The 121,896-nt window shown below is 45.3% G+C and overlaps 1 protein-coding gene across 8 annotated transcripts; it reads left to right on the top strand.

The window, feature by feature from the left end:
* The first annotated feature begins 370 nt into the window (after positions 1-370).
* On the top strand, positions 371-54,049 carry KIF14 (kinesin family member 14). 8 transcript variants are annotated; one of them, XM_068541860.1, is made up of 31 exons: positions 371-417; positions 975-1,147; positions 3,622-4,819; positions 6,426-6,680; positions 7,200-7,287; positions 10,950-11,048; positions 12,060-12,112; positions 13,401-13,431; positions 13,853-13,960; positions 17,682-17,798; positions 18,469-18,584; positions 19,826-19,998; positions 20,970-21,117; positions 21,412-21,475; positions 22,067-22,251; positions 25,223-25,325; positions 26,152-26,312; positions 28,674-28,821; positions 29,241-29,393; positions 30,667-30,793; positions 32,788-32,881; positions 33,409-33,541; positions 36,281-36,381; positions 40,187-40,281; positions 42,868-43,092; positions 43,267-43,448; positions 45,924-46,082; positions 46,687-46,809; positions 50,808-50,882; positions 51,698-51,836; positions 52,199-54,049. In XM_068541860.1, the coding sequence occupies exons 3-31, from the start codon at positions 3,735-3,737 to the stop codon at positions 52,579-52,581; spliced, it is 4,923 nt and encodes a 1,640-aa protein (XP_068397961.1). In that variant the 5' UTR covers positions 371-417; positions 975-1,147; positions 3,622-3,734; the 3' UTR covers positions 52,582-54,049. The 8 variants fall into 8 exon arrangements, with proteins under 8 accessions (XP_068397961.1, XP_068397963.1, XP_068397959.1 ...); XM_068541862.1 differs by having other exon boundaries at positions 371-431; positions 3,625-4,819; XM_068541858.1 differs by having other exon boundaries at positions 371-431.
* The last annotated feature ends 67,847 nt before the right edge of the window (positions 54,050-121,896 follow it).

Below are 121,896 nucleotides of genomic sequence, written 5' to 3'. Positions count from 1 at the left end.
AGGCTTTGCACAGGAAATCCTAGAAAAGTGTGAATGATTCTGGTTCACTTGGGGGCAAACAGCCATTTCTGCACCGACAAGTCCTGCTGTGAGGCGGACGGACTGTGCTCACCTTGCACCGAGGCTGGACAAGCGCGCCGCGGCCCGCTTCCTAGTCCAAGCCCACCCGAGGGCTCCCCGGCCCCCCAGAGCCCGCTCCCCCTGCGCGGCTATGGCCGCGCCCAGCTCCGTGCGCGCAACCCGGAGGGCGGGCCCGTTGCCTAGGAGATGCGAGCTCGGATCCGCGCTACGGGCGCGCACTTCCGGGAGGACGTGCTTGCGCGGCGCCCGGCAGCCAATCAGAGGGCGGGGCGCGCGTTCAAACCGCTGGCCGGCGGCGGAGGCGTGAGCGGCGCGGGAAGGCCTGGGGCCTGCGAGGTGGGGTCTGCGAGGTAGGGGTTGCGGCCTGGGGGCGGCGCGTCGGTGCGGGCAGCGGCGGGGGGGGGGGGCGGGGGGGGGGCGGTGCCGAGCGGCTCGGGAGTCCGGGCGGGGCAGGGGTCGCCCAGGGGGACGGGGCGGGGGTCCCCCAGGAGGGACAGGGGCGGGACCGGGCCTCGCCCTCCGCGCCGCTGCCCCCGCCGGGGCCGCCTTCGGGGCGCGTCGCTGTCCCGGTCCCGGCGTGACCGCTGAGAACCGGTCCCGGGGTCTGGGCCCCTCTTCCCGCCGGTCTCAAAACGACCCCCTCCCCGTTCCCCCCCGCAAACAAAGAGCCATCTCGCTCCGTGTAAGTAGCAGCAGGTTTTCAGCTGCGGTTGAAGGTCCGCAGTCTCTTCTTGCCTTTGTATTTGCTTCCGTAACAGGAAGATTCCCTGCTTTTAGTTAAAAGGTGACGGGAGATGCTTAGGTCTTGGCGAAGTTTCCGGTAATGATTGTTAGTGATTTAGAACTTTCAAAGGCTTACTTAAAAATGAACCTCTGTTATTTTGTTCCTCCAGAGCCGTAATCTCTGGGGTCGACTTTAAAAATACAACAGCCAGTTGCTGGATTAGCAGGAAGAGTCTATGTGAGAGCAGCAGAGAACTGCAGCCCAGGGCGAGCTCGCTGGAGCAGAAAGGGTGAACCAGCCCAGAGCAGAGGAGAGGGGCTTGTCTGTCCCGGCACCTCCCAGGTAGTGTGGGCTCCGTGAGACCACCCACGGAGTCACAGGAATGTTTTGTTTCATATAAAAGTTCTATTTGTGCTATACTGTAGCCTATGAAGTGTGCAATAGTATTGTGTCTAAAAGAACAATGTATATACCTTCATTAGAAACACTTTAATGGTAAAAATGCTAACCATCATCAGAGCCTTCAGTGCGTCCTATTAGTAACATCAAAGACCGCTGATCACAGATCACCATAACAAGTAGGGGGCTAATGAAAAAGTTTGAAATATTGTGAGCATTACCAAAACGTGACGCAGACATGAAGTGAGCCGATGCAGTTGGGAAAATGGCTCTGACTTGCTGATGCAGGGTTGCCACAAACCTTTAGTTTGTAAAAAGCGCAGTATCTGTATGGGGCAGCCAAGCGCCTAAGACAGGTCTGCCTGTGTGAAGAGAAGGAGCGAATTCAACGACAGTCCGGGTGGTGATCACCTCCTAGTGGCTGAGCTGCGCATTTTCTCATTGGCTGGGCGGTTGCTATAGGCGACGAGGAAACCTTTCTTCCTCTTCGCTCTGGGATGTGAAGTAGCTTCTTCCTGTAGAGTCTGTAAAACATGGCAAGGGATAAAGCGTGAGAGCTGCTCTTTAGATCCCCCAGTTCTATTTTAAATGAGGTTTCCTTTATTTACTTTCACAATGAAATATGTGTCAATGATCAGGTGTCATTTTACAAGTTCGAATCAGGCATGCAAATGTAAAGACTTGTTTACATCAGTATAACCAGTTTGATTCAGCGTTGACCAGAAGCCAGACCTCTTAGCTGTCACTGCGGTTCTCTTTTCTCTTAAACGTGAATGCTGGATCGCTACTGTTGACACATAGTTGTATACGTTCCTGTCTACTTTGTTGTCTAACTGCTAGAGGGCAGGCTGTCTACTTAACTAATCTTGCATAATTCTTCTCAGCACAAGCAATTAATTTACAGCACTTATCATATTTATTGTCTCTGCTACTTACTTGGGAATAATCTGTCTGTGACACCTCTCAAACTCATCTCTCTGAGGCATTCTTGCACGTAACATGCATTCAGCAGGTGCAGAAATGCTTCACTCCGGTCTTTAACTTTGGTGCTGGAGTGTCCCCGTTAGTCCCCCTCCCTGCTCCCCAAGCTGGGGGTACTTGAAAAAAAAAATCTTTGCTGACATGTTCTCTTTTCTAACATTTACCATCTAAACCGTTTTTAAGTGTACATCCTTAAATATATTCATGTTGTTGTGTGGTCATCACTACTATCCGTCCCCATAAGTCTTGTCATCTCGTAAATCTGAAACTCTATACCTATTAAACATTAACTCTCTGTTATGCCCTCCCCCAGATCCTGGCAACTTTCTGTCTTTATGATTTTAACTACTCCATGTACTTGATATAAGTGATGTCATATGTTATTTGTCTTTTTGTGACTGGATTATTTCACTTAGCATAATGTCCTCAAGGTTCATCCATATTGTAGCATATTGCAAAATTTCTTTACTTTTAAAAGATGAATAATATTCCATTGTATGAATATACCACATTTTGGTAAGCCATTCATTGGTCAGTGGACACTTGGGTTGCTTCCCCATTTTAGCTATTGTGGATAATGCTGCTATGAACATGAGCATAAACATATCTCTTCGAGACCCTGCTTTCATTTCTTTTGGGTATATACCCAGAAGTGGAATTGCTAGGTCATGTGGTAATTTTAATTTTTTGAGGACTGTCCATCATACTGTTTTCCATAGTGGCTGTACCATTTTGCATCAACAGTACACAAGGGTACCAGTTTCTTCACATCCTTATCCTTGTCAACGCTTTTTTTTTTTTGATAGTAGCCATTCTAATGAGCTAGTGATGTGGCATCTCATTACAGTTTTGATTTGCTTTTCCCTAATGATTAGTGATGTTGAGCATCTTTTTATGTGCTTGTTGGCCATTCTTATGTCTTTGACATGTGCTTTTTTTTTTTTTCTTTTTTTGGCTGTGCCACACAGCACGCGGGATCTTCGTTCCCTGACCAGGGATCGAACCCGTGCCCCCTGCAGTGGAAGTGCGAAGTCTTAACCACTGGACCACCAGGGAAGCCCCCGACATGTGCTTTTTACATCTTTAAAGTCACCTGGCACATTTGGCCTGATATAAGTGTTATCTGTGCATTCCTTCTAGACTAAGGAAATGAAAACAGGGGTCTTGTCTTTGAAAATCCATAGTATCCGTCAGAGGGCCTGGCACCTCATGGGAGCTCAGCTGAGTAATGATTGTAAGTAAGTAATGACTGTAAGCCCTTTGAGGTCAGAGGTTTGTCTGAAGCAGCTTGGGAACAATATCTGAGCTGGAGATCATGACCTACTCTGATGTATTGCTCTGAGCAGTTACTTTCACCATGGAAGGTTCTCATGTTTTTACAGCCTATTCGTAGTCTGTGCCATCTAAATCTTATGTATTTATTTATTTAATTTTAGCAGATAAGTTTGGAAACTGATGCATAAGGAATGGCCGGAAGTTAAATGAACGTCCAGAGAAGAGCTTAAAGTTTCTTCAGCAACATCCTTTCTAAGAATAACCTGCTGCCACAATGTCAGTTTACACTGCACATGGTAGAAATGACAGCAATATCCTTGGTATCCCTTCTTCCCCAAAGAGTTCATCGCTGCCTGTCCTCCCCCACGGTAGCAGGCTGAAGCTGCATTCAAAGTCGGATACGTCGGAATGTGAAAATGATGATCTGTTATTGATATCTGCAAGTAAAACCAGAGACATAAATAGCACTTATGTTATCTCTGCCTGTAAAGAAACGGAAGATACACCCCTTCCCCCTAACCCTGTGGGTAGGTTGACACTTCAGAGGAGAGTGACAAGGAGCAAAGAATCCTCTCTGCTTGCTCGTGAGTTGGGAGACACAACTGCGAAAACAGCAGAAACACGTCCTGCGTTACAACGTCGGGCTAAGACAGATTCTGTGGAAAAGTGGAAAACAGCGCAGAATGTGGGAGGTAAAGGAGAAAACAGTTGTGCTTCACCAGAAACTAGTATAAATGTAAAGACTGTAAATAATGATAGAAACTTTCTTGTCACACCTTCTGTACCTTTAGCTGCAGACCCAAAAGACCCTGAAGTGAAGGCTGGTGGAAAATACAAAGAAACGCTTTCTGCTGTCAGTGGGGCCGACGGAAATGTTGCCCTCAAGTCCCTAAGTGATAGACCACCCGCTGGTTCCCAGAGTCAGACTGAAGCTGTTAGATCAGGACGCTTGGCAACAAAACCTATTCAGAGCAAGTTGGATATCAGAGTGTCAGGAACAGGAAGCTTACATCACAGAAGTGCTGGGAAGGATGGTGCGAAACTTGCACCTAAATTTGAAAGCTTAGAGAAAAGAACACCTTCGAAGTGTGTTACAGAGCACAGATCGACACCAAAGCGTGGCATTCCTCAGTTTAAGAGCCCAGCTGCGTCAGTTCTGAAAAACAGGATGCCTACCCTTCAAGTGAAACAAAGGCCGAAAAGTTCTCTTCTCGCAAATCAAAGGGAACGGTCACGAGAAAATCCATTCCTTCTTGAAGAAGAACCTGCACTTCAGAGAACCTCTACAGAAACAGACCCCCTAAAAGTGGAAAACAGTCAAGTGACGGTGGCAGTCAGAGTCAGGCCTTTCAGCACGCGGTACGTTCCCCTTTCTGTCTAAGGCCAGGCTGGTGGCGTGGAGCGTGTCCAGTTCCTCTCTGCCTTTGGGAAGTCAGCGTGTTCATGCATCTTCAAACTGGCTGGTGATTCTTTTATATAGACAGAACTTCTCGGTTCAGTTGTAGTATGTGGATTGTTTTTGATGATTGGCTGTCAAATTAAAAAATCGAAATCACCGTATTTTGCAAACGTAAGTTTCTCTGGATATACTGCTTTTTAAAAGTCTGAATGACTTCAGTCTAATGCAGTCTGCTTTCAAATCTGTAATGTACGGTGGGATCTCTACCTTTCCCTTGGAAAGAGCCACAACAGGTCACTCGTTCCCCAAAGAGGTCCTTCCAAAACCCTTTCCAGAGTGGTGGTCACCCCCTCATCACCTCTGCTATGTGGTGGTTATACGCTCACTCATTTATTACATTTGATTTTGATGGCAAAAAAAAATCTCTCCCCAAAAGTGCTTGTGGGTGAGACACTCACAGATTGCGGGTTGTGCTGAAAAAGACAACCCGCCCAGTGTGAATGTGGCATCTGGTTATCTTTACATACTTGGAGAGATGACTGTGAAGACTTCACAGAGTCAGTAGTTTTTAACTCTGTTGTGGACCTAAGTGAGTTAGAGAAGGGTATGGTGACCCTGCAATGCAGACAGACCTCTGGTTTGAACCTAAATGGCCAGCAGTTAAGGCAAGTTCCACAGGGCTGTGAGCCTTTTAGCTGAAAATGTGGGGTCAGTGATAAGGGGAGAGAACTCAGTACCAAAGAGCCTCAAGACTGTGCGGGGAAGAGGGGCAGAAGGGACAAGCCCAGGATGGGTGGCTGCCCTGGAGAGGATGGAGCGAGGGAGCACGTGCTGATTCCAGCCTCGGCAGACGCGCCTGTAGCAGGGCCGCGGTGGAGGATGAGGGAGGTGGTTTCCGCAGTAGTTTCTGATCTAAAGCAGAGATGGGGGCAGAAGGAGAGATCTGGGGCCAGACAAGGACTGATAATGTTTTTCTGCAGCTCTGGAGCCAGTGAAAGGTTTCCTACTAAGTCTTAGATGGAAGAAGGATGGACCCAAAGAGATAATTTAAAGGAGGAGGGACCTTTGGATTCATAGAAACGTAACTAGTAGCCCAAAGACGCTTATGGTTCACACTTGTATCTAACTGAGTTTGTTGAAATTGTGTTTCTTACCAGCTTTATATAGATTTGTACCTCCAAAATTTCTTTATAATATATTCAAACAAGTTTCCAGGTTTGAACTGCAGAGACAGGTAGATTATAGTAGGCAGGATGAGAAAAGGGAGGGCTTAAGAGAAAAAGCAAAAAGATGGAAAATCCTGTAAAAGTAGGGGGCATTCTTCCAGACAAGCAATCTGGAGCTCCATTTTCCCTTTGAGCAGTGGCACTGGAGCTGCAGGAAATAGATTTTGGAAACCCACTATTACTACGTGTGCTGGTCTGCATTTTCCACGTAAAACTGAAGAATCATCTTGCCCTGGAGGAATGTTGTATTTAACTAGTTTGAGGTCCTTATTATGTTCTGTGGGAATAATACTCAGAATAATTATAGTAACGATATTTTTCTCTGCGCTTCTTTTTAAAGAGAGAGGAGTGAAGAAACATCCCAGGTGGTCTTCCTGAACGGGGAAGAAATAGCTGTGGAACATCCCAGCATGAGACAGGTGTACAGTTTTGTTTACGATCTTTCCTTCTGGTCCGTTGATGAGTGTCACCCCAGCTTCGCGAGCCAGACGGCCGTGTACGAGGCACTGGCAGCCCCGCTCCTGGAACAGGCCTTCGAAGGCTTCAACACCTGTCTCTTTGCTTATGGTCAGACTGGCTCTGGAAAGTCCTATACGTAAGTTGTATCATAAATCCGATTATCCAGAAATGTTTGCATTTTTTGTGAGAAGCAGCATAGTTTGATAGAATATCGTTTTGCAACGGCACAGCTGTGGGCTCAAATCCCACCATTTTACGTACTCGTTCTGCAGACTTGGGCAAGTTACTTTGTCTCTGGGTTTCTGTTTATGCGTGAGATATTGTTTCGTTGGCCCCATTTTACTATAAACTCTTTCTTGTGTAAACCGAAGCCCAGAGAGGTTAATTGGAAGTATTGTTGTGAGAATTACAAGCAAGTCATCTGATCAACGGTATGGTAATAATACCTGTCCTAGAAGGAAATACTCAAATTTTAATAGTAGCTAACACTTATTAAGTTTTTACTATATTCCAGGCCCTGTGCTAAAGGCTCTGAATTAGATAGTTCTTATTTATTCCCATTTTACAGAAGAGGAAATTGAGGTTTACTTTCTCCCCAAAGAACTTAAAAACCTAATTAGTTTTACGTCCTCCCTATTTATAATGTATTTTCCAGGATGATGGGATTTAGTGAAGAACCAGGAATAATTCCAAGATTCTGTGACGGTCTTTTTGCTGAAATAGCCAAAAAACAAACCCAAGAGGTATGTTCTCATAGTATCCGTAAGCCTTCTTATTAGACTAGAAAACGGTCAAATCGAGTTAAAGTCAGAGTCGTGGCCACTAAGGAACTACTCAGCAGAAGATGTTGTAATTTCTGGTCGCTCTCCTTTAGGACAGTGGTATGGGGGACGGGGGCTCCAGACTCAGAGGCGGTTCCTCCTGGTGGACAGGGATGGAGGGTCCTCTCTTCCGCCTTCTCTGCGCAATCACCTCCTTGGGTGCGGGGTGCACGTGGCCCGGTAGTTACGCCCCGTCGTGCGTGTCTGCAGCGGGGCGGCGGCACGGCCTTCCCTAAGGACGGCAGGCATCAGCGTTAGGACGGCAGGCATCAGCGTTAGGACGGCAGCAGTAGGAGAGAGAGCAGTGACCTGCAGATTCAGCCCGGAGTGGAGGTCACAGCCTCACTCGTGCCCCGCACTGCCCCAGCGCTGGGTGCCCACGCCCTCTCACCTGGTCCTAGTGTGGCCAGCTGTTTGCCGGGCAGCCTGTTAGACCAGTTTTTCCGAAACTTGCTTGAGGATAAGAGCCCCTAGGAATGTGTGTGTGGGTGTACTTGCTGAAAAGCTTCTGGAGATTCTGATTCAGTTGGTTTAGAGGGTAGCCTGGGAGTTTATAATTTTCATACTTTTCCTCTAGTGATTCTTACGATAAGGGGACTTGGGAAAATATTGTGCTGTACTTGGGAGCACGGAGTCAAAAGACCCGGTACCTGTAGTGAAGAGAGTGTGATGGAGAAACGGGCCAGTACACAGTCGAGTACAGTCAGTGAGATGCTAAATAAAGTGAAGTAAGTACTAGGTTAGGGTGAGAGTGGCGGCTATGGGAACATGTAAGCTGGGGGCACGGGGTCCTTAGAGGAGGCGTGGCCCATGGGTTAGGCCCCTCTGTTTAGCATCTGTTTCGTTTAAAGGTGGTGGAAGCCAGGGAGGGAGAGCAGGCGAAGGCGAGGGGTCTCTGGCGTGATCCCGGGTCTGGGGTGCTCCAGTTGTGGGGAACGACTTTGTCAGGGAGAGGAACACATGAGCCGGTTAAGAGCGTGGACTTTGGAGATGGCTTGAGCTGGAATCCAGGTTCCATCCCTTTGCTGGAAGTGTGACCTTGAGCAATGTGCTTAACTTCTCTGAGTGCTTCGGCACCGAGACTGGGGATGAGGGGGATGCTCTCCTAGGTTTGCTGTGAGTGTGAAGTGTGTTCGTCTGCGTGGAAGGCTTTGAACAGTGCCCAGCACATAGGGAGCCCAGCGAAGGGACTGCGGTTTTGTCCGTTTGGGATTATTCAGGGTGGTGGAAGATAACAGCATTCGGGTGGGGGTCACAGAGGGGGGTACAGCCACAGACGCCAGGCGCCTCGAAGGAGCAGGGAAGGTATGCTCCTCTGCGACGTGACCGCCCTGCCGTTCGCAGCTCCCCTCCCACGGCATGTTCCTCTCCAAGGGCCCCTGGAAGCCCCGTAACACAGTACACGGTTTTATATATAATAGACATTAATGCATGTTTGTTGAATTCTGAGCCCCAATACCTGTGTCCACAGCCCTTGTAAATAACCAGTAATGCATGGGTTCACCTGTACCGGATCTCTACCTGGAAGTGCTTTGTTCCTCTCCCGGGACGCTAACTGTATCCTTCTGTCTGTGTTACTCAAGTGCTGTGTTGCATCTCCAATTAGACTGTGAGCTCTCTGAGGAAGAAGCCTGTCCAGTTCACCTCAGGTTCTCCCACAGCACCTAGAAGAGTGCTGTGTGCCTGGTAGGCCCAATAAATATTTGGTGAATTGAACCTACATCTCTTTGATCTCCCTTGAAGCTTCTAGTTTCGTTAGCGCTGGGTGCTTGCTGACTCACTTTGGGCCTGTGGGTGAAATTTATTTCTCTAACAAGGAAACATGCCCTAACTCAAAAAAGCTACATGGAAGCAAATTTTCCCTTTTTGGCCTTTATACCTTGTCTTTCAGAGTCAAAAGGAGGAGAAGCTCAGCTCTGCTGAGTCTGGTGATTGTTTTTTGCCGCAACCAGGAAGAAAAGCTCTGATTTAAGATCCTCATTTAGCAGATCAAGTGTTCGCCCACAGGGTCCAGCCCGCTGCCTTCCTCATGCCTCACATCCTTTTCTCCTCCTTCCCCAGCCTCTCTGGCACCTGCATCTCCCCCTTCTGATTGGCCGTTTTATTTAGGGTCATGATTTCTCATTTTGGTTCTTAATTTTCTATTGCTCTGTCTTATCTGTTGGAGGGTATGTTATGTTTCTCTGAGATGGAAACTCGTGGGCGAGAACCTTGCCATATACTTCTGTATATCCTTCTCATATAGTCCAAAGCCATGCACATACTAAGGTGAATTGAATTAGGTGAATTTCCTAGAAGTTAGTAAGAAACGCAAGGACTTTTGTTGTTGAAATTAGAAATTTTCCTATATTGAGATAAAATTCACATAACATAAAATTGACCATCTTAAAATATAAAATTCAGTGGCATTTAGTACATTTATAATGTTGTGCAACCACCACCTCTATCTGGGTCTAAAAAAATTTTCATCACCCTCAGAGGAGACCATCCATGTACCATTAAGTAGTTACAACCCATTTCCCTCCCCTCAGCCCCTACTTTCTGTCTCTGTGGCTTTACCTATTCTAGACGCTTCCTGTAAATGGAATGTCATGCAGCATGAGGTTCATCAGTGTTACAGCATGTATTGACACTTCATTCCTTTTTATGGCTGAGTAATATGCTGTTGCATATATGTGCCACATCTTCTTTATCAGTTGATGGGCATTTGGGCTGTTTCCATCTTTTGGCTTTTGTAATACTGTTGCTATTACAATACACAGTTGTACAGTTGTGTACAGTTTTTATTTGAGTAATTAAAAAAAATATTTATTTATTTGGCTATGTCAGGTCTTAGTTGCGGCACGCGGGATCTTTCCTTGCGGTGCGTGGACTCTCTCTTGTGGCGTGCGGGCTTCTCTCTCGGTGTGGAGTGTGGGCTCCAGAGCGCGCAGGCTCAGTAGTTGCGGCATTGGCTTAGTTGCCCCGTGGCAACTAAGTGGGATCTTAGTGGCATCTTAGTTCCCCGACCAGGGATCGAACCCATGTCCCCTGCGTTGGAAGGCAGATTTTTAGCCACTGGACCACCAGGGAAGTCCCTATTTGAGTAATTTTTAATTTGAATTTATTTGTAATTCTTTTGAGTAGATAGGAGTGAAATTGCTGGGTTATACAGTAATTCTGTGCTTAACCTTTTGAGGAACTGCCCACTGTTTTCCACGACTTTTGCACTATTTAACATTCCCAGCAGCAACACTGGAGGGTTCCGATTTCTCCACATCCTCATCAGCATTTGTTGTTTACCGTTTCCTTGATTACAGCCATCCTAGTGGGTGTGAAGTGGTTTCTTACTGTGGCTTTGATTTGCATTTCCCTACTGACTTGTGACGTTGGACACCTTTCCATGTGCTTGTTGACTGTGTATCTTTTTTGGAGAAATGTCTATTCAGTCCTTTGCCTATTTTTTAATTGGTTGTTTGTCTTTCTGTTGTTGAATTGTAAGAGTTCTTTATATATTCTGGTTACTAGACTGTTATCAGATATGATTTGTAAAAAATGCAAGAACTTTTCAAATAAATTGTATGCTGTGTTTCTGTTCCTGCTAGGTCAGCTATCACCTTGAAATGAGCTTCTTTGAAGTATATAATGAAAAAATTCACGACCTTCTGGTTTGTAAAGGTGAAAATGGGCAGAGAAAGCAAACAGTAAGATTTAAAAACTTATTTGTTTTTAATTTCTGTTTTTATTGATGCATATAATTATATTAGTTCTCAAGATGCATATAATTATATTAGTTCTCAAGATGATATATAGCTTAATTACTAAAATACATATGTTGAGATCTACGGTCTAACTACATTGCTATTTACTAAATAAGATGAACATTATTGTTAGTGGACATTAAACTAGTTATTAACTGTAACCTCATTTTACTTAAGCAAGTATTATGTAAAAGTTAAAGATAAAACATTCCAAGATTTAGTTGGACCACTATGTCAAATACCAAATTCCTAAAGTCTGCAAAGCCAAAAAAGAATAAAAGTTTAAAAAACTGTATTGTTATTGAAGAATATGTATTTCACTCGATTATTTAGCAAATTGATATCTTATAGCTAATATTTTCTGTGAAGTAGAAAGTTTCACAAAGGCATAAACTTTTTAAACAACCGCTATTAGAATTAAAAATATTTGACTTTGAAAAGGGCTGTGGAGAGCGAGAAGCTAAAATCTGAAGAGGTCACTTGACTTGCTCAAGGTCATGCAGTTTGCTTTTGGCAACATCAAGAGACTCATACAAAACTTGGCATTTCCTTCTATGTCTTCTACGTGTTTTTAAATTTCTGCTCACAAAGTTTAAAATGTATAATGTAAAACGGAAAAAAATGTTAACTGTCTGAAATTTATTGCATGTATTTTAGAAAGCTATTTAAAAGCATATAAACAATAGCTATGGCAGGACTTAGGAATAAAAAACTAGTAAGATATTTGATGTTATGGTATATTGTCAAATACTGTGCAGATGTGAACAGTTTGTGGTCTTGAGGCAGTTTCCTAGTGCCTTACAGATGTGTTTCTGTGAGGACCTTTATATTTATTTGCGGGTAGAGACAAATCTCTTTACCGTAGACTCAAAATATAGAAAAAAAGGTCATTTGAAATTCTCTTTCACGTGAAGTATTTGCCTTGCTGTTAATGCGGCTCATGTTTGCCCACAGCTGAGAGTGCGGGAGCACCCGGCCTCCGGCCCCTACGTCGAGGGCCTGTCCACGTGAGTGTGTGTGGCCAGGGCCCATGACCGCCGAGCTCTCGGCAGCCTCCCCAGCCGTGAAGCGCTGCGTCACTTAAGTCTTCTCCCCTTAATGTTATCCTGTTAAATGTTCCTCCTCTTTCCAAATAGAGTGTTAGCTGCTTGTTGTTATATTTGTATATATCTCTCACGGCACCTGTGAAGTGCCTTGCGTAGAGCATTAATTATACTGTGTATGAAATATTTGACCTTCCTCCCTTTCCCCCGCTAACCCATTAAGTTAAGCCTTCCCTCTCGAGCCGCTTTTTTTATCTGTTACTTTAAGCTGAGGAGGCGAGAAGGTGCTGAGCTCAATGTTTAGAGTTAGAAATATGCTGAGAGTCATTTATTTGGCTTTCAACTCCAAATGCTTTCTTTATATATATATATATATATATATATATATATATACTTTTTAAAAAAAATTTGTTTATTTTACTTATTTATTTTTGGCTGCATTGGGTCTGTTGCTGCGCGCGGGCTTTCTCTAATTGCGGCGAGCGGGGGCTACTCTTCGTTGCGGTGCCCGGGCTTCTCATTGCGGTGGCCTCTCTTGTTGCGGAGCACAGGCTCTAGGAGCAGCAGGCTTCAGTAGTTGCTGCACGTGGGCTTCAGAAGTTGCGGCACGTGGACTCAGTAGTTGTGGCGCACGGGCCCAGTTGCTCCGCGGCATGTGGGATCTTCCCGGACCAGGGCTCGAACCCGTGTCCCCTGCATTGGCAGGCAGATTCTTAACCATTGCGCCACCAGGGAAGTCCCAAATGCTTTCTTAAAGGAAAAGAAAAGTGGCTAGAAAAAATTCAGCTCCACTTAGTAAATCTGGGATTGTGCTGAGACCCATACACACCCGCACTACCACACCCATATATATGTGTACCTATACATATACCTGTACCTCTACCTATGCCTAAACACACGCATATATACAGGTACCTATACCTATGCCTTTGCCTATACATATGGGTTAAAGTTTATCTTTTGGTCTCACGATTTAGACTTGGATAGTACAATGTTAAGATGCTAAGGTGCTTCATTATATTAAGAAAAATCATACTTCTTAAAATTTGTTAAAATGAAAACTATTTTATTATCTACCTTTTAGAATGGAGAAAATGAAAGATTCTGTAAGAATCAGTGTAATAATATCTATGGATTATTCCACTGTGGTACTCATGGAGTAATTATGTGGTTGAAAGGTGGCTGATGTTTTATGAGTACAGGAGTGTGATCATGAGTAAAACTGATTTTGTCCTTTGCTTTTGTGAAATAGGAATGTTGTCAGCTCTTACTCTGATATCCAGGTAAGGTCCGTTGTAATTGAGCTTCTCTCCACTAGATAGAAAGATCAGAGTCATAAATATTCATAAGAATATTTCCCCTTACTGGCTGTTTGCATAAATAAAAGGTTAATTTATAAGGAACTGTAAACTTTAAGCAAAAGAATTACTCTTATAAACTAAAAATTTAAATCGATCATCATGTCAGTTTAGAGTTATAGAAATAGCCTTTTAAAGGTATTATTTCCTCATTCAAATTTCTGTGACAGAAAAAAAAATAGACAATGGGAATGCAAATTCTTAAATCAGCATGTATTAATATTTTTATTTTATAAACTGATTATAAATGTGTGTATATATGTGCTTACTTTACTTTGTTGTTCTTTACTTTGCTCCGGTGAGTCCCTGTCTGCAGACCTGACCTCCTTCTCTCCTTTCTCACTAGATTTGGCTGGAACTGGGAAATAAGAGGAAGGCAACTGCGGCCACTGGCATGAACGATAAAAGCTCCCGCTCTCACTCAGTGTTCACCCTGGTGATGACCCAGACCAAGGTACTGTGTTGTTGATTAATTTCTTAGGTTAGATAGTCACTATATTCAAGTTGCATGTTTTCCTTATTTTCTTCTTTATTTTTTTATTTTTCTCATCTTTATTGGAATATAATTGCTTTACAATGTTGTGTTAGTTTCTGCTGTATAACAAAGTGAATCAACTATACGTATACATATATCCCCATATCCCCTCCCTCTTGCGTCTCCCTCCCTCCCACCCTCCCTATCCCACCCCTCTAGGTGGTCACAAAGCACCGAGCTGATCTCCCGGTGCTATGCGGCTGCTTCCCACTAGCTATCTATTTTACATTTGGTAGTGTATATATGTCCATGCCACTCTCTTACCTCTTTAAATCAAAGGTAAAAGTCCAATCATATAAATATATAACATAATTGGATTTTAGGACATATACGCAGTAATGCTGAGTGACATCTGGCATATACAGGAGTATGTTTTTCTCACTTTTAAAAATCAATAACGTGATTATTAACTTATCATGATATTGATATTGTCATATCAATACATGATAATATATTATCAATAATACATGATAATTGTACAGTATTTGAAAAAACATATCAGAAAGTAAAAGATTTTAAATAATTCAGCCATAGGGTTCCACTGCTCAAACGAAACCCCTCTAAAGAGTTTGGTATATAATCTTTCATTTGTTTTACAGTCATGTAAACAAATTTACAAAATCTGCAACAATTTTATACTATTAAAATTACTTGCAAAATATTATTATTCACAGCTACATAATTTTCCTTTGACTGTTAAAATTCCTCAAAGTTTTCTCTGCTGTTGGACATTTATGTTACTTTTTTTTTTTTTTTTTTTAAACATCTTTATTGAAGTATAATTGCCTTACAATGGTGTGTTAGCTTCTGCTTTATAACAAAGTGAATCAGTTATACATATACAATATGTTCCCATTTCTCTTCCCTCTTGCATCTCCCTCCCTCCCACCCTCCCCATCCCACCCTTCTAGATGGTCACAAAGCACTGAGCTGATCTCCCTGTGCTATGCGGCTGCTTCCCACTAGCTATCTATTTTACATTTGGTAGTGTATATATGTCCATGACACTCTCTTACCCTGTCACATCTCACCCCACCCCCTCCCCATATCCTCAAGTCCATTTTCTAGTAGGTCTGTGTCTTTATTCCCATCTTGCCACTAGGTTCTTCATGGCCTTTTTTTTTTTCTCCTTAGATTCCGTATATATGTGTTAGCATACTGTATTTGTTTTTCTCTTTCTGACTTACTTCACTCTGTATGACAGACTCTAACTCCATCCACCTCATTACAAATACCTCCATTTCATTTCTTTCTTTGGCTGAGTAATATTCCATTGTATATATGTGCCACATCTTCTTTATCCATTCATCTGTCGATGGACATTTAGGTTGCTTCCATGTCCTGGCTATTGTAAATAGAGCTGCAATGAACATTTTGGTACATGACTCTTTTTGACCTATGGTTTTCTCAGGGTATATGCCCAGTATTGGGATTGCTGGGTCGTATGGTAGTTCTATTTGTAGTTTTTTAAGGAACCTCCATACTGTTCTCCATAGTGGCTGTATCAATTTACATTCCCACCAACAGTGCAAGAGTGTTCCCTTTCCTCCACACCCTCTCCAGCATTTATTGTTTCTGGATTTTTTGATGATGGCCATTCTGACCGGTGTGAGATGATATCTCATTGTAGTTTTGATTTGCATTTCTCTAATGATTAATGATGTTGAGCATTCTTTCATGTGTCTGTAGGCCATCTGTATATCTTCTTTGGAGAAATGTCTATTTAGGTCTTCTGCCCATTTTTGGATTGGGTTGTTGGTTTTTTTGTTATTGAGCTGCATGAGCTGCTTGTAAATCTTGGAGATTAATCCTTTGTCAGTTGCTTCATTTGCAAATATTTTCTCCCATTCTGATGGTTGTCTTTTGGTCTTGTTTATGGTTTCCTTTGCTGTGCAAAAGCTTTTAAGTTTCATTAGGTCCCATTTGTTTATTTGTGTTCTTATTTCCATTTCTCTGGGAGCTGGGTCAAAAAGAATCTTGCTGTGATGTATGTCATAGAGTGTTCTGCCTATGTTTTCCTCTAAGAGTTTGATAGTGTCTGCCCTTACACTTAGGTCTTTAATCCATTTTGAGTTTATTTTTGTGCATGGTGTCAGGGAGTGTTCTAATTTCATACTTTTACATGTACCTGTCCAATTTTCCCAGCACCACTTGTTGAAGAGGCTGTCTTTTCTCCACTGTATATGCTTGCCTCCTTTATCAAAGATAAGGTGACCATCTGTGTGTGGGTTTATCTCTGGGCTTTCTATCCTGTTCCATTGATCTATATTTCTGTTTTTGTGCCAGTACCAAACTGTCTTGATCACTGAAGCTTTGTAATATAGTCTGAAGTCAGGGAGCCTGATTCCCCCAGCTCCATTTTTCGTTCTCAAGATTGCTTTGGCTATTCGGGGTCTTTTGTGTTTCCATACAAATTGTGAAATTTTTTGTTCTAGTTCTGTGAAAAATGCCAGTGGTAGTTTGATAGGGATTGCATTGAATCTGTAGATTGCTTTGGGTAGTAGAGTCATTTTCACAATGTTGATTCTTCCAATCCAGGAACATGGTATATCTCTCCATCTATTTGTATCATCTTTAATTTCTTTCATCAGTGTCTTATAATTTTCTGCATACAGGTCTTTTGTCTCCTTAGGTAGGTTTATTCCTAGATATTTTATTCTTTTTGTTGCAGTGGTAAATGGGAGTGTTTTCTTAATTTCACTTTCAGATTTTTCGTCATTAGTGTATAGAAATGCAAGAGATTTCTGTGCATTAATTTTGTATCCTGCTACTTTACCAAATTCATTGATTAGCTCTAGGAGTTTTCTGGTAGCATCTTTAGGATTCTCTATGTATAGTATCATGTCATCTGCAAATAGTGACAGCTTTACTTCTTCTTTTCCGATTTGGATTCCTTTTATTTCTTTGTCTTCTCTGATTGCTGTGGCTAACACTTCCAAAACTATGTTGAATAATAGTGGTGAGAGTGGGCAACCTTGTCTTGTTCCTGATCTTAGTGGAAATGGTTTCAGTTTTTCACCATTGAGGACAATGTTGGCTGTGGGTTTGTCATATATGGCCTTTATTATGTTGAGGAAAGTTCCCTCTATGCCTACTTTCTGGAGGGTTTTTATCATAAATGGGTGTTGAATTTTGTCGAAAGCTTTCTCTGTGTCTATTGAGATGAGCATATGGTTTTTCTCCTTCAGTTTGTTAATATGGTGTATCACATTGATTGATTCGCGTATATTGAAGAATCCTTGCATCCCTGGGATAAACCCCACTTGATCATGGTGTATGATCCTTTTAATGTGCTGTTGGATTCTGTTTGCTAGTATTATGTTACTTTTAAATGCTTTGCTACTTCAGGGCTGGGATGAACAGCACCTTTGTACATTAAGCCTTTTTTCTATCTGTGGCCGTTTCCTTAATATAATTGCGTAGTTATGGGTTTAGCCCTTTAAGGTCATTCCTTTTATTTTGCGCAGTCTGAGCACTGCTCAATATGTTCTTATAAATTGTCACAGATTCAAGAAGGGATAGCTTCAAAAATAAGTGAGTGGTTTGTAATCTTGTCTTAACTTTCCGTTTTGCAGACTTACATGGATGGCAAGTCGTAAAAGAACTTATGAAGTGTTATTTTAATGTCCTTTTGTCCCAGACAGAATTTGTGGAAGGGGAAGAGCTGGATCACAGAATTCGGAGCCGCGTAAACCTGGTGGACCTGGCGGGCAGTGAGCGCTGTTCCGAGACCCAGCCGAGCGGGGAGCGGCTGAAGGTAAGGGTGAGCCCCCACACTGGAAGCTCAGTCCTGGGCGCTGTTTTTAGGAGATTACTGGCTAAGCACGTAATCTTTTTTTTTTTTAATAAATTTATTTATTTATTTTTGGCTGCGTTGTGTCTTTGTTGCTGTGCGTGGGCTTTCTCTAGTTGCGGCGAGTGGGGGCCACTCTTCGTTGCGGTGTGCGGGCTTCTCATTGCAGTGGCTTCTCTTGTTGCGGAGCACGGGCTCTGGAGCGCAGGCTCAGTAGTTGTGGCTCTCAGGCTCTAGAGTGCAGGCTCAGTAGTTGTGGCACACGGGCTCAGTTGTTCCGCAGCATGTGGGATCTTCCCGGACCAGGGCTTGAACCTGTGTCCCCTGCACCGGCAGGCGGTGTTCCTAACCACTGCGCCACTGGGGAAGTCCCTAAGCATGTAGTCTTAACCAAGAATAACCTCTCTGTTCCTGCACTTTATAGACTGTGTTGCTGAGACTTAAAGAGGAACCCGTAGTTCTTGGTTATGATTGCTTCTCAGAGTCAATTAGTAAATTTTGAGTCTGAAGAAAGTTGGTAGTTTGTGGAAGAAAGTATTTCCTCAGTAATTATATGAAGGAAGAAATATATTTTGTGAAATACATTTATTGCTGAGCAGTTCCTTTCAATTAAAATGTTTGATCTTGTCCCCAGGAAGGCGTGAGTATTAACAAGTCCCTGCTGACCCTGGGAAAGGTCATATCCGCGCTCTCCGAGCAGGCCAGCGGGAGGAGAACATTCATTCCTTACCGCGAGTCTGTCCTCACATGGCAAGTAGCTTTTGGAGTGTAAGGAATTGTACAAATTAGAGTGAGTACTGTGGGGCAAAAGGGCATAGACTGACTTCATGTGACTCTGGGACAGAGCAGTGGTGAGCGGTACAGATTCCAGAGCCAGGCTACCTGGACTTGAGCTCAGCTGTGCTTCCTACAAACTGTGTGACTTTGGGCACATCACTTAATAGTCCTCCAGCCTGTTTCCTCATCTGTAAAATGGGGATAATATCAATACCTGTCTTTTAGGGTTGTGATGAGGGTTAAATGATGAATGAACTATTATTAGTGCCTGATGTTTGAGCATATATGGTATCACCAAACACATTACTATGTGTGTGAAGTGAAGTTTAGCACACACTGGCTGGCGTGTAAGTGTTCAAAAAGTATTTTCATTAATGAACATGTATTTAACTTCAGATCTATTACAGTCAGATTACATCTGTGTTGATTTAATACCCAATTCTGATACGGACTGCATCACTGTTGACAGCAGTGTATCGTTATGTTTGACTTATTATATTATAATTGCCACCTCAAAACCTGTAAGGGAACAATCTGATTTTTTTAATGCCTTTTGAAAATTAAGAATAACTTTTGAAAGTTAGGAATAATTTACTCTGCATTCATAAATATAGAGTTTTTAGTCTCATGATCTTTTTCCTTCTAAAATAAGGCTTTTGCATATAATAGAAAAGAAAATTTGTGTTTATATGTTCACCCATCATTTTCTGCACTTTTGAGCAGCTGCTTTGAAGGGCTCTGGTGACCCTGGAAATACAAGGGTGACCAGACACACGGTCCCGCCCCTGAAGTAGCTCACAGTCTAGTATGGGGAGAGGGATTTTACTAAATATTGGAGAGTTAACCATATTTTAAAATCTTTGCAGACTATCGCTTCACAAAACAATATAAAAAGTGTGAGATGAGGGACTTTCCCTGGCGGTCCAGTGGTTAGGACTCGGCTCTCTCACTGCGGAGGGCCTGGGTTTAATCCCTGGTCGGGGAACTAAAATTCCACAAGCTGCGCGGCCAAAATAAATAAATAAAAAGTGTGAGATGAAATAAAGTGCTCAGAGATCTAAAAATAGCTACAAATACCAAAAAATTCTAACTGGTGTTTGCGTGAGGAGCATACTACTGCATTACATATCCCGTTAGTCTGCGTTGTGCTCTCCAGGTAGTTGTCATGAGGTCGCTGTAGAAGCAAAGTCGAATTGTGACTGTTTTCCTTGAAGGCTGCTGAAGGAAAGTCTGAGCGGAAATTCCAAAACGTCGATGATCGCCACGGTCAGCCCGGCGGCCAGCAGCGTGGAGGAGACCCTGAGCACGCTGAGATACGCCACCCAGGCCCGGATGATAGTCAACGCCGCCAGGGTCAACGAGGACGTGAGCGCCAAGTTGATCAGAGGTCAACAGTTCCCTACAGACTTAAAGATTATCTTGCAAGAGTTTAGTCTCAAATACTCATTTCAGCGATGAAAATATGCAGTTTAAGGCAGTTAAAGCTTTTTCTCTCATATCTGTGTAATAGCTCCTAGTCTTCATTCCACACTGATGAGGAAGGCGGATGGAAGGACGGCGGGAAAGAGGATAATGGGGAACAATCAGAAAAAGCTGGGAAGTGGGGTGGGTGAAGGGGAAAGAGCCAGCGTAGGAAACCCTCTGTGGACTGAGTCGTGTGCCTGTGCAGCACAGGGACAATAATGTCCTTTACTTTTCCTCTTGTGGCCTTTCCGCCGTTGTCTGTCTCTCACCTCTGCTTCCGCTTAGTTCATTGACCCAAAGGCTGTTTGATCCTGGGTTTCTAGCACGGGCCTCCCTTCGTCAACGCCGAGTCCTCCTTCTCTCGCTCACCTGCTCAGGGATCTTGCGGAAGGCTAATAGATCCCTCAGAGGTGTGGGCCAGAGGAGGATGGATTTGCCGTCTCGTGCTCCATCTTTCCCTGTTTGGATCCCCTCTCGTTTACAAATGGGACCATTTTCATTAAAAATAAGTATTCTGAATTCCAGCTTGGGAAATCTGTCATCTTTATCTAACATGTCTTTATGAGTATGGTTTGCCTGGGGCAGTCCTGGTTCATGGCTGTCATCCCAGTGTGATGAATGGTGCCCCCGGTCCTTCTCAAAGGTGTCCCGCTTTGGACGACACATTACGTGGCCATACTGCTTATGAGGGAGGGAAATTCATTAATAGGGGAGCAGTTTTTCAGGTAAAGGTTAGATAGATTTGTAGGTAATTAAAGTAAAATTTCTGCAAGTATTCTGTTTTACTTAGTATTTAAAACTTCAAATAAAATAGAAGATTGGAGGGTTATGTATAGTGTGGGAATTACTATATATCAGATGTTATTAACCATGCATCTTTCTACAAATATTTAGACTTGAAAGCAGAAATTGAAAAGTTAAAAGCTGCTCAAAGAAACAGTCAGAACATTGACCCTGAGCGATATAGGCTCTGTCGGCAAGAAATAACATCCTTGAGAATGAAGCTGTATCAGCAGGAGAGAGACATGGCAGAAATGCAAAGGTGGGCTCTGGTCACTACCTTAGATGCTGTGGGTATTGCCTGGAATCACTGCACTGGCCTGGGGAGAGAGGTGGGAGAGGGGGAGGGGGATGGAGGTGGGGACGGGAGGCTGAGGAGGTACCGGAGTCTGCCTTTATCCCTGCCTTCCCTGTGAATAGAGCAGCTTATCCCCAGACCATTACGTTTTAAATATTCCTAAGTGGTTTCCTAATCTTGATTGATTGTCTCTTGATTCTCAGTCTTATAAATCTGGATATTTTTAACTCTTTTAAACTCTTGTTTGTCTTTGGTAAGAATGTGGAAAGAAAAACTTGAACAAGCTGAAAAAAGAAAACTTCAAGTAACAAAGGAGTTACAGGTATCGTTTCAACTCTCTAAACTGATTTGAAAATTTGCAAAGAAATATGACAGTAGTAAATATACAGATGTGATTTCTCAAATTCCAGGCCAAGGAATTTGTTTTATCCTGTAGGAAATGGGAAATCCTTGAAAGTGTCTGACCAGGGAATTGACATTTTGAGAATTAGTTCAGAATTACTTTGGTGTAGGGTGTGAGCAGGACTGAAAGCAAGGGGAACTGTTGGCAGGGTGGTCAGAAGGCTGCCTCTGGTTCAGGCGGGAGGTGCTACGGGTCTGAACCAAGGTGACGGCAGTGGAGACGCCGCGGCAGGACCTGACCTGCTGTAGACGTCGGTGGGTGAGATCAGGCACATCTGGTGATGCTGGGTTGAGCCACGAGTGGGCGGAGGATGGTGTCAGGACACAGAGGGTCAGCGTCTCCCTGGGAGCCTAAGAAGTATGGTGGTCACACTTACGGGGAAGTCGCAAGGAGAGGGTCTAAGAGACCGTTAATTAACTGAGTCCCACATACCGTGACTTTAATGTTTTAGGTGGATCTAACAGTTTCATGCTTGTGATTAAAGTTATTTTTTTTTCTGACTTCTACTAGAAAGCAGGAATTACATTTCAAATGGACAACCACTTGCCAAACCTGGTCAATCTCAATGAAGACCCTCAGCTGTCAGAGATACTGTTATATATGATAAAAGAGGGAACAACTACAGTCGGAAAGTATAAACCCAACTCGAGCCATGACATTCAGTTGTCGGGGGTGCTGATCGCCGACGAGCACTGGTGCGCCCCTCCCCAGTGGTTTTCCGGGTCTTGATGACTTGCGGTTCCCTTCACATGAGGCATTCACTCACACTGATTCTTTGGTATAAGTCTTCGAATGCATCTTTTAGCCAGGAAAAACGGACAATCTGGGTGTTTTGTAGGGATGGCAGGTCAGTTACTCTCAATATGAGATATGATGTAGTATCACTCTATCAGAAGTTATCTCTCAACTTCTATCCATCATCTATGGCAGGATTTTTGATTGGATTGACAAATTTTAAAATTTGTTCATATGAGTTGAATGATACTGTATGTGTTGTTAGGGTGATGGTATATGTAAACTGTTGTAGCTCCACAGTGTGTTTTCATGATTTATCCACGTCGATGCGCTCTCATTTTTCCGCTGTAAAGCATCCTGTTGTATGAGTTTACCTGTCTACTTGGTTGGTAGACGTTTGGGTGGTTTCTCATGTTTTGCTCCCGCAGTACTGCTGTGAGCGCTCTTGGATGCGTCTCCTGGTACAAACGGGAGTAAGTTTCATAAACTGAGTTAGGGCCCTCGGGGCAGCCGCTAGGAAGCTGGGCGGCCAGGCCTTTCTGTTTGCCCCGCTGTGCTGTGTGGGTCTGATGATCTTTCTGTTACCCTATAATGATGATTTTAAAGTTTGGGAATCACTCTTAAGTTGTGTGTCTAGGAGCAGAGATACCAGGCTGTAGAATCTGTGCATATGCACCTTCACGAGGTAATCTCAGATTGTTTTCCGGAATGATTGTCAATTCTGCTGCCGTTGGCACTGAGGCACGCGTTGCCCCACATCCTTGCCAAGCCTCGGTACCGTCAGGGGGATGTGAAATGGCGTCTCGCGGGGGATTCGTTTTGCATTTCCTTGACTAATCCTATTCATCTATTCTTTGGCCATTTTTGTTTGCTCCTCTGTAACTTGCCTGTTCATGTCTTTTGTCCATTTTTCGATTGCATTGGTTCTTTTTCATAATTTGTAGGAGTTTTTTTGGTGGCCAAGCTTTTGTGAGTTTCACGTGTTGTAAATATCTTTTTTTCCAGTGTGTGGCTCATCGTTTCACTCTCTTATGGTGCCTTTTGATGGATCAGAGTTCTTAGTTAGTATAGTACATACGTCAGTCTTTTCCTTTATGGTTGTCAATTTTTGTGTCTTGTTTAAGAAATCATTTCTACGCTGACGTCATAGAGACAGTCACCTAAATTATCTTCTAAATGTTTTGAAATTTTGCCTTCACATTTAAGTCCTTAAGTCGTGTGGAATTTTTTGTTTGGTGTGAAGTAGGGATCTAAATTCATTTATTTTCCACGTGAATAACCAATTCTACCAGTACCATATATTAAATAACATATGCCTTTTTTTGTGATCTGCAGTGTTCATACAAAAAATTTCCAAAAATACAGAGTGTGTTTTCTCACTAATATTGCACAGCCTAGGTACTTGAGCTCCACGACGTCTTTGTACCTGGCGTGGCACGGCTCCTTGGTCCTCAGATCCGCTTGCTCTTCTGTTAATTAACCATTTTCTATAACAGATAAATCCAGAATTATTTACACTTGTAGCAAAGATACAGAACATGCCCCCAAAGAGTTGAGAGTCCAGCGGGACCAGGAGGTCCCCCACTCGCCTAGCACTTGGCGTTTCCCCTTTTAGTACACGGATAGGTGTTTGTCTCACTGTCTGGACCGTGAACTTCATGAGAGCAGGTTTCGTGTCTGTCTTCCCTGCTGACATACCTGGCACGTGGGGCTCAGTGGACAAAGGAGCCCCAGTACCCATCAGTGTATATTAACATTAGGTGGGTCTTAGCTACTTAGTGCTTAAAAGTAAAGAAAGAGAAGGAAAGTTCACCTCTAGCTTTTGAGCCCTAAAGAGAAGCTGCTTAGAGGGCTCTGGCCTTGACGAGTGATGGAGATAAGGGAGAGGGTGTCTTATGTTGACGGAACGATTCAGGTAAAGGAGAGAAGCTGATGTTAAGGCAAATCCAGGTGGGGTTCTTATGGGAAATAGCGGTGGATCAGGGGGTTGGTGGTTGAAGCCAGATGGGGGGTGGGAGGGGGCAGAATGCTAAGGCCAAGGGCTTTTGACTGCAGAGCAGATAGAACTGGGAGAGAGGAGGCGTCCGAACAAGCAGGCCTTGTTTAAACCTTTGCAGGGTTGGGACGCTAGGCTGGCAGGAGGGTGAGCCGTACTTCCCGAGTCCTCTTCTCTAGGTGCTCAGGTCCAACTACCATTCTTTACCTGTAGCTCTCAGAGCCTTGTCTGGAGCTAGAGGTTTTGTTTGGGCTCAGCTTTTGCTACAGTGTCCTCTTTCTTTCTGTCCAGTTAATCCAAAGATAACTGGATTTTGGAGTTTCTTTCCTATTTTCTGAATAAAAAGAACTCGAAAGGATATGTAGCATTTATAGCTGATTTTCAACAGTATGATCTTATCGCCACAGTTCAGTTAGTTAGATGTCCAAGGAGTGTGCTTTTATCTCTGTGCTTTTCCTTCCTCTGTATTTTACCCCTCTTTTCATGGGAGGAAAATGTTGTTTGTCCCATTATTAAAACTCATAAATAAAAGCAGAAAGTTAGAAAAGTAAAACATAAAAACACTTAAAACTCTTCCATTCATAAATAAACCACTGTCAGTATTTTCGTGTATTTTCCTTTAATGTTTGTGTACTTTTTTTTCCCATTTCTGGGGAAGAGGGGTTGGTATTTTTTTTTAAGTAGTTTTAATCAAAATACATACGATGAAAATTTTTCCCACCACTGGAGGATAGAATTGCTAGAGAAGCCAGGCTTTTTCACCAAACCTTCAAAATCTGATTGAAGGAAAATAAGAGAGTTCTAAGTTATTATGGTCACAAATTGATATGAACCTTACCACTAAAGGAATAACCCAAGGAGGATTATCTGTATTGCCTCTTTCTTACTTGTTAGTCTGTCCTGTGATTGTAACGGTGTGCATCCTGTCTTCACAGCACTGTCAACAATTTTGATGGGACAGTGAGTATCAGCCCAGCTGGGGAAGCAAAGACATATGTAAATGGAAGACTTATTTTGGAACCCACGGTATTACATCATGTAAGTTGGCTGCTGCTAAGATGTGAGAAATTGTTTGACTTTGGGCACGTGATTTAGTTTTTTTGAGCCCGGTTCTCTCCTCTGTAAGATCAGTAGTGAGCGGGATGAAGGACTTTCTGGTTCTTACGTTTTCTTATTTCACGAATTGCCTGCCTTTGCGCAGAGACCGCAGTTCTGTTATGGTGGGTGGACCAGCCCCCAAGGAGCTGTCCACCAGCAGCAGCATTATGTGTCCCGGGAAGAGCTGGGCTTTGGAATCAGGCCAGACAGGGTCGAAGCCCTGGCCCTGCCACTTGCCATATGACCTTTGAAGTTATTAAGCTCGGGGTGATTGCATGTCACCCATGTCAGGACACTTTTGAGAGCACTTTAATAATTATATCAGGAGAACAGGCATGAACTATTCTGTTGCAGGCAAAGCGAGACATATGGTCACTTGGTAGTATATATCCTGTCTTTCAGGAGGGATAAGGGAGGAGTAGGTGAAAGAATTCATGCGTAGCTCTTACTACAGTGTCTGCAGACAGTGAGCTCGGTGTGCGCTTATCACTGTTACTGTTTAGCTCTGTGCTCTGTTAGTTTCCTCATTCCTAAAACTGGGGTAATAACATGCACAGTTGTGAGACGTCAGTGAGATGGTGTATGTGTAGAGTGTCGGATGCAGTTCTTGGCCTGTAGGAAGCATTTCATAAATGTTAGCTGCTGTGATTTTTGTGTTTGTCATTAGTGATACTAGGCTGTATTGAATTGTTGAACATAAGGATTTGTTCCACGGAATTTTTTGGTTCAGACTCACCTCAAGGAGTAAATTTTTTGTGTGCTTTAGGGTGATCGGGTGATTCTTGGCGGCGATCATTATTTTAGATTTAATCATCCAGTAGAAGTCCAGAAAGGGGAAAGACCGCCCAGTAGAGATACTCTTGTGAGTGAGGGTCCAAGAGACTTTGAATTTGCAAAAAATGACTTGCTCACGGCACAGAGATTACAGTAAGTATTTTTTTTTTTTACAGTAAGTATTTTTGTTGGTATGAAACAGTAAGTATACGGGAGAGGGCTGTGGAGAGCCTTAATCAGGTTGTCCTGACTGCACTCGTTAACTCTTTGGGTGCTGATTTCTAGTGACATGATCCTTGCTCTTCTGTGTGCGTTCACTCAACAAACAAACTTAGCTCCTGCGCTGGAGGAATTCATCTTCTCATGGGGCTGACGGACAGACAGACAGAGTGCCCTGACAGAGCCCTGCACCGTGTGGAGCTCCTGGGGTGACTCCTGCCCCGACCAGGGGTCAACGAAGGTCTCGTGAGAAGATGTCCCCTGGGAGGGAGTCGGCCAGGGGAAGCCTGGGGAGTGGACCCTTATTTACTTTTCTTCTTTTGCCCCAGCTTTAGCTGAGGCACTATTGTAGGAATTCTGATTTAAGCAGGATCCCTGTAAAATAAATGGCAAGTAACACAGGAATAAAATGCTAAAGCATTTGGACTTTATCTTAAAGGTTATGGGGTCGTAAGAGAATTTTAAGGAGACATGAGACAGACATGATGGGGATCACATTTGCAGAATGGTGACTGTGGCCCAGGTCTGGAGGATGGAGGGCGGTGGAGCCGGGTCCCGGGCTGCAGTGCAGTGGAGGCTGGGGGGTGAGACGGGCATCTCGGGGTTGCGGGGAGAGAAATATCCGCACAGAGGAGGGAGGCGGGGGGTGGGAAGGATGACCGGGGTGGGCCACACGAACCTTGCTTTGTCACCATTTCAAAAGTCTGAGCTTGCTTTGCCCTCTTTTTTTTTTTTAAAGTTGTGGTACAACATACATAGCATAAAATTCACCTTTTTAGCCATTTTTAAGTGTGCAGTTCAGTGGTGTTAAGTACATTCACAGTGTTGTGCAGCCTCAACCATATTCTGTCTCCAGAACTTTCTCATCACCCAGCTGGGCCTCTGTACCCACTATGCAATGGCTACCCCCTCCCCCCAGGCCCCGGTAGCCATTAGGTCCTCTTTCTCTTGACATTCTTATTCTAATTCAGTAAAATTGGGTACGGAAATTTTATGCAGTACAATTGTTAAAGCGTCGAGTTTTGTTGAGAAGAAAGAAGCTTTTAGTTTTCCGTAATCGCCAATCCTTTTCCCCCCATACAGTGAAAAGTAATTTAATATTTTGACTTCTCAAAATGTCTAAATGTTACCTGAAAACTGGGTTCACCTCTTGGTGGGTGTCGAGCCAAAAGACACAGCCAGGCCAAAGATCAGGAGAAGGAAGGATTTATTACTTGGAGCAAGTAAGGAAAACATGGGGAACTTTCCCAAAGCCGTGCTTCCCCAACAGTAAGACTGGGGAGGTTTTAAGCTAAGGGTACATGCGTGTTCATGAAGGGGCCTGAGCAGCGGAGAAGTCAGCATAGAATCAGGGCAAAGATCGACAAGAGTCCAGGCTTCAGTTGACTGAAGTCCTGGGGGTCACAGAAGGTCACCATCTCCATCCCTGAGGCTCCCATTGACCTGGTGGCTGAGTTTCAGGCTAGTCTTCACCGCTGACTCAGAGCCGAGAGACTTCACTACTGCTGTCTTATCTTTGCTGTTGTTGCTTCTCTTGCCTGATAACAGCTGTTCTTTTGTTCCCTTGAGATCATTGATTTCTGAGACCTGTTCAAGGGCAAGCCCTGTGTCCAGGCTCAGATCACAAAACAGCTCAGGCCAAACATGGCTTCTCTTCTGTCAAGAAAGCCCCGCCTGGTTCTCTCTCTCTGGGGGACCCCCCCACCCTCTGTCTGCTTACAAAATTATTATAGATGATTGGAAAAATTTGGTACAATCCCTGCTTTATCAGCTCATGTATCATGCTTTTAGAGGCATTTCAATATATTCCTAATCTATGACCTAAACATGAATTGAAAGATAATGATATGAAATAATTTTTGCCCTAACCATTGTTAGTTTAACATAAAATGCCCATATTTTGTGTTTACTATAATGTTAACTATAATATTTACTGCAGTGTTCACTGTAGCATAATTTTTATGTTATAAATATATATTTTATATCTTTATGTAAGTTAAAACATTTTTATATAACTTAAGCATTAGAAAAACGTATTTGCTTAAATATCGAGCATCTGCAATAGTAATTAAGTTAGAAATAAGCAAATTTTCATCCTTTTATGTTTTCTTTGTGTAAACAATTCTAGAGCTAATAAACATTTCAGAGTGCTATTGACAGAATGTCAGAAATGAAGTTTTGAGATTTGAACTTTTGTTTAATTTAAAACATCTTAATATGATTAAGAACTATTACAGCATATGAAGAATTCTTGACAGAGCACCCTGTAACTACTGAATATTTTGCTACTTGTAGACTTGAAGCAGAAATAAAGGAGGCGCAGTTGAAAGCACAGGAAGAAATGATGCAGGGACTCCAGATCGTGAAAGAAATGGCTCGGCAAGAGCTTTCCTCTCAGAAAGCTGCGTACGAAAGCAAAATACAAGGCCTGGAGGCAGAGCTGGTAAGGGGCAGAACTGTTTTCCTTCTCTGCCCGTGCATGCCACGTAAACTTATGTTTCTAGCGGGGCCCTGGGGGAGCGTCAGAGGGGAGATCAAGGCTGCTACGGGGGGGGGGGGGAGAAGCAGAGAGGCTCTGTCCCCCCCGCCCTCAGGCCATGGCTCTCCTGTTTGCTGGCAGTCCTGCTTCCCAGAAGCCCATCTGGAGGGCAGCGCTCTGAAGGGTTTGGCTAGTGATGGTTATTTTCAGTTGGGTTAGTCAACCTGGATGGGGTGGAGAAGCACTGGGGCACCTTTTCTATCTGTGAGTCAATTTCTTGTGCATTGATTTTTAAAAAGGGACTTTTGTACCTTTTTGGTATCATTTTTGAAGAATTGCTCTGTATCTTTGCCCTATTTATTTTTTATTATTGTCCTTTAAAGAAAGAAGAATGTCAAAGAAAGAAGCTACAGGAAATTAATAACCAAAAGGCTAATTACAAAATTGAGGAACTAGAAAAGGCAAAGCAGCGTTTTGAACAGGAAATATATGTCAACAAAAAGCGGTTAGAAATGGAGACTTTGGCTACAAAACAGGTAATTTCATTTTATAGCTAGTCTGAGCTATCTTGAGGAAAAGCTGGATTTTTCTTTTTTTTTAAAGAGCTTATGGTCTCTTGATGGGCGATGGCCAAATCCAGGTCTGCAGGTGAGAAGGGTCTTCCTGCCTGAAAGCCTCTGTCCTCACGATGTGCTCACACATTATCACACAGATCTTTTCAAAGGGACAGAGCTGTTGTTTCCAGCGAGTTCCAGTCAAGTGTTCTCTTTCCCTGCATCCAGAGCGACCCTGTGGTCAGTCATGCCGAACGATGTAAGGAGTGAGGTGATACTAGGGCATGGTATATAGAAGGAGGCACGGCTCAGCTCTTGGACGGGTTACATCCCGGTGCCAGGGTGGAGAGAGCAGCAAGCAGGCCGTGTGCCCACGTGAGTCCTCAGGGAACTACCTCAGCCTTGGGCCCTCAGGCACTGACTTCCCTCATCTCTCTGAGCACAGAGGCATCTTCCAAGGGCAGCTCACGGTGGCTCTCCAGGTGCTGGACCAGCAGCCTCAGCACCACCTGGTAGATGTGCAGCTCTCGGTCCATCCAGAACTGCCGAATCACATCCTCTGCGGTGGGGCCGGAATCCCTTCTAACCAGCCCCGGAGGGGGGCCCTGAATCCCGAAGGGAGAGCCCCTGCTTTCGTCTCTGCTGCGACTTCTTATATCTTCAAGTTTTACTCTCAAATGGCAGTTTTCCTTCTTTTCTTCCTAAGTTTATGGTGGGGTTGGGCGTAGATGAAGATACTCGCAGTAACCCCAGAGTACCGGTACTGTAAAGTGGTGAGAATACATATATTAGCTGATTCTAGAGCACGGAGGGGCTAGTGAGCCACCCCAGAGAGTTTTAAGAGAAAAACAGATGTGTTTACATCTTGAAAACAATTATCATTAGTGGGCTAGTATAAGGCTTATTTGTGTCAAGTGAGGTTTTTAGGTGTATTTTTAATTTAACGTTTTAATTTAGTCAACAAATTCTTGAGTAGTTTTTTCCCTTTTTTTTTTTTCCTGAAGGTTTTTATGCTCCTATCAACTGGGAGGAAAAGATTGATCTATGTTATCAAAAATTCCTAATGATTTTGTTGTGGGGAAAAAATCATTTTATAAAGATACTTTATAAATCATGTTTTAAAAGCCTTTATGCTTAATAATACACGTACTGTGAAATGAGAATTATGTAGTGCATTACCATTGTCAGTCTGGTTTTATAATTTCTCTCTTTGCACGTTCTCGTGTATGACTCCACGTGAATCAATATCAATTAGGCTTTAGAAGACCACAGGATCCGCCATGCAAGAATTCTGGAAGCTTTAGAAACCGAGAAACAAAGGATTGCTAAGGAAGTACAAATTCTACAGCAAAATCAGAGTAATAGGGATAAAACTTTCACAAGTGAGTATAGGACGATTTTAGCAGGTATTTTCTAAAGTTATGTGTGTTATTTCATACAATTAGTAAAATGTTAATTATCTTTGTATATTCAAAATTGTTTTTCTGGATGTTGCTGACTTCTCTGGATCTAGATAAATTTGTATGAATGATTATTTTTAGGATATTCACTTTTTAGAATATTTAGTTATATAAGCAAATGGTAAACAGAATTCCAAGTATTATTTTAATGTGTATTATGCTTTTTAAAATGTCTTACTCTAATCCTTAATTCTTATTTTATAAGAATTATTAATCTGAGTTGTGCTTAATCATTGCATCCTTCGTTTTCTTTCTCACTTAAAAGTTATTTTTTTGTACATTTCTACATTCCTGTGTAGAGCACAGCATTTCTTTTCAAATATTTATTTATTTATTTGGCCGTGCCGGGCGGCTTGTGCCATCTTAGTTCCCGACCAGGGATCAAACCCAGGCCCCGGCAGTGAAAGCACAGTGTCCTAACCACTGGACCGCCAGGGAATTCCCCAAACACAGGATGTTTAATGTAAACTTTCTTTTTTTAATTATAGAAAGTTTCAAATAAACTATGAAAGCAGAGAGATTACTACAGTAAACTCTTCCATACTTATCATCCATCTTCAACAATTACCCACACATGTTCAGTTTTGTTCCAGCCGTGCTCAATCCCCCTGCCCCCCCACCCCCACCCCGGACTATTCTGAAGCAAATCCCAGACATCCTATCACTTGATCTGTAAATACTTCACTATGTATCTCCAAGTTAGATAAGAACTCTCTTTTCTCTCTTTGTCACTCTTAGAAGCATAACTCTGATATTATTATTACACCTAAAAATATTAATAATAATTTCTTACACATCAAATATCTAGTCCCTATTCAAATTTTGTGGACTATTTCATAATTTTTAAAATATATTTGATTTGTTTGAATCAGGATACAAATGTGGTCCACACCCCCCCTGTGTTTGCTAGATGTGCCTTTTAAGTCTCTTTTAATCTGTCAGCTGGCTCTTCCTTCCTCTTTCTCTGTCCCCTTGTAATTCATGTATTGAAGAAGCCAGGTTGTCTCCCTGTAGAGTTTCGCAGATTCTGGGTTTGCTGACTGTATGTCCAGGCTGTTGCTTAGCTGGTTCCTGTGCCTCTACATACCCTGCAAAGCACCCGTCATCCAGGTTCAGTGTTTTAGCAAGAATACTTGGTAGTTGTGCCATATACTTTCCATAACTTCTGTTTTTAAATTACCTTGAAACTGTTACATCTGTTGTGAGAGATAAGAACATTGTATTAATACATGTTTTTATTCCTCTTAGATCCTAAAACAGTACCATGCAATGAATACTTGATTTTTTTTATCCACATGAACAATGAATTTCACTCTTCCAAAAAAATGTTTTTAATGGAATGCTGGTTATAAGTTTGACTGAACAATATAGAAAATGTTTATGATAAAATCTTAAATTTGAATTAGGAACGTGGAATTGTGGACTGAAAGTGTTTTTATGTCCTAATATATCTCTGTTTCTGTCTATATCTATCTATCTATCTATTTTTAAAATTTCAGGCAAAATAAAAAAGGACTGTGGTTCTATTTAAGTTAAGGCTGTAGTATACTTTACCTAATACTTTAAATAAATTAGAAGTTAGGAAAAAAAGAAATTAGAAAAAAAAATCTTTAAAAATATTAGAAGGAAAAGCAGCATCTTTAGCATTTCCTTGTTTACAAAACCCGTATCCTCTCTCTATGAACTTCAGTTTTCTTCCGTGCCTCCACAGGTGAAAGACCTCATTTTGTATGAAGAATATTTTATTTCACCAGTGAGGCTTGAAGAAAAGTTATCGAGTTATCACCTTCACCTTCTGTGATGCATCGTTAAAACCATTCGTTTGAAGTCAGTTTTTTTTTCAGGACGTGTTGTGCCTGGTGGTGTGTTAGTGCTCACATACGTGTTCTGAATCTTCTCCGTGTGCTCTCTGCTAGTTCAGCCCAGTTGGAGCTCCATGAAACTCTCCGTGATGATTCAGGAAGCCAATACCATCAGCAACAAGTTAAAAAAGAATTATGTTTTTGGCAGGTGAGTGATTATCTTATTTGTAAAGTAATTCGTTGTTTTAAACTAGTCATGCTTCACGCTTCATGTGATTTTTTTCTGTTTTAGTTTCTCTAAGGACATGGTATCCTACATGCCTGTCCAGGAGCAAGCGGGTGTCATAATCCCCAGGGGCACTTCCAGATTCCCCTCTCAGAGCTCACTCTGGAGTGAAAAAGGCTTTCAGCAATTAACATACTCGTATATTTTATAAACAGAATAATCTTAGATGTTTTAGGAATTCACTGATTTTCTTTTGAGTTGAGAATTTATAAGTATTCCACATTTTAAAAGGAATATACAATATTAGAACTTTTAAGAAATTATTACATAAGAAGTTATTTTAATATAGTATATACTAGACATGATTATTAGTATAACAAAAATACTTAACTATGGAGAGATTTAATCAGTGGTCTGAATTTTTATGGGAGTCATTCTAATTCGGAAAACTCTATCCAGGTTATGTATGTTTTAGGAGAAGCATTTTTTTTCTTTGGTTTTTCTTTCAGACATGTTGTATCAGATAAAGGAAGTAGTTCTGACACTTGTGTTCAGGTTCGTAACCTGCAACTAGGGGTCTCAACTGTCTGGAGTCTGGAAAAGTTTGAGTCTAAGCTTGCGGCAATGAAGGAACTTTACGAGGTTTGGAATATTATTAAAATCTCTATAAACTTTTTGAAATAAAAATATTATATGTAAAAACTTACAGGATTCTGCCAGATTATAGCCTTAATGCTTGAATTGTGTAATGGAAAAATGAAAATAAACTAAATAGTTAACTCAATCTAGAAAAGAATAAACCTAAACCAAAGGAGAGCAAATGAAGGAATCATTAAAAATAAAAGTAATAATTGACAAATTAGAATTTATAAATTCAAGCTTTGGCTCCTTGAAAAGATGAACATGTGATTTTAGGAATGGACACAGCATTTAAATAAAGATCTCAAGCATTTTAAAATTACATTACATTTTTATGTAAATAAGTTTAATAAGTAAGCTAATAAGTTTAATAATTTTCTAGAAAGTTAAGATTTTTCTAGAAAAAGAGAAATTATGAAAGTTGGTTTAATAGGTGAATAACCAAGCAATAAATTGAAAAGTTTGTCAATGAACTAGCCTGGAAAAAAAAATTGGTTAAAAAAAAAAGATGCTGATCCCAGTCAATTTCATAGGTAAGCACTTTTGAACCTCCAAAAAACAGACAAATCCTGTTACATTTGAACTATTCTAGAAGGTAGCAAAGAATAGAAAGTGTCACAGTTACGATGCTAGAATAACTGATTACAATCAAAACAAACAAAACCCACAAAAACTGAAAAGATGATTCAAAAGAGAATTACAAACCAATCTTAATATGAACACAGCTATAAAAATCCTGAAAGAAATGTTAGTAAGTCAAACCCAAGGTTGTATTTAGAGAATACTTATACCATGATTAAGTAGGGTTAATTCCAGGAATGGAATGCAAGGTATATTCACAATAGAAAATACAGAAAGGCTGAAGGGAATCATACAAAAGCACTGACAGTTTGCCTCTAAATGACGGGTTTGCAAGTGGTTAAAATTTTTTTCTTTGTGTTTATATGTATTAATAATTTCCAGATTTTCTACAGTGAATGTGAATTGCTTGTGTAATTAGAAAAACAAAAAACTGTATTGAGGTCATTTGATAATTCTTGCCTTGACACATACATTAAAATCTGATGGGTGAGTTACCTTACATTCGTACTTTCAACTGTTTGTTACAATATTCTTTACTTATTTTTCCATTTAGTTATACTATTCCTGAATCAATCTCTATATTTATTTTGCTAGCACTTTAATTGGTATTGCTTTAAATATTTAAATTAAAATATAGATTATTATCATGATCAATATATTCAACCAGGAAGTGATTGAATCTTTTTTTTATTAGAAATAATTCATAATAATTTATTCCACAGTTAATATTGACCAGATATTGCTTTAAGCATTTTATAGTTATTGGTTAATATATTCATTTCCAAAAATACTGATTCATTAAATTAATATTTTGTGTCAAAGCTAATTCAAATTTGTCTCTTTGTTTTTTTATTTTTGTTTTTTTTTTTTTTACCATCTTTACTGGAGTATAATTGCTTTACAATGGTGTGTTAGTTTCTGCTTTATAACAAAGTGAATCAGCTATACATATACATATATCCCCATATCTCTTCCCTCTTGCATCTCCCTCCCCAACCTCCCTCTCCCACCCCTCTAGGTGGTCACAAAGCACCAAGCTGATCTCCCTGTGCTATGCAGCTGCTTCCCATTAGCTATTTTACGTTTGGTAGTGTATTTATGTCCATGCCACTCTCTCACTTTGTCACAGCTTACCCTTCCCCCTCCCCGTGTCCTCAAGTCCATTCTCTAGTAGGTCTGCGTCTTTATTCCCATCCTGCCCCTAGGTTCTTCATGACCATTTTTTTTTTAAGATTCCATATATATGTGTTAGCGTATGGTATTTGTTTTTCTCTTTCTGACTTACTTCACTCTGTATGACAGACTCTAGGTCCATCCACCTCACTACAAATAACTCAATTTCGTTTCTTTTTATGGCTGAGTAATATTCCATTGTACGTATGTGCCACATCTTCTTTATCCATTCATCTGTCGATGGACACTTAGGTTGCTTCCATGTCCTGGCTATTGTAAATAGAGCTGCAGTGAACACTGGGGTACATGACTCTTTTTGAATTATGGTTTTCTCAGAGTATATGCCCAGTAGTGGGATTGCTGGGTCATATGGTAGTTCTATTTGTAGTTTTTTAAGGAACCTCCATGCTGTTCTCCATAGTGGCTGTATCAGTTTACATTCCCACCAACAGTGCAAGAGGGTTCCCTTTTCTCCACACCCTCTCCAGCATTTATTGTTTCTAGATTTTTTGATGATGGCCATTCTGACCGGTGTGAGGTGACACCTCACTGTAGTTTTGATTTGCATTTCTCCAATAATCAGTGATGTTTAGCATCCCATCCTTTCATGTGTTTGTTGGCAATCTGTATATCTTCTTTGGAGAAGTGTCTATTTAGGTCCCCTTAATGTTGTCAGATTATTCTTTTATTTTTCTCCTGAGGATGCTATCGTTTTTGTTTTCTCTATGTTTTCTAAACCACGTTTATTATTTCTGAATTATTTAATGATTTCTGTTGCCTTTATTAGTAGATCTCTTTTAGTATAATTCCTAGTGTCATGTGATTTTTAAAAATTTTATCAGGAATGCGATTTTTTTACTTTTAACATTATCTAGATAATCTATAATTTTGCGAATTTTATAAATGCAACAAAGGAAACGTTTTTCCCTTAGTTGCTAAACATTTTTAACCCATAATTACTAGAAACTATATATTTAATTTTCTTAGAGCCACTGTAGTAACAAGGGTGAAGATGTCTTTTGCGACCCTGAAGATGAATGGGAACCCGACATCACAAATGTTCCAGTGTCTTCATTTTCCAGAAGGAGGTGAGGACATTTGTGTTGCTGGCTTTCTTCCTTCTCAGAAGAACTATCTGTTGTCATGGTGGATATCTGGGAAGGGAACCCAGTATGTCACTGATCAAATTACAGCACCTAGGGCGTTAGAATGTTTATATTCAGTTAGAATACGAAGAAATATCCTCAGTATTTTACCATATAAGTTTTAAGAACAACTTAGACTGGCATAAATCTCATTTCCTATAAAGATGAACAGTGTTTATTACTTTACCCTTTCTCAAAAACCTGGCATAGTCTATGACATTTTGTTGTAAGCTATAGAGTTTGGAATGCCGTTAAGTTAGTCTGAGCGCCTCAGAGCACTAAATCACGGTGCTCGAGGACTCCTGTACGTGACGCGTGTTGCTTGTTGACTGAGACATGCAAGACCCACCGTCAGTGGCTGCTGCTTCTGCACGCCCCGGTGCTTAGGTTATAGCGAGGCGTGTGCTGTAGTAGGAAGGCCTTCGTCCTGGCACTCGGTTAGCCCCTTGCTTTGGTTTTTGAGCAGGACTGCTGGCTGCCGTGTCCTGAGGATACGAGGATAAGTACAGAATACTCCCTGCCCTCCGAGACCTGGCGTGGAGGAAAGTTGGGGTGGGGCAGGTTGATGAAGACCTGACCCGAGGCTGGGCAGGGGCTGCGGAGGAGGGGAGGTCTACGGGCATCCGCGAGGCAGGATCACGGGCCTCGGTGGCTGGTGTGGGGTGACAGTGATGCGGGGCTGCAGGCGGGTCCTGGCCGAGCGACTAGGGGAGGGTGGCGTTCCCTGGGGTGGACGGTAGGGAGGCTATTTTGGACGCGGTGAGTTTGAGGTTCCTGGGGGTCATCCAGGTGTACACTGAGGTCTAAGACTTTGTAGAAGGGATTCGGGAATTGTCAGGATGTAAAGGTCAGTGGCGTTTCATCCAGCAGAAGCATCACCATAGATAGAACATGTACTGGATGCATGCTGAGCAGAGTCTCATTTACCGCAGAACTGCTGCTGTCCTTACCCCCATTTTACAGGCGAAGTAACTAAGGATTTAAAGAGATAAGGATCTTGTCCAGAGTCACCCAGCCTCTCTGTGGCAGAGGGAAGAACAGCGAGTTTCTGGTTAAATGTAGTTTCAACTTCATCGCCTTCAGCGCAGCTCAGAGTCCGTTTGGGTTCTAAACCTTTTTAGGCCTCTCTTGGTTTTGACCATGCTTATTTTAAACTCATTTGTATAAACTCTCCTCAAAGAGGTGGAACTACTTAATTACCTGTGACTTTTGCTTTATTTCCTGCATTCTAGCTGCTAAGCTAGAGTAAGAAATAGCCAAGACGTCGCGTTCATGTTATATGTTATGTACGTGGCAGCTCGTATCTCAAGCCGAAGGAAACACAGAGCGTGTGCTTTAAACAGACTCTGGGCTCCTTGAGTGCATCCGCTTCAGGCTTGTGCTGTGCAGAGTCACAGGTCCCACCGAGTCCTGAGTCCTCGTGCTGGCCCCATGTGGCCGGGAGCCCAGGGCAGGACGTCTCGAGGCTTCAGTTTTCTCATCAGTGAGCTGGAGACAGGGCAGGGTCATCTGTGAGGAGCAGCTGCTTCTCCGGTGACCACTGTGGTCTCTGATACGGGACCGATGACGGTGATGATGGAGGGTTGCTGTGAGGGTTTGAGATCCAACCTTGTCCGTGGCTGTTCTGTGAATGGCAGTTCTTGTTATCGGGCACCTAATATGTATTGAATAACATGAAATCTTGGGATACAGAGAGGATATGATTCCTGATCCAATTCCAATGAAAAGATAAGTGATATCTTCAGGTGATTTGTCCTGAGGACGTCAAAACAGAGGTGGGCTCTGGCACTAAAATGAGCAAACTCGTCCTGGAGTGGAATTGGGCAGATGGGGCCTGGGACACTTGCACCAGCCCAGAGTGGCATAAGCCTCCCAGAATTCAAACCAGCCCTACAGATTCATGAGAGTGTGGTTTATAAATTCCTTTAGATTTAAAAAGTACTGATTTCTTATTGTTTTATTATAAACAGGTATAAGTTTTGTGTACTTAGACGTGTGGATCAAATATGAGCATTAAGAATTAACATTAAAATTTTATCCTATTGAAGGTTAATAATTTACATCTTAAATCCCGCTGACTTTTAGGTTGATAATTAGGGAATCAACAGAAACTTAAATTGTTACTGAAAAATCAAAACAACATTTTCTAAGATTTCGAAATCAGGTGTTTTCATTTGGCAGAGATGTTTTTGAAGACTTCTATAATTTAAAAGTATCATTTTTTAAAAAACATGGATTGCTCTTGGTCAGAAACCTTGTGTATGAAGTTTCAGCCTTGCAAGAATGTTTATGACAGAATTGCAGACTCTGAGAATGCCTGAAGGTAATGGACTCTTAATTATGGAGCTTCTAGGCAATGATGTGCCACGCTTTTTCTGTGGTGAAATAGACCGGTTTGGTGGCGTATACATTTTGATATGTGCTGTTGACAGTTAAAAGTAAAATTTCCCCTGATGTTAAGTAAAAATTCTTTGAAAGGAATGTGACAAGCATTTTTTAATTTGAGTTTAAACATTGTTTAACTACGGTTGTGTTGAAAGAATAAGTTTTCCTAGTTCAGACTTACTGGGATAATGTACGCTTTTCTTTCGCTACTAAGTAAAAAAACTGTAACCTGTGAGAATTGATATTTTCTCTCCCTGTTGTCAGTCATAATTCTGTGTTTCTCTCGTGGGAATTCATGGGGAAATTTTATGTTTGAAACATTTAGGCGACTACAGATAGAATGCTTTTGTTTAACCATCTTTTCAACAAATAGCGTTTTTCTGTGAGTGGCCACCAGTATAGAGGGTCCTGTTAAGGAGAAGACGTCGAAGGTCCCGCTGGACTGAGGTCTGGGGCCACAGCCTGACACACGGGGGCTGGAGCTGGGGTTTGGAGAGTTGGTCCATACGGGTGGTGATACGGAAGCAGGGGGAGGCGTGAGTGCAGGGGAGAGGCGGAGCCGCTGAAGGTCCAGTCGTGGGGTCGCCGCCTGCCTTGTGCCGCTGCTGCGCTTCCCGGTGCCGTGCTCTTCACCCTGTGCAGCAAATGTTTACTTGAATTTATTCACCGGGACCATTTCCCTGCTTGAAACCCTTCCCAGGATAACTTGCTCAGGATCAGTCCACGCTCCCTTAGCTGGCATCCGAGGTCGGCCCCGGGCTCGCTCCGGGGGCCCTCCCGGCTCTGGGGCCGAGTCCTTCCCCCCGAGCGCCTCTGCAGCCCTCTGTGCCCTCATGACTTCCTGTGGACCGTAAGCTCCGTGAGCCCAGAAGCCCTGTTTGCTGTGTCTTAACCACAGTATCCAGAGCCTGTGAATAGTAGGCCAGCTGACCCTCGAACAGCACGGGTTTTCAGTAGCGAACACGGCAGGATTGGGGTTGGCTGAGCCTGTGAATAGTAGGCCAGCTGACCCTCGAGCAGCACGGGTTTTCAGTAGCGAACACGGCAGGATTGGGGTTGGCTGAGCCTGCGGAGGTGGAGGAACCGCGTGTGCCGAGGGCTGACTGTGCGCCCCTGATCCCCGCCTCGTTCGCGGGTCAGCTGTGCATTTGCTCTATTCAGCTAATGAACTGTAGGGTTAGACTAGTACCTGAAAATAGTAAGTTCCTGTTCGGTGAACCAAATTAATGTAACCCTTGATGAAAAGATTTCCGTGGAAAACATTCTCGTGGACGTCCCCTCTCTTTGGAGAATTTAAAGCTGTGTCCTTCGCGTTTTCCCATGTGGAGTGTAGCCGCTAACCTCACGGTTTCTGTTTTTCCAGGAGCAGGAGCCTGATGAAGAACAGGAGGGTTTCCGGCTGTCTGCACGGCATAGAGGCCCACGCGGCCCAGGATTTGCATTCTTCACACTCGTCAGGTACTTTTTTCATCAGACTTTGTTGTTTACTGAGAATAGCACCAAGTCTTGTGTCTGCCACTATCTTGTTTCCTGTTCTTGTGCAAATCATTTCATCTCCTGGAAGCTTCCATTTCCTCTGTAAACAGGGCAGACCGGAGACCCCTCCCACTTCTGAAACTCTGTGCTCTGTGATGTATTCCAAGCCTTTAGTTGAGTGACTAGTTCAAATGTGGAAGTCGCGTGTTTGTTCAAAAACGTATGAGGATATTGTTTTCTTCTAAGTGAAAAAAGGCAAAGTGTAGAAGATTATGTATTACAGGATATCGTATGTGTGAGGAGGAGAAAAAAGATGTATACAAACATGCTTATAAATGAATATGCTCTCCCTGAAAGCGCTGGTTGCCCAGGGCATTTGGGGGATGGGACGGGACAGGAAGGAAGACGTCCTTTTCACAGCATATCCTTCGTTTTCTTCTGGATTTTATATAATATGCATGATTTGTCTAAAGCTACTTTAATTTTTAAAAGTTTAAAGGAAAAAGTTATAGGAATTATTCCACTGAATAATTATTTTATGCCAATATTGACTATGTTAATTTTCATAAGAAGAGGGGATACACTGTAAGTTATATGTGTAAGTACCTGTAATAATTAAAATTACTGCCTGGTAGCAACAGACTACTGCACAGCAACAGAAAAGAACCACTGATTCGTACAACAACCCAGATGAATCCCAAAACACTATGTTGAGTGAAAGAAACTAGATGATAACGAGTACATTCCACATGATTCTATTTATAAGTAGTTCAAAAATAGGCAAAACTACTCTGTCGTGAGAGAAGCCGAGTAGTTCAGGGAGAATGGTGGGTCATGAGGGAGCCTGCTGGAAAGCGGTGGTGGGCGTGTGGCATGTGTTGATCTGAGCGGGGGTCACGCGGGGTACACGTATGTAAAGACAAGCTGTACGCTTAAGACGTGCACACCTTACACTTTACAGAATGTCACTTGTGCCTGAGTAAATGGAGTTTTACAATTACTCTGTAATGTAATAGTCTATTTCGATAAAGGTGTCAGTGGAATATGAGTAGCCATGAAAGAAATTGTATGTCATCTTGCCTTTAAAATAAAGACACTAGGGTTTCTTTTTTTTTTTAAATCATAAAATTATCTTTTAGGAAGATAATTATTATCCTACTACTTGTTTAATATAGACTTTATGTTTACCAGCAAAATCAAAGTTTCTATATCTGTGGTAGCAACTTATTTATTCAGTATTATTTGAGAGTAAGATGTTTTGCAAAGGTACCTTTTCCAGATAACTAAACCTGTTTCAAGGGTCGTTTTTTTTTTTTTTAATTGAAGTATAGTTGATTTACAACATTGTGTTAGTTTCAGGTGTTCAAGGGTCATGTTTTAAGGGCCCTTTTTAAAAATTAAGATACAAGGGGAAGTCAGACATGTAAGAGGTCTTTGCTTGTTTGCAGTTTTCAGAGAGGGAGCTGGAAACCCACTTGTGCATTTAGTGCGAACCTGCCCGGGGGGCTGCGAAGTCGGGGAGGACAGGCCTGCCAGCTTCGGAAAGCCGAGCCAGTGTCTGACCCTCTCGCCTTAGGGGCCGTGTGTCGAAAGCAGATTTTTACAAGTCTTTCTGACTCGCTGATGCTGGACTCGGGGGTGCATTCATAGCGGTGCCTCACTGAGCAGGCGTCACGTGGTTGCTGTCCGTGGTGACGGGAGGGGCGTCGCTGTCACCGTCACCCTGCAGTGACAGAGCTCTGGGCTGGCAGCCCTTTTCTCTTCCCAAATCAAGCTCCTGTCCCGGCTCTCGAATCTTAATAGTCCCCACCTGGTGCCTGTATTTTACTCTGCTTTTTAGTTTGCTGTTTCTGATGGCTTAGGCAGTAGAGCAGAAAACTAATCGTGCACATTAAATGAGAACCCTACTCACGTGTTAGCATTCCGGGATAAAGTTATTTCCAGAGGCGCCAAATGAGCTCTTACAAGTTCTTCCGTTTACCTCTGGTTTGGACGGCGCTTCGAAAATTATGCTGAGAGCCTGTCTCCCCAAGATGTGATAGATGAACTGTAGACAGCTGTTTGGCTTTCACCTCTTTTGGTTGTAGGGTACATAGAGCAGGGGCTGTCACAGGAAGAGCTGCCGAGAGATCTTCCTTCTAATGTCGTTTGCTCTATTACTGCCTGCTTTTCCAGCTTATGAATTAATTAAGCTTATTTTACTTATATTTAATGTGTTTATATTATTTTATTTTATGCAACTGCCATTGTTTTCACCAATTCACAGTTCCTTAGGTGTTACCAAAAAGTAAATAAAGAAGGAGGTTAAGCCAATGGTTACGTGGGATATTTGGATTCCCTGTAATCTGTGTCTGTAGCTGCTCAGCTATGGATGGATGCTGTTGAGAGGTTGATTCTTCTGTGGAATCGTGTTTTCCGCTTGGTGTATGGAAGTAAGGGTGTCTTGAAATAGGAATAGCCTACTTGGAATGTGTGACCAGTGTTCTGTAGCCGCTTGCACTGATGGGTTTGTTTGCAAGTACTGTCCCTGGAAACGAGGCTTAAGGTGGCTGTTTTCTGTCGACACAGGCTTCGTGGGGAAATCAAGCCCCGCGTACCCAGACTCAGCAGAATCCTTTCTTCCCGGGGTTTGCAAGGAATTGATTGGCTCATCATTAGAGCTTCTTGGACAGAGTGATGACGAAGAAAACACTGTGGCGGACAACTTGATTAGTAATTTCCTTAAAATCCACGACGGGGTACTTGCCGTGTCCAGAGCTCATGAGGACCAGGACGAAGACAGTCCGAGTAACTGTAAGCAGCCCCTGCCCGCCCGCTCACGAGGACCGTGGTCCCCTGCTCTGTTTTGCGTGGCTTTGCCACCTCTGTCACGCGGTGTCCGACGTTACAGTGTCTTCACGCGGATCAGACGTGAGCTCTCGTGCTTGGGGGCCACTTCTTCTCATCACTTTTCTTCTTCTTTCGAAGTGTTCTCTGATGGAGCAAACCAGTCGCTCGCTGTGCAGGTGGCGAGCGCCTTCGAGCGGCTCGTGGTGCTGACGAGACACTGGCTGAGCGGCGTCCCCGCCGGGGCCGGCGCGGGGGCTCCGCCGGCCGAGCTGAGACGGGAAGTGAGGCAGCTGGGAGGCTGCTTGCGGTTGTTTCTGCAGGTAAAGTGATCTCGGGTTTTCGCTGGGAGGGCTCATCTGTTCAGCAAGTGCTTATCGACTCTCTCCTGTTCGCGTCTTGCCCAAAATTCGACCCTTAGGATCTTCAGAAGCCCTTTCTGTGTTGAAATCCCAAGACTGTGGATGTTGGATGATTGATTGATGGCACCGAGACTTCCCAGGGCTTTCTGCGCGCCGGGCACTACAAATGTTAACTCCTTCAGTCCTCACTGCAGCCCCGGACGTGGGCACTGGTGTTGTCACCCTTTTATCGTGAGGAAGTGGAGGCCAGGGAGGGTGTGTCCACTGTTCACAACTAGTAGGTCGTAGACTTGGGCCCAGGTCGCCGCGGGCCCAGCGTGTGCTCCTGCCCCCCAGGCCGCGCTGCCCTCCACAGGGGCTGCCGGGAAGGGGGTCGGGGTCTCGCTCTGGTTACGGGTGGGGCTTCAGCGCGGGGTGAGTTAGTCACAAGCCTGCTGGCACAGGGGCAAGGAAAGTAATCTTGTTTCCCTGTTTACCTGAAGTCAGATAAGATGAGCCTTGGCTGTAGGAAGAGGTAAGGTGAAAGCTTCCTTTCTCTCATAAAATCTGGAGGCGGGCTTTGTGGCTGCCTCGGGACCCCGGTTCCTTCCGTGCAGCTCTCGGCTGGGCCCCGAGCGTGGCCCCAGGCTCTGTGTCTGCCGCGTCCAGGGCTCCAGGGAGGGTCAGCGCACGGGATGGAAGAAGGGGCCTTCTTTTAAGGAGGTTTCTGGGAAGTGCATTTTTATTCTGGCAGCCGTGTGACCAGGGAGCCCTGGAGGAGGAGGACATGGGGGCTGATGCTGGAGAGACCCCGTATCTGCTGATGCCCGGACCTCCTCCGAGAGACTCCGCACGTACGAGGGGCCAAGGCAGAAACCCAGAGGGACGGGCTTTGTAGCAAAGTGTTCTAGATACTTGGACAGATCCTGTAGTGCCTCCCAAGACGTTCCAGCCCTCCTGCTCTAGTGGATGCTTAGTTGCGTCAGATGCCTCCTGGGAGGCTCTCTTTATTGACTGACTGAACGTACTGGTCCAGTGTTGAAACTAGACGTCTGCTTTCCATTGTCCATTATTCTCCCCTAGGAGGTCTTTGTGGGGCTCCCCGAGACCTGGCCACACGTTCCTGCTGTTAGCTCCTCTGATGATAACCCTGTACGTTACCCGTTATGCCGTTTAATGCACCGTGTCAGTGTGGGCAGTGAGCTCTCGGCAGGTGGACAGAATGTGGTGTCCTTTCTCATGAGGGCTCGTTGTGTGATCGATGCTCGGTTGGGTCCTTGTTATTGAATTAATTATAAACTGACATTGGATGAAGGCTCACTTTGGATATAGGTCACGAGGAAACAGAGTAACCATCATAAGGAGGGTGGGCTGCAGGCCGGTGGGGACCGGGGGCAGGGGCAGGAGGGGCTCGGACAGCACAGGCCCTGAGAGCGCGGGCCGCAGGGTCACCCCCGGTCGCCTGGGCTCCAGCCGTGTGGACGCGGGAGGGCTGGGTGACTCGGTCGGCCTCAGATTCTGGAGGTGGTGCAGGATAGGAAAAACCAAACCCAACCCACCGCTGGCGTTTGGAAGTCCAGTGTGTGAACCGGGGCTGGATTAGGTGTGCGTGTGTCCTTGCAAAGACTTTTTGACTCTCCTGTCCCCCACCTAGAAAGTGAAGCAGCAGTGCCGACCTGGCGAGGCTGCTGGGACGGTCAGTCAGTGGGCTGGTGTCCCAAGAAAGGACCGCAGAGGAGCTGGGGTGGAGCGTTCTCCCGTCTCTTCCGTCTCGAGGAAGAGCACTTTGACCGTAACTTAGGGCTGTGGCCTGTTGCCCTGTGAGAGGTGCTTTCCATAAGGGATCAGGACGGAGAGGACAGGTGACCTGGAGGGAGGTAAGCTGAGCTCAGGAGAAGCTGCAGTTCAGCTGGCAAAACTGGATTTAGGAACTAGACTCTGCTCAAGTGTAGCTTGAGCGTCCTTACCTTGCAGTGATGCAGGTAGCATATTCCAGGAGGCAGACCCGGGAGGGGTGCCTGAGCCGCCCTCCCCGCTCCTCTGGGGGACGTGGGGGAGCCTTTCACTTGCAGGGTTTCAGGTCTTCCCTCCCCCTTCCCTTCCCCTCCTTCTCCTTTGCCCTCCCCACCCCCCATAATAGGAAGTGTCCTGGTTACCCATCCGTCACTCGGCCCCGGCACAGGGAGCGCTCGGCCGCCGTCTCACGTCTTGCTGCTGCCTGCTTGCCTTCCGTCTCCTATTAGTGCAGAAGCTCTCTGAGGGCAGCCTGTATCCTAGTCGTGTCATCACCGTCAGAAGCTATGGGATCACACGTTGTCTGGTTCCGATCAGACTTTGATGAAGCACGGTCACTGTATCGATGAATGCAGAATCCATTTTCTTCAGATTGGTCTTCTTGTTCTTACATCCCCTGGTAATCTCATGTATCCGATACCCGGGTCCATTTTTATCTTACAGGGATGCTCTTCAGATATTTCGTCAATGGTGAAAGAGGCTCAAAAGCAAGTGATCCAAATTGTACACCAAGCCATCAAGTACGCGGGGCAGTTAGCAGCTCTTAGCGGGGACCAGCTGCGCTCCCTGGAGAGCAGCGACTGCGGGGCTGCCAGCCTCCAGGTAACCCGGCAGTGTTCGTGGTGGAAGGCTTCATCTCAGGGCATGGTAGAGGCTTCTGATAGTGGTGTCACTAAGCAGGATAAGTGTTTGATTTTCAAAGCGGCACATACTTTACTAGTTTAGCAGGAGATTGGAAGCTGTTAACAGTCTAAGTGGTTAAATGTACCTGACGATTTGGGATCCTCACCGTGCCTTCCGGATCCTTGGCTTGATGGTAGCCGTCTGTTCTGGAGGGTGGGTGCTCAGCCAGCCAACGTGAAGAATGTAATTACGTTTGCATGTAATTCTAGAAAATGTGTATTTGCTTGCTTTAATTATTCATGCTACTGAAAACGTAATATTGTATTAAAACGTTCTAGCAACACAGTGTCCTGTCTAAGAGGATGAACATTCTTTAACATATAATATGTGGAATACAAAATTACAGACTGGCTAATTTTTTTTCCTTATGCACCGTTAGTTCTTATTCTAGCTTATGTTGAATTAATCAACTTGGAATGTATTACAGTCCTAAAATAAGCAGAAAATATAACTTAACTATTTGGTAATTTAAAAAGAATATAGAACTTGAATTTGCCAGTTAACGCTTAAAAACTTTTTCTAGGATGACTTCATGGGTGCTATTTGTGATGGTGTAGGCTTGGGAATGGAGAGTCTCCTGGATTCTGGACTGGAAAAAGCAAAAGAACTTGAGCGTGAACTCCGAAGGCAGAGTCCCCAAGATGAGGTAAGACGAACAAGGGGATGTCCTGTATAGTACCAGCCAGTGTGTAAAGTTGGTTTTTAAAAATAGTTTAACTCAGTCAGTGATTGAGGTTTTTATAAATTTATGTATTTTAGCTTGCGTGGGATTGTTTTTTACTGAAGAGGCTGTTGACGTCATCACTCATGGTGACACTTCCCAAGTTACACCTGAGTCACTGCAGCCCCTTTTGTGGCTAGTGCTTTGCGGGTCCTGCCACGGCTGCGGCTGGTGCCCGCCGGGATTCAGCCTGGGGATAAACTCTGAGCGGACGGAGTGTGTCAGCGACCCCTAGTGGCCACTTTCCGCTTCTCTTTTTCTTCCTCGTCTTTGTTCAGGACTCCGCTCTTCCACTTGAGAATGGAAACTACCATTTATCGATCCACTGTCTTGAACAAGGGGAGCTCACATCAGTTGTCTCGTATCAAGATATAGGACCAAGGGAGATGTGGGTGGCCTCCTGGGACAGGCCTGCCCCTACCTCCTCCAGCTGATTCATGTCAGAGCACAAAGCCAGTGCTGGCTCGCAGGGGGGCTGTGAGGACAGGCTGGATCTCGCCACTGGAGGACCTGCGTGTGTGACCCGGCTCCGTCACCTTCCAGCAGTTGTTTACCGAGTCACTCGGTGTCCTGACCCTGTTTCTTCACCTGTCATGTGTGATAACACCTGTGGCACAGGTTGTGAGCCGTTTACTTATTAAATAACTCCCGGTAGCAGGTACTGGACCAGGTGTTTACACGGAGTAGAGGCGACCCTCACTCACCACCTTGCAGGGGGCGGCGGTTACTGCCGGTCCCATGGCTTCACTGAGCCGGGGCACCTGGTCGCCCTGAGTCGGGGTCTTACGTTCTACCTGCTTGACTCCCACAGTCAGCCTGCCACGTGGAACTCACTGACCACGCACCAGTCTTCTCTGTCGAGAGTTTGTATTAGTGAGTCGGGGATTCGGAAGGTAAAAGTTCAAACCTTGCGACAGTGGCTTTCCGGTTGGTCTGTTCTAGAATCTTGTTGTAACACCTGTTGTTAGAACCACATCTGAAGGAGCTCCCCGGGGACGCTCGGGTTCCTGAGGTCACCCACGTGGGTGGAGATTTACGTACGTGTTGGTGATCTGGGAAAGGCAGTTGCATGGAGGACTGTCGGCTCCCACCCCTCTGGGTGGTTGTTTACAGGAAGGCGGGGAAAGTGAGAGTTCTTTTTTCCTTTTAGGGAAACCTTTGCATTGGTGTATTTCTAGCTCCCTTAGCTGAGGGGAAGCTTCTCGTGTGAGCCGGAGGGTCTCCCCGTCCTTCCGTCAGGTGATGGGGCTTTATCTCTGCCCAGAGCAGCTCAGAGCTGGGAGACACTGAACGCTGAGTTGCTTCCCCAGGTCCTGGGTAGCCTTGAGCAGCCGCCTGAGCCTCGGTTGTACCATTTACAAGGTGAGGACGCACCACGCTCACTTCCTAAAGCTGCTCTGAGCATCCTACGAGAGTAAGAACAGCGCACAGGAAATCCTAACTGTAGACACTCTGCTTGCGCTTTCCTGTCTCACTTTGTGTCTTGTTTTGTTTTTAAAATAAACACATTCCAAAGGAGCTCACATTGCCACTGACTCAAGGTCTGTGGGTCTAATTGTGTCCAGGGGACATGAAGCTGATTTGGGTTCCTTGATGCGGCTCTGCAGGCAGGGCGCTCCGCCAGCGCAGCTGACGCCGGAGCCTGGCTGTGCCCTGCAGCAGTGGCGGCGACATTCATCACTAACACTTCACTTATCGCTGTTTGCAAAGTAGAATTTCTGCTGGCAAGGAGTGCAGAAGGGTGCAGAGTAAGTTAATGAACAGTGCAGGTGGAATAGTGCGTTGTGGGTGTGTTTAACGGGTGGTGAAGCAGGTGCAGGTGTTGGCGCTGGTTTTTTTTTTTTTAATGAATACTTTTTTTTTTGATTTGTATTTTATTTACTTTTGTATACAGCAGGTTCTTATTAGTTATCCATTTTAGACATATTAGTGTATACATGTCAATCCCAATCTCCCAATTCATCCCACCACCACCCCACGCCCCCGCGGCTTTCCCCCCTTGGTGTCCATACGTTTGTTCTCTACATCTGTGTCTCTATTTCTGCCCTGCAAACCGGTTCATCTGTACCATTTTTCTAGATGTCACATATATGCGTTAATATACGATATTTGTTTTTCTCTTTCCGACTGACTTCACTCTGTGTGACAGTCTCTAGGTCCATCCACATCTCTACAAATGACCCAATTTCGTTCCTTTTTATGGCTGAGTAATATTCCATTGTATATATGTACCACATCTTCTGTATCCATTCGTCTGTCGATGGGGGCGCTGGTCTTGCTTTGAGGAGATAAACGGCTAAAGGGTCAGGCCCCTCGTCACAGAATTGATGGGATCTGCATTTCCATGTGGACCTCTGCTCCCACCCCATCCTCTCCGTTCCTTTCTGCAGAAGGCCACAGCTGTGTGCTCACGGCGGGGGTTAATTTATCGTATTCTTAAAAGTTAAACTCATAAGAACCTACAGAAGGAGAACAAAATATCTGAAGAAATACAAAATAGGCTCAGACATAAGGCATTGGAGTTATATTTTCAAGCTGGAGTCAAGGCGGAAAAAACAGAATTTGGGTGGTCTTTTTTTTAACCACAGAGAGGAAATTTGGGTTAGACCCAGGGAAGGGCTCTGTGGGAAAAGCCAGTTACGTGCTTCAGCAGCTCGCGTGGCGGAAATGCTGCAGGATGCGCCTCCAGGACAGAACCAAGCAGCACAAGCAACAGCTTAGAATGGGGGGGAAGGGGGGGAGGGGGGAGGGGGGAGGGGGAGGGGGGGTCCCACCCGGGTTCTGACCTAGGCCTCGGGGTCTGGTTCCGTGTTGTAAAGTGAGGACAGGTGCGTCTGCAGCACGGGGCTGTGGTGGAGAATCAACTGAGCATCAAGTAGTAAAGCACGTGAAAGTGAACTGGCTCAGACAAAGATACGTGCTGTGTGAGCTCGTGTGTGTGTAGAATCTAGAAAGCCCGAGCTCACTGAAACAGAGGTGGGGCGGGGGGGAGTGGGCCGGGGGGCAGGAGGTGGAGACTCGCAGCTGTAAGGTAAACGAGTCCGGGGCCGTGACGTGCACGGTGATGGTTGACAGTACTGCGGTGTATGTTTGAACGCGGCCGAGAGAATAGATCCCGAAAGTTCTCAGGAAACAAAATCGCGTAACTGTGTGAGGCGACAGATATTAACTAGACTTGCAGTGATCGTTTTACAGCACATACAGGTACTGAATCATGCTGTACACCTGGAACTAATACAGTGTCGTATTATCTCAGTTTATCTCAGTGAGACTGGTGAATGCATAGAAAGTTCTGAGAGTGTAATATTTTTCTGGACACATTAGTTATCTACCCCCTTCCAAAGGAAGTTTTGGAAATTTCTTTTCTATGAATATTTAAGTAGACAAATGCTGTTACTACAGCAAACATCAGAGGGTATCCACATTTAATGTAGAATCTGTGTGTGATTTCTTTTTTTAAAAAAAAATTTTAATTAATTAAATAATTAATTTATGGCTGTGTTGGGTCTTCGTCTCTGTGCGAGGGCTTTCTCTAGTTGTGGCAAGCGGGGGCCACTCTTCATCGCGGTGCGCGGGCCTCTCACTATCGCGGCCTCTCTTGTTGCGGAGCACAGGCTCCAGACGCGCAGGCTCAGCAGTTGTGGCTCACGGGCCTAGTTGCTCCGCGGCATGTGGGATCCTCCCAGCCCAGGGCTCGAACCCGTGTCCCCCGCATTGGCAGATGGATTCCCAACCACTGCGCCACCAGGGAAGCCCCTGTGTGTGATTTCTTTAGAAAGAAATTCCACTTATATGATTTAGACACTCCAGTCTCGTGACTGCTAGACGAGAACTCTTTTCGCTGGCAGATCCCATGGAGTTCCAGGGTTTTTATACTTCTAAGTAGTTATTTGTATAACAAAATATTTTAACTTTCTCTATAGGTTACCAAACAGATGAAAGCTAATGCCATAGGATTGATTGAATCCCTTGAAAACCTCTTTGCTGAGTGGAAAACAGTAAGAAAAGCATTAAATTGTTTTTAGGTTTAATTCTGTTTAGTGTACTTCATTTGGTTCCAGCATGGATGTGTTTATTTCAGTTTCTGTCTTTAGCCAATGACTCCTCTGTGCACATTTAGTAGAAGCAGGTACAGTAGCTCTCAAGCTTCTTCCTCTTGGCGTCCTAGCTTACTAGGTTTAGCGATGGATAAAATAGTTGACAGAAATTGAGTAGTAGTCATGTATTTTATCTGTTTCTTCCTGCTACTGGCTTAGTAACTGTCAGCTTCTGCTTGAATAGTCAGCATAGGCTAAAAAAATTGTGTTTAATAATCAATATGCTCAAAGATTTTAAAATACAGGCAAATTAGATAAATTATTTTATTCTCATGTCACAGGTAAATAGAAAAATATTATAAGCTAAGTATATAATCAATGTGTTACAAAGGAGAGAAATTTTTGTGGCTTGGAAATGTTTGTTTAAATAAAATAAACGGGAGATGTAAAGTTGAACTCTTAAAAATTAAATAAATTTATCTTTTATGATACTGGATAATAAATGGTAGGTACTGCTGTTTTATTTCATTCTCATGTAATAGGATATTGGACTTTGATTTTAAGTTATTTTAAAAATTTTATTTCTTTCGAAAACAATAACTGTTAATATTGTATTGTGGTCTGGCTTGTATCAGTAGAAGTGAAGCACTGGTGAGGAAATTAAACTCATTGTCTTTCTTGAAGATAAAATTTTGGCAATTAAAATCATTTTGAATAAGCCTTACTGCCATGTAACCTATTGTATATTTTTTAAACTATGAACTTTATCTACACAGAAAAGCTTCAGAACTCAAGTACAAGAAGAAAATTCTGGATACCAAGATTTGAAGAAGATGCTTAATTTTGCCCCAGAATTCTTGAAGTTAAAACATTGCTTAGAGCAAACTATTCAAATTATTATTTCTGCGCTGAGAGGTATATACTGCAAATGGGATTTACGGTTAATCAGAATTTGACAGTTTGAGGAGTCTCAGACATCTTCTCGTTTCTAGCCTGATTCATTCACTGGGGCCTGCTCAACGCTCCTTCACTGACATTAATTACCTGTAGGAACTTGTGGGATTGAATTCCCACTTAACATCTGTAAGTTCCTCTGCCTCAATTACTGGATCCTAAGAGGCAGTTTGCTTATTTAGCAGATAAACGGAATAATCTTAAGTGGTTTGAAATTGCCTTGAGGGGTCACTTTGGCTTAAAGGACGTCTCGAGTCCATCACAGCACTCACTACGTGGTGAGGAATGCCGAGGGTGACCGCCTTTCCCTTCTCCTTGCACAGGGCGCCGCGGCCACGTAGCACTCCTCCAGGACTGTGTCCAGAGTCTCTGCAGCTCGGCCAGGGGTCTCCACGGCGACCGGGCCCGCCACAGGGAGCTGGAATCTCGAGCCACCTCACTCCTCCTGGGTTTTGAATTTGAAGAAAGACCTGGTTTGTTGGGACCCTGGGAAGCTTGTGATCGGGATCCCAGAGCAGCAGGACGAGAGCAGCGTGAGCCAGACAGGCCCGGCCCCCGGAGGACCCGAGGTGTACCCAAGCGGGTGTATGAGCTCCCGGGCCCGGCCCCGGGGGGCTCAGAGCAGGGCGCGCTGCCCACCCAGGAGGGCGCTGGTCGGGGGTCTCCCGCCGCTGGAGAGCAGAGCGACCGCTTCACAGACCTCTAGTCTGTGGGTGGCCTCCTGTTGGGCGTGGACATATACACGCAGTGGGTCCTGATTTCACATGCCTGCGTGTGCACCCGGAAGTTTCCCAGCAGACCGTTTAAAACAGGTATTTACCATGTTGGAACTTTGTGGCAATAGGATGGAATTAGGAGTTCAAAGCCAAGTGAGCGGCCCTTCCTCTGGTTTTCCATCGCCTTGAATTGGAAGCGTTCATCTTTGACGCTGGCGTGCAGTCTCCGGTTGGCTCACTAGCCTGTCGGTAAAGGGTTTTTGTGCTGATTGTGGTGATTATAAGTTATTTTCCTGTGAGTGGAAACTTTTGTGCCTGTATCTATGCTCCCCTGCAAATAGCAACGATGAGTTTTATGGTGAAACTGCTAGAACAAGTCTAACCAGAGCAGCTTCACTTGCACTGGTAAATCTAAAGCTCTTTTCTTGAAGGATTAACTGGCTGCTATTTTGAATAGTGTGTTCAGGACACAGTTTCCTGTTTCTTTCCAAATTATAAGTAGCTTCCTAAGTATAGTATAGTTTACATTAACAATGCGGCTTGCTGGCATACTAGTTACTTCATTATCTGTTGGGGGCCATATTAGGGGCTGTGCGAGTATCATTTCAACCAATTAAATGCTGCCAGAAGCACACTTGACGGTTGGATGAGGTTGGGAGACCAGAGGCTGGGTCTCTTCTTGATAATCCTTGTTTGATAAACGAGCAATGAGAGTTTGTACGTGATTTGATGAAGATTAAAGATCCTTACTATATCTCACAGCTTAAAAACCCTTTATCTACAATCAGGTAATAAAGATGATATTGTACTTCAGGCATCTTCCATTAAGGAAATAGTTTGACATTTTTGACGGCAGAAATGTATGTAAATTGAAGAGATAACACAGTGACCTTGCTTGGGTGATGTCAAGCATTTCTTGGAGAAGAATTATTTTAACTAACCTGGTCCTTCCCTCTGCCCTTTTCACTCGCAGACACACTGCATGCTTGGCACGGCTGCTGGGAGCCAGCTGTTGGTGCCAGGGCTGAGTGTGATGATTTTCTCATTAGGCAGAGCTTGTTCTGACACAGTGACCAGTATTTATTTACGGTATTAATGAACCGTGTGTTTTCAGGTGCTTTAAAATGGTGCAGTGTAACAAATGTGCTTTTGTTTTCTTTTTTCTTTTATTTTTGGCATTTGAGCTTGTATTCTTTCTGAGGTTCCGTATGTATTTGTCATAGCTGATGCTCTACCAAGTGGCACTTTGATATGAAGTTCTACGAAGAGTAGGTGTACGGACAAGGATCCTCTTTGAAGATCTTCTTAAAGTATTAGTTTGGTGGGTTTTATCTTAATTTTCAGTATTTAATCTTTACTTTTGCTTTCTAAGCTCATGACTTCATTGGTCAGAAACCTTTTTTTTATTGTCTTTGTAAAATTTTGTATATACATGTATTTATACTCTGGCTTGTTACACAATATTTGAACCAAGAGTGGGAAATATATTTGCTATTAGAATCATGTGTGCTAACAAGACACGTTATAATAAAGGAAATGCCTTCAACAGGTCTCGCCTCTTGGTCTCAGTTCTCGCTCCTGTTTGTAAAGTTAGTGTCTGTCATCCTTTCCTATCACCAGTCACAAGACCATTGTCACTGTGCCCACAAGGTCGCCCTCGAGGGGCACCTGCCACGTGTAGACGGTCACCGTTTCAGAGACAGTCTCACTCCTCGCCTGCCTTCCCTACGCCTCTGTCACCCGGCCGGACGCTGGCTCCACTGCCCTTCCTCCATGGAGCCGCCCGTCGGCCCCTTCCTCTCCATCCCCGAGGGCGAAGCTCGGCCAGGAGGCCGCTCGTGACCCACGTCACTCCCCGGGCCCCCTGCTCCGTTGTGCCCAGCGCCCACGTCCAGGAGACTCTCCTTCAGCCTCTGATCTTACCTCCTCGAGTCCTCCTCCCCAAGAACAAGCGATGCCCAGATACGGCGTGTGGTGTTTAGTCCTATAAACACGTCCCATTGTGCCACCCGCTCCGGGCCGCCCAGGGGGCCCATGCGTCCGGCCTCCGGGCTTTGGCCGACTCGGAAAGCATCCCTCCTTCTCTCCACCTCGTCTAGTCCTGCCCGTCTCTCAGATTCTGGAAGACTCTCAGCCATATTAACTGAACGCTGGTGACGTGATGGGCGGGGCCCTGTGACGCTGAGGAGACAGCAGCAGAGGCCCTTCAGGAGGAGGACGACAGGTCACCGCAGCGGTGACGCGCTGTGGCCGGTGCCCCGACGCGACGGGCAGGAGGCTCCCCACCCGAAGGCTGAGACGAGCAAGGTCGGACCCGGGACGGGGGCGGGGCAGCAGAGGGAACTGCATGTGCAAACCTGCAGGACGGCGGGGTTGGGGCGCAGCCGTTGGGGCTGGGCTGAGCGGGGGGCTGAGCGGGGGGCTAGGCCGGGAGCGTCCTCACAAGGACGTCAGGAGAGGCCTGGCCCCTTAGCCAGGCCCTTGCGTGGTTTTAAGCTGGGAGGTGATCTCAAATTTGGATTCTAGGAGCATCCCTCTGTGTGGGGGGTAGAGCGTGGGTTGGAACGGCTGGGAGGTGGTCTCCAGGACGCCTGGACCAGGGTCACGGATGCAGCTGGAGACAGTGAGTGGGTCCTAGAAATGTTCAGGGGGGGGAAAACGGACCAGACTTGGTGACCTGGCGAAGGGAGGACCAGGGAACGGAGGGAAAAGCCTGCTGTCCAGACGTTCGGCCTGAGCAGCCAGGTGGGGTGGGTACCATTGACCGGGGTAGGAAACTCCAGAGGAGGGGGCGTGGGGAGGTGGGCTCGTGCACCACAGCTGCTGTGACAGGTACCACAGCCGGCAGCTGAAACAGCGGGAACTTAGTGTCTCCCAGTCTGGCGGCCAGGGTCCAAGTTCAGGTGTCAGCGGAGTTGCTTCCTCCTGAGGCTGAGAGGGAGGATCTGGTCCAGGCGCCCTGCGCCCCCCTCCCCTCCCCAGGCTTGTGCATGTCTGTCTCCAAATTTCTCCCTTTTATCAGGACAACAGTCATATTGGATTGGGGCCTCCCTTAATCCTCTCACTTTTAACTTGATTATCTCTGTAGGGACCCTCTCTCCAAATAGGGTCACATTCTCAGGTGCTGGAGGTTAGGATTTCAGCATATAAATCGGGGGGTGGGGGACACAGCCCAACCCCTAAGAGGAGCTGTAATGAACTTAGATTTCGATCTGTTGATCTGAGTTCTCTGGACACATCCAAGGCGTGGTGTCCAATAGGAAGTTGAAAATATGAGTCTGAAGCGTGAGAGGGTTTATGGGTCTTTTATATTTTCATGCTGTGGTGTGTCTTTCCCTTTTTCATATAAACCTCATCGCTCCAATCAGTAGGTATGTTACCTGATGGGAGTTTAGTGAATCATTTAATTCTTACAGTGGCTTTATCATGTAAACATAAGCACTCAGCCCCATTTTACAGAAGAATGAACGAAAAATTTTGAGAATTTGAACTATTTGTCCAAAATCACACAGGGAGAAATAATTAGAATTAGGCCTCAGATACAAGTTTATAAACTCCAAATATCACACTTCTTTGTAAATCTCAGTAGATGGAGGGGTAGAGGGAGGAAGAGAGGCTTGGATGATGAATAGAAGGAAGAGTGGATGGTTGGATGGATGGATGGATGGATGGATGGATGGATGGGTGGATGGGTGGATGGGTGGGTGGGTGGATGGATGGATGGATGGATGGTTGGATGGATGGATGGATGGATGGATGGTTGGATGGATGGGTGGGTGGATGGGTGGATGGGTGGATGGGTGGATGGATGGATGGTGGATGGATGGATGGGTGGGTGGATGGATGGGTGGGTGGATGGGTGGATGGGTGGGTGGGTGGATGGGTGGGTGGATGGGTGGGTGGGTGGGTGGATGGATGGGTGGATGGGTGGGTGGATGGATGGATGGATGGGTGGATAGATGGATAATGACAAGAGCTCACGTTTGTTGAGAATTTACTGTGGGCAGTTCCTAAACTAAAGCAGTGTACATGCAGCTGCCCATGTAATCATCAGACAACTCTACGAAGGAGATGCTGTTGTTTTCCTTACAAGCCAAGATGAAGGAAGTGAGGCTTGGGGTGAGGCGTGATTCTCCTGGGGTTATAGTTTTAGGAAGTGGGTGGAGCCTAGGTTAGAACCCAGGCCTGTTTCAGGATTTTTAGTCTCTCTGCTAATTAATGCAGTTCTCTGAGAGTGTACGTGCCACTGCAACATTCAGATCCTCCCTGGTTTCATTTGAGTCTATAATTAGTCAGTACGCATTTTTTTTAAGACTGTAGGTGGGCAGGATGACACCCACCGCTGTGGGAAGCCCCTTCCTCTCTTTGCCCCTCTGAGAGCCGTCTTGCTGCCATTCTGGGTACCATCATGAGGATCATAAACTTTAAGGCATTCACGTTTTAAATGTCTTCTCATTTTTTATCCGCCCTAGCTGTGACATTCTCCCTGGCAAGCTCAGTTTTTTTCAAATCAACTTTTTAATTGAAGCATGACAAATAGATAAAATGCACAAATCACAGGTCCTACAAGAATTTTCACTATGTGAAGACATCAGTGTAGCCACGACCTAGGTAAAGGAGCAGAATATTACAAACACCCAGTGGCCCTCCTCATGCCCGCTCCTGTCATTGCCCCTGAAAGGTGACCCCCTGCCCGACTTGTAACGCCATCGTTAGTTGTGCCTGTTTGAGCCTCATACAGGCGGCGTTACACCTGTGAGTTCCTTAGTGTCTGACTTCTGCTCAGTGTTATGTTTGGACTAGCAGCCGTTCATCCATTTTCACTGCTGTATAGTATTCCCCTGTGTGACCATATCACAACTTAACATATGTGTGGGTAAGTTGCAAGCCGACCACCCACCCCCTCCCACCCGTCTGCCATACCCTTGGGCCTGTAACCTTTCAGTGCCTTCCCCCTGCCATGGCTTTGGCTGTCTGACTGGCTTTGGCTAAGAGGACATTAGCAGGAGTGATACACAGTCTTGGAAAAGTGCTTTGAAGTCGGGGCTTAGTAGCTCTTGTACTGCCGCTGTCACCACGAGACAGGTACATGCAGGCTGGTCCTAGGAGAAGGATGAGAGGCGCGTGAAGCGGAGGCTCCGACCCCCAGGATGCAGTCTAGACCAGCTCATAGATTCATAAGCTAAAAGCAAGTGCTAGTGCTGATGCCACAGAGGCTGTGCGGGCGCCGTGCTCAGCTGACATTGCATTCTTCTGTGCCCCATGCTCTGTCCCGTTGATAGACATCTTATTCCCTGGCTTTGGTTATTACAATAATGGTGACACGGACATTCTTTTTTTTTTTTAATATTTATTTTATTCATTTATTTGGTTGCGCCGGGTTCTTAGTTGTGGCTTGAGGGCTCCTTAGTTGTGGCATGTGCACTCTTAGTTGCGGCATGCATATGGGATCTAGTTTCCTGACCAGGGATCGAACCCGGGTCCCCTGCATTGGGAGCACGGAGTCTCAACCACTGCGTCACCAGGGAAGTCCCAGACATGAACATTCTTGAACCCGTCTTTTGGTGCACACGTCTACAGTTTCCCGAATGGCTCAATATTTTAAAATTGAGGACTTCCCTGGCGGCGCAGTGGTTAAGAATCCACCTGCCAAGGCAGGGGACACGGGTTTGAACCCTAGTCCAGGGAGATCCCACATGCCGCGGAGCAACTAAGGCCGTGCGCCACAACTACTGGGCCTGTGCTCTAGAGCCCGCGAGCCACAACTACTGAGCCTGTACACCTAGAGCCTGTGCTCCACAACAAGAGAAGCCACCGCAATGAGAAGCCCATGCACTGCAATGAAGAGTAGCCCCCGCTCGCCGCAACTAGAGAAAGCCCGCGCGCAGCAGCAAAGACCCAAGGCAGCCAAAAATAAATAAATAAAATAAATAAATATAAATAAAAATTGAAAAGAAGGAAGGTCCTCATGCAATTTCCTTGAACAATTCTGTTATGAAAATATACTATACTCCCCCAAGTAAAAGTAGCATCCGTGTGCCTTTGGTTTCACTCAAGCCTCTAGAAAGGTGAATGTTAATTGCAGACACACAGACAATCCCAGCAGAGGTGGTTAAGCATCGGCTCCTTACCTGTGTGTGCGGCTGCCCGCTCTCCTGCAGACGGGAGGCCTGGTGAGGCTGGTGGGAACAGGAGTTCCCCTGGAGTCCAAGTGGGGCTCCTCTTAGCCCCTACAGGCTCCACCAAGCCCGCCTGGACTTGTGCTCTCCGGGCGGTGCCCTTGTTGGGGCCGTCCAGCTCCCGTGCGGTCCCCTGGCGAGCCTCCAACTCTCCCTCCTCCTGGGAGCGGGGGCCTCCCCGAAGCATCGCTCTTATAGATCCGCAGGGCGAGCTGCGGCCCCGTCATCTATTAGCGTAATACACCATCAGGGCGAGGCGCACGAGAGGGCCCAGCTGGTCCATCTGTGAATTGTGGGATCCAGGAGCTCAGGTCAAGAGCGTAACGCAGATTTCAGGTTGGATTGATGTGGCTGCGAGTGGTATTTTATGATACAAAGTTTACCTCTGATTTAGAAAGTAATTTAATGTGGGTGACAGCTCAGGTTCAGGCTGAGAGGTGGCCGCAGTAGACATCCATACCTCTTGGAAGATGTATTTCAGGAATAAATTACTGCTCTTGATACTTTTATTTCATTTTGCAATATGTCATCAGGGGCGCCAGAAAATTGGCCTGCGAGGAAAGTTTTGCACATAAAGCAAAATGGGCTCATTCTGCTGCTCGCCAGGTAAATAAATGTGGGGCGAGCGTGGCCTCTGGAAGGCTCCATCCGTCGCCATCTGTTTTGGGTGGCTGGAGCTGCGTCCTCAGAGGGCCTTGCTCTTGACCTCGTGTTTAGATAGCAAAGCAGCGGTTGCAATGCACAAATTGTTAACAGTTTCTATAAGACTTTGGACTTCAGGAGAACTGTCGTGTTTAGGCAGAGGAACAGGGTACAGGAAGTCCAACAACACGAACCAATAAGTGGTTCAAATAAATCAGGACCCAAATCAGGGGATGTGTAGCTACCTTTGTTGCTCAGGAGAGAAGAGGCTCTGTTCTGTCCCATGGACGTCCCCGAACAGCTTCTGACTAGACACGGAAAGAATTTTCTGGTGGCTCTCAAAAAGAGTCGTCCACAATGATCAGTATTTAGTACATACTCATCCATTATCTCACATAGTTCTCACAACAGCCTTATGAGTTAGGCTATTATTATTATATCTATCTTAAAGTTGAGAAAAGGAAAGCACAGAGAGGTTGAGTGACTTGCCCAAGGTCACACAGCTGGTAAATGATGAACACAGGTGATCTGGATGCAGCCATTCTGCTCTTCACCACTGAGAGAGGCTCAACCGGGGCTGCACGTCAGCATCACCTGGGGACCTTTTAAAAAATATTAACCCCTGAGCCCTGACTCCCAGAGATTTTGATTTAATTGGCATGGAGTGGGGACGTCTATAAATGGTTTTTTAAAAAAATTTTTATTGAGGTATAGTTGATGTACAATATTACGTAAGTTATAGGTGTACAGTATAGTGATTCAAAATTTTAAAGGTTATACTCTATTTACAGTTATTCCAAAATATCAGCTATATTCCCTGTGTTGTACACTGTATCCTTGTAGCTTATTTTATACATAATAGTTTGTACCTCTTACTCCCCTACCCCTATATTGTCCCTACCTTGCCTCTCCCCACTGGTAACCACTAGTTCTCGTATCTGTGACTCTGCTTGTTTTTTGTTATAGTCACTGGTTTGTTGCATTTTTTAGATTCCACATGTAAGTGGTATCATACAGTATTTGCCTTTCTCTGATTTATTTCACTTAGCATAATGCCCTCCAAGTCCATCCAAGAATACATTTTTAAAGCTTCGTAGATATTTTCCACTGTGCAGGTAAAGATAAGAACCACTAATTCAGTGGTTCTTTCAATAAATGGTCCTTTTTTTCATCACGATATTTTAATGCAACTGCACCAAAAAAGGGCAGAGCTCACTTTTCAATGAGCTCTAGGGACGCAAAGCAGTTAGAGGGCCCTGGGCTAAGGAAGTACCACCTGGGCCGCGGGACCCTCATTGGCCCGATGACACCCCGGGTGAAGTTTTCCTGTACGAGCCTCAGCACCACCGTCGCCGTGGAGACGTCAGGCCAGCGGCCACACAGGCCCTGAAACTCACGGCCCCTTCTCAAAGGAGAAAGGGCTTACTCTTGAACCTCACACCGGCACTTCCCTGGCAGTCCAGTGGTTAGGACTCGCCGCTTCCACGGCAGGGCGCGCAGGTTTGATCCTTAGTCGGGGAACTAAGATCCCACACATGCGCAGCCTGGCTGGAAAAGAAATAATAAACCTCACACCAATCTTTTCAGAAAGATTTAAAAAATTACTCCTTATCTCGAAGGCAGTGGGTACCTTGTTCCAACAGAGATGACTCCGCATTCCTTCCAGTCCTGATGGACGGATCCTGTGCTCTGTCATCTCAGGCAGCTGGGACAGGCTCTTGGGCTGTGCCACCCCTGTGAGGCTCCCTCCCCTCTGGGGCCCCGCCCATCGGCCCCTGCACAGGGAATCTTTTTTTTTTTTTTTCACACACACACACTGTATTTTATTTTTACAAGAGATAAATAGACTGACACCAAGCATTGTACATGGATGACCACAACAAAAGCAACAATGATTGCAATTACCAAACATGAAACACACTCATACTATGTCATAGTATTGACATTTAGTCCAGTAATCCTGCACTGTAACAGCTCCTTTACTTTGCAGTGAAAATTGATTTGTATATTCTTTGCCTCTGAGTCCTTGTGGGATTTTTTTTTTTTTTTAATTCAGACAGAAAGTCACAAAAATTATACTCATCCTCATCAGTTCACTCAGTCCCATGTGATTAATTTTTTTTTTCATCTTCATCTTTTGTTAGCACTTTTATGGGTTCATCAGTTTTTCATTAGAGTTCTGAAAATGCTTATTCATTCAGTTCAGCAGTACAGTCAGTTACCAGAAACCTGTACTTGTCAGAGTCTTTTCCATGAATTTCTTAAAGATGAAACCCTTTTATAGGAACATATTTGCAAAAGCATCAGAGTACACCCAGAACTGTCTGTAAATGACAAAAGACTTAAAAATGACCACAGTTAAAGATTTGATGAAAGTTCATAATAATGCAGTTGACAAGAAAATTAGTTATTTCTGAGATATACATTTTAAGGTAATAACTAGGATTATGACTTATAACATTATACCAGAACATATAAGATTTCTAGAAATTTCGTGTAATGTCTGAAACATGTATATTAACATATTTCCATACAAATAACCCAATGAAAGTTTAGTATTAGTTGTTTTGTTCGTTTGTTTTTTTATACTGCAGGTTCTTATTGGGCATCAATTTTATACACATCAGTGTATACATGTCAATCCCAATCGCCCAATTCAGCACACCCCCATCCCCACCCCACCGCAGTTTTCCCCCCTTGGTGTCCATATGTCCGTTCTCTACATCTGTGTCTCAACTTCTGCCCCTGCGCAGGGAATCTTGTTGCTGCTCCTGGCCTGGCTCTCGTTGGCTGAGGGCTCAAATCTGCACCTCGGGCCAAATGCACGATGGCATACGACCAGCTCATTCACACATCCACTTGGCATTTGCAAAGAGTATCAGGAAACATCCATTCCTCCGAGGGTTTTCCATTTAGTGCAGAACGAGAATACAAATGGACATCCCAATATTGCACATTCTTCGGAGTCTATTAATGTTTCTGATGTAGTTCAAGCACGTGAAATCATCTGAAACTGACACCATGAAACTGTTCAGTGCTAATACAGTTGTAGATGGTTCTGAATAACACTTGATTTTAGCCCAAAGCTTTTGACCCTAATAACATTTAAATGCTGAATGGGACTACAAAATTTATATGTATTATTTTAGAAACTGAAACCAATAAGCTTTTAAAAATGTGATTGAGTAAATCTAAAATGAATCCTAATGTCATAACAGCGAGCTGTTTGTTATACATTTTATATCACAGATCTGTGTATATTGTATCAGATAAGGACAGGCAGATCTGTGTATATTGTATCAGATAAGGACGGGCAGATCTGTGTATATTGTATCAGATAAGGACGGGCAGATCTGTGTATATTGTATCAGATAAGGACGGGCAGATCTGTGTATATTGTATCAGATAAGGACGGGCAGATCTGTGTATATTGTATCAGATAAGGACGGGCAGATCTGTGTATATTGTATCAGATAAGGACGGGGCTGTGGAGAAAATCAAATCGATTAAAGGGGGTGGAAAGTGCTGGCGTGGTGGGAGAGGGGTTGTGCTCTCTGCCAGGTGGTGAAGGAAGGCCTCGCTGGGGTGGAGATGTGTGCGCAGAGACCCCAGGACCTGCCGAAGCTGAGCAAGTCCCGGGGCAGTGAGGGGCCCTGGGGACTCGAGGTTGGGTGAGCCCAGGCGGGGCGGGAGGGAAGAGTGTGGTCCGTTAGGGGAAGGGCAGGGTTTGCGGAGGGAGGAAGGAAGGAAGGAAGGAAGGAGACGGGACGTGGGGAGAGAGCCCCCTGTCCCCGCGCAGCCCCGAGGGGTGGAGAGAGGCCCTTTGGTCTGCTTGCAGGACGGAGAGAGGCCGTGGGAAAGTCACGGTGCCCAGCGCCGGGGCGCTGTCAGCACCAGGAGACGTGTGCTACCGCCACCAGCGCTTGCTTTCCACTGCCCTGCACACGCAGACTCACACGGACACACGGACATGCGCACGCAGACACGCGCGTGCGCACGTGCACACACGCGCAGCTTCCGCTGTGGGTGCCCCATCGCATGGCTGCTCCCCGGGCGGGTCCCCGCCAAGAGCCGTGGGGCAGGGGGGGCCCAGGGCTGCCCGGCCCACCCCCCGCCCACCCCCTGGGGAGCTCCCGGAGCAGCCCTCTGCCCTGCGGCTCGCGGAGGGGCGGGGTCTGCAGACCGGGCTCGCGGGCGGGGGAGGGTCTCATCTGTGAGTTTCTGGGCTCCCTCAGCCCGTGGGGCCTCGGATGCTTCCAAATCCCGTTCCAGAGCAGACCGGGGGGGGCGGGGTGGGGGGGAGGCGGTCCTGGCCCCTCGGCTGAGCAGGGCCTCCGGTTCCCTCCGGGAGTGGCCATGGCAGAGGTGGCCGGCGCTTGGGGGGCGGGGGGAGGCGGGCAGGGTCGTCCTTCTCCTGTGCTCTTTCTGCCCCCATCCCCCCTGCGCGGGGCCGTTGTCTGTCCCCCGAGGGGCGCCCCACGCTCCTTGGCATGTGCGGGGCCTCCATCCTCGGGGAAGTGACTGGGGCCGGGCGTGGACTCAGAGGCCTCTGTTCCCCCGGCTCAGGGCGGTGAGACCGCAGGGTCACCACCCGGGCAGAGCCCTCGGCCACGGGGTCTTTATCTGGATTCACAGGCTTGCGGACAGGCTGGAGAGCACAGCTCCCTTCACACCCAACCAATCACCTGTCGGGGCTGGGCACCCACTGACCTTCCGGCCCCTGCGCTTTTCCCCCATCATGTCAAGAAGCCTGAATTTCCTGTTGCAAACCCCAGAGGGCAGCGCTTTACCGGGTCCGGGAGAGACAGGAGGGGGACCCAGGGCCTGAGAGCCTGGCGAGGCTGCCCACGGAAGTGACGGGGCCTCTTCTTAGCCTCTCGCCGCCTCTGACAGCGCTGCTCACAGAGGGCCCACCGCACACAGCCCTTAAAGCAGGCAGACCCCGGCCGGCCCTCCTCACGAGGGTCCCATCGACCTCACCTCCTCCTACACGAGAAGGCGGACAGGCCCCGTGGCTGCCACCGGGCAGGGCCGGGACTTGAACCCCGTGCTCCGGTGGGAAGGCCCCGTGCAGCCCTGCCTCGGGGGTGGAGATGCCACGTAGCAGGATTCGGAAGAAATGCTGCATGGAAGTGACACACAGCTGCCTCCCGGCTACTTCCACCCCCAGGAGTCACTACTCGCTTGTTGCCTGTTTTCACTGCGCTTGAAACGGTGACCGCTTTCTAGGCACGACGGGTCCCGTCCACCCGTCAGGAGCCTTGGGAACGTCAGATGTGAACCAACGTGGACCAAATAAAAAAGAACGATTGTCACCCTTCAAGTTTTAAAATTCTAAAACCGCACGGCAGCTCCGAATGAGTTTCATAGCCGTCAAGCTCCCTCCCAGCAAATCTGTTTATGACCTGGCATCCATGGGGGACTTCCTCCCTCGGAGTCTGATGGCGGGCGGTCGGGTGGCCGAGGGAGGGGAGCCCTCGGTCTCAGCCTCCCCCGTCGTGTAGTGAACAGCTTGTTAGTTGTTTTCCTGTCTGTCCAGCATCCATGGTGCGTGTGGTGAACTGCTTCCTCCCGGCTCTAGACTGTGTGATTCGGGTGGGGTGGCCCGTTGTAGTGACCACAAGGATGGTCACGTGACCTGTGCCTGCCCAAGGGGTAGCGGGTGGCGGGAGAGAGAAGGAAAGGGCGGAGGCCTGAGGATATCAGATCCAGCTGTGTCTGATCAGGGTTTGCTCCTCTGGACTTTCCAGTTACACGGGGCAATCGTGCTTCCGTCACTCATAACCCAAAGGGCCCTAACAAACATCTGGGGGGCCGGTGGGTGGCCGAGGAGGCTCAGCCTGATGGACGTGTGTGGCCATCAGGCCGGGCAGAGAGGCGAGCAGCTCCGGAATCGAGCGGCCCGCAGCCCTGCCCCTGCGCACGGCGCCGCAGCTGGGCTCCATCAGCCTCCGGCGTGGGGCTCTGGCAGTTTGGGGGTCTCTCCTCTGAACTGTCCCCTGATACCTGAGCCATCATCCCAGGAGGGAGAGGGCTGCGGGCAGAGCAGTGTCTTCTTCGGGTCCGGGACAGTCAGCACGATGGCCAGGTCAGCGTGGGACAGGAAGGGGACCGCATCTCGTCTCCGGAAAGGGTTTAGGTTGGGGAGCGCTCTGTGGGGGCCAGGGGGTCCCTTCTGACCTCTAGCGCCCCCCCTCAGCCCCTGTGGAACCCAGGGCCACACGCAGGCCTTGACCTCTCCAGGCCTGGCTTCCCTATGTCCAGGTCAGCCCGGAGGCGCTGTTGGTCAGAGCCGTGGGGGTGCAGGGCGTCCCCAGCCCCCTAGGCTGATTGGCACGAGTACGGCTTCCACCAGCTCCGGCAGGTGACCAACTGACCGGCACTCGGCTTGTGGGGACGAGATGACCTCCCGGGCTCTGGGAGGACAGAGGAAAGTTTCCATTACCCTGTCTGTTGCAAGATACACCTTAAACTCCTCCCCTTGACGTCTGCTGAGATGCAAACGTGCTCCTTGGCCCTTGGTCTTTGTCCTACAATAGGGCTGGGCCTCCTGCAGCCCATCCTTAGGAGGAATGCTTTTCCACTCACTTGCTTTAGATCATCATAAGGACGTTTTCAGGTTTCTAGGAGTTGCTCCCATCCAGGTCTAAAACCTTGACCACACGCCTCTTGCAAATGCATTGCTACTTTGGCATTGAAGAGTTGTTGAACTTTCATGTTTTATGCCCGTGGCCCGATGCTCAGCAAATACTGCCGGGAAATACATACAAAATGTCAAGTCTAATTAAAGTTCATGTGATATTTCCAAGAAACACTGTCAGTGAGCGAAGCTACCATGTGTCTGGTGACACCTGGATACATTTGGACCTTGGTCTCGTGATCAATTGACTGGGAGAGCCAGAAACACATGAGCCCTTCCCAAAGGTTCATGCCCTATTTTACATATGCTTAGAATTTTCTAGTTTAGCCTCTTTGCCTCCAAAGTATACATGCAATTATCAGAAAGTTCACTGGTTTCTGTAACAGTAACGGTTCATGTTTCCGCCTTTCTTGTTTTGTTTTGTTTTTGCTTTGCATCTCATCACAGAAGGATTTAGAATAAGCACAATGGCGCTTATGCAGTTGACTCAACAGATAGGAGGCTGACGTCTCAGTGACTGGTTTCCTTGCCTTTCTCTTTAGAAGAACTTGAAGTATTGGGGCTGACACTTTTTAATCTACCAGCCCCCAAACATAATCCTGGTAGTAATTGTTGGAAAATGCACACAGTGTGACGTAATAGATTTTTTTACTCACTAGGTATTTTCTAAATCCTCACAGCAGGAATGGTCTCCTTTAAAGTTCCTAGTGATTTATGCAAAGAGCCTTGGCTCCTGGATGTCCCTTGAGCCATAAGCACACGGTCTTATGGAAGCATTTGGGGAAGAGGTCTGGGGAAGAGACCTTTGCAGGGATTTTTGGCACAAAAGAAGCCCTTTACACGAAAGCGCACACAATGGGAACCGGAGAACTCCGGAGGTTTGCCTTTGCCTTTTGGTCTATAAAGCTAACTTTAGAATAGATTTGTGTAGAGGAAAGGCAGGGCCCCAGTTAATGAGGCAGCTTTAGGGTAACCAGTGCTGTTTCCGGTGGAGGCCTGGAGTGCCCGGGCTCTCTTCCCTGACACTTCCCGTCTCCTGAAGTGGTTCTTCAAGAAGTGCCCCCTCCAGCTTCCCAAGTTCAAAAATGGCAGCTCCTCGGCTGGTGCTGGCTTCTGAAGAGAGACGGTGGCCCCAGGCGCTGTGATCACCATGGCAGGAGGGGGGCGGCTCCGCAAGTCTCTCTCTAAGTGGCCTCACCTAAGTGCTGGCATTTCCACCATCAGTGACGCCTTTGGGTCAGAACTTAGGCGAAGCCCTAAAGTGAAAAGACTCAGGCATCCAGGATGGGATTTAATCTTGTTTTATCTTATTTGATAGAATCCGAGAGCTTTCTAAGTTGTCAAGTGTTGCACAGAAGCGAAGGGTAAATAAGCAGATGCCAAAGTCCAAAGTCTAAGTTTTTCTTCAATTTTGTCCTATTCCGTCTCTATCCTCCCCAAACTTTTTGCTTCTTAATGGCCACCCCTCCCCCTCCCCCTCCCCCACAGCCACAAGCTTTCAAGTTTCTCTGAGCGCTAGTGTCTGTTGTGCTTGCTCCAGGGACCTGGAACCTGGCTGTGAACCAGCAGAGGCTCCCTCAGCCTCGCACTCGGATCTGGAGAGGCAGGGCGAAGTGGCAAAGGGAAAAAGCAGGTTGGGTCATCAGTCATCAAAGACGGTGTAAGAGAAGGAAGGTGTCGGTAACCTGAGTTTTGGTTCCAGCTCTGCGTCTTTCCGTGTGATCCCGGGCAAACCATCGGTCCTCTTGGCTCCGCAAACTCCACCCTCTTTGTAAGGACCTCTGAGATGGGGCTGCGGAGGCTGCTTGCAGAGACCAGTGCTTGTGAGCTGCAGGGCTGCACGAATCGCCAGGGGTCTTGCTAAAACCAGACTTTCTGAGTTATATTCCGTTGTGTATGTACTACATCTTCTCTATCCATTCCTCTGTTGATGGACACTTAGGTTGCTTCCGTGTCTTCGCTCTTGTGAAGAGTGCTGCTGTGAACACTGGGGTGCATGTAAAAAAGAATGAAATGATGACATTTGCAGCAACATGGATGAACCCAGAGATGATCGTACTAAGTGAAGTAAGTCAGACAAAGGCAAATACCGTATGGTATCGCTTATATGTGGAATCGAAACAATAATACGGATCAACTTATTTACAAAACAAAAGCAGACTCACAGACATAGAAAACAGACTTGTGATTGACAAGGGGGAGGGGGTTGAGGGAGGGATGGAGTGGGAGTTTGGGATTAGCAGATGTAAACTATTATATACAGAATGGATAAACAACAAGGTCCCACTGTATAGCACAGGGAAGTATATTCAGTATCTTGTGATAAACCATAATGGAAAAGAATATAAAAAAAAGAATGCATATATATGTATAACTGAATCACTTTTCTGTGCAGCAGAAATTAACACAACATTGTAAATCAACTATATTTCAATAAAGAAAAAATTAAAAAAATAAATAAAAATTAAAAAGTAAAAAATAATACAAATGAACTTATTTACAAAACAGAAACAGACTCACAGACATAGAAAACAAACTTATGGGGGCTTCCCTGGTGGCGCAGTGGTTGAGAATCTGCCTGCTAATGCAGGGGACACGGGTTCGAGCCCTGGTCTGGGAAGATCCCACATGCCACGGAGCAGCTGGGCCCGTGAGCCACAACTACTGAGCCTGCGCATCTGGAGCCGGTGCCCCGCAACGGGAGGGGCCGCGATAGTGAAAGGCCCGCGCACCGCGATGAAGAGCGGTCCCCGCACCGCGATGAAGAGTGGCCCCCGCTTGCCGCAACTAGAGAAAGCCCTCGCACGAACCGAAGACCCAACACAGCCAAAAATAATAAATAAATAAATAAAAATAAAGTAGCTATAAAAAAAAAATTAAAAAAAAAAAAAAAAAAGAAAACAAACTTATGGTTCCCAAAGGGGAGGGGGGAAGGGGAGGGATAAATTAGGAGTTTGGGATTAAGAGATACCACCACTCTATATAAAATAGATAACCAACAAAGACCTACTGTACAGCACAGGGAACTGTACCCAGTGTCTTGTAATAACCTATGATGGAAAAGAATCTGAAGCTGTACACCTGAAACTACCACGATACTGTAAATCAACTATACTTAAATTAAATAAATAGGAAAAAAATCTGACTTTCTGCCCGGCCTGAGAGCTTGGGGCCATCCTCCTCTTGTCCCGAGGAGGCATGAGTTCACCATTTCTACTCGTTAGTTAATGGAGACCTGTTGGAACAGGAGGAGATGTGAATTTTCTTTAAGATCCTCCCTAGATTTCCATAGTCCGTGCCACATTGCTCTGGAAAGTGTGGGTTCCACCCGCTCTGACCCAGAGCAAGAAACACGTGCAGCGCTGGTAACCCCAGGCAGTCAGAGAATCTCCAGGTGTCTTCCTCTCTGACCTTTACTGAATGTTTTAAAAACAAAGTTCCCTGCATATTTACACTTAGCTTCGGAGGCACGTGAGAATTTGCAGGGGGCAGAGCCCACGTGGCCTGGGCCGTGTCTGCTTTTTTTTTTAGTCAAGGACTTCCACCATCTTTATTTTCTGAGACAATATTATCCAAAATTCCCCAGGCACAAAATTATATCATGTTTGGATTCTGTAAATGTTGGCCAAGTTCTATAAGTGAGAGAGTTTAGGGCAAATATCTCTCCTTTGCTTTGACTTGTGATGTGTAGGGGTGTCTAGGTTGATCAGCTAAGATCTGGTCATAGCTGCAGTGCAAATTGGGCTCAGGTGGAGATACAAAGGGTTAGGTGCAACTCTAGTCAATCTGATAATACATGAGGCTGAAGTTCAAATGGAAGATCAGCTTATCAACAGCAATCTTGGGCCAGTGAGTTTATTCGACTTAAGAATTATCAGGTCGGGGCTTCCCTGGTGGCGCAGTGGTTGAGAATCTGCCTGCCAGTGCAGGGGACACGGGTTCGAGCCCTGGTCTGGGAAGATCCCACATGCCGCGGAGCAACTGGGCCCGTGAGCCACAACTACTGAGCCTGCGCGTCTGGAGCCTGTGCTCCGCAACAAGAGAGGCCGCGACAGTGAGAGGCCCGCGCACCGCGATGAAGAGTGGCCCCCGCTTGCCACAACTAGAGAAAGCCCTCGCACAGAAACGAAGACCCAACACAGCCATAAATAAATAAATAAATAAATAAATTAATTTTAAAAAAGCCATTAAAAAAAAAAGAATTATCAGGTCAACTGAAAGAACCTGTTGCTCTCAGGTCAGACGGCAACTGGTAAGCATAATAGCTGTATAGACTCCGGCTTTTCAACTTGGGAATTACCAAGTACCAATAGAGCGTAGTGATGTGGGGTATTGATTCTGGAGAAAGGTTACTAGTTCCATCAGTTCTTCATCATGTGGACTTTGCGAAAATTGCTTAACTTCTCTGTATGTTAGTTTCCTCATCTGTACCATGGAGATAATAACAGCACTCCCTTAAGAGCATCTTATGAGGATTAAATGAGATAACGTGTTTCAAGTGATTAGCATATGGGCACGTTCGATGAATGTTAGCTATCGCTCTCGTTGCTGTTGCTCTAAGGTCTAACAAATGTAGAACCTACCTAACCTTAAAGGCTACAGTTTGTTAACATCTGAGAGTGGTCCCAAGAGTGGCCCGTATGTGTTCTACCGTATTTAACTCTCACAGCCTTAGTGCCTCAGCCCAAGTTTTGTTATCACCACCTCCGTTCTGCAGATGAGGAAACTGAGGCTGGCGCGGTGCGGGGACGTCCCGGCCGGGGTTAATGCTCGTCAGCTGACCAGGACTGTGCGTCCTCAGCTGCAGGCTCTCAGCAGGTGGCGGGGTGGGTGCAAGGGGATCGGGGTCTTTCTGGAACAGCAGAACTGTTTTCTCCGTTCCTTCCGCTGCCAAGCGCTTTTCCTCAGCTGTCCGGGGGTGAGCCGTTTTCCCTCCGCTTTCCTCTGGGCTTCCTGCCCCTTTGGATGGCACTCCGTGTAACAGCGGTCCCTTTTCACCCAGGAGGGGCGGCACCTCGGTGGCAAAGGATGTGCTCCCAATATGTAACTCATCTGTGCGTTCATATCGCACCACAGGGCTTTGGGGACTACGGGGGCTGTATAAATATGCTGTTCATTTTTCATCAACCTTATCCTCTTTTTTTGTTTTTAATTTATTTATTTTTGGCTGCGTTGGGTCCTCGTTGCTGCGTGCGGGCTCCCTCTGGTTGCGGCAAGCGGGGACCACTCTTCGCTGCAGTGCGCGGGCCTCTCATTGCGGTGGCCTCTGTTGTTTCGGAGCACGGGCTCTAGGCATGCGGGCTTCAGTAGCTGTGACTCGCGGCTCTAGGGCGCAGGCTCAGCAGCTGTGGCGCACGGGCTTAGCTGCTCCGCGGCATATGGGATCCTCCTGGACCAGGGCTCGAGCCAGTGTCCCCTGCGTTGGCAGGCAGGTTCTTAACCACTGCGCCACCAGGGAAGCCCAACTTTATCCTCTTAATGGTCCCCCCGGCAGGTCTCAGTCCACCGAGAGGGGTCAGATGGCCAGAACGGCCACACGACCTCCTCCCCGGGGTGAGAGGCCCGGCCCCTCTTCCCCACCTCCGCCACCACGGGGCAGGGTGCGGTGGGCATCCGCTCCCTGGAGCTGCTCAGGAAATCCCTACAGCGGACCGTGCTCGGCACAAAAACGTTGTTGAGAGCACGGGGACCCTCACCCACAGGTGAGCAGGGAGACCGGGGGTCTAGCAAATTGAATATTTCGGAGTCAACCTTCTGGAGCTGCTGGAAGTCTTGCTAAGCTTATGGCCCCCATGTCGTGCCTTCGTAGAGTATGCTGAATGAAGTACATTTCTCTAAAGATCAGATTTTTTGCATCTGCTTATGAAAATATTATAAAGCTCATTTGTAAAAATGTAAGAAAAATTGAGAACGTAAAGAAAATAAATATCACCCGTAGTCCGTACTGCACAGAAATAATAACTGCTCTAAAGTTTTAATTTTAATTTTGTTGGTACACACACACAAGGTTTTAGCAGCATGCTGCATCTTGCTTTTCTCATTTAATATTTTATATTTCATGAATTCTTTCCTGTTTATTAAGTTTTTAATGTAATAAACATACCTTAATTTTATTACTTAAAAAAAATTTTATTGGAATATAGTTGACTTACAATGTCGTGTTAGTTTCAGGTGTACAACAAAGTGCATCAGTTATACATATACATACATCCACTCTTTTTTAGATTCTTTTCCCATATAGGTCATTACGGAGTACTGAATAGAGTTCCCTGTGCTATACAGCAGGTTCTTATTAGTTATCTATTTTATATATAGTAGTGTGTATGTGTCAATCCCAATCTCCCAATTTATCCCTCCCCCTCCTTATCCCTGGTAACCATAAGTTTGTTTTTTACATCCATGACTCTACTTCTGTTTTGTAAATGAGTTCATTTGTGCCCTTTTTCTAGATACAAGCGATGTAAGCGATATCATGTGATATTTGTCCTTCTGTGTCTGGCATTAAGCATTTTTTAAAATACGACTTAAGTGTCTTCATACGGAGCTACACAAGCAGGTCTTTCTTCGGCGGTTTAGGCCCCGCAGGCTCATTATCACCCGGAATGTTAATTTTCACTGGTGATGTAAAAGGGGTGGGTGAGCTGGTGGAGGATGAAGTGTCAGCAGAACCCAAACAAAAAGCTGAGTGTATTTTAATACATCATTTAATAAACCATTTCTCACACTAACGAGCTTCTTTCCCCCCCGATGCAGGAGTAGAAAAAAAATCCTAGTTAATTTAGATTTTTCCTGAGGTTTGAGGATGGCAGGGTCGTTTGAGAGCACCTGGGCGGGAAGAAAGCTATGGTGTTAATAAGACCCCAGTAATGTTCCTTTAACTGCCCCTGTAAATCCACAGAATCTCGCAGCTTCGGTGCCTCGTAGCCTGGTGACAACAGATATGAAAACTCAGACGGGGAGCCGGCTCCGAGGTGTTTCCTTCACCACTTCTCTTCTTATTCCTGCTGAGACAAATCCAGTTCCTGCTTAAAGACCCGCATACTACATACATTCCTTTTACAAGTATGAATCAGAACAGGGCAGGTCGTAATTGAAAGAAAATAAACCTGCAATAATTCGTGACACGTGAACACCCAAAAGTCCAGAGGGACCACAGGGCAGACAGAGGTCAGCATTCTGGGTCGCGGAGGCCACATGCTCTGGGGGCGCCACCCTGACCTGCTGGGAGGCTCCTTTGTGGGGGGGGCTTTTGTGGGGTCCCCTCCTGGCACTGAGTTGGTTCTGTCCCAGGCTCCTAGCGGGCGGGGGCTGTGTCTGTGTGATCACTCTGCACAGTCCCTGGACAAAACCACTTACACTGTCACTGATGAAGGTTTTAATCTAATTTATTTCCTGATGAGGCAACGTGTTCAGCCGGTTCGAAATCCAAAAGGTACCCAATGACATCCGATTAAAAAGCCTTCTTCCCATCCTGTACCCCAGCCACCCAGATTCACAGTTGCTTATGGGTCCTTCAGTAGATATTTTATGCATTTATAAGCATATGCATATATTTTTAAATTTTTCTCTTTTTTTATCAAATAGCGCATTCTATAGACACTCTACTTTGTTCATGTAACATTATCTCAGAAATCATCTTCAAATCAGTTCACAAAGAGCTTCCTGGTTCCATTTTATGGCTGCATGGAATCCCCTTGTTTGAGCCATGACTTAGTTAACAAATCCCTGATTAATTGACATTTGGGTTGCTTTGATCTTTTGCTACCACAAACGAAGCGTCAATGAATAATGGTGGAATATGTCACTTTGTACGTCTGATGGAATCATACGTGCTTTTGAATCTCACTAAATTGATTAGAAAACTTGAAAGAAATGAGCTGGATGGAGGCAAACGTAGTTTCGTGATGACGGGAGCAGGAAGCCAGCGGGTTAGACCTTCTTCTACCGCAAACACAAGGGGCCTGTCCCGGTGAGTGTCCGATAGGTAGCTGCTGCGTGGGAGGGAGGCTGAACTAGGTCCTGAGTTGTCTGCTCTCTCCCTGAGCACCTTCAGCAGGTCCAGAGCGGCTGGCTGTAAGTACCTGCATCTCCAAGACTTCCTCTTTCACGCTCCCCCTCGCCCAATCCCATTTTCTTGTATTTTTACTTTATTTATTCTTTATTTATTTATTTTGGGGTGCTGTGTCCCGCAGCTTGCGGCACCTTAGTTCCCCGGCCAGGGATTGAACCCAGGCCACCGCACTGAAAGCGCCGAGTCCTAACCACTGGACTGCCAGGGAAGTCCATCTTGTTTTGTTTTGTTTTTTTTAATTTTTATTTATTTATTTATTTTTATTTTTGGCTGTGTTGGGTCGTCGTTTCTGTGCGAAGGCTTTCTCTAGTTGTGGCAAGCGGGGGCCAGCCTTCATCGCGGTGCGCGGGCCTCTCACTGTCGCGGCCTCTGTTGTTGCGGAGCACAGGCTCCAGACGCGCAGGCTCAGTAGTTGTGGCTCACGGGCCCAGTTGCTCCGTGGCATGTGGGATCTTCCCAGACCAGGGCTCGAACCCGTGTCCCCTGCATTGGCAGGCAGATTCTCAACCACTGCGCCACCAGGGAAGCCCCATCTTGTATTTTTAAAGAACCAAGAATAGGCATCAAACATCCCAAACATGGAGGTCAGGGTCTATCAGTCGTCTGTCTTTAGCTGCAAAAACAAACAAACAAACAAACACCCCAAAACCTAAAAGCCAAAAAAAGCATGAAACAGACAAAAACAAACAAACAAAAAAACTGGAGTGTCCTGCTCCCTTTTGGTTCCAGCTCCTCCTTTTCCCTCCTCCTTCTCCCCCCACCTGCCTCCTGACCCCTCGTCCTTTTCTCCCGTCAGCACCCAATAGCCAGCCTGAACCACGTGCCTGCAGCGCCAGGCCCAGCATCTCTGCCCTCGGGGCTCCTCCCACCCGTAGGGGTGGGCAAGGCTGTGGATGGGGGTATGGAGTGGACGCCCCCAGGGAGCTGGGCGGGAGGGTGAAGAGGAGCTCAGGGCAGCATGGAGGTCGGGAAAGCAGGCACCGTTCCCTCCAGGAGGAGAGGGGCGGAAGGGGTGCCCCCAGCCACAAGGAGCACAGAGGCGGTGCAGGGACGGAGCGGACGAGGGGAAGGTGAGCTGGGACAAGATTGTAGGTCTTGAGGGTGTGAGGGGTCAGAAGATGTGCGAGCAGCCTTCAGCAACCAGTACCCTAATCATCAGCGTCCGTCAACGTCAAGGCGAGACCCTCCATCAGCAACAATATTAGGACTCGCTGAAGGCTCACATGATGGTTAGCATTTTTTAGGAGTAAAATATTTTTAAATTAAGGTATGCACATTGGCTTGTTTTAGACATAAGGTTACTGTGCACGTAATAAATTACATGCAGTATAGAGTAAACATAACATTTATATATACTGGGAAACCAAAAAATTCACGTGATTCCCTTTATTGTGGTATTCGCTTTACCGTGGTGGTCTGGAACCGAACCCACAATATCTCCGAGGTCTACCCGTATATATGCGCATATATGTGTATATATGTGCATAAACATTAAATATATACCTTGCTTTTCTTTACTTAATATGTTATCAGCGTTTTCTCATAGAATTCAACATTATTTTACAACATTATTTTTAATGACCGTGTGAATCCACTTGTCTGAATGCACCAGAATTTATGTAACCATTCTTCTAGCATGGGAGACTTGTGTTTTTTTCTGATTTTGCACTATTACAGATAATGCTTCAGCAAGCATTTTGGTACACGGATACTTGCAGCTCTGATCATCTCTTTAGGATATAGTCACAGGAATGGGACTACAGTATCCAAGGGTATATATAGAGTTTGTGACAGAGTTTGACATCTATGGACAAATGTACTCTCACCATTAGCACAGGAAAGTGCTCAACAGAGCCTTACTAGCAATGAGTATTCTTTTTTAAAAAGATTTTAGGCCATTTGATAAGTGAAAGATGACACCTTCTTGTGATTTAATTTAATGTTTCAATTATTAGTGAAGTTGAACATTTTTTCCATGCATTAACCATTTATATTGTTTCTTTTGTGAAGAAATTGTTCACACTTTTTGCTCATTTTTCTGTTAAGGCATTAGTGGGTTTTTATTTGTTTCGTTTTGATTTGTTTTTATTCCAGTTTGTTTAGTAGATTTATGAGTATATTAAACTTCTGTCGTATGTATTGCAAATAGTTTTCAATTTCTGGTTTGCCTTTTAATTTTGTTTATTATATCTTTGAAATACAGTCACTTAAAATTTTATGAGGTCAAAATTGTTCAGCATTTTATTCCATATTTTCCTTTCCATAAATTTTATGTCTAGAAAATCTTTTCCTATCCTCAGAGTGTATAAATAGTCACCATTATATTTTTCTAGCTCTTGTTAATGCTTTCACTTTAAATTCTTCAATGAATTTGGGATTTATTTTGCTGTACGAGAAGAGGTAAGAAGAATTTTTCCCCAAATAATCGACATTTAAAAAAATATTATTTGTCACACTCCATCTCCTCCTCATTGATCTGTGATTTTAAAAATAAATATAATAGGGGCTTCCCTGGTGGCGCAGTGGTTAAGAATCCACCTGCCAATGCAGGGGACACGGGTTCGAGCCCTGCTCTGGGAAGATCCCACATGCCGCGGAGCAACTAAGCCTGTGCGCCACAACTACTGAGCCTGCGCTCTAGGGCCCGCGAGCCACAGCTACTGAGCCCGTGCACCACAACTACTGAAGCCCGCGCGCCTAGAGCCCATGCTCTGCAACAAGAGAAGCCACTGCAATGAGAAGCCCGCACACCACAACAAAGACTCAACGCAGCCAAAAATAAAATAAATTAAAAAATATACATATAATATACTAATATCTTAAATATTTGAGGGCCCATTTTATAACCATTTTTTCCTGTTCCGGTGATCTATGTATTTATTCTCATGTCATCACCACAGTGTTTTAATTAATGTCTTTAAATTGATTTTAATTAGGCAAATCCTCCTTCACTTTTCTTCTCTGTCAAAATTTCCTAACTATTCTCAATTGTCCATTTTCTCAGATAAATGTTAAAATAATTTTGTCAAATGTTAAAGAATGGTATTGTATTTGAATTTCATAAGCCTATGCCTTAATGGAAATACAGTCTTTCTCCATGAAATTTCTCTTCTCGGGTGCATCTTTTTTTTTTTTTTTTTCACTTTTTGTAATTTTATTCTTAAGGACCTGGTGAAAGCCTTTTGGGACTTATTTTTTAACCCTGACAACTCTGATTCTATGTGGAATCTCCTAAAGTTTTCAGTCCTCATCCATTCACAGATAGATACTGTTCTCTCTCAACACTAATGCCATTTCTCTTCTTTCATTTCTACTGATAATGAATAGTTGAAAATTTCCGACTTCCAAAACAAAGTTTCCAAGGGCTGTTGGGTAACTGATTATAGGGCTGAGGTTTGGAGGTCTGTTCACGGCGGTGTGAATCAATCTCTTGTGAAAATTTCCCTCAAAAGCACACGCAGAAGGGACCTATTCGGCCAGCTCCATGGCTGGCATGGGAGACAGAAAGCAGAAGCCTGCAGTGAATCCAAGAGCGGCCAACAGATTCTGTCCACATGTGACAGGTGGACGGTTGAATGGTGAGGACGCTAAACAGAGTTTAATGAGGAAGCCCCAGAAGGTTTCTGAGGTCAGGGAGAGGCCACATGTTTTGGGATGCCACGGTGTGGTCAGCTGGTGAGTGTGGGCGATGGGATGCCTAACACTCTCCACTCACTGATGAATTCCTGTTGTTATTCTTGTTTTGGTCCGATTCCTTATTTAAGAATGATCCCCAGGTATATGAATTTGAAAACAGAGAAATTCCAATGGTATAATTTTCTTTTTTTTTTAAATATTTTTCCTTATTAGTCATCCATTTTATACACATCAGTGTATCCACGTCAATCCCAATCGCCCAATTCATCCCACCACCAGGCCCACCACCCCGCCGCTTTCCCCGCTTGGCTCGGGTGCATTTCTAATTCGAATCCAACACAAGGAGGCCCCTGAAAGTCGCTGGCAGATGACACAGGAACATTAGAGGCAAATAACAGCTCTCTCGGTGACTCATATCGAACAGAACCTATTTCCTTGTCGGGACCATTAGAAAGGGAAAAACGTATCAGTAGATGCCTTGAAACCTACCAGGGAGGTAAGTGGGCAAATGCAAAAGGAGAAGCTCCACGTACATGTATGTTACAGAGTGGAAGTGGCTTTGATGTAAATACAATGCCCCGCCCCGTGTGTGCCTGCGTTTCCAAGGTAACCAGCGGGGCTCCCCACCTCAGGGCTGGGGGGCTCTGTTGGCGCGAACACAGCCACCCCCCCCTTGTGCTTTGTCTCCTCCCCCATCCTGTGGGTTGATGTGTCATCAAGGAAGTGATTTCCTCCGCTGAGTCATGGTCAGAGCCCGGATCTTAAAAATAACGGATGGTGCTTGAGTTCATGAAACGTGCCATCTTAACTCTCCCGTGAGGGTGTGAATTAATTATAAACGTAGAGCTAGAGTGCTTTATTCAGGCGTGAGAGCTTTAAGTTAAAATGACTGCAATGTAGGATGTCTTTCTTGTACAAAAAAAAGCAGTGTTTATAACTTCAAAAGCACTGCCTTGGAGTCTTACTTGTCTGGGACTCAGATTCTGCGGCTTACACAGTAGCCCTTGATTTCTCACTGGGTCACAATCCAGTGGGTGGGCGGAGGCAGGGGCTCTGCTCCATGCAGCCACTCAGGGATCCCAGCCCTTGTAGGCGCCCCACCCTCCTTTAGGTTCTGGGAGTCCCATCCTCTCAGCCGGCAGAGGGGGAAAGGAAAGGAGGGTCCCACAGGGGAGGTTTTTATCGATCAGGCCTGGATGTAATGCTTCCAAGGGCCAGAATTTGGTTGCAGGATCACGTTAACCGCAAAGGAGATAAAAAATGTGGCGTAGGACTGTGTGACCCGGGAGGAAGAGCTTCGGCTGAAGGACGCATTCATTCATTCATTCGTTCATTCATGCATGGACACGTGTTGAATAGCTGTGACGTGCCAGATGCTGTCTGCAGCTAAGAAGACGCAGCCCACAGGACTGAAGGGGAGTCTGCCTTCGGGGGACTGTACCCTCGGTTCTGAGTTCTCACCTAGTAGCCTTGTGACTTGAGCTGTTTGAGCCGCTGGGTGGGCGTGAACAGAGCTTGCAGTGCTGCTGTGAGGACTGCGGGATGCCACGTGCAAAGCTCCCATCACGCTTTCCGTACATGGAGTAAATGACCTGCAATGTGTTGATCACGTAATGCGTCTTCAAGATTTGTTGTGAAAGAAAGATTTGTGTTTCTCTTCCTGTGAAGTCACAGAGTTCATACAGTATACGCTTTTCTCCCATATCTTAAAAGAGTGGATTTGTACTTCTATCAATACTTTCAATGTTTGCAGATTAAAAGGCTGGATTTACTTTCTACCCAAACATTTATCCAAAACAAACAAACAAACAAACAAATCTCCTTAATCCTTCAACCGAAATAGTTTATGGGTTTTATTATGGCTCATTTGTACTATTCCTATGGAGGAAAGAAAAGATTCATTTAAGCCCCGAGGAGTCGGTATAATTAGTGGGAGTGTTGGTGAAGGGCAGGTCACAGGTTTGCCAAAATTACCTAGAACTTGAGGGACAAAGGGCAGTCCGCCTCCCACTGTAGTGCTCACATTGGCCACTAGATGGCAGCATCTCACAGGACTATGTGAACCCGCCCCCCCGCCCCCCTCCCCCGGCCCCGACTGGCTCCTTGGTCTTGGACTTGGAGCCCTGACTTCAAAATAAGGAAAGCTGAAAGGAGCAGTAAAAAATGTCAACATCTTTTTGTTCTTAATATTGTGAAAAGAAATAATCTCCAAACGCTCTCAAAGAGTTCTCCTGTGACATTTTATATCCATGGTTTACACCTGGAGGCCAACAGGAATAATGCAGCTGCTGTATTTCACGAACGCTGTGTGTGTATACACGCACCTCGTGGAGGATTCTGAGTCACTTTCCAGGGGCCCTCTGAGTCTGACCTCTGTTCTTGACTTCCATGCACACGTGAGAGCTGGTCTCCTCCAGGGCTGCTGATAGGAAGCCTCATTTTTTCCTAGAGACACGAAACAGAATGAGACAGTCATAAAGAGACATCCAGAGACGCTGAAAGCCATTGGGGAATTTCTGGCAGTTTTTATCCTTGTGGTGATTGTAAGACTCTTCAGCCTGGAACGGAAGCCAGGGAATGTTTTCTTGCTGTTTAGTATCTGCATGCGTTTTCCGGAGAACTGAGTACTGAGTGGGAATCCAGGAAAGGTAACTTGTTCCAGGCCGCATAGCTAGGGTAGATGCAGGACTTGAATCTGGGTTTATCTGACTCCAAAGCCAATTAACAACAAACAAACCCTTGTTTCTCTTCTATGTCACACCCGATTCCCCTGTTAAACGCTAGGCTTTTTCTGGACGTTCGCATCCCTATTACCCGCCTACCGCCTCCCCCTCCCCAGTAAAACTGAATTTCTGTATTCACCCAAGAATCCAGCTAATGTTTTAAAAAATCTTGGTCCACAGCCTGAAGGAAGAGAAACAATGAAATTGGGGGCGTCTTCCCCCCATGCGGTGGAGACCCTGGCCTGGGATTAAACTCCACATCACGGTTGTCAGGCCCAACCGCTTAACCCTTCCAGGGCCTCCTGGTCCTCAGACGCCCAAGACCCAGCAGGAGAGTGAACAGGTTGCCGGGTGATCAGGGCACCTCTCACCCCAACCTCGTCTCTGCCAGCCTCCTGACGTTTCCCCTGCTGCAGTGACACTGAGTTTGCCGTGTCCCCTCTGACCTTCATGGAAAGTCTCCCAGTTTGTAGTGACCCATTTGTACTGTTGTTTGATTGTCTCCCTGACGAGGCTGTGAGCCCCATCAGGGCGGCCCTGAGGTGTCTGCTTGGTCCATCACGCCCAGAGGGCCCGAGTCCACGGCAGGTGGTCCAGCAGGACTTGGTAAACTGACAGGAAGCATATTTTCCGAATAAAAATAAAGTGACATGATTGAGGAAAGGCTTTCTTCCCCGACTTGTGCATTTCTTTTTATGAAGTCACGTAATGCTAAAAATATTCCATCGCATTTTTTTTATTACTCGTAGGAAATCAACATAATCAGGGATGTTTGAATCACTGAAATCAGGACTGTGGGGAAGCCAGGGCTGCTGTCCGAAGGGTGGCCGCCCAGCTGGGAAGTCGGGCCTCTGACCAGGTCAGCAAAGAGGGGTTTGGCCGACCGCTCTGCTTTTCCTCAGGTAGAATGATTTCCACAGAGCTTTCAGCATCTACCTTCTCCCCTAAGTTCTCTGTTTAAACTTTTCCACTAAACCTCTGCTTTAATGAGAAGCAGCTTTTGGTGTTTCAGCAATAGTTCTGGGGCCTCTCTCACTGCTGTCAGGTTTGCGGGTTTTATTTTTGTGTGTGTAATTGGAAAAATCCCCCGTGAGCCTGGGGAAAAGCATCAATGTCGTTACAGAAATGGGCTCCGGGTCCCACCTATCGGATCGGGTGAGCTTTTGCGTGCGAAGCCCATCGGAGAGGTGAGGGTCAGGCTGGTAATTTCGCTGCTGCTCTGGCTGGACATTGGTCTTTGTTCTGGGGAAGATGAGGATGCAGCGAGCAGCATGGCTCGTAAAACACGTTTACGACGCCCGCGGTGGCAGGGCCTGTTGGCGGCTGGGATTTGGGGGAACAGAAGCCGCTCTGGGCCGTGCCCGAGGGCCACCCCTGCAAGTCCCCATGGGGCCCCTCCGTGCAAACACCACCTCCTGGGTTTTTCTTCTTCCACATCTCCTTACACCGCCCCCCCCACCGCCGTCTCCTTCATCTTCCTTTCTTCTCCAAAGAAAAGAAGAAACCATCTCCAAGTGGATTCTTTCTCTCTTTTTTTAACATGGATGAAGACAAAATTCTTTTTTTTTTAAATTAATTAATTTATTATTTTATTTTTGGCTGCGTTGGGTCTTCGTTGCTGCACGCGGGCTTTTTCTAGTTGCAGCGAGCGGGGGCTACTCTTCGTTGCGGTGCGAGGGCTTCTCATTGCAGTGGCTTCTCTTGTTGTGGAGCATGGGCTCTAGGCGCACAGGCTTCAGTAGTTCTGGCATGTGGGCTCAGTAGTTGTGGCTCACGGGCTCTAGAGCGCAGGCTCAGTAGTTGTGGCGGGCGTACGGGCTTAGTTTCTCCGTGGCATGTGGGATCTTCCCAGACCAGGGCTTGAACCAGTGTCCCCTGCATTGGCAGGCGGATTCTTAACCATTGCACCACCAGAGAAGTCCGAGACAAAATTCTTTTACCTATTATTTTTAAATTTTGAATTTTATATGGCAATATAGTTGATTTACAATGTTGTGTTAGTTTCAGGCGCACAGCAAGGTGATTCAGTTATACGTATACATGTATCTATTCTTTTTCAAATTCTTCTCTCATTTAGGTTATTACAGAATATTGAGTAGAGTTCCCTGTGCTATACAGTAGGTCCTTGTTGGTTATCTATTTTACATGTAGTAGTGTGTATATGTTAATCCCAAACTCTCAATTTATCCCTCCCTCCATCCTTCCCCTTTGGGAACCAAAAGTTTGTTTTCTATGTCTGTGGGTCTGTTTCTGTTTTGTAAATAAGTTCATTTGTATCATTTTTTTTTTAGATTCCACATGTCAGTGATATCACATGATATTTATCTTTCTCTGGCTGGTTTACTGCACTTAGTAGGATAATCTCTAGGTCCATCCATGTTGCTGTGAGTCTTTCTTTTTTTGTCCACCATAAACACACCTCTCTTCGCCACGATCCTCACTATTTATTTTGGAAAATTCTCCAAAGGAAATTCATTTCACATTTTAGTGTTTCTGTTACCGAGGGCCGTGCAGAAGCCCAGTGCACTGATAAATTAAATAAGCGAGAGCGATTCCCTTAGGAAGCAAGGCAAGCGCTTCAGTTTCTCCCAGCAGCTTCCCCTCCTGCACGTCCCTACTTCATGGTAAAGTGACCCTCTGTCGCCAGAGCCGCCCCCCCCCTCCCCGGCGTCCCCTTAGGGAAACTGCCCTCCTGTCACTGGGTGTGGGACTCACTTTACCACCCTCCAGTTCTCACGTCTCTGATTTCACCAAATCTTTGGGGCTCGTATTTAATAGGCCTGTGTTTGCATAAGTCCACTCCTATAAACCATTCACTTGGGGACCTGAAGCTGACATTTTTTATGACCCAAAGGGCAGTAAAAGCCGCCTCCACGTAGGGCAGCCGCAGGTTCTGTGACTGAGTCGTGAAAGCTCTTGTTAGAGCCATCCGTGTCCTGAGGTTCTGCACACCTCCTGCAGCCTATAATTTCGCTAGTAAGAATGGGGCTAAAAGACAAGCGGGCTCCACCCGAGATAACCCCAGCATCTCAAGTTCACCTGCAGTTTGAGAAAGAATCCTAGTTCAGGCATCCTGGGCGGGGCAGGAATGAAGGATGGGATGGATGTAATCAGTTCTACCCAAATGTGTCTTTTGCTGTATAATCCATTTATTAACAACTCTGATGTGTTCCTGTATTTGTTTCTTACTACGTTCTTCTAGAGCAAGGTTACCAAACCACGGCCTGTGGGCCAGATTTGGCCTCACTGCTTGTTTTTGTCTGGCCCTCACGCTGAGGATGGATTTACGTTTTTAAATGGTTGAAAAGAATCAAGAGGATAATATTTTGTGACGTGAAAATTGTGTGAAATTCACATTTTAATGTCCGCAGATAGAGTTTTATTGGAACAGGTCACACTTCCCCATCCACGTGGGTCCAGGCTGCACCGGGGATGCCCTGGGGACTGGGGTCGTTGCCTGTGAAGCCTAAAATAGTCACTCTCTGGCCCTTTGCAGAAAACGTTTGCAGGTCCCTGCTCTAGAAAAACGAAAGGATGCCCCTCTGTTCACAAGTAATTTCTGCAAATTCCCAAGGCTTGAGGGTTCCTTCGTGTTCAGGAGAGCTGCTTCCATGGTCCCTTCTGAGCTGGTCTGGTCTAATTGTCCTCCAAGGGGCTTTCAAATTGGGTGATTCTTGAAGAATTCTGCTCGGTGAATATTTTTGCCTAAATGTTACCTTTTGACGGGCACACACTCTTCACTGGAAGAATGAGAAATCGGTGCTCCTCTTCCCTGGCTGTCCTTTGAATCACGGGGACTTTTTATAGATCCCAGTGGCCGGGTCTCACCCCAGGCCCATTGAATAGAACCTGTGAATGTGGGACCCAGGTGATTCCATTGTGAAAGTTCAGTTTACGAAGGGAGAACCTCCCTCTGCTATTTTGAAATTAAGGTTTTAGTTGCGATAGCCAATTCCACTGATTCCTTTCGACACGTATTTGTTGAATGCCCCCAAAATGCTAATTGCTCTGGAATCTGTATGTCAGAAAAGAATGAGACGGCTCTCTGCTTTCTACGATTTAGCGAGAAGGATCATTAACACTGGACTGAGGGGCCCCCCTTTTCCCAAATAGACTAGCGTCAAAATCGTCATTTCTGGGAACCAGTTAAATATGCAGGATTGAGTATGTAGATATATGGAAACCAAAAACTGTTAACAAATAAAGTACTAGCTTTAGAGCCATCCCACGACCATGCTGGAAATGGCTACATTTCTACTAACTAACATTTGGGCCGTCGGGGGGAAGGGGGAGGGGCATCAATTTTGTTTCTCTGTAGAAGCAGCAGCAGCACAGGGTAGAGCTCACAGGCCCTCCCGCGTACCAGCTACACAACCTTGACCATGTCCCTTCATTTATCTCGGATCCGTTTTCCTTTTCTGGGAAATGGAGGTAATAGTAATACCTCTGCCACAGGGTTGTTGGAGGGATTAGTTGAGATAACATGCATAGAAGCTCTCTTATGACTGTGGAGTTCTATTCTGGTTCAAGCATCTTCACTGGGGCTCATGCTGCCGTGAGACAGACAGAAGTAAACAAGGAAATACGAACAGAGGCCCAGGGTGGGAAGTGCTGTAGAGAGAAACTAGGCGGGATGGGGGGAGGAGTGCTTGCGGGGGGTGAAGATGTTTCAGATGAGATGTTCAGAAAAGACTCACCAGGAGACCCGGTAACTATTCGCTATCATTACGGTATTGATAGGGAGTAATGAGCCACTTGCTATGACCACTGGGAAGGTCTGAGAGAAGAAAATGACCAATGTACCCAGACCTTTTGTCTATTTCCTTCCTCGACTCCAAGATTGTTGAGCCACTAACATGGACAGAGTGGAACTTTGGAATATCTACAGATGACTCGTGTCCTAATAAGAGAACCCGGGGTGGGTAAAATAACTCCCCACTTTTCCGAAGCTGCATGATGTGTCCTGGGTCAGCCTTAAACACGGACAGCAGCCTTCGTGGGTGACACCGAAAGACTAACTGCCTCTGAACCAACTTGCAATCGATAAGATTAGAGGTCTCTTAAAACTTCTGGAAGATGGGTCAAGGACATGAAAATTCATTGGATTGACTCATAAACATGCAGGAAAAAAGTCTCATCTCCACTAGTGACCCGGGGAAGACAGATTAGACTAAGAAAATATTTTTTACCTATCAGATCAGGAAACTGGCTGATGGGAGTATGACCTGATGCCTCCTTTTTGGAGGGCCATTTGTCAGTATCTCTCAAACTTTAGAAGGCATGCACATTTAAACCCACTTTGGGGAATCTATTCCACTTTGGGGAATCTATTCTCCAAAGATAATCACACACAAGTATACAAGAATACAAGTATACAAGTATACAAGAATACATGTATAAAGGTATGGATTTAGCATAAGCGTAAAAAATTATATTTCTATAGACAACCTAAATATACATCACAGGCACTTGGTACACATGTGTTAAATGAGCAAATGAGTGTGTGTATAAGCGGGATACGATAAGACACAAGCAGGAGAGGAGGAATCCGTGGTGAGTGAAAAGTGCCCTGGGAACCACATTAATACAGAAATACACAGCTGCTCTGTCATGGAAAGGTCTGGAAAGCTGCTAACGGGACTGCACAAATCTATTGGGTCAACCACAGTACAGAGCACTTAATAATACATAATAAATAAATAGTAATAGATTTTCTTCATACGCTGCAGGGCGGGGGATCAAGGAGGTGGGGAGGGGAGATTTTCACCTTTCCTCTTATACTTTTCAATATGCGTAGAAATGCTTCCAATTTTCACAGACTACTTAGGGAAGTCTTTACAATTAAACTAATTCAATATTGGTAAAAGCCTTTTAGAAATACAAGCATTTTTTAACTGGACAAAAGTGTCGTATTCCTCGTTAGCTAAGCAGCTCCCATTTCCTAACTATTGTAACTAATGGGATGTGGGAGACATCTGCGTTGGTTATGTCATTCAAGCTTGCCAGATGGGGCAGTGGAAGCTTCTAGAAGCTGAGTAACTTTGCTGCATGTTGAAAGACTTGTCTGGTTTCAAAGACCATGAGCCCTGTTGTTTCAGGGCAGAGGAGGTCAGAGCCCTGTGGACACAGCCCACCAGACAGAAATGGGGACCCTGAGGCCACACTAGGGGACCCTCAGTCACCCAAGAACAATACTGGAGACAAGGACATAGCGACAAACTTCTCCTTTCCCACATTTTGCCTGGGGTCAATCTAAGTGCAGTTAAAAATTAAGATACTGCTCTAGAAACTTTGGAATCGATTTGAATCCCCACCGGGCCAAAGTTCAGCCACTGAGCCACAGCGAGCAGACAGGCCTGTGAAGGCCAGTACTCATTTGCTGTAACACTGTTTTCTAGAAAATCGATCTTTATCTTCCTCAAGGTCCTGAGTATAAGATTCCAGGGAAATATCTGCAGAATTGGGTGGTAGGACTTGGTCGGTCCCTCCAAGAAACCCACGGTTCCTCCTTTCAGAGAACTTTCAGCTAACTGGCACCTCGCAACCTAGGGGCCCCTTTGTGGTTCCAGCCTGGGTCAGAAAGCAAAGCCAGGGTCACAGATGACATGTACCAGCCCTCAGAGGGAGCAGGTCTGTTGCCTCTGGGTGTTCTCTTTCCGGATTTTCCAGTTCTGCTTCTATTACATTGCTGTGTCTCTTACCCATGGAATCCAAGCCAAAGCTCTAAGGATGTCAGGACTGTCCGTGGCCTGGCTGCAGACCAGCCTCCCAGCCTCTTGAGCCATCCATCACTCACTCTGACCGCCACCTGCTTTCTGCAAATGCGCTCCAGGCTCTGTCCGGCTCTCTGCTCCCTCCCACCCTCGGTCCAGCCCAGGCCCGCAGGGGCTCTCTTTGACCTTGCCCCGCGCTCACCCTGCCCCAGGTCCCCAGTTCATGTCCTTCAGAGCCGTCCCGTCCTGTGGTCAGTACTGATCTTGAAAGAGCGAGAGTTCAGGGCCTGGTCTCAGTCACCTCTGTCTCCCTAGAGACTGCAAGAGGCACCCGATAAACATTCATTGCATCTTTAATGAATACACTTGTTTCAGGCTGCTGCAAATTCTGTCTGGTTCCACAAGAATGGGGAGTCAAAGATACTCAAATCAACACAGACATCAAACGTAATTGAGAACGAGGGGACTTTTCCCTCCTATACGCACCCCGTACACCCGTCCCCCGCCCCGAGATGTTACAGTGCACTGACTGTAGTTCCCGTGGGCACATCTCTTTACACAGTCCTTACACACCAGCCTCCAGACTGGACTCTCGTTCCCTTTCACGGAGCCACACACTATGGTTATTGAGCTGCTGTCACCCTCGCCCTCAGACTGAGACAATTTCTCCTTTCCCTGTAACACTGGGCATCGCACAACGGGTTCACCCGAGTGTGTTTCCTACTGACCCCTCTTACACACGTGTTCATCTTGTCTCAAGGAGACGGTCGAATTTAGGTGTGGGGAGGGCTTATGTTTTTCTTCTGTGACTCTTCTCTCGCTGCCCGGGACCCAGTACAGTGAGGATGCCAAATAAGCAACTGATGATTGAGCTGTGGATGGACGGACGTCTCGTGTACCAGTCGGTCACACCGTCAACAGGAGAGCGTGTTTGTTTCAACTTCCACCGAAGTCGTGCTTTGACAATGTGTCATTTGTTAATGTATCAGACGAAGCCAGGGGGCACATTCCTCAAAGGTAGAACAGTCCTCGGCATTCCAGAGGAGGCTGGGTGAGTAAGATGGTCCCTGCCTGCAAGGAGCTTGTGGGAGATGAGGAAAAGAAAACGCTAACTAACTTTATATATATGTATGTAAGCATATATACAATAATATATACAAGCACATATGTAATAATACATATATTAAGATAGCATATAATAAGATAATGGAACCTTGTGTCAGAAAGTATAATAAGGAGCTAGACTAGGTGTTGGCAAACTTTTTCTATAAAAGGCCAGACGGTAAATGCATGAGGTTTTGCCAGCCACGTGGTCTCTGCTGCAACCACTCAAGGCTGTGGCCGCCTGGGCCCCCAGGAGGTAGTTGTCAACCCCTGATAGGGGACTTCAGTAAATGTCTTTGGATGAGGGGAAGGCAGCCAGGTCCCCGTGGGCAGGAGGACAGCTCTGAGGGGGTAGGTGGGGCTGACCTGGTCTCGAAGGCGTGGTCAGATCTGGATGGCACATGGCAGGAAAAGGGATCATTGACGTCCGATGACTGTTATAAGCAACAATCTACGCTGGATGTTTGGGGGAAACGTTGAGAAGATATCTCGGCAGGAGAAGAATTTGCATTCAGTATGAGAGGGAGGGAGATGACTGAAAGGCGGTGGGAACTTTGAGCTAATCCTGTGGCCTAGAGCTTCCAGGATGTTCCACTTACACAGCAGAGAGGGATGGTCACCTGATCACCTGAAATGAGGCTGTTTCTATGAACTGTTTTATTGTAAAAATTAAGGCAACTTATCATTCTGCTCTATAACGTTTATTTTAGTGAAAACAACAAATGTCACGAATTGCCTACTATTGCACGGAATTAATGCTGTAGGAAAATGTGCTCTACTCATCCAGCAGTTGTTTTTGTTAGTTTAAAATGATATTTTATTTTTATTTATGTTTTTCAATTTTTTAAATTGAAGTATAGTTGATTTATAATATTGTGTTAGTTTTAGGTGTACAGCAAAGTGATTGTTATACATATATGAATACATATATTCTTTTTCAGATTCTTTTCCCATTTGGTTATTACAAAATATTTTTTTTTATACCATGCTTATGTATACATTTATTTATTTATTTTTGGCTGTGTTGGGTCTTTGTTGCTGCGCGTGGGCTTTCTCTAGTGGTGGCGAGCGGGGGCTACTCTTTGTTGCGGTGTGTGGGCTTCTCATTGCAGTGGCTTCTCTTGTTGCGGAGCACGGGCTCTAGGTGTGTGGGCTTCAGTAGTTGTAGCTCGTGGGCTCTAGAGTCCAGGCTTAGTAGTTGTGGCGCACGGGCTTAGTTGATCCACGGCATGCGGGATCTTCCCGGACCAGGGACTGAACCCGTGTCCCCTTCATTGGCAGGCGGATTCTCAACCACTGCACCACCAGGGAAGTCTCTATTACAAAATATTGAGTAGAGTTCCCTGTGCTATACAGTAGATCCTTGTTGTTTATCTATTTTACATACAGTAGTATGTACATGTCAATCCCAATCTCCTAATTTATACCCCCTCCCCTTTTGTAACCATAAATTTGTTTTCTATGTCTGTGAGTCTCTTTCTGTTTTGGAAATAAGTTCATTTGTATCTTTTTTTCAAGATTCCACATATGAGTAATATCATATGATATTTATCATTGTCTGACTTACTTCACTTAGTATGTCAGTCTCTAGGTCCATCCATGTTGCTGTAAATGGCATGATTTCACTCTTTTTTGAGGCTGAGTAATAGTCCATTGTACATCCAGGTGTTTTGAGGATCTTGCCACACACCATGGCAGTCCTCTCACCGTAGTCTGAAAAGGATGGGCGTGGCCAAGGAGAAGGAGTGACTCCCGAAGGGCTGACCCTGGAGGGGATGGCCTGGGTAAAGGTCAGTGTGATGTACCCCCATGGCTGGGTTATACACAGAGGGGTTGGGCTGTGGAGGCCTGGGGACCGATTAGAAGGCGGTTTCCATGGACAGCTGTGACACAGCTGTGACATCAATGGGTGAGAAGTCCCGAGGGTCTGTACTGAAGGATGGGAAAGGCAGAAGACAAACATGTTCACGAGGCAAGGAGGCCAGGGCTTGACGAAAACCAGCGGGCAAGTAAGGTGTGCACACATGCGATAATGCCGCTTCCGATTAAGACAGGAGACTAGTTTTTGCATGGTAAGTTTAGAGATATCGTATTTTATTGGTTCTGAGACGCATGTGTCTTAACATTTTCACGTCTGTGGGTTCAGGATGCTTCAGACAGTTGGGGCACAACCCAAGTTAACTGTCAGATTTTGTTCTTTCTTAGTGGTGCACAGAATGGCGACGTGTCTTACCATGGCATCTTGGATTTGTTGAAATACAGTATTTGTAAGGTTTTAATGACAAATTACTAGCTAATAATCTCTCTGTTCAGGGCCATCAATAAGACACTAAAAGCTGCCGGAAGGTGAAAGGTGGGATCAGAAGGGTTTTTCAGGCATCATTGGGCTTTTTTTGGTCCTTTTCTCAAAAAAGGTCAGTTCCCATTGTCCTGTTAATATGAGGAGGAGACAGGCCAAGACCTTTCCCAGGATTTTTCTTTTCTCCTGTAACTAACTGATCAATACAATATAGGTTAATGTGATCACTTACCTTTTCACTTGCTAGGCAGCAGAAATGACATTATATACCAAACGTAACTAGGTCGTTATGATTCCGAAATACGAAAGCTGGCTTTTTGCACCCAGATGACTGTCTAGTCAGGGCGGTTTCAGGGCTGCAGCCCACCATGCAGATGTGTTCATTCAGAGACAGTGAGCTGTACCTTTGAAGTCAGAAACAGAACGAGATGATTTCACATTGTTTGTCATGATCGCATCTAAATATGTCTTCATAAGGAGTCTCCAAGTAAACAATGGCAGCAGTACATGGAGCATTTAGAGACAGTTAGAGCTCTTGATCCTTCTTAGAGCAGTTTCAGGATATGGGCCAAACGTTTTGGAAGAGGGAATTCCCTGGAGGTCCAGTGGTTAGGGCTCCGGGCTTCGACTGCAAGGGGCACGGGTTCGATCCCTGATGGGGGAACTAAAATCCCACATGCCACGTGGCCAAAAAAAAAAAAAAAATTTTTTTTTTGGAGGAAATTCTTGCCAGTTGAGTTTCATGCTGCTGAAACAGGACATCCCTGAAGGCACATCCAACCTCCGTGCAGCCCTGAGTCTCCTCCCCACAGAACCAGCGGGTGTCTTTTTCTGAGAGACGTTGCGAGACCCATAAACCCACTCCCATTAACATGGGATCACAGAAATGTATTTCCCATGGGAGAAAGTTAATTTTTAAATAGACCTTTTTTGACTTCTAAATACAGACTAAGAAGCTTCCCTTTATTTTTAAACGTAAAATGCAGATTCCTGAAAGCAACATGACTGAGGGGCTTTGGTCTTAAACGTGTGCTATTTATTTATTTTGCCATCATCTGGCACGTCAGCGGGGCCCCGTAATGCCCCGTGTCACAGAAAAGCAAACACAGTCACGGTACACTCACGACCAGGCTGAGACCAGACAGCTGACTGGATACAATTCTATGCCCCCTTTGCTATAAAAAACATGACCCTAAATCGTAACCAGTTTGGAATAAAAGGCCCCACAATTATGACATAGTAACAAAGTTCATGTTGTATACAATGTGATTGTTTCAATGCTCTGCCCATCCATTTTCATTTTACCTGCTATTTATACGTGGCAGTAAAAAGTCAAGAGGAAAATCCACTCTTTGGTATGTTAGGCGCAATATTCATTTACCCGGCATGTTTGCAGGATAAAACTAAATGCAGTGGAACCCTCTTTTATAATCCCGGTGTTTGAAGTTAGAACTACACTCGCCTGGCGGTGTAATTGTAATCACAGACCTTTTCCATATGTATTTGTGTTTCCCAAAGGCTTGGGTAATGATCTACCTTTAAATATCTGATCAATCATCCCCGATACCCCCTGATTTTTAGCTAGATGGGTCTTTACCAGATATTAGATACTCAACAAGTACTAACCATTTGGAGCAGAAATAAACCTTCTGTTTGGGCTGTTACTTATCCAAACTGTCCAGTAGAGATTTTTAGTAAAAGCGCTGAAACATGCCCGTTATATTAGGCAAAACAGCACTAGTAAAAGTGGGTCTGTGTGGCTTGTGTGCCCGGCAGACAGCAACCGTCACAAGAGGTCTACGTGCCCTTCTGTCCTTCCTGAGAGGCCTGCAGGGTTATTTTTTGGAGGCTAGATAGAGAAACGCCTACCGCTGTATCATTTCCTTCAGAGCCAGCAGCTTTTATTCTTTTCGGCAAGTGTTTAGAGGAAAGTGTTGATGCTTATTAATCTGTTTCTTGTCTTACAAACGTGCGTCGGCGTGATTGGTGGCAAAACCGCGTATCTGACGGGTCTCAATGTAATCTACATGGCAGGACGAGATTGTTACACTGAACAGATCTGTTTGGAGTTGTTATTCTTTGTAATTACCTTCATTAAGTGAAAGCATGTGTCAATCAACTTTGAACTTTAAACATACCAGGAATTTGCAAGGAAAATGCATTTCTGTTTCCTAGAGGCACGTGTGTGCTTGAAGATGAGCATGCATGTGATAGGTACAGAGATGCTGCATTAGAAACATGTTTCTGCCATTTTCTGAATATATCATTTCACCCTGGTTTGCACTTGGTAACTTTATAAATAAAGTGCATGACAACTCCAGAGAATTACGTCTACAGAGTGGGTTTAACGGATCACTAATTCATGCACTAGTGTGAACGAATCGTTTTAAAATAAAGAGCAGTGCTTCCTGAATTTCTGCAATAAAAGAACATGTTCACATAAATTTTAACAACCACTGATCCCTAGGGATGTGAATGTGGAAACACTCACTCTGCTGCTGTCATACTGGAAGGGGACCCTGTGCTATAACTTTCTGGGTTTGATCGGACCTCCCTTGGGCCAGGACTCTGTGGCCAAAGTAGAGAGCGTGCCACGAAAGTGTCCTCAACTTTAGCAGGGTTGATGGCTGACAGTCTATGTCCTTTCTCGACGGTGACAGGCGCCCCCCGACAGCCCCGCACTTACCGCCCACCCGCACGGCCGCGTGCCCAGCCCCCGGGGATAACGGGATGCATGAGGTACCCTAAAGATGGTCCAGGAAGCAAAGAGGGGAAAGTGGCAGAACCGGTCCGACGCCGGCGTCCAGCCTGCCGCGGCCAGATTCCTTGTCCGCTTGGCGAGTAGCCAGTTACCTCCAGCAGGGGGTGTTCAGGGGTAGAGAGAGAGGATGGAGGTGGGGGTGGGGTGTGTGTGTAGGGGGGCCGAGCGAGCCCTCCGCAGCAACCTTCCCCCGGAGGCTGGGAGCCCCGACCCAGCCCCTCAGCGGGTGCGTGGGCTTCGGGGAGCTTCCTTCCCTACAGAAGCCGGAGGGACGGCGTGGCGGTCGCCCCCGCCCCCTCACCCCTCGCCCCCCAGCGCTCCTGCCCCCCGGGTGCTAGCGCTACCTGCGCCCGCCCGCCCTCCTGCTCCTCCCCCACCTCTGGGCCCGGCCCCTCCACCCACCCGGCCTTTGCCCTGCGGTTCCCCGCTCCAGTCTTGGTCAAAGCATCTCCTCGGACGGACCCGCTCTGTGCTTCCGGAAGCCGCAGCCCCAGCGTGCGCCCGGCGGGAGCCCTCCCTTCACGGCAGCCTGGGGGACCCTGTAGCCCGGGCATCGCGGATGCTGCGTGTGGGGTCCTGCTCACCTGAGCAGGTAGGCTCTGTTCGTCCTGCCACGCGCATCGTACGTGGTCCCAGTTCCTGGAGCAACGCCGGGAACACTGTCTAGTAAACACTTTTTGAATAAAGGAGCATTTCCAGATCCCCAGACTGAGCACGAGGGGGTCAGCTTTGTCAGACGGGCCTTCATTGAGGCTTTGCTATTTCTGAAGGGGACCCCGAGGTGAGAGCCGAGAATACACAGGAGCAAGGCGGCCCAGCCTGGTCCGGTATGGCAGGTGGTGATGGGACCCCGGGGGGAAGGCCACACCCACCATCTCTGGAAGGAGACCCGGCGGTGAGCTCCTGGTGGGCGCCCCGGAGGTGGTGACCATCTGACCTGCCTCTTCTTCTTTTTTAAAAAATTTTATTTATTTATTTATTTATTTATTTATTTATGGCTGTGTTGGGTCTTCGTTTCTGTGCGAGGGCTTTCTCTAGTTGCGGCAAGCGGGGGCCACTCTTCATTGTGGTGCGCGGGCCTCTCGCTGTCGCGACCTCTCCTGTTGCGGAGCACAGGCTCCAGACGCGCAGGCTCAGTAGTTGTGGCTCACGGGCCTAGTTGCTCCGTGGCATGTGGGATCTTCCCAGACCAGGGCTCGAACCCGTGTCCCCTGCATTGGCAGGCAGATTCTCAACCACTGCACCACCAGGGAAGCCCTGACCTGCCTCTTCTTCACGACATGACCTTGCGAGGTGCTCAGAGGAGGCGCTCATTCCTCAAATCTCTCAGAAGGGCTCTGGGAGGGGGCCTGGCCAGAAAGAATCCTTGAAGACGCTGCTGGGATGGGGGGGGGGGGGGACACTCAGTTCCAGGAGGACTTGTAGGCGGGTGACTGGAGGAAATCAGGAAGCTTCTGGAGCAATTTGAGAAAACTTGACTCTGGGGAGCGAACTTGAAAAGCATCTGGGGGGGGTGGGGGGTTGAGTGTGAGGACATTTAGAGGGAAAGAACTTACAGAGCTGTGGGGTTTCATCTTTAAGCCCCATCTTTAAAGTGTCTTTAAAATCCAAACCCCTGGTCTCCTCCATGGGAAGGGCTAAAACTCCCACCTGGATGTGGATGCATGAAAACTAGTGAGACGAGTACAGAAAGCTACTCACTGTTGAAAAGGAAGTTATGCCATTAGACTAAATGGGAAAAGCGGAAGAAGGGGAAGAGTTTATAAGATGCCCATCCAGTGCGTGCAAAGGTCCTGACCTTCCTGTAATTAAGGAAAACGTTTTCGGAGGTGATGGGTCGTATCTCTGTGTTATATGCCGACTGCCCTGACTATAATGTTCCAGGTAACACTTTCTTTTTTTTCTTTCTTTCTTTTTTAAAATTTATTTTATTTATTCTTTTTTTTTTTTTTTTTTTTGGTTGTATTGGGTCCTTGCCACTGCACATGGGCCCTCTCCAGCCGAGGCAAGCGGGGGCCATTCCTCACCGCGGTGCACGGACCTCTCACTGCGGTGGCCTCTCCCGTTGCGGAGCATTGGCTCTAGGCGCACGGCCCCCAGCAGTTGCGGCGCGTGGCTCGGCAGTTGTGGCTCGTGGGCTCCAGAGCACAGGCTCAGTAGTTGTGGTGCACGGGCTCAGTTGCTCCGTGGCATGTGGGATCCTCCCAGACCAGGGCTCGAACACGTGTCCCCTGCGTTGGCTGGCGGACTCCCAACCACTGTGACACCAGGGAAGCCCCCAGGTAACACTTTCTTAGGGTCCTCATGATTTTTAAAAAATATGCTCATTTCAGCATTTGTTGCTGTCTGTTGTTGAAGTACACAATTTATTTTATTTTTAATAGCTGTATTTAGATATAATTCACATACCACATAATTCACTGATTTAAACTGTACAATTCAGTGGTTTCTAGTGAATTTGCAGAGTTGTGCAACCATTACCACGGTCAGATTTAGAAAGTATTTTTCACCCCGGAAGCGCTGTACCCACAGGTAGTCACTTTCCGCTCCTCCCTGCCCCTGGCAATCTCTAATCTCCTTTCTGTCTCCAGATTTTCCTATTCTGGACATTTCATGTAAATGGGATTCTACAACATGTGGGCTTTTGTGACTGATTTCTTTCACTTTGCAGATGTCTTCAAGGCTCATCCAAGTTGTAGTGTGGATCAGTACTTCAGTCTTTTTTAGAGATGAATCCTATTCCACCGTATGGTTATGCCGCATTTTGTTTATCCATTCATCAGTTGATGGACATTTGGATTATGAATATTGCTGCTGTGCACATTGGTGTCCAAGTATCTGTGCAAATATATGTTTTTCTTTCTCTTAGGTATATATTTAGAAATGGAATCAGTGGACCCTACGATGGCACCATGTTGAACCTTTAAAGAATTGCCAGACTGTTTTTCAAAGTAGTGAAGCACACATGTCTGTAGCAAAGTAAGACATGGTACCAATGCTACGGCCTTCCAGCAAGTCCTGCGTTTCATCCAGACCTTCTCCTCGGAGCTCAGCTCTGCAGCCTGAAGGCTCCAGGGTGGCGGGCCACCCAGGTGCCTGGGGCGAGTGTCCAGGAGGCCCGTGGAAGAGAGCGGAGTGGGTGACCAGGGCAAGGAGAGAAGTACAGGAAGAGGAAGGAAGAAAGAAGACAGGGCGCTAAGGCAGGGGGAAGCGAGGGTCGACCTGCCTTTTGGAGGCTGCCCACTCCTAAGCCTAAAATCGATGAATATATTTGTATTTTAAGTTTTCTGAGTAATTCTCACAAGTGCTTAACTAAGCGGGGCGTGTGTCTGGGCTCCTCAAGGAAGGCTGAACGTCGATCGTGTCATGGGCTGCAGCCTGTTCGTGGGATGACTCACATCCTGGGGGGAAGGACATGTAGCAGAGTGACTCACCTCACCTCTGGCTGAGCTCCTCCTCCCGGACACACGCGAGAATCACTGCGAAGCTTTTAAATACCACCGATGCCAGGGCCTCACGCCAGGACCCTGATGGACCCGGTCTGGGCTGGGGCCTGGGTACAGGTGTATTTTAAAGGCTCCACAGGGACTTTATGCAGCCAGGGTTGGGAACCCCCAATGCGGAGCCACAGTTTTTATATTTCAACCTACGTTCTCAAGACAAACAATGGTGGTGATCTTTGGATGCACTGTAGAACTTTTCCCGAAGTGCTTCTGAGCCCCAATTATTGCTCCTTTTAACGGGTGCTAGAGAATAAGGGATTTTGACTGCAGTGTTACTCTGCCTGCTAGTGTCTGTCTCAGCCAGAGGTCGTTCTAGTTTGGGCTCATGGAGCACACCTGTTGGGACCCACGAGAATCTCTCGGTGGAAGGGGAGGGTACCGGGTGGGGCTGGACCAGGTACGTCTGAAAGCAGCATGGCCTCTCAGAGAATCTGGAGCCCAGAGTGAGTTCCCTGCCTCCAGTTTGGGAGAGATACTCTTCCCACATTCCTTCATACAGATTCCTGGGCACCTTCGAAGTGCCTGGTAAGAACCAGAGGCCTGGTGCTCTGAGCTCAGCACCTCAGTCTCCACGAGCCTCAGGGGTCTTCCTGGGACCACCGTGACCCAGGTGTGCGTCACCTCCAGCCTGGCCTCAGAAGCTGTCTACTTGCTTCTGCTCTTAGCCTTTCACAACCTGCTCTCCTCTCACCTAGAGGGATCACTAAACAACAACAACAACGACCAAAAACCCCCAAACCCAAAAACAAACAAAAAAATATGCCATCATTCCCTTCCTCAAAGCTTCCAAATGGCTTCTCATCAGACTCAGGATTCAACTCCAGCCCCTCAAGCCCTCCAAGGCCTCACCCGTACCCACCTGTCTGTCCTCATCCTGTTCTTCTCCCTCCAGCCCTGAAGCCTCGGCTTCTTTCTTCCTCTGGGCTCTGCACCTGCCGTTCCCTCTGCTTGGTCCGGCCTTTCCCCCGGATGATCAGTGGGTGCTTTTCTGCGTCCCCCATGAGATGACACGCCTCTCTCACGCCAGGACCCTGGGCCGGCCATTGGTGCGTCCCCACCGCACCCAGTAAGGTCAGCTGTGTGGAGGAGGTCCTCAGTAAGACACTCAAGGCTGGGAAGGGACAAAAATATAAAGAAAGTGACGCGCTGGGAGGTCTGTGCCCCAAGTTCTCCGGAACAGGTAACTCAAAAGAGCCAGATCAGCACATCCGAGTCTGCACTGGCTGCCTCGCTGTCCGGAGAGCGGCAGGGATTTTACGCTTGTGCAAGCAGGTCCTCTCAAAGAAGTAATTTTCTCTGCAGGACACAGGCTCAGCAGTAAATTCCCAGGCTTTTACAAGAAGATGAAAAGTGAAGATCGTATGGAAAGTTCTAATCGCACATGGGCAGCTCCAATCTCCGTCCATTAACGGTGTGGGTCCACAATTCGACTGTAATTTCTCTCTGTCTGTGTGTCTCTTTTCTCTCACCTCGGGAACATGCTTCATGGCAGGTCTACACGGCATGAAGTAAACCGGCTGTCATGCAGACAGACATGTTTGGACATAACACAGGCTTTGTCTCCCATTTTTATATCTTTAAATAAGACATTTTTATATTTTATATGAGATATATTTATATCTAATTCTAGATAATTTGAAAATATATGGACTAAAGAAAAAGTCACCCATAGTTCCACCACTCAGAGAAAAGTCAGTATTTTTTATCTTCCTGTGTGGGAATACTTTGAAATTTTTAAACTTTTGCTCATGGTTATGAAAGCCATACATCTTCATCATAGAAATTTTGGAAAAGGAAGAAAACTGTAAAGAAGCAGAGAGAGAAATAGGTCATAATATAGAAAGAGTATTTCACTACGTCATATGTGGGAAACGAAAGTGTCAGGCTGGTTGAAAGTCCCCAAAGAAAAAAACACAAGATAGGCACGTCCCCCTAGGGGAGTTCCCTGGTGGCTTAGTGGCTAGGATTCCGGGCTTTCGCTGCCGTGGCCTGTGTTCAATGCCTGGTTGGGGAACTGAGTTCCCACAAGCTGGAAAAAAAAGCGGGGGGCCTGAAAGGAACACATTGCAGCCTCTTGGCATCGGCTGCTGGAAACGCCAGGGTAACTCCTGACCAGGAGGGTGACCGTGAGGGACTCAGAGTCACCACAAGAGATGGGGAGAAGGGTGAAGGGTAGCAGTGTGTGCGTGCGTGTGCGTGTGTGTGTGTGTGCGTCTGTGTTTGCGGAGTGGATGGGGAAGGAGAGGGAGCCTTCTTGCACAAACACTCAGGGGGGGAGAACTCCAAAGGGAGGGAGAAGGGAGGGAGGGGCCGTGGAGGCTACAGAGGTGGCCCCTGCAGGGTCCTAGGGGACCAGAGTCTGTCCCCTCGGGGGGTCTTGCAGGCACTGAGGTCCTACATCAGCCCCTCACATGCAGGGTGGCCTTCTCTGTGGCCTGGCGGGACCGTCTCGGCCATAAGTCACAGCTCCTTTGCACCGACGGGGACACCGTCCACCCAAGGAGACCCAGGCCGGGTAACGCGAGGGGCGTGGGGAGGGGGTGGGTCCCCCCGACTTGGCTCTTTTGGTCTCGTGGGAAGCACACTGCTGGGAGCTCACCAGCATCCCGGTTCCGGCCCGGCTTCACACTGGCCGGCCTTAAGCTTATTCTTCTGTTCATCTTGTTTTTTTGTTTATTTGTCTGTTTTAAAGAGAAATCAGTGCCTGCCCTGCTCACCTCTCAGGAGTATTCAGAGCATAAAATGAAGTGGTGAACACAAAAGACTTGCAGTAAGATTCCACGGCCGATCCCCACACACCCTTCAGAGCTGCTGGCACAGCACTCCCTCCAGGAGACCCCCAGTCTGCGTGAGCCGAGGTGCCCCCAGTCTGAGCTCCCGTGGCGGTTGACTGGCGGTCAGTTGACGCTTCTGGCTGAGCTGGTGGCCGGGGCTGGTTGGTCACCGCCCCCCTCCACCTCCCAGCACCTGGCACGGCTCCTGGCACTGCTGGGGCCTCGATCAGTCTCACCTGTTGGCTGTCAGTCTCACCTGTTGGCTGAACAGGCGAGCGTCGCTATTGAGTCCTTGCAGAATATAATGCAACAGTTTCGCGTTTGCCTTTTATGTAAGGAAACCAGAGCTTGAGAGAGAAAGAGCAAAAGGAAGAAAACCCGGGAGACGCGGGCTGCTTGAGGCAGGTCTGCGCCCTGGACTTGCCAGTTTCGGCTGAAAACTGCCCCACGAGGTATCACTGGGTGTGGATTTTGTGTCCACGGAAGAAATCTATTAAAATCGATTAAAACTTCGTAACTGCTTCCGTCCTCCAGGACACCTCCTTGAGGTCAGAGAAGGAAGGCTGGGTGGGGCGGGGCACGGGGGTGTGCAAAGGCCTGGATTCCAGGCCGGCCTCCGCCCGCCCCGCTAGCGCGCGGCGCTGGGTACACAGCTCGCGGCCCTGCAGAAGCAGTTGACCGGAAACCCGAAAACCCGCGGAGCCTGCAACACAGGCTTAGGCAGCCGCCCAGAGCGATGGCGAAGATTAGGCAGCAAAAGCCCTTGCATCACAATGGCTGGCGAGAATAAAGACATTGAAATCAAAGATGTGAAATGGCAGGACCTGTGCCGTGTGCATGGCTGAGTCTGCGCGGGGGGCCGGGGCGGGGGGCGAGGGGGGCACCCACCACCGCTACAGGGAGCCGGTTACACCTGTGAGTCATGCTAACGATACACAGAACCCCAGAAAGTGTGTGTGTGCGTGTGTGTGCGTGTGTGTGTGTGTGTGTGTGTGGTGGAGAAGCCGAGTGGAGGGCTGGTAAGGGAAAAGCCATTTATCAACTCATAGGTGAATTTTCCTTCGCTATTTTTGGTAATTTTCTTAGACTGCAATATACTGCCCACTGCAACATATTTGTATTATGCTTGGCTGACGGCTGCCACCATTTCCCACGGACTCACAATTGTTCTTAGGCCCAGGACAGTCTGTATTAAAATTGTAAAATTATCTCTAAGCACATTATTATATGTTATTTTGTTGCTGAACTCTTGGCCTTATTGCATTTCCAAAGGATCTAATGAAGCACCTAATATGTTTCACTATTACACTGACACTGTATTTAATGCGTACCTCGTGTGTATTAAAAGCACAGAATATCAGATGTCTCCAAGTTTAGCGTTAATGGCCCTGGTTCTAAAATGAGGAACATGCTTCTTGAATCTCGTAAAGAACGTTTTCAGGAAAGAAACAAGCTAAGATTTGGATGGGTGAAAAAAAGTAGTTTGTATTTTCTTTAATAAAATGTTTTTCATGAAAAGACATTTTTGTTCGGATGCAGCTATTGCAAGATGAACTTGTACTGTTCTTATTGCAGGTCCAACTCCTTACTTTACCACTGTTTATTTAGTAGCAAAAAGTATCCTTCTCAACTGAGGGCAGGATGTTTCGGATCCAGGCGCTGGTTATCTAACCATCAAAAGGACCGTTGAGTTTTCTTACTACCTGGCCCTTAAAAATTGCAGGTCCAACTCCCTACTTTACCACTGTTTATTTAGTAGCAAAAAGTATCCTCCTCAACTGAGGGCAGGATGTTTCGGATCCAGGCGCTGGTTATCTAACCATCAAAAGGACGGTTGAGTTTTCTTACTACGTGGTCCTTAAAAATCAGTGCATATTTTGAGATGAGAGTGATCTGTCAGGCATAGAGAGTCTTCATTATTACTCTAAAAACTTAAAAAAAATGTTCCAAATGAAGAAATACGTCGTAGACTCATTTCATCTGAGCACAAAAGAAAAAAAAAAGTCTATTCTCTTATAACAATGTTTAAAATTTATGTAGGAACCAGCTTTGTCCTTTGTTTGAAGAAAACAGTAGCACAGCGCATGTGTGTGTGAGGATGATTTATCTCTTGCTAAACCGCCCTAACTGTTGATGACAGCGAAAAGACAGGTATCATTAACCTTAGGTGTTGACAATTTAGAATTCACGGGAATGAGTTTGAGAAATGCTAGCTGGGTCCCACCCCTGAGTTTGTGGTGAGCAGATGAATCCTATGAAACATCACCATAGATTCCTTATGTGACCAGAAGAGAGTTCCCTGGAATTTTCATAGAGGGGGTTTGGTTTCGTGTCCCTTCTCTCTGAAGTTGAAGTAAAAATTGTTTTTAGGAAAAATGGATCTATATTCCAATTAAGGTAGCTTACAAGGTCCTAGAATCAAGTTTATTTGTAAATCCATAATTTACTGAACCGTTTTACCTTCGTTGTAAGTGATTCCTATAAATTAGTGATGGATTCCTGATTAATTTATTTTTGCTGCTGTTCTTGTATTTTAACAGCTTTCAATCCTCAAGATCACCCTCTTCATAAATACCTTCAATAGATTTCAGCACAGAATGACAGCTCAAGCTCTTTTCTCCTTTACAGGGTGTTATAATCGGGCATTCTAAAGCAAATAAGAATTCGGTGACCCCAAAAATGTATCAGATTAAAACCTACCAATAAAAAATGAAGTGGTACCAGGGAAAATACTCTGCAGCTGTTCTTTGCTTTAGATACACAGAACAACACCACGGACTTGGGGAAAGATCCGGTCTCAGCGTAGCATGCATTAATTCACTTTAAAAAATCTTTCACATACGTTTATCTTCTTAGGAGCATACCGCTGTACTACATTAGATCTACTTCAAATCTATTGAGAGTATTGATTTTTTTTTTTTTTAAGAAAAATCTACACAGTGAGATGGTCTCTCTCCTCTTACAAAGGCCATTAGAGAAAAACAGAATTGTGTTGACATAAAGGAGAACACTTCCTAATGTACATGACATACCGCCGTGGTTCAGAAAACTCAACTCTCTTTCAAATCTAATTATCTGATTTTGTCAAGCTTGAATGCCAGTGCTAGACCCAGTTTGCACTGTTATCAAACCACTATCAACATAAACTCCCCTAGTTAGTAACCAGATGTGGCTAAAAAAAGACTAATCCAAACAGAACTCTCTTGATATTTTACCAGTGTGGTAATATTATAATCTAGTAACGACATGAACTGTTTAAATTTCATTCGGGCAGTTTTTTTAAAGATAATTTTCAATTGCTATGAGACTGGAGTTTCACAGTGGATGATTTAGCTGCAATAGTTTTGTAGAACGCGGTAGATAAATCAGATACCCTGAATTCCCTTAATAGCCATTATGATTTTGACATCTTCTTATTTTAAAGAAATTGCTGAAAATCTGACAAAACGAGTGTGGATGGCTATAACTGAACTTGACAATATCTATATGGGGGAAGAGGGGAAATCACTATATTTAGAAACCAGTGGCCCCCCCCCCGCCCCCCAACACACACATATTCATGTGAAGTGTGTGCATTCCGGGAGCTGGAACATCTGTTTCTCGCTTTTGTTCCTCTTCGCTGCATTTCAATTGGATTTCCTCGCACAGGTCCCAGGCCTGTCACTGCGGCCAGGCTCTGTTAACCATCGCCACCGGTCCCGCATTAAGGAGGGGGTTCAGGGCTAAGCTAATAACTTGCCTGCCTTTCTGACTGATCACAGCCATGCTCTCCGCAGCCACTTGTCATTGGCTTCTCCGGGAGGGAGCTCTTCTTTGTCTGCACCTCTGGGGGGAACCGGTCTTGTCCCCCCCCCCGTTCCCGGAGTCCCATGCGAGAAGACAGAGCCCATTGTTGCTTCTGTGGGGTGCCTGTGTCCCCCCACCCTGTCTAGTCAAAGGAACCAAGGGTCACACACAAACTCGCCATGTTCTCTCCGAAAGAACTCCTGGTATCACCTGTGCGTGACGATTACTTTCTTGCTTCTCCCACAGGATCTGTGCCTGAATACGCTTTTAAAGGAAGCTACGTGACTTTTAGAGTGAACCAGGACTTGAGTGTTCTGAATCGTGGTTATGATTTGGCATGAAAATCACAAGCGGAAAAGGTTTGACGTTCGCAGGGTAGCAGGCGGGTAGCCCACATCCCAGGAAGTGGGCTGGGGATGGGGTTGGAAGGAGACAACAATTGTAAAGATGCTCATAATGGCCTTTACACGATTCGGCGGCTTCTACTTTACACCTGTTCCAGGCTGACTATATAAAAGGGGATGTCCAAATTCAAGGGTAGATGAAAAGCACTTAGGAGGTTTCTAACTGGCCAGGGGGACGTGTTGAATTTGCTTCCCATTTCTACTGTCTAGTTGGCTGCTGAGACAGCAAAGAGATTTGGGTTCCACCTGGCCCTGGTCCCCGGGGTTGACACCATCCTGGTGTGACTTCTGCAGCTCAGCGTTGATAGGAATGAGCTCCCTTTGCCAAACCCTGCACTGGCTTTGAACCTCGAGTGTCCTCTCCCTGGGGTAGGCGTCTCACAGGGAATTCTCTCTGTGGCCAAACCTGATCCTGGTCTCCTGTGTGGATCTATGGCAAGACGGAAAACAGATCCTGGGCGGGGAATCACCCCAGAGTGATCAGGTGCAGTTACTGCAGCATCAGAAATGGGATCAGGGTGCAGGGCTTCTCTGACACACCTGTTGGTCCTCTTTTGGGGAGGGGATGGACGGGGGGAGACAGATATTATCCAGATTTCTGACCACTGAAGCCATGAGTAAACCTACCCCTGGGTCTTACTAAATTTGATAATAACGGACCTTTTGTTCTGATTTTACCCATCTCCTTTGCATACCCATTTTACGAGGACTTCCAAAAAAGAATTCAACTTTAGGAATTCTAGTTGTGAAAAACTGCTCATTAGCTTGGTTGGTAGAAGCACAGAATTACATTGTTCAAGTGGTTTGAGCTTTAAAGAGAAAATAAATTGATGACATAAAGAATCAGTGGAGGGACTTCCCCGGTGGCGCAGTGGTTAAGAATCCTCCTGCCGGGACTTCCCTGGTGGTCCAGTGGCTGGGACTTCGCGCTCCCAATGCAGGGGGCGCAGGTTCGATCCCTGGTCAGGGAACTAGATCCCACATGCCGCAACTAAGAGTTCGCAAGCCGCAACTAAAGATCCCACACGCGGCGACGAAGATCCCGCATGCTGCAACTAAGACCCGGTGCAACCAAATAAATAAATAAATATTAAAAAAAAAAAAAAAAAGAATCCTCCTGCCAATGCAGGGGACACGGGTTTGAGCCCTGGTCCGGGAAGATCCCACATGCCGCGGAGCAACTAAGCCTGTGCGCCACAACTACTGAGCCTGCACTCTGGAGCCCACAAACCACAACTACCGAGCCCACGTGCTGCAACTACTGAAGCCCGTGCACATAGAGCCCATGCTCCGCAACAAGAGAAGCCACTGCAATGAGCCCGCGCACCGCAACGAAGAGTAGCCCCAGCTCGCCACAACTAGAGAAAGCCCACGCGTGGCAACGAAGACCCAATGCAGACAAAAAAAAAAAAAAAAAAATCAGTGGAAAATTCTAGCATTTGGGGGTGAGCCTGTGATTTCCCTTTTGACCTTGCTGGTAAAAGCAAACAAACAAAACACCCAGCAGCTAATGACACCAGCGCTTATGCAGAAGGTGCTGGCTAATTCCTGCCAAATATTTACTAGGCAGCCAGGCTTATACTGAGCGCCTCACTAAATTATTTCCCTGAATTCTCACAAGAAGCCCACGAGGTCTCTGTTGCCTTCACGTTCACTGAGCTAAAACAGGGCAATGCTTCTTCTCCTGCTGAAGAAAAATCTGAGAAATGCCTTGTCCCTCTCCCCGCAGCCCTCACTCCACCCGTGTGCCCTCGGGGGCCAAGGGGAACTTTTGTTCAACGGGTATAGGGTGAACCTGAGAGCAACCTTGGAGAAGAGAACGTAAGTGGAAAATCACCTGGAACTGTGGTTTCTTTGCAGAAGAAACAAAAAAATCAGGAGAGAGGAAGAGGGCAGCAGAGAGCGGTGATGGGAAAGGAAGACCAAATGGGCAACAAATGTGACTGGGAATTTACCAGCTTCAAAACGATTAAGTAGGATGTCTTGTGACGTCACTCTGACCTATCACCCTCTATATCACGGTGACTTTCTCCCCTTCATTTTGGCACAGGTGCATTTATATATAATAATAATGAAAGAATCCCCCTAAGAACAGTAACATGTAAACACCATGATCAATCCAGACTATTTCCAAATACTGTGAGAAGGGTGTGTGTGGGGTGCATACTATAAGCAAGATTAATTCAAACTCCTTATTTCATTAAAAAATATTTTGTTTTGGACTTCCCTGGTGGTGCAGTGGTTGAGAATCCGCCTGCCAATGCAGGGGACACGGGTTCGAGCCCTGGTCCGGGAGGATCCCACATGCTGCGGAGCAACTAAGCCCGTGCGCCACAACTACTGAGCCTGCGCTCTAGGGCCCGCGAGCCACAACTACTGAGCCCGTGTGCCACAACTACTGAAGCCCACGTGCCTAGAGCCCATGCTCCGCAACAAGAGAAGCCACCGCAATGAGAAGCCCACACGCTGCAACGAAGAGTAGCCCCTGCTCGCCATAACTAGAGAAAGCCTGCACCCAGCAACGAAAACCCAATGCAGCCAAAAAATAAAGAAATTTATTAAAAAAAATTTTTTTTTTGTTTTAAATGATTTCATGTACTACATATATTATCTCATGGGCAATAAATAAGAGTAACTGGTCATAACTTTCTGTTTTTATTGTCATTTTCTTATTTTAGGACTTTGTTTTACTTTGACACAGTTCTTTTCAGGCACCAATTCAATTTTATATCCTACTTTTTCCCCCTTAGCATTATATCTTTAGCATAGCATTTGCTATGGTCTTAAATATGATTCAGAGACAAGATTTTTGATGGCTGTATAATATTCCAACCAGTAGGTGGTCCAGAGTTACCCCATAGCTCATATTTTGAAGTTGCTTCCAATGTTTTAGTGGAAAATATTTTTGTATGTACAAACATTTTAATAACTTGGATTTTCTCTATATTATAGTCCCAGAATCACTGAGTTAAATAGTGTATATAGTTGGAGAAATCTGAGATTCTTTTGCTTTTCAGTAACAGAAAGAAAGCTCTCTTTTAATGTTTTAGTTTAGCAGAGGAGCTAAAATTTCTACTAAGGTGAATTTGCTTATCTGACCCACATCTTATTAATACATGGAGTGGTTCCTGGCTTATTCAGAACCACTAAGGTGATAACCATAAAGAAAACATAAAGTGAAAAAAGCATGTTCAATACAAATTTCCAGAAGAAAAAAAGTTCTGATTTATCTTCCCACATCTATAAATGTGGCTTGTGAATACATCTTAGGGAAGGAAGATGGAATTAGGAGGATGCAAAAACAGGAAGGGTGTGTTAATAGCTCTGTAATGATATAAAATTTATTCTGGGGGTGAGGTAAAACTTAATGGTTCATAAATAGCAAATTCATTATATTTTTCATACTCAGGTTATATTAACACCATATAACATCTTTATGGTACCATTAGCAGCATTTAAATCCTTGACTCAGCTTGAAAAACAAACATTTCCCAATCTTGACCCTGAAATGATTAGCCAAATAAAATGTTTTAATAAATATTAGTGAATGAGAACATGGTTGGTTGGGTCACAAACTGTCTTATAAATGTTTTATGTCGGGACTTCCCTGGTGGTCCAGTGGTTAGGACTCCACGCTTCCACTGCAGTGGGGCACGGGTTCAATCCCTGGTTGGGGAACTAAGATCCCGCATGCCGCATGGTGCGGCCAAAAAAAAAAAAAAAAAAAATCAGGAAATGTTTTATGTCATCTTGTTACACTGCATTTTTAAATGTTAACAAATTAGTTTATTTTAAAGGCCACATCAAGGTGAAAACTCCTCGTTTTCACTGGGGCATCAGGCAGCAGGAGAATACATCATGCAGCCATTTCTCATTCAGTCATATCCCTGGCAGAAGAGATGTTAAGACAGAAAAGGTTGTATGGTTTGTTAAATATTCATTTATAATTTGCATTCATTATTAAATTATGTGTTGGGCCGATCTTTAATCTTAAACATACACACAGTGTCATAAAGCTCTCAGAATACATAATATTTCATAATTTAGTGTTACTTTAAGTGTTGACTAGAATGCACACAAATGTTTGTCAGTCACGATACTTAATTATTCCCAGGAGATTTGATCTGCATTGGGGGTTGAGCTCAGTGATTCATTCCAGCCATCAGGTCACTAAGAGAAATGTCAGTGTGGGGACACCATCTCCTCATGATGAATGGGGATCCAACTACGGGACCCTCAGGATGACACTGTCATTCATTGCCCCGAACCATTTCAACACTGAGCTGTGACTTGTAAGTGGAGACTTAGAAGTGGTGGGCTTAGGTTTTTGTGGTCTCAACGACTTCACTTTTGGTTTGGGAGCTTGAGAGCTGAAATTCTCTGAGGTTCAGTCCTTTGAATGGACTCTCCCAGAATACAGTAAATTCCAGGCTAAGAATTTCCCATGCTTGAATAGTCGAGCATGTGATGAAGCTTTATAACCGTGAGATTCAACTTGCATTTGGTAAACTGAAAAAGGACAGCCACCGGGAGCAAGCTGGGTGTGGCGGCGCGGTCATTTGTATCATAGCAGCCTGGTAGCTGCCCAATGAGCCACGTAAAAACAGTTCATTAAAATGTTTACGTGCTTGGCTGGTTAATGCAAAGAGAGCTTCATTGCAGCCTTATAAACCCTTGGTAACTTCGGGGTGGAGTCAGATCAATGCACTGTAATAACTCAGGCATGTGCTTTACTTCTCCTGGAGGGGAAAGAAGGACCAAGAAACTTCCTCTTCCTCTTTGTTTCTGTGACCACATATTTTCAGGTTTTTGAAGCTGATCTGGGCTTTATTCCTTTTGGCTCTTTTTAAACCAAATGAAATATTCCAAGTTCATTTGTAGGCAGTTTGTAATAATGTTTTGCATAAAACCATGGAGTTTTGCTTGTAATAGAATCTAATCAATGAATATGTAATAAGACCTAATCAATGAATATGTAATAAAACCTAATCATATTCATATGAAATATGAATTTCTGCATATCTGCCTTCTGATATGTCTGCATTTTGTTTGGAAGTTAAACTTTTATGGAATCTCAACTATACTGAACATCAAAAAAATAATTGGTATTAAGTTGGACAAGAGACTTGTTAATTTATTTACCAGTTAGTTTCTGCCATTTACTTCAGTAGCTTTGGGGATGCATGGACATATTTTAAGCTCATATAGGAGACTATAGCTTTGTGAGACTGTTACATTCCTCTATGTTGACATTTTAAAGAATACTTAAAAACAATTGGGTCCATAACAGGCAATGATTTTTTTAAAAACTTCCTTAAAGCTAACAAAACACCCATTTTTAATAGACAATTGATCTATGTGGACATTTACCTTCACAGGATATATACAATTAGACTTTCAGAGGGAGAGTGATGTTTCCAATTCATCTATACAAAGTCTTCCAATAAAAAATGGTTTATTCATTAGTTTGGTATCTTGAAAACTGCCTCCAAAACAAGCATGAGAAGAAAAGATGCTTTCAGGAGGAAAGCCAAAGGCACTAAAATCCTACAATAGTGTGATATTAAGAAAGATATCTCTATATGTTTTCTCTCCTTCCCTTGCTACACACCACTATCTACTATAACAAGCAACGCGCAGAGGAAGAGGCCAGAGAGCCCCCTTTTACACTCAGAAGGCATCAATTAAAATAGAGGCTCCTTGCACACAGCAAGACCGTCTCAAAACAGTCTTAACGTTCTGCGATCAGTCAAACCATGGTGTCTGAAGATTGTCCCTTAATGTGCTTGCGAATATAAAAATCTACTCCTGCCCTCCCCACCTCCTGCCAAGTTGGAGATTGGACAGCTGCCCCCAGTTGGCATTGGGAGCTATTTTTTCCTGCTTCCTAGGACTGTTCAGTCCTTTGATTAGGGGGTTCTTTGGGGATTTGGTACTATGTCAAACAGAGATGAATTTGACTCCAACACACTGTATATATTCAAAATAATTAGTAACAACTTGAAGCCAACACTTAGCAAAATGTTTCACACGTGGCAGCCACTCAATAAACCTCTGCTGAATGAACGAACGAAGGTTGAAGGAGTGGTCTTTTAAAACCTTCTTTGAAATCCAGTGGCCGGGTCCTCTTCTCTGAGGGTATGAGGCTGGACGGAAGGAAGAGGAGGAAAGAATCCATGAGGTTAAATACGAGAAGCCAAATATATATCTGCTTTGGAGCCCTAGCCTCGCCTTGAGATGCACACAGAGCACCATGTCACACGTCTATCAGCACACTGCTAGACGTCAGATTGTTTTCCTTCCCTACGTGGACTTTTAAAGCAGACTTGGGCGGTTGAGTTGGGTCTGAAGCCACGCCCGTTCAAGAGCGCTCAGCTGAGACTCTCTTCTTGTTTTAAACTGCTCATACCATCAACTTTCATGTAAGATTCAGGAAGGATGTGAGCAGTGATGCGGCCGCTGGTGTGTCACCATCTGGTTTGTGATTACGGATGGGACACTTATGCGCGCTGCCCCATATCTTACGCCAGCACCACGGACAGACATCAGTGGCCAGACTTGGTCTTGGATGGCTGTTTTGGCTTCAGATGAGATTCAGAGCAGGTCATACTGAGTGAAGTAAGTCAGACAGAGAAAGACAAATATATGGCATCGCTTATATGTGGAATCTAAAAAAAATGGTACAAATGAACTTATTTACAAAACAGAAATAGAGTCACAGCTGTAGAAAACAAACTTATGGTTACCGGGGAGGGGGGGGGCGGTGGGGGTGGTGGGGGGGAAGGGAGGGAGGGATAAATTGGGAGATTGGGATTGACATAGACACCTTACTATATATAAGACAGATAACTAATAAGGACCCACCATATAGCACAGGGAACTCTACGCAATACTTTGTAATGGTCTATACGGGAAAAGAATCTGAAAAAGAGTGGATATATGTACATGTACATGTCCACTTTGCTGTACAGCAGAAACTAACGCAACATTGTAAATCAACTATACTCTGATCAAAATTAAAAAAAAAAAAAGAATCGATTTTTCCCAAATTTGACTAAAATCTGTGTGTGTATACATGTGTAATTATCGCTATGTGAATACAGTGGGAGAGGGGACAGTATAAGACTTGAAACTCAATATACCTAAGATTATGGCTTTTCAGTTCCTAAAGTGAAAAAAGAGAGCTCGGATAGGTTTAATTAAGCTTCATCACCTCTTGCAGCTTCAAAAAGCCCGAGTGGGGTGGAGAGGGGAAGGCCTGTGAAGCATGTGGGTCTCCTCAAGCCCTCTCTGATTTAATTGCGAGCGTGAATGACCCCCAGTCCTGCAGCATCTCAACTTGATGCGTGTAATTGATGGCCAAACATGTTTTACAGGCTGTTAAATGGTGAGGCCACAATGAAATGTATATACGGTTGATGAAAGTGCTTTTTGTACAAAAGGGTCAGAGACATTAACAAGTTAAAAGAAAGCGTGAGCTCTGTTCTTATTCTTCTAACCTTTGTTCAGTTTTTTCCCATAATTGACACCACATGTTTACTACGCCTATTTTGGTCAAATTTAAGGCTGTAAGTATTGTATGTATTTAGAAGTGCTCTTGAGATCAGGGTTCTCACAGAGTGCTCAGAAAGGTAGATTTCAGATATTATTGTAGCACATGGTAAAGGGGAAAGATTTAAATAAACCCCTCTAGCGCGCCCTGCATTAAATTGTCTGGCTCATAATGGCAGACGAAAGTAACAGAAACTCTGAAAAGGATTCGAATGGACATCTAAATGATAATTACTGGGTAATTTTGTTTTGGTTATAATTTGTGGTGTTATTTTTATAACTGACATGAGACATAATATATTTTCAGGGTTCTGCAACAGCTAAGCAACAAATGAAAGCTGTCAGAAAGTATTTGTAGGAACAGTTATTGAAGAAAGTTGTGAGGTTGTCGAAGCAATGCACAGGCTGAGTTTTTTTTAGCCCATACATCAGTGGAATGCTTTCCTAAAAATGGAATGACTGTGGACATGTGTCGTACAGCAAGTCCTCTGCCTAGGCTTTAAAAATTCTCTGATTTTCATTAATGCGAAACCCACAAGGTCTCCTTCAGGATCTTTCAACACGTCCTGTGTCGTAATGTAGACATCACTGGGCATTTGATGCTGTGGGCGCTGGTCATCTCACCTCCTGTTCTCTGGACCCGCCCCTCTCCCCCTTCCTCACTCTGGATCTCTCTCTGTGTCTCCAAGGACACTGCAGAGTCTTTAGATTGTGGTCCTTAACTGGCAGCACTCAAATCTACTGAATTTACTGACCTCTGCCCGAGCCATGAACTGAGACCGATGAACAGACCACCCAAACTGCCCGCAACTACCAGATGGCAGTTACACTTGGCCCTTCCCATGCGACGTAATTTCGTGGAATTGACCTCTCTGCTCATATGGCTCTGATTATTTGCTGACTTGTAATTTTAGTTCTTTGCGTGCAAGTCTGATCTTCCTTGCCCCACTGTTAAGCCCCCGGACCACGGGAGCGATGACTGATGCTTTTTTTGTGTCTGTTCTCGTTCCCTGAGCTCAGCATGGTGTTCTGCACAACGTGGAAATTCAGCAGAGACCCGGAATATCCTAAAGATAATTAGGAATGCCCGGATTGGCCATGTCCCTGGCTAAATCTGCAGCTATTCAAAGTACAATTCCAGTATCTTATTTCCATAGATATGAAATCAAGAGGGTGTATATTTTTAAATTTCCACAGTATCTTATTTCCAGAGATTTGAAATCAAGATGTTCTATCTTCCTTCACTGAGTAGGAAATAGCTCTCACGCCCTGCGGTGGCAGTACAAGGCTGAAGGAGTTATAATAATCCTTGGGCTCAGATCTACTGATAACACATTTTATTAACTGGTTGGGGACCAGAACAAGACTTGTGGGGGGAACCAGCTTGTCTCAAGCAATTCTAATTTCCAGGCATAGGAACTGTACTTTTGTTTGAGCAATGACTTTACTAGGGGAAGTTCAACCAATTATTTAATTTCTTTTTTCCCTTAAGTTATAGGAAAAGGGCAACTCACAGCCTCAAGCTCTCAGATACATTTAATGTTATAATAGTAGACACACTTGCATTGTGTTTTGTTTGCTTTCTGGTGATTTGGGGGAAATACACAAGAAGTTAACTAACTATGTTTCTTTATGAATGTTTCTCCCTTTTCCAGTTTTTCTCAACTGTATCTTTCCCAGCACATAGAGATCTAAAATAATAAAATCAGCTCTTGAAATAATGAAAACAGGACAAACCAGTGTTTTTCCACTTATGTTGTTTTCCAGAAAAAGAATTCTTTCATTCCAAATTATATTTTTTCCTCAATTTCTGTTCAGTCCTTGATATTAAATTTTAATTGAGATGAGATATTTTTCAAGTCACAAGCTCAACAGTGCAGATAAGATCTTTCTAATACGTTATAAAACTGAAAATTCAAAAATACTGAAGTTAGAAACCCATGTTTGTGTCTTTTTTTCTGTGACTAACCCATGTCTATTCTCTATGAAATTGATGTCAAAAAAGTATTATATATTTTCCGTAGGAAATAGAAGGCCGCCCTCTACTATCCTTGTCAGGACGTTGTATCCCTTTAATCATACTTTTCATTTCAGTACATTGAAATTTCCGTTACCAAGGACAACATCATAAATAAAAGTGTTTGTGAAATTTTACCTGCAGCTTTCTAACTTTGTGCATTAAGCATGAGGCCAGCAGAGAGGTGGTCAAATGTGAAAATTTATAATCATTTATTACGTACGGCTGAAGCAAGGAGGGAATAAAAGCGTGAAGGCATACATCTATAAACGGAAGCCCAAAAGCTTAAATGAAAAGTAAAGTGAATTTCTGTGTCTTGTCATAAAGTAATGAGAAGCTAGAGCTTTTATTCATAGCAACCCAAGATGCATTTACTCTCAATCTAGCTTCGGCAGTAAACGCTTCCCTGATGTATTGCTTTGGACTTACAAAGAAATATTTGTGCTCTACATAATAGTATAGTTAGGAGAATTACTGCATGGTTGAGAAGATTCTATAAAGGTTTATAGCTGGCGGTGTTACTGTAATTTAATCACAATGTAGCTAATGTAGTACTTTAATATCACAGGTTACTTTTTTATTTACCATTTATTAGTAACTGACAGAGTCAATAATCTCTACATCATAAACAAATCATGGAAGGGTTCTGAGGAACCCAAAAATCCCAGAATAGATGGACTACGGTTGTTTTACACTACCACATTTCCTGTAATGAGCTAACCATCAGATTATTATTTAGAGCTGCAAAATGTTAAGTCAAGATCCTCATTCGCAGTTCATTGGCTAAAGAAAACTTGAGAACATTTTATGTCATGAATACAATTAGCACTGCACGTCCTTTATGCATAGAAATAAGTCATCTATCCAATCTGAGCGATGATTAGAAGTGATTTTCTGAAGAACCTTAAGGTATTTAGCTAGAGATGTTATCTAACTGTTCTATAATATATTCATGAACATTACCATAATATTAAGCTTATTTTTTAAATTGAAGTATAGTTGATTTATAATATTGTGGTAGTTTCAGGTGTACAGCATAGTGATTCAGTATTTTTGCAGATTAGATTCCATTATAGGTTATTACAAGATAATGGGTATTATTTCTTGTGCTACACGGTCAATCCTTGTTGCTTACCTATTTTACGGATAGTAATTTGTAAGCTTAAACTGATGCCTTCTCATTAGGATTTTCTATAAAAAGGTTTTGTTTTTACATTTGAAAACTAAAAGGAACTGCTATTATACTTGGTTTATACACGCTTCTCTTTTGATAGGTAGATCAGTAGATAGAAAGATAGATATAGAGAGTGATAATTAGTTGCTACGTAAATCAAGCCACATTGATCGGCTAATCCAAGGAGTATTAATCCAGACTAGTGAAAAAATGGTACTCGTGTTTGGGGGCTGTGGGACATTGCGGAAACTAGACTGAGGGCAAATCTACATCACAGCCAAGTTTAGGGGACTTCCCTGGTTGTGCAGTGGTTAAGAATCCGCCTGCCAATTCAGGGGATAGGGGTTCGAGCCCTGGTCCGGGAAGATCCCACATGCAGCAGAGCAACTAAGCCCATGCGCCACAACTACTGAGCCTGCGTTCTAGAGCCCGCGAGCCACAACTACTGAGCCTCTGTGCCACAACTACTGAAGCCTGCGCACCTAGAGCCTGTGCTCTGCAATAAGAGAAGCCACCACAATGAGAAGCCCACGCACCGCAACGAAGAGTAACCCCTCTTGCAGCAACTAGAGAAAGCCCGCGTTCAACAACAAAGACCCAATGAAGCCAGAAGTAAATAGATATTAAAAAAAAAAAAAAAAAGCCAAGTTTAGTTCTCCAACCTTGGACAAATCTCCTGACCTTGGTAAATCTCAGTAGCTCCATCTGTAAAATAGGAGTAATGGCGGACTTCCCTGTCGGTCCAGTGGTTAAGACTCTGTGCTTGCACTGCAGGCGTGCGGGTTCCAACCCTGGTCAGGGAACTAAGATCCCACATGCTGGGAACCAAAAAAAAGAAAAGAAAAATAATGAGTAATGGCACTTGCCTTACTAATCCTTCTGGATTGCTGTAAGGATCAAATAAGATATTATTTTCATATAATATCTTATGAAGCCTTTGCAAACCTAAGAGGTGCATGAACTATCCATGCTTTGGACATAAAAGACATTGTATAAACGTAGAACTGAGTGTTCGGAGCAGATACACTTTATATACTATTTGAACAGCTTTTATGACAACGTGGGCACAAAGGCCATGTAAAAAAGGTCTATCATTTAGCTAATATGTATGGAGAACCTACTATGTGTCAGGCACTGTTGGAGCCCATTGCATTAAGAAGAGTTGATGGAAATTTCTGAAAGGGTAATGAACTTGAACCAGGTTAAATGTGAGTACATAGCTGAGAACCTTTGCACTGGGGCGATATCCCCCCTCTATCCTCAGCGGGATGGATTAGATTTTCTAAATTTTTTAATTTCTGGGAATTTACAGCCTCTTAAATTCTCCACAGATCTTCAGCTCATCTAGTGTTGGTCCCATGTGAAGTCGTTAGGCTCTAATTCGGTGACAGTGACTGATCTCTGGTTTCGGAGGTGATATTTCCGGAAATAAAAATAGCCCTGCTCGAAAGTACAACCTTAGATTAACAACTCAAAGAAAAACAGTCTTCAGGTATCTGAAGTGACTGTTCAGTTGAGAACTGAAATGTCAACACAGTCGTGGGCTTTACTGATTTTTCCATGGATGTTTAGTTCCTGGTGCCTGGGATAGCCCCCCCTTTGTCTGTCAAAGTCTTGCTAATTCTTCAAGGTCCAGTTAAAGGGTCTACCCCTTGTATTCCATTACACTATTTCTTACTTATAATTCTAAAATTCTGTGTTCCGCTATTTCCTGTATTTTGTATACTTTAAAATTGTAAAAGCAAGGGCAGTCATCTTCATCTCTGAGCTCCTTTTGCTCTGGTAGCATGTCTCACACTAGAAGCAAATCAAATAATCATTGAACTTAACTACCACCACTAAAAAAATTGTCTGATATAGGTACGCATACAACATTAGGATTTTTACATACTGGTGACCTCAAAAATAAGAGCTAAAGCTATTTTAGGCACTATAGAACAGTGGTATATTGGTTTTATTTTTCTTTTATGAAATTAATTTTAAAATATCACCAGTCTAACTGTTAAATGCCGTATTCTGTTTTTCTCCTTTGTAGTTAATTTTAAGTCTTCATTCTGTACATCTTATGACATACTCTTTAGTAAAAAGCAACACTAGTTCCTACTTTTTTTAGCACGGCAGTGGGTACAAAATGAACTCGAGAAAATAGAAGATGGAACACCTTCCAGGAGCCTTTAGCTGTCTGAGACTTACAACAAACCTGGGCGGTCAGCGCCCCATCAAAACAAGCCACTGTGAAAACCCCTGCGAGGTGTGGCACTACCGGATTTGATGCTGATGGGATCAAAGGGGGAAAATGAAGGGGATGAGGGACGTGTCCCACTTTCCCAGCCTCGCTGTGGCACATCATCTCCATTCTAGAAAATGGAGCATTTTATCTCAGGACAAGAGAATACAGAACTATAGCAAAATAGGACGGATAAAATATGCCCAAAGCCTTCCTGTTTGAAGTAATTTTTAACTGTTTGCTAAGTACATTTATCTTCCTATTAGTCTAAGATGTAGAAATAAACTTAAATATTTGTGTTAGTGATAACAGAAAATCACCAGTTAGTGGACAAAAGCAACCTTGGGGCAGTTCTGTGTGGTCCAGCAGCTCTAGCACCAAGGCACACCCCCTTGCCTATCCGAACAGCTATGGTCACATCTATATGTATAAAACATTAATTTTTAATCATTTGTTTCATGTGAAATGTCTAGTTGCACCTTTTAACATTAGAGACTAAGATAATTTAGTTCAGCTTAATATAAGTTTTGAAAGTCTATTCTGCCAGGTCTTTTGCTAAGGGTGTGTGTGTATGTGTATGCGCCACACGTATGTATGGGTGCATGTGTGTGTGTGCATGCATGTGCACCTATGTCTTGGACGATGTTGTTAAGGGAAGGATAAATAAGACATGAAGTCTGACCTGGTGGACCGTGCAGACTCCACCAAGGTCAAACGGCTTACCACAGACGATGGAGTGTTACGTTATCCACGAGGGATTTCATTAATAGTAGGTAGGATCTCTCATATAATATTCGAGACATATTTTCCCAATTTCCTTTTATTTTTGTTGTTTTTAATGTGTTTTAAACGTCTATTCTCTTTGACTGGAATCTATTAATCTTTTGTGATTTTTTTAAAAAAAAATATATTTTTTGCCAAATCTTTGGAAACTATCATTCTTTCAAAGAAGTGACAAATACACGAGTTTTTCAAGATTTGATTAATATTTAACTCTTTAATCCAAGTGCTGTTAAAAAGACTTTTATTTTTTATTATTATTATTTTTTAATAAATTTATTTATTTATTTATTTTTGGCTGCGTTGTAGCTTCGTTGCTACCCACAGGCTTTCTCTAGTTGCGGCGAGCGGGGGCTACTCTTTGTTTCGGTGCGTGGGCTTCTAATTGCGGTGGCTTCTCTTGTTGCGGATCACGGCCTCTAGAGGGCGTGGGCTTCAGTAGTTGTGGCACGCGGGCTCAGTAGTTGTGGCACGTGGGCTCAGTAGTTGTGGCTTGTGGGCTCTAGAGCACAGGCTCAGTAGTTGTGGTGCATGGGCTTAGTTGCTCCGCGGCATATGGGATCTTCCCGGACCAGGGCTTGAACCCGTGTCCCCTGCATTGGCAGGTGGATTCTTAACCACTGCGCCATCAGGGAAGTCCTAAAGAGACTTTTAAACCTCACTTTCTGGATACACACAAAATAGAGGAACTGGCAGGTTTAAAGAGCTGCTTGGACACTTTAAGGAAGCAATTTAACGCATTGCAGAAATCAAGCCAAAGAAAAACTAGCTGGGTTTAGAAAGATAATCCCCACTCTGCAGAGGTATAACAAGAACTAAATAAAATAGTAGAGGGAAAATTATTTGACCCTGTGCCTTGTGGGTAGAAAATACACAAATCCTTGTTGCATTTGAATCTCAGGGAAGATGCTTAAGAAAACTCGGTTATCACTTGAGGTTCTAAACCTGGAGGAGATCCTGAGTGTGTGCTTTCTACTCAAGCCTGAGGGGAAGGTGGGGGAGATGAGTAGCCATCAAATCAGTAAGGATGCCTGTGAAAGGTAACTGGATCTACATTTTTGCATTTCCCTAAATGTTATTCTAAATTTTGTAGTTTCTATTTAAGTGTAATTGCTTCACATAATTACTTAAAGACAGTGTTAGTATTGCTGATATTTAATGATAGTATTTAATGTATAGCACTGACGGCATTTAGTGAGATTATTTAGCTGCCTAGAGAAAAGTGTAACCAAGTAGGAAAGTCAGCCAAATCTTTACGTCAGCTAATTATATTCATTCATTCAATATTATTTATTGAGCGTCCACTTTGTGCCAGGCACTGTGGATATCAACCGGCTGTGGGGCTTAATTCTGGGAGAGACAGTTGCTAAGGAACCAGGGACAAAATAAGTGCTTAAATACAACTGTAGTGAGTGCTTCAAAGGAGACATCCAGGGGGCTCAGAGGGTACATGTCAGGGCCCCAGATGGAAAGCTGGTTGGTGGGTATTTTGGAGATGAGCTCACAACCCAGACACCATCAATCAACTCATCACCTACCAGATCCAACTTCTCCTAAAGATGTGAACACCTTCTCCCTAAAGAAGAAGGAAAGAGTCTACGGTGAGGATGCGTCTACGGGACCACTGTCCTCCCCAGCTGATGGGTGATCTAATTGCCAGTGGCGGTAGGGGGAGGAACAAGAGGAAATTCACTCAGTAGGAAAAGCACAAAGGAGAGAATCACCACTTGGAATTTCCCATAGACTCAGGAATACACAGGGACTAGTTTAAAGGTGGTATTGGGCTTACTTCAAATGTTACCAAGTGAGGTCTCTGATAACAGAGGCAAAGGTGAGGAGATTTAAAAGAGGTTAAGGGGGTGAGAAAATGTAAGAGAGGTTTAAGGAAAATTTGGAAAAGAAGTGGATGGAGAAAGGGGGAGTATATGATAACATTTCAAGTTATTTGGGACAATTTATGGTTATTCAAATTAATGCACTATTTTTTTTTGTGGTTAATATTCAATCGAGCGCCCTAAATGTGCTAGGTAATATGATTTGTTCTAGGAATACAAGGGTGAACAGAACTTATTCCTGTTTTCATGGAGTTTGCAGTCTATAAATCACAAAATAAAATAAGTCGTAGGAAGAAATGTATAATTAAAATTGGATTCAACTGGCATCATTGGACTAGTGCTATGAAGGAAATGTATGCACAGCCCTGGGAGAGAATGCTGCAGGGGAACCCCACCTGGTCCAGGCCCCAGGGCATTAGGGAAGTGGTATCTGGGTTGGAAGGTGTAGAAAAAGTGTAAGGGTTCACTAGTGGGGAAGGGGCGTTCCAGGGAGAGGCAATACCATGCACAGAGGCCCTGGGGCTGAAAGAGCATATGAGGCATTGGAGAGACGAAAAGACGTTCAGTGTGGCTACAGCGGACAGCAAGAAGGAGTGTAGTCAGTGAGATTGGAGGGTACAGAGGAGCCAGGACTGACAGGGCTTAGTAGACCCAAGACCAATGGGGCTATATTAAAGAACTATAAGTAATGAGTGTTATAATCTGAGTTTTGTAAAGACCATTACTGTTGCTTGAGAAGAACACACTGAAGAAGGGCTTGAATGGATTCAGGAAGACAAGCTGGGATGTTATTGCAGTAGCCTAGTCAAGTGATCAAGGAAGTGTGAGCTAATGGGGTGGTGGTGGTGATGGTGATGGTGGTGTGGGTGGTGTTCATGGTGGTGATGATGATGGTGGTGGTGATGGTGGTGGTGATGGTGGTGGTAGTGATGATGGTGGTGGTGGTGGTGATGGTGATGGTGATGGTGGTGGTAGAGATGATGGTGATGGTGGTGATGGTGATGGTGGTGATGGTGATGGTGTTGTTGTTGGTGGTTGTGATGATGTTGGTGGTGGTGGTGATGGTGATGATGGTGGTGGGGATGATGGTGGTGGTGGTTGTGATGGTGATGGTGATGGTGGTGGTAGTGATGATGGTGGTGGTGGTGATGCTGATGGTGATGATGGTGGTGGTGGTGATGGTGGTGGTGGGGATGATGGTGGTGGTGGTTGTGATGGTGATGGTGATGGTGGTGGTAGTGATGATGGTGGTGGTGGTGATGGTGATGGTGATGATGGTGGTGGGGATGATGGTGGTGGTGGTTGTGATGGTGATGGTGATGGTGGTGGTAGTGATGATGGTGGTGGTGGTGATGGTGATGGTGATGATGGTGGTGGGGATGATGGTGGTGGTGGTTGTGATGGTGATGGTGATGGTGGTGGTAGTGATGATGGTGGTGGTGGTGATGCTGATGGTGATGATGGTGGTGGGGATGATGGTGGTGGTGGTAGTGATGGTGGTGGTATGGTTGTGGTGATGGTGATGGTGGGGATGGTGGTGGGGATGAGGATGGTGGTGATGGTGAAGATGGAAAGAAGCAGGCAAACTAGGCATACAGTTAGGAGGTAAAGTTGTCAGGACTGGGACAAAGTTCCCGGTTCATAGAACTGGGTGGGTGGTGGTGTCATTTCCCAACAGAGGGAAACCTGAAAGAGGACCAGCTGGGTGTGCCTTTGAGACAAGCAAGTAGAGACGTTGAGCAGGCAGCTGGATATCTGTGTCTGGAGCTCAAGCAAGTGACCAGGGCTAGAGATGATAGTGTGAGCATCATTGGGCTGTGGTCACAAATCAGACGGCCTCAAGGGAGGTTTTAGTGTGAGAAAAGTACAGTGCTTGGGACTAGTCTTGAGGAATTCTAGCATTTAGAGCTTGGGGAAGGGAGAACGAGGCTGAGAAGGAGACAGGGTCTGGGCCTCAGCTCCTACCCCCTGAATTCTTGTACCCCAGGATATCGCATGATTTCTTTTTATGGAAATAAATGATCTCATATTCTACAAACTCTGATCTGAGTCATTTATATCTTGAGAAAAATCTAGCTGGTTACGCACGGTTCTAAAATCTTTAATTGAACAAAGATGTGTTGATTTGTGATGCATTTAGACCACATCTCTCTCTTGTTCAAAATCCTTCCAAAATTAAAATATTGCTATTTTATCTCCCATTTCCTGAGTTACAGTGAGGTTGATCACCTTTTCCTTTTCTTGTATAAATAGGTAGATGGGAACCACTTTAAAATTTAGGGCGGGGGTAGGGGAGAGGAGGACGGGGAAGGCAAGTTTCCGGGCCCCTTTCCCAGCAAAACCTCTCCTCCCTCTGCTTCCATTTTGGGGGACCTGACCGTGGTTTACCTGGAATAATTCCAGGTAAATAGAAACAATCACCTCACCTGGGGAGAGACTCAAGCTGCCAAGGACAGCCTGGACTCCGGGCTATTCGGATGGAAGAT

The sequence above is a fragment of the Eschrichtius robustus genome, chromosome 3 (assembly GCF_028021215.1).
Source record: "Eschrichtius robustus isolate mEscRob2 chromosome 3, mEscRob2.pri, whole genome shotgun sequence".
Taxonomy (NCBI): Eukaryota; Metazoa; Chordata; class Mammalia; order Artiodactyla; family Eschrichtiidae; genus Eschrichtius; species Eschrichtius robustus.
The sequence above is the reverse complement of the archived record's forward strand: the minus strand, read 5'-3'. Positions and strand labels throughout refer to the sequence as shown.

What these genes read in the sequence shown, in the direction of transcription:
- KIF14 (XM_068541860.1), top strand. Translation starts at nt 3,735, where the DNA reads ATGTCAGTTTACACTGCACATGGTAGAAATGACAGCAATATCCTTGGT. An exon ending in AGACTTTGGCTACAAAACAG is followed by an intron (nt 29,394 to 30,666) that starts GTAATTTCATTT and finishes AATATCAATTAG; the next exon opens with GCTTTAGAAGACCACAGGAT. An exon ending in CGAAGACAGTCCGAGTAACT is followed by an intron (nt 43,093 to 43,266) that starts GTAAGCAGCCCC and finishes CTTCTTTCGAAG; the next exon opens with TGTTCTCTGATGGAGCAAAC.